Here is a 144,179-nt window from a genome sequence, read left to right as displayed (position 1 = left end):
TCACTTAATAATCTGAAGCTCTTGGTGCTAGCACACTTTTCATGCATCTGTCGTAATTCTTGTAAGAGTATTCTTTCATTGTTTGCAGTATATGTTTATGTAAGCACATGCTAATGAAGATTCACTATTTCATTGGCTTTAGTATGCATATTTGAATCATCTGTCTATTGCTTTCATAATCCTTATTACTTTGTGAACTATTTCAAAAGATTATTAATGATTCTTTCAGGAATATGTGTGTCTTTATACTAGGATAGTGTTATTACTTTTCTCTTAAAGACTAACTTTATCTTCTTTCTTCATGAAAGAACCATTATACACTTTACAATTGAATACATCACAAGGATAAATTTTTCATTTACATATAAAGTACATGAAATTCTCTTGTGTTGTTTATTGAAGCGAAGGAGAGTATTTAATATTATGTAAGCTAACATGATTTTCTAGTTGGGGCTCCTAATACAAAATATGTGAGGTCTGATTGGGATCTCATATCAAGGAGACTCCCTTACTCTTAGTGGCTTTTGGCATAGTCAACAGTTCTGGTGTTAGAAGGAGGGTAAGCATTTTATGGCTGACAATTCATGTCATTCACGTAAAGAAAGTTCTATGAAAGGTAGTAACTGTCATACCTCAAATCCAACTCATATATCTATGAAGGAAGGGCCACCTCACCAAGGTCCAAAGAATTCGTATGAAGTTATGCAAGAGAAACTTAAACACTTTAACCTATTACTTGTAAGTTTTATTGAGCTCTTCGATTGCTTTTTCTGACATCCTTTCTTCGTCATAAGAAAAAAATGAAAGTGACAACCCACTGAGGTGTGTTGGTTTCTCTAGTGGAAACATGGATTAACACAACCCTTGAATATTTAACTAACCTTTATAAAGGCATATATCAACAACGGGATCTTACACCACCTATTAGGAAAAATCTAGATGGTGATGGGGACGATTTTCATTTTTGTGATGAAGAACATTACAGTGAAGACAAAGAAGTTGATAATAACAAGAATTTAAATGGTGAAGGAGAAAAGTCTCAAAGATCGAAGAGTTAGGAGGAGGAAGAGAATAAAGTAATTCTTTATGACTAGTTAGATTGGATGGACTATGGGCCTTTTGATACTTTGGGTAATCTCCATCAGTTACCTAAGATCTTGGAAATATTGTTTACCATAAATTACCCTGATAAAAACCAAAGCATGATCATCATATTGGTGACTTGTATAAATGGACGTTAGAGCTAAATTTTGATGATGTTTCTTGTAGATTATTTCCATACACTCTAGAGGGTAGAGCATCAGTTTGGTATCATAGCCTTCCATCATATTCCATTGATAATTGGAGGGAGTTTAAATAGTTATTCTTAGAAATGTTTGTTGATGATAAAAATATAGCCATGTTACTTAAAGAACTTATAAACATTAAGATGTGGGATAAATAAATGGTTAAGGATTTAAATAAAAGATTCATTCATATTTTAAATAAATTCCCCATAATTGTACAACCACATGATTATATTACTAAAGATTATTATGTTGTTTCCATTCCTACTAAAATTTCCATTTTTGTCAAGAGTGTTGCAAAAGATATTTTGGCTCTTAACTTTATAAAAGTAATTACTGTTGAGAAGGACATAAGGTCTATTAGGTTCATTTTTTATTAGGAATATTCAAAAGACTCTAAAGACACTTGTAAAAAGTCCCAAGCCTCTTCGACTAAATCTAAAGAGAAATACCCTTTTGAAACGGATAAATTCACTAAATCTTTGAAATTTCTATCCAACAAATTATCAAAAATCAAGAAGAATTCAAGTGAGTCTTCTACTAAAAACAAGAATTTTAATTCGTTTCTTTGGAATAATTTCAATCAATCGACTAAGTCTTGTACAAATTTTCATTGTTGTATTCAATGTTGACAACTTGGGCATGGATAACTATTGTACCTTTGATCAAAAGTCTTCTTCAGAGAAAAAATTCCCTTAATGGAAACTCAAAATGAATGTTATGGTTGCAAATGTCATGAAATGATTGTTAGCAAAGGAGAATTTAGAATAGACTCAAGAGACTAATGAGACTACCCCAACAGAGGAAAAATGAAATGTTGGTGATTCAATTTTAACTTCTTACCCTATATTCAATAATGATTAGCAAGGTGTCGATGAGTATTTAGTGGGTAATGCTCCTCCCCAATAACCTTCTAAACAATATAATTTGAGGAGCAAAGGATAGGTGCTTGAGAAAGATGTGGGAAAGAAATTATTATGAAAGATCTTACCTCCGATTAATCCTACTCAGGTAATATAATAAATCTAAGAGTATGTAACCTCAGTCAAATGCTTCTAGAAATAGTAAGAACAAGTCAATCACATGTGAGGTATCAAACACCAAGAACCACTTCAGCATACTCTTCTCAAGGCAAAGGGATTTGTTACAATATTATTAAGGATATAAGGAAGGCTCCTGTGAATTGGTAGGTCTATGTCAGATATATTCTCTTGTTCATTATGCCAGATGTAGTAGGGGGGTCAGAGGAGAGATGCAACCCCGGTGTTAGGGGGTTAGAGGGGGGCAGTATCCCTCTTGTACAGTGTCGAAGTAAGTGCCTCAGGAATTTTTTGGGGACCCTATATTAGGTGAGAAGACCTAACTATAGTTTTGTGCATGGATTTTGCACATGTTTTTGGGAATGATGGTTTTCCGCCCATGGTATTATGTGAATCTCGTCAAGGGAACTACAATTATGTTCTAATCTAGGGTTAATTGATTGGGATTTCCAACTGCTTCGACATGTATATATATGTACTAAAACTAAAGTTAGGGTCCTATAATATAGGTAATTTGTTTGGGCAGTTATCTATTTTGTGAAGTTGTTGGTAAAGTTTATCCTATGAGTCACTAGGTGTCATAGCCTAAAGGTTGCATGTCCAAGAAGCCATTTAGTTTTTGAAGTCCGGTGGCTAAGACAAAGTATGGATGTTTGGGATATGTCGTGCATATAAAGTCTGGTTCATTTCATGCTATAGATGTTCATGGAAAATTTCTTAGAAACATCTTTCCAACGATATATATGGTGCTTCAAACCGACTTCTGGATGAAAAGGTATGGAATGTTAAAATATGATCCTCAAAACCACAAAACAAAGAAAAATGCCTAGGTAAAATTATTGATTTTAATTACGAAAATTAATTCAAAAATAATAAAATCTATAAACTATATATATCATATTTATCTCTCATACTCCAGCAAAAGTCAAAAATCCAAAAGTCAAAGTCTATGGCCCACGCCGAACTTAAATATTAAGCAACCCTACCCTTTCATGCATCGAGATATGTTCCAATTCAAATCAATGGTTATAAATATATTACTGACCCCCCAACCCCTCCGACATTTAACAAAAGGGGGAGTCTATGAAGTTGTTTTCAAATTTACTGCCTTTTACAGTTGTCAGCTCTTGCGTCACTCAACAAACCCCCTCCTAAAAACCATTTACTACCTACCAGTCCCCTCCGGAAAACCCATTTTTCCTATACATTTAAATTATGACGGGAAAGTATATCAAGGGAAATTTCATACGTTATGAAATATGTTTACGAATGAAGGAGAATGAATCAAATGTGACTGAGGTGTAAGGGAATTTACAGGTCATAAATTTATGAAATAAATTTACAAGTACAAGTAAATGAAGCTATAGGTGAAATAAATTTTTGGTTGGAAAGTATATAAAGAATTTTTTCATACATTTATGGAATACTTTCATGGACAGGAAGCTGAGAAAAAATGATACTCATGTAAACGAGTTTTACAGATGTCACGCTAAGTAAGAATAGAGATGAGATAAATGAGGCCAGAGTGAGATAAATTTTATAGGTACATGTGACTTTGAATTCACTAGTGTCGGTGAATTGAGATTATAGATGAAAGTAAGTAGAGGATGAGTAAAAAAATAAGTTTTGACAGAGAAGGTAAAACAACGCATGGTTTTGCAAAATTCTTGGGGAGAGAAAAGAAGCAATGAATTTACAAAACAACACATGGTTTTGAAGTCCATGGGAAGACATAAAAGCACTTGGATTTAGAGAACAAGGCATCTACTTACAAGATGGTTTATTAAATCATGCAAACAAATATGTTTGAAATTTTAATTATGAAATTCATTTAAGGATTTAATCTAAATATTTTGAAATATTGTTTAAAATATATATTTTTGCCCAAATATTTTTTGACAATAAGAAAGTATACAAAAGATGATGAAAGGAAAAAATCAATCAAATAGAACTCAAAGGCAGAGAAATCAGATTTAAGAAGGAAGTTACTTGATTTTGTGAAGAGAGTTTCAACCTGTTTCTAGATTTTAAGTGCATGAAGATCAGTCTAAGACACCTAGTAGTAGAAGATCAACTAATTGAGGATCATTTTTTCTGATTTCCAATGGTTAGTGAACCAATTGTAGATTTCAATGCAAGATAGTTGCAAAGAGTTCAATATTTCCAGTAGATAACTTGGAGATATTATGTTCTTTTTAGTTTATTAAATAGATTTTTCCAAAAATTGTTAGAGAATATTTTGTAAACAATTCCTTTTTTGGAATTTGAAGATAGTTTAGTAGAAAATATATAGATATGTTGTAGTAGGACTTAGAGTGTGTTTATTTTTGTATGGAAGAAAATGATTATTGATGTAATGTTGCTCCACAAGTTCCAGTGGAAAAATTTTCAGTAAGGCAGAAGCTTTTCAAGATTCCTCTATTAGATTTTTTTGGTGAAGTGATATTCTGTCATGTTATTGTGTTTCCCTTTCTTTGTAATTTCACATGTGCTTCTGAACTATTTTTTTTGAAGAAAATAAAGAATGAGAATTTGTTTAAATATTACTCAATTTTGTCTTTTGAACAATTTCGATGTTTTCAACCAAAGTTAAGTAATAGAATTCTTAATTTCTCTATGTTTAATGAAAAATAAATCATTTTGTATTTCACATATCATCAAATATATAAGGTCTAATGAATCTGCCTACATAGCCCTGTTAAACTCATCTGCCACTACTGAAAGGATCCACCTAAAGCAAATTGACTCCATTTCCCAATGGTCCATTTTTACATTATTAACCAAACAACTAAACAATCAATTCAAAAACCAAACCTTGAACTTTCAAATCTAGCCTGAAATTCTAAAAGAAAACAAAGTTAAATCTAATAGAGAGATCCCTCTCTAAGTTTTGGGGGGCTAGCTTCTAGACTTGAAAGTGGTTTTGTGGTTACCTTTTACATTTCTTTCATAGTCTTAAGAAATACAAAGTGCTAACAACATTGAAAGGAACATAATCAAAAACAAATCTCATAATCCCATTTTTGGGATCCAAGGGAAGATATATGTATGTATTTCTTTTATATTTTACATCCTCACCATTGTTATTTTCTATTTTTAGAATTCGTATGCAGGTAATTTTTGTACAAGGTTAAAATCTACATTTTTTATTAGAGATGTTTTGGCTTCAAGGGGACGCCTTTACTGCTAAGGGGATTTTCTCGAGAATGTGGTAGACCATGTTCAGTGGGAGATATGAGTGATCAATTCTTATTGTGAAAGAGGATGTTGAGTAGTTGAAAGATAGAGATTGAGAAATTTAATGGTCAGAGTTTTTATTTGTGGAAGCTCAATATGGAGGATCTACTAGTGGATAAACATTAGTAGATTGCGATAGATCCGGGTACTAAACCAATGAAAATGTTAGATTAAGGCTAGGTGAAGTTAGATCATAAATAAAAGAGCAGAATATGGTTCTGTATTTGAGATTTAGTATTGTTGAATGTATTAAGGGAATCTACATCGAAGGATTTGTTGGACAAGTTAGGGAATATATACCAATCTAATTCTCTAGTGAACAAACTGTTCCTATGGAAAATGTTGTATAACCTGAGGATGAAGGATTGAACCTCGGTGATAGAGAATATGAATGCCTTTAATATTGTGGTAATCTAGTTTTTATATGTTGATATTAAAATTTCATATGAATATAAGTGAATCAGTTTGTTTTATTCTATACAATATTTGTGTGGTAGTGTGGTTGTTGTTATAGGTAGAAATACAACTACATTGAATTCAGACGAAGTAGTCTCATCCTTACTGTCAGAGGAGATGAGATGGAAAAATATGGAGGTCTGGAATGGATATGCCTTGTCCGTATGAGGAAGGTCACATAAAAAAGGACTATAGATCTAAAGATCCTAAGAAAGGAAAGGGATATGATGATGTCCCTTCTATAGAAGTGAAAACCACCTCAAATGAAGGTGGGGATGTGTACTTGTCATGTTCTTCAAGTACACATGTAGATCATGAGGCAGGGTTGGTTGAATTAGGTGCATCCTTTCACTTTACTCCCCATAGCGAGTGGTTCTGCGAGTATGAGAAATATTATGGTGGTGATGCCTTCATAGGGGATGACAAGAAGGCAAGAATTGTCAAATGTAGAAAAATCATGCTAAACTTACAAGGTTGAAGGATTAGAACACTTCTGAGCATTATGCATGTTACTGCATTGGCTAGAAATCTGATTTTTGTAAGAAGATGGATGATGCAGGTGTAAAAATAGTGCTCAAGAAGGATACCTATAAGATGGTTGGGGAGCATTGGTATTAATGCAGGGATTTTGGATTTGAACTATGAACAAGCTTCTTGGTGGCAATGTTATTGATGTGTGCAATAGTTTTGTGGTTCCTAAAAGTGGAGCAAAAAGTCTAGTGGTCTCTAGAGAAAAGGCCATGATATGGCATCAATGGCTTGGACATATTAGATAGAAGGGCCTTTGAATACTTCATGGTAATAGTATGGAAGAAGGTATGTCTAATTTCTTTCTAGATTTATTTTTCTGTGAACATTGAGTATATAAGAAGCATAATTGGTCGAGTTTTCTCGTTGATGCTAAGACGATGAAAGGGATATTAGAGCTTGTTCATAGTGATGTGTTTGGACCTGTGTGAGTTTGATCGTTGGGTAATTCTATGTACTATGTACAATTTATAGATGACTTCTCAAAAAATACATGGATATATTTCCTCAGGAAGAAATCTGAAGTCTTGGACAAGTTTAAAGAATTTAAGGCTCTGGTGGAAAACCAGACAGAGAAGAATATGAAGGTGTTGAGGACAAATAATGGTAGAGAGTTCAGTAAGAAATTTTGTATAGCATGATATAATACTAATCCATACACACCTCAACAAAATCAAGTTGCAGAAAAAATGAATAAGACGTTCATGGAAAAATCAAGAAGCACGCTCAATGGTGTCAGGTCAGCATGCTCGATGGTTTAAAAGGTTATAAGATTTGGAACTCAAAAACAAGGAAGGTTGTGTATGGTCTAGATGTGGTGTTTAGAGAGGTGAAATACGTTATTGTACATAAATTCCTACGAAATGAACCTATGAAGATAGAGTTTGAGCTAAAGGAGGAAGAATCAAACTCTATAGCAGAATAAGAATCAAAAGATGAAGAGCCATAACCTCCAACTCTGAGAAGGTCAGTTTGAGAAAGAAGGCAACCAGAAAGATATAGGAGATATTGTTTTTGTTCGTTTTTTTCTTTGTTTATTACTAATGATGATCACAACAGTGTTAGGGAGGAAGTAGATTCAGGGGATGGAAAACTCTGGAAAGAGGCAATGGTTGATGAAATGGAATCTTTGGACAAAAATCAGGCTTGGGATATGGTGGAGTTTCTAGTTGGAAGTAAACCCATTTGAAGAAAATGGGTGTTTAAGAATAAATGTAGAAGGAAGGGTGGAGAAATACAAAGCTCGATTGGTAGAAAAATGGTATTTCTAGGTTTAGGGAATTTATTTTGGTGATATTTTTTCTCTTGTTGCCAAGGTAGCTTCTATCAAATTAATTTTATCTATTGATTTTTATTTTGATTTTGGATTAGAACAGATAGATGTGAAGACAAAATTTCTTCATGGGGATTTGGAAGAAGAGATCTACATGAAGAAAACTGAAGGCTTTGTAGTGAAGTGAAAGAAAGAACTAGTATGTAGGTTAAAAAATTCAGTGCATGGGTTAAAACAATCACCAAGGATGTTATATGTAAAATTTGATACATATATATGGGGACATGGCTTCACCAGAAGAAAAGAAGACCAATGTGTGTATTTTAAATTAATTGGTCACTGTGTTAGATATGTGTTCTTATATGTGGATAATATGTCTCTTTTTGGAGATGACAAAGAAATTATCCAGGATTTGGAGACCCAATTGTCCTCCAAAATCAACATGAATGATATTGGTGGTACAAACTATATTTGCGGCATGAAAATTAAATGAGATCGGGAAAAGAGGAAGCTCTGGTTAAACCAGAGGAAGTATATTGAGACAATACTGGAGAGGTTTAATATCAAGGATAATAAACTGGTGAAGGTCCCTATTCTTGTATGTGTAAATTTATCTGTTGAGAAGTCTTCGAAGACACAAGAAGAAGAAGAGGACATGTGATGTGTTCGATAAGAAAGTGTAGTCAGCAGCCTTATGTATGTAATGTTTTGTATTAGACAATACATTGCACATGCAGTGGGACTATTGATCAGGTTTATGTCAAAACTAGCGAAGGCGCATTGCATAACATTGAAGCTGGTTTTTAGGTATTTGCACAACATTAGTGATTATGATCTATGCTACCAAGGCATATCGAGATTAGACAAAGTTTTGGAAATCCACAGCTTTGTTGATGTAAACTAGGCTTGAGATATGGATCAGGTAATATCTACAAGTCAGTATGTGTTTAAGCTATTTCGAGGTGTAGTGAGTTTGATGAGAAAGAGATAATCTATTGTGGCGCATTCAACTATAGAGACAAAATACATGGCAGCCACTCATGAAAGTAGTGAAGCAGTTTGGTTGTGGAGATTGTGTTCAAGTATGTGGTTAGTACAACTATGTATAATGATAGACTATGACATACAAACTGAATTCTTTTTGTCAAAGAACCCTACTTTTCATTTAAATAAAAAGAACACTGATGTTTAGTATCACTTTGTGAGGGATATGATTGCGGGAAAAAATGATTTGCTGGTAATGTTGGACACTTTGAAGAAAGTTGCAGATGGATTGATGAAGTCTCTGAGAACTGAGAAGTGTTCTTGGTGTAGAGAAACAACAGGTTTTGTGGGTATGGACCAATGACTAAGCTCTCCTGTGCCCCCCTGTGTGGAAAAGAAAAGAATGAGTGGGAGAATGTTGGGTGTGTTTTATATTATTCCCACTATTTGAACACACGGGGGGGTCATAGGGGGGATATAGGCTGCCCCTGTTTGTTGTGCTGGGTGAAACATGAGAGTCATTAGGGGGGATCACCACACCCTGTCGGGGGGTTTAAGGGGGAAAATAGACCAGCTACATTGCGTCGAGGGCAGTGCCTCGATAAGTTTTTTTTGGACCCTATATTAGGTGGGCGGATGTACCTATGGTTTTCTGCATGGGTTTTTCACATGTTTTTGGATATGATGGTTTAATGCATATGGTATTTTGTAGGTCCATTCAAGGTAACTATGGTTATGTTCCAATCCAGGGTTAATGGATTGGGGCTTATGAATGCTTCAACATGTATATATATGTATTATAACATTCAAATGAGCATAACGAAAAAGGAACCTGGTAGTCCCTAGGATCCAGGGGAAAATATTTGTCCATACCTGTTTTATGGTTTATGTTCTCACCATAAACCTACCCAAATATTTCCATATTTGAACTAGTTATGTTCTGAGGGAAATTTGAGTTGATCATTCAAGCATTTTCATATCAACCTCCCTCAAGTAGACTAGTTTCTACTTCTCAAGCATCATCTGGTAAGTCTCCTACCATTTCGATTTTTAATGTAGATAACATAATGCTTGAATCATTCAGTTAAATAGATCTTTAGGACATGTAATTATTGAGCTTAATAATGCTATAACACATTTATCATCAGACAACAAAGTTCCCCAATGTATCAATATTTTCATTGTGGATATTCTAAAAGATTATGGATTGCTTTTGAGTAGAGATTGGTATAGCATGTTACAGGGATTCGTTTCTATATACTAGTCACATTCGTGGATTTCGTATAATGGAAATAAGAAACAAATATGATTCGAGAGTGGACCTTTCATGTAACATACTATCACGATGATTTAAGATCTTATTGAGCCTATCAGTTTTGTGTTGGAAATAATACTGAGAGGGGGGGGGGGTGAATCAGTATTATCACATTAATAAAACTTTTTCAATTCCATAATCAGATTCATATATGCTACTTCCACAACTTCTTAAGATTAAGTTAATCGATCTTCAATGAGTGCATTAGGACATTATCAACCATATTATCAGTTAACAGATGCAGTAACATAAAGTAGATCATCACACATAAGGCACACATATGAACACAATGATATAAGGTGGAAACCCAATGCGGGAGAAAACCACCTGCTGCAAGTCATCTCAATCTTCTTCTTAATAAGAAAATTCTTTTACAATATTTGTACTGGTGCAGCCTTATACCAGTACGGGAGCTACAACCCCCTTTGCTCTTGTACTAGCCGATCCATTTACTAGTACGCAGGTTACTACCTGCTACAATGCTCCAAAGATTTCTTTTAGCTCTTGTACTAGCTTAGATACTAGTACGTAGGCGCCGGCCTACAATCTTCTCCCTCTAAGTACCACGTTTCATCAATTTTCATACTGGATACATTGAGGCACAACTCATAATCTTGAAAGGCCACATTTCATCCAATTTTCATACTGGACCCAACAACAACATTGAAGCTCAAACAACCTTCTGAAACACCCAATCAACTGTAGTAACTAGATCAACAATAATAGGACCAAACCCAGGATGCAACAATGATAAACAAAGATTTTAAGAGAAGGAAGCACCCTGCTCAACTGCTAGCCTGAGTCCAGACTCACCCTGCTCAACTGCTAGCCTGAGTCCCGGACTCACCCTGCTCAACTGCTGGCCTGAGTCCCTGGACGCACCCTGTTCAACTGTTAGCCCGCGTCCCGGACGCACTCTGCTCAACTGCTAGCCTGCGTCTCTCGCTCTGAGTCTTTTGAACTGCCTGCGTCTCGGCGCACCTGAACCCTTCTGCGCCTGCGTCCGACGCACCTGAACCGGTTCGCTCCTGCGTCCCGGACGCACCTGAACCCTTACTGCACCTGCGTCTCTTTAGATATGAAAGATATAAAGACTTCAAGACTAACCCAAACAGTCAGATCTACAGATCTGATCGTGCGCCATAGCGATCATAGTCCATTAGAAGATTCGCCTTCATAAATCTGGACTAGATCTCACCAAAAGATATTCAACAAAGATGGTACTTAATCCAAATGAACTCCTTTGCTTTATATAGGCAAGCTTCTCCCCAAAACATGGAACAATACCACGAGCCGACACCATACAAAATGCAAAACCGTCGGCTAGATACCACACAAGAAACCCCCACGTGCTTTCCTCTGCCTTGATATGTGTGCACTGGGTGGACGCACCCCCTAAACGGCTGGCCTGCGTCTCTGGACGCGGGTTCTGCATGGATTACCTGCGGGGACGCACTTTCTGTAAGGTGTACCTGCGTCCTTCATAATTTCAACAATATTTGAGCCTCTGCTTACAAAGAGCTTGCCATTTGATTCCTTTGAGCTATCCTGTAATATGTCACATCTGATATCTCTTCTGTAGATTCATCTGAATGTATATAAGTGAGATGATCTTCTATGAGAGTGTTGCCATCAAGTACAACATATGCATCATAATGCCAACAATCTCCCCCTTTGGACTTGATGGCAACAACACCGAATCACTCTCCCCCTTTGACATCAAGGGCAAAGGGGTATGCTCCCCCTAAGAACATGCTCCCTTTGACTATGAGCCAGATCTGCTGAAGTCTCTGAATGAGCTCCCCCTTTGTATATGTCATGGTGCTCCAATCTGATAATGGTCTTTCTGAGAACAAGCTGAGATGTCTGCTCTGCTGTATAGTGCTTGTTCATGCTCAAACTCCCCCTGACTATAAGCAAGGTCTGCAAAAAGATGTTCTACAAGAAGAACATGACTCTATATATCATAAATGACCTTCCTATCACCAAAAGACTCAATACATACATCCATCACCCATCACAATAAGGATCATCCATCCAACCAAGTGGGAATACATCAGAAATATGAAAACCAAATACATTACATCTTCATCCCATGCATAGTGGGGGGGACAAAGGCCGTTACATGACCTGAAGAGATGACTACGATAGGCCATTACAACATGAGTTTTGCTATGACCTTTCAAATGACAAACATCATCAACAACACTGTATAATCTGCTCCATAGTATCTGTCAACATCAACTCACAACCATCCAGATCTACATGAATCAAGAGTCATCAAATGAGAGTATCAACATCAATCAACATATGTATGAATAATCATCCCTGTATCTAGCCAACAATCCTCATTCATTTGTGCCAAGAAAGAAATCATGCATCATGCACATGTCAACAGCTGCATATGAGTGACTCATCATCGTCATGTCTTCAACAATGCAACTTTGAATAATCATCCATGAAATCAGCCAACCTCATCTATGTATGTGCCAAAGAAAATAAAGACTCCATGCAAGCATCATTAGAGAATCAACCATAAATCTGATCATGTGATCAACTCATAACCATAGCAAGATGAATCATAAGCATTGTCACCAAGGACCATAATGCCAACAATGCATTCAGGACATATGCTCCCCCTGAACCAGTGCCATCTGTTAAATCTGATCATGCATATCAAGAAGAATCAGCCAATAAATGCTTTGAGACGGGTACGCACTTCATCTTCTGCTGCGCTGCGTCCTGTTGCTGCAGGGACGCACCCAAAAACACTATCGCGCCGCGTACTTTTACTCAGGGACGCACCCAAAATTACTATTGCGCCGCGTCCTTTTGCTTCAGGGACGCACCTGATCCTCAGTCGCTCTGCGTCCCCACGCAGATTTTCAGTTACTGAACTGCGTCCTGGACGCACCTGGACTTGGTCTGGCCTGCGTCCGCACGCAGGTCTCCTGTTACTGCACTGCGTCCTGTACTTTCAGCTTCCTCTGATTCTGGTATGTCTGTACATTGTACTGTGCCATCCTTTTCTGACTGTACTTCCTTTTTCCTCCATATCTTCAAGCGTGATGATGACATTTTCTCCTTTTGATATGGTGCCCAAACTTTGTTCCTGCATTCCTTGGCTATATGTCCAAGCTTGTTACATGCATAACATCTTACATGTTTCATATTCCTCCTGTAACAATCAGTAGCTTTGTGACCAAACATATTGCAAGCAAAGCAATATCCATAAAAGTACCTTGATTGAGATGACCTTTCTGCATAATGGTCTTGAACTCTTCTTCTTCTACATCTAGCTGCAACATGTCCAAGATTATGACATACATAACATTCAACATTATTCATAGGAGGAGTAAAGGATTTTCTTTGAGGAATCTCTTTCCTTGGTTGATGATGAGATTGATCTTTCACTTCTTCGTTGATCACTTTAGATTTCCTTTTAGAGTTTCTTGCCTCACCTTGTGAACTAGATTCACCTTCAACAGATTCATGGAAACCAAGACCAGTCTTTATAGCAGGGGACCTTTGACTACTAAGAATATCATCCAGTACTTTAGAGCTATCTTGAAATCGTAAAAGCTTATCCTTTTCCTCTAGTTTACCTTTCAAGATATCTACCTCAACCTGAAGCTGTTCTTCCTTTTCAAGAGATTTCTTTTTCAAAACTTCTTCAGCTTTCATTTGTTCCCTTAGTTTGAGAATCTCTTTTTCTTGTTCTTCATACAGATCCTGCTACATTTGACGAACTCGGAAGGCACATTCTAGTTGAGATTTTAAGCTGGTGACTTCGTTTTCTTGTTTTGCAATAGCTTGGAGTAGATCTGTATTCTGCTTCTTTGATTCTTCAAGATCTCCTTTTAGTGAGAGGATTGTAGCTTCAAGATTTTCATAGTAGCTGGATCTATCTTTGAGTTTCTTGATGGTTGTGCTTCTTTCGTTGACTTCTTTTCTTAATGATGTCACTTCATGCTGCAATTTTTGACATTGGTCTTCCTTGTCCTTGAGTAGCTTTCTTACCTTGTTTCCTTCTTCTAGTTGGGCCCTTAGTTTGGTAGCTTCTTCTTTGAAATCACATTCCCTTTTGTTCAATAGATCTTGTTGATCTCTAATTTTGTCTGTCAGCTTTTTAAATTCTGCCTCTATTTGATATCTTTCTTGTTCACCCATAAGAGCAAATTCAATAGTTTCGCTATCACTTTCATCTCTTTCACAAGGAAATATAGCTGGAACATCAGAGGATAACACATTCATACCTGATACTGATTCTGAATCTGATTCTGAATCTGAAGAGCTTCTTATGCCTAATCCCCAATCGATTCTTCCACTATCATAGTTCTTCTGAGATGACTTCTTTTTCTTATGAGCTTTCTTCTTAAGCTTCTTTCCCATTGTTCCACGGATCTCCTTCAAGCGATCAAGCTTCTATCAAAGGACCTGCTCTGATACCAATTGTTGGAAATAATACTGAGAGGGGGGGGGTGAATCAGTATTATCACATTAATAAAACTTTTTCAATTCCATAATCAGATTCATATATGCTACTTCCACAACTTCTTAAGATTAAGTTAATCGATCTTCAATGAGTGCATTAGGACATTATCAACCATATTATCAGTTAACAGATGCAGTAACATAAAGTAGATCATCACACATAAGGCACACATATGAACACAATGATATAAGGTGGAAACCCAATGCGGGAGAAAACCACCTGCTGCAAGTCATCTCAATCTTCTTCTTAATAAGAAAATTATTTTACAATATTTGTACTGGTGCAGCCTTATACCAGTACGGGAGCTACAACCCCCTTTGCTCTTGTACTAGCCGATCCATTTACTAGTACGCAGGCTACTACCTGCTACAATGCTCCAAAGATTTCTTTTAGCTCTTGTACTAGCTTAGATACTAGTACGTAGGCGCCGGCCTACAATCTTCTCCCTCTAAGTACCACGTTTCATCAATTTTCATACTGGATACATTGAGGCACAACTCATAATCTTGAAAGGCCACATTTCATCCAATTTTCATACTGGACCCAACAACAACATTGAAGCTCAAACAACCTTCTGAAACACCCAATCAACTGTAGTAACTAGATCAACAATAATAGGACCAAACCCAGGATGCAACAATGATAAACAAAGATTTTAAGAGAAGGAAGCACCCTGCTCAACTGCTAGCCTGAGTCCAGACTCACCCTGCTCAACTGCTAGCCTGAGTCCCGGACTCACCCTGCTCAACTGCTGGCCTGAGTCCCTGGACGCACCCTGTTCAACTGCTAGCCCGCGTCCCGGACGCACTCTGCTCAACTGCTAGCCTGCGTCTCTCGCTCTGAGTCTTTTGAACTGCCTGCGTCTCGGCGCACCTGAACCCTTCTGCGCCTGCGTCCGGCGCACCTGAACCGGTTCGCTCCTGCGTCCCGGACGCACCTGAACCCTTACTGCACCTGCGTCTCTTTAGATATGAAAGATATAAAGACTTCAAGACTAACCCAAACAGTCAGATCTACAGATCTGATCGTGTGCCATAGCGATCATAGTCCATTAGAAGATTCGCCTTCATAAATCTGGACTAGATCTCACCAAAAGATATTCAACAAAGATGGTACTTAATCCAAATGAACTCCTTTGCTTTATATAGGCAAGCTTCTCCCCAAAACATGGAACAATACCACGAGCCGACACCATAGAAATGCAAAACCGTCGGCTAGATACCACACAAGAAACCCCCACGTGCTTTCCTCTGCCTTGATATGTGTGCACTGGGTGGACGCACCCCCTAAACGGCTGGCCTCCGTCTCTGGACGCGGGTTCTACATGGATTACCTGCGGGGACGTACTTTCTGTAAGGTGTACCTGCGTCCTTCATAATTTCAACAATATTTGAGCCTCTGCTTACAAAGAGCTTGCCATTTGATTCCTTTGAGCTATCCTGTAATATGTCACATCTGATATCTCTTCTGTAGATTCATCTGAATGTATATAAGTGAGATGATCTTCTATGAGAGTGTTGCCATCAAGTACAACATATGCATCATAATGCCAACATTTTGTTCAAATGAATTTTGGAAATTTCTTTCTAGAAGTTTATCACGGATGTTATCTTGTGCAGCCATCACTTATACCACTAGATACATAATTGGAACTCCTTCATTGCATTCCAACTGGTCCTTATGGTTTTTGTAACATAGATGGAAATAGTACTAGTGTAGGAACTAACCCTGTTGCTGCTAACATTTAGACTTTGTATCTTGACAGTTTGAAAACATAGGAGGATTATAGAGATGGCTATATTTTGAAAAACCCACAAAAGAACAAATATCTGATCTCATGCCACTTGTAATTGGAGTGCACAAGCAATGTTACCAAATATGAAGCATTGATTTTGGGTAGGTACAAAATACTATTCATTGTGTGTCACCTAATATTAGGATCTACCAACAAAAGGTGTGGCATCTCATTTCACCTATTTGATATTTTAATATTAATTTCATTCCTAGAATTCATAATGTAAATTTAGAGACATTACCTAACGTTGATTCTAAATTATCACCATTGAGTGATTTTTTTTTAATTGAGATCATTTATAAGCCATTTGTGCCTGATCATGTTACGAATTTTTTTGTTTCCAATGATGACAATTAGATATTAGATTTCGTAGGAAATGTCGACGTGTTTAAGTACGCAACAATTAGTGAATATGAGTAAAGGAAATCCCATGCCCAAGGGTCTCATATAAACTAGATGACCTCCATAATTGTTTTTGTTAAAATTATGCAAATGCGGTCAAATTACACTTTGGATAGCTCGTATTATGAAGATAATAATTGCAATGGATTCCTCTTTTCCACAGGACCAAATTTTCCCTAAAGATCACCTCATTTGGATAAGCATAAGTTGATTTATGAATTTATTTTATCTACTCATGTATATTGGATCAGGCTAGTCCTATGCATTTGTACAATTGGATAGGTCGACCTCAACATCAAGTGGACGCTCATGGAAGCATATAAATAGAATAAACCTCAATCTCATTTGGAAAAATTGATCAATCCATCTGCACTTCTCTTCTATTGTCTTGGTTCACATAGGTCTAGCATATGAAGTTCGCACAAGGGTTCGAAAGTTCAGGTTTGAAGCTCGCATAGATCTAGGGTTTCTATTTCTCGGATGCACACATATAACTATGTATTTTCAACCCCAGATGCAAACACAAAGTGGTCAACGATGTGCCTAGGAAGTCTCATATGCTTGCACATTAGCCTAAATGGATCATCTAGGTGTTTGAGGAAGATTTGAGTGTGTTCACCATGGAGCATCCAAGGCTGCAATAGATGCTCGCACAACTCCTCCTCCATGCATCTGAGAATAAACATGAAATTTCAGTGTTTTGACGACTCTGCTAAGGGACAAAAATGTTCAATACTTGACTATAGACAGTGACAACATATTACAGTCCTTAGAATCAGGGATTTGAGTATAAGCATGATTAGGTTCATTTCATGCATGTCAATATTATTTTTCTCGATAGTTTAATAGACGAAGATGTGGATCAATGTACTCTCTTTTTTTTCAATCATTTGATGATGATATGAGAAGAAAAATTTACAAGGGCTTTCCCCAAAGTGGGTTTTTCCCTGGTCTTGATCCAATCCAGGTGTCTCTATGTGTGCATGCTTTTCTTTTGTTGTTCCTTTATGTTCTGTTGAATTTATGATGATCATGATGATGTTATTTCTACATAGTTTCATATGCTGACGAATAATTATGTAAATATGAATAATTTAATGATGATATTGAGTGAACTTAATGTGGTAATGAACAAATGCAATTATCTAAGCAAAGAATAATATAGGCATAACAAAAAATAACATGGTATTAGCGGTAGGTTGAAGAAATGCCATGGAGATCACTCCAATGATGACACCATTGATAGATGAAAGAAGAGGATGGTGGAGACATAAAAAGATTTTAGGGTTTGAAGAAAACCTTAGACAATTTGTGTTTTAGGGTTTTATGGATATTATGAGGATATGGTTTGAGAGAAACCATGATTTATGGAAACGATATTAGGTATGAAACCTAAGCATGGTGAATGTGAAGATGCTCAATCACTTCTGAAATATTTGATGAAGCCCTAGACGGGATAATCCCTAGTTGTCCTGGTTGGTGGACTGAAGGCAACATTGGTATGTGGACAACAGACATGAATGGCTCTTGAATATTGTCTCAAGAGGGATATGATCACCTCTCATTGAACATAAGTATCTCTTGACTTATGATCCTTCTTACTTTTGTTTTGACTTATGGATCTCATTATTATGATTATTTTTTATACTTATTGCATATGTATTTCAGTATATGGATGTTTCTAACTTCCTTAATGAGATGTGATGAGTGGATCCTCTTAATGATCACTTGAAATATAGAAAAGATGGCTAAAATTTTGAAAAGTTAAAGAAGAACTATATGAAAATGTGACACAGGCTGCCTATGTCTAATGAGAAGGCGCACATATATTTTTACACTACAGTGTATTGTTTCAATGTTATGTTTCAACTACTAAGCCCCTAAGGTATGATGAGAATATCTCCTTCTCAAATGGTCCATGCATATGAAAGTGACTTTGATTTATGCTTCCAATAATGAAATGGTGCACCTATTATTGAACATTTTGAATTCTATGCGGCTACCTAATGTTGATACATTGATATACATGATGTTTGGCTAACATCTATGTCTTGGATATGTTGATCCTATAAAGAAGGATGGCACCTTGAATCTAATAAATGGTACTCTTAACACTTGACATGTATAAGACATGATGGATCTCATATATAATGTTACCTCATCGATTTCCATATAAAATGGTATTGATAATGCTTGTGATGAGGATGATGAAATTATTCAAAAAGGTTTGACATTCTCGATGTTTTGGTAATGTTTTATTGAATGACCTGTCTTGATCCTATTGATCATGATAAGCATGGTAATAGAATTGTAAATATGAGATTGGAATTCCAAATCCTTCATTAACCATGGTTATGTTTTGATTAGTAACTATGGAATATGGTAAATGTAAATGCCCTAACTTGATGGATTGACTTGATAGAAGTGATATTTCATTGATGATATTTGAAGTGTGATGTCACACCTATCAGTTTCACCTATCATATGACTCTAAGCCTTGATGAAAGATTGATTTCGTGATGTGATGATGTAGTAGATGACGTGAGCATGTTATGACCATGAAGGTTATATGTTTGACTCTATGATCTAACAGACCTGCTGATGCATTTTAGACAGGTTGATGGCATGAATGAAGATGAATGACGGGGATTCCCATTCATATCCCTTATCCTGATGTTATTTTCATGATATGTATATTATGTACTATTCAAATATGGTTTATGGGAGTGGATGGATATATATTTGATATTGATGGTCTACAACAAACTTTTGATCTATGGAAATAGATTTTTTCCTTGCTCTATGTCACATTCGCATGGAAGAAGTCTTACAAGTGCGACTATAGTCTCCCATTTTCATGGATACAAGCTCAAGGGTGCATCCAAGGCCATGAGATAGGTTCTAGGCTTATTTGACCATAGTCACTTGTATAGCATCTTGAAGAGTGCGGCGGTGTGTCCCTGTCACATAGAGGAAAGCCTATGGGTGCATCTATGCCTACATAACACAGAAAAATCAAGATTTATGCATGCAATCAGATGTTCACCTTAAGCATGTGAGTCCCGCAGACATGAAGAAGACAACAAGAAGCTCTGAAATCATGACACTCTTGAATGTTTTCCGTAATATGAACATGAAGACTGAACTTGTGCTTGCAGGTGACCGAGACATACATATAGATATGTCATTATGTTTGAAGTTTGTGCTACAAGAGTTTGGCATGATTTCGATCATTTATATATATGAGCAGTGTTTTTATTTTTGACAAGATGGTTGACAGTGACTTAGAACTTTGACTTGATGATTTAGATATGTTTTGGACTATGGATCTCCATACGATAGGAAATTTGGATTTGACCTGATGACTGATGCTTTTATTTGACGATTGTTGACTTGCAAGCATATCAATGATATATGAGAATAATGACTTCTAATGAATTATATGGGTATTTGAAAATTGTTTTGTATTCACGTCCTTGTTCCTTGCACAATTGATAGTTGTGATTCAATATGAAGATGGAACTTGCATATGCCTTTGTATCTAGTGACAACGATGACTTGTATTATTATTATGAGAATGAATTGATGAAGATTAGATTCGTACCTCATGATATATGAAAAAAAATTTGGCATGATATCAAGACTCCATATGAGCTCTACCTGTCACCTGGTTGAAGGAATTGATATTGTAATATTGATGCCTTTGATAATAGCTTTTATCACGCCCATGGGGCTTTGGATTGACGGTGAATGGGTGTACTATTAAGGCACTCCTTGCGATAGGTCACTGGTTCAAATCCCCATGGGTGCTTAGGTAGCATTATATAGAAAAAAAAGATAATAGCTTTTATCACGCTTATGAAAATTAATGAGATGACTTTGTTGATGTGATAATACTAACACTGATTATGTTGGATTACTAAGTCCTTATGTTTACAAAGAGAATTGCATGCAACCAGGTTTGCGATCGAGATATGTCCACATTTGACAGTTATTTGATGAAGCCAGGATGATTATTTCCAAGGTATGGCTTTGATTTTGATTATGATTTTGGTTTTATATACTGATGGTCTACTCTTGATAGGTGATGAACCTCTGATGATCTAAGAAAGAAGGAGATGCTTCTAAATATAGAAATGTTGTATCATGGCATGATGAATCAATTTATGGAATTTCTGAAAGAAATTATATATTGCAAAGCTAATGATTTATTTTTTTGAATAATGGAAATGCAAATCCTTGGACACTCTCATTTGAAGTTCAATATGTTGTTGAACTTGACATGGCATCTAAGAATTGATTCAAGCATTGATGTTCCATTTTTCAACATCCGTCCATATATATGATGTGCATAGGACCTGAATGAGTTCATGATTGAGCTGCTTCATTCACATTGAGTTTCCATCAAGCATACTTTGAGATATTTGGATAAGATGATCAATTCTTGATCTAAGATATTCCTTTTATGATATGTGACTACATGGATGTATTTCTTCTATTTGAGATCATTGTTGATGAGCACACTTTGATGTTGCTTTAGTATGAGATATTCCATGATATCTTGGATCAGAGGTCCATAGCATGACTGAGCTTGAGTAAAATGTTGCTAGCACAACTAGCTTTGAGGTGGGATGAAGAAGCTCCTTAGACAATTGTCTGAGCATGACATGGATATGACATGGATACATTGTGATGACTAAGAATGGGATCTGATCGGAAGAAAATACCATATATATAGTTGGGATCGAGATACTTTCATATATCGAGTCATTGCAGCTATGAGAAATTCTTAGGCTTGTAATTGAAACCTGCTTGAGAGAGAGGATGATTATGGTATCCTTTGTAATTTATATGGCTATTTATGATCTAACATGATATTTGATTTGATGTCCTATATGAACATTAAACAATTTCTATTGATACAAGTAGATACCATATTTGAGTATGAGGAGAGCAACACTGATTGAGGACACTAAGCTAACTCTTCCTTGCTATCTGAGCCTCTATGGTGAGAAATTGAGATAGAGGGCTCCTGGTGTTGAGGGAACTGTAGACAATAGGGTATGAGCCCTATCTATTACCCATAAGGTTGGAGATGTTGCTCCCCTATCTTCGTAGGGTTAAAGAATGTTGTTCCCTTGACTGGTCTTTCTAGAATATACCCCACTTGCCATCATACCAACAAGAACAGCTTGTCGGGAATACCGCTCCACATTGCCCAATGAGTTGAGAGTGTACTTGGGGTGTACAAACCAAGTTGATTATGATGTAGGTGCTCTACCACATTATTATTCAGGGTCATCAATGGGAAGATCAATATGCAATACGATGGGTTGAGATAGCCCTATGCAGTTCCAGGTTGAGATTGGGCTCCCTAATTTGATCTGAGGGTCGAGATGCACTCCCGTACGTGTTTGGATATGCTATTGATAGATATTGGTTTGAAGATGTATATTTTCCCATGAGATTCTAGGTTGATATTGAGCTCCCTAATGTTGTTACAGGTTGAGATATTCTCCCTTGATGGTATGCTCTTCGATGATGATACAAATCACACATTTAGCTCCCTGTCAATATCACAGATAGTAGCCTATTGGTAAATTTTTCAAGTAATATCCTGACAGATAGAGGGTGGTAGATTGAGCTCACCTCCTATGACAAATTCCTATTCTTTTAGATTTGAGAATGTTTAGCATATGAATAGGACTTATCAAGAGATAATCAAGAATAAGCAAGGGATAGATCAAGATGTACATTGATGATTTCTGATGGCGAGATACTTGAGATGGTCATGGCATGACGACTAAATGACATATATCATCAATGAAAATATGTGATGACACTTGAATGGCACATTGGTTGATGGAAAGATATTGGCACGTGGAATTCTCCCTAGTTGATAGGGAGCGTTAAAATTATGCAACTGTGGTCAAAATCCACTTTGGATAGCTTATATCCCAAGGATAATAATTGAAATAGATTCCTCTTTATGCGAGTATCAAAATAGACTTAAATATCACCTCATTTGGGTAAAATAAGTTATTTTTTGAATTTATTTTATCCACTAATGTATATTGGATCAACTTAGCCCTATGCATATGTACAATTGGATAGGCCGACCTCAAAATTAAGTCGGCCCTCATGGAAGCCTATAAATAGAAGAGACCTCAACCTCATTTGGACACATTGATCAAGCGATATTCACTTCTCTTATATTTCTTGGTTCATAGAGGTCTAGTGGAGGAAGTTCATATAAGGGTCTGAAACTTCACAGTTAAAGCTCACACAGGTCTAGGGTTTTTTTTCTCGAATGCAAGCACATAAACGAGTATTTTTTACCCTAAAACCACATACAAACTTGTCACTGGTAGGTGTGGGAAGTCTTAGATTCTCACACATTAGCCTAAAGGGAGCTTCTAAGGGTCTCAGGTAGATGTAAGTGTGTTTTCTCCCTAGATGCACACATACTGTTCACCAGCGAGCATCCAAGACTACCATAAATGCTTGCACAACTCCTCCTCCCTACGTTTGTGAATACAATTTGAAATTTTAGTATTTTGAAGACTCCTCTTAGTGACAACATTCTTCAACAATTGACTATAGATAGTGACAACACATTAGAGTCCTTATACGTAGGTTTTTGAGTATAGGAATGATTATGTTCATTGTATGGATGCCATAGTTGTTATTTTGGTTAAATAAAAAGATGAATATATGGACCAATGTACCATATTTTATTGAACCATTTGATGATGATATGAGAAGAATAATTTGCAAGGTTTTTCCCAATAGTGGGGTTTTCCCTGGTCTTAGACCAATCCTTGTGTCTCTATGTGTGCATGTTTTTCTTTTATTATTCCTTTATGATCTGTTACATTGATGATTATGATGATGATGTTCTTTCTACATAGTTGGATATGATTATAAGTAATCATGTAAATTTGAATACGGTAATGATGATATAGGGTGAACTTAATGTGTTAATGAAGAAATGAAATTATCTACGCAAAGAACAATATAGCCCTAAGAAAAGTTAATAGTTTTAAGGGGTGAACCAATGCTAAGACCCACGGTTCTACACTGTTAAATGAACAAGTAAATTTTGGTACAAAAGAATATTTGAAATATGTCAATCTCAATACATGTTATACACCTTGAGAGTGAAAATCCTTTATCCATATTTTTAAGTAGTATCAGGATTTACTCACATGGACATACGATGAATTGAAAACTTATGGTATGCAAATTATCCAGTATGCAATACCAGTAAAGGAAGGGGTTAAACCATTTCAATAGAAGTTAATAAAATTTCATCATACGCTTGAACCCCTCCATCAGAAAGAGCTAACAAAATTGCTAGATGCTTGGATCATATTTAAAGTTTGTTATTCTACGTGGGACTCTAATTTGGTTCCCATAAGAAAGAAGTTTGTAGAGATATGATTATGTGTTGATTTCCAATATCTAAAATAGCCTTCAGATAAGGACTGCTATCTCATTCCATTTATGGAGAAGATACTTGAAATGATATCTCGATCAAAAATGCTTTTGCTATTTGATGTACTTTCTAGATAAAACCATGTTCTAATACCATATTTAGGGCTAAATGGGGTATATTCACATTTCAGCATATGGAATTTTGAATCATCAATGTCGGTGCTACCTTTCAATGGGCTATGGACATCAAATTCCACATTCTCATTGGAAAAAGTGTAGTAGTGTACTTGCATGATGTTACATTATTTTCAAAGAAAATATTTGATCACTTTGTCATCTAAGGCATATTTTTCAGTGATTTCGAAGACATGAAATATCTTTAAATCCTAAGAAGAGCATATTTGGCATGTATGAAGGGAACCTCTTAGGAGACATTATAGCTAAGAGTAGGATTAAGGTAGACCCAAATTGGGTCAAGAATATTTCTAAAGTTCCCTTTCCTGTGAATAAGAAATACATGCAATCCTTGTTGGCCAAGATTAGCTTCCTTCGAAATTTCATCTCAAATTATCCACAGATTGTTAAGTAATTACAAGAGATGATCATGAAGGATGCAATTTGCAAGTCGGATCAACGAGAGAAAGATATCTATGACTAGATTAAACACAAAATTACTAAAGCCCCAATGTTGTATAGTCCATATTTTGGAAAATATTTCTTGTTATAGACATTTGCTTCTAAAACATCTCTTGGAGTCATTCTTACTTAGAAGGATGGTCAAGGAAATGTGAAGCTAATATCATTCACGAGCATTGGCTTACAGGGATCCGAATTGAATTATCCCCCCATTGACATATAAGATTATGAATTTTACAAGGTGGTGAATCATTGCAAATCTTATCTCTTGAAAATTCATGTTACATCTTTCTGCCTTACCCAGTGGTTAGATCAATTTTTATGCAACAAGAGTTGGCCGAGAGGAGGGAAAAATGGAGACAAGTCTTCAAGAATGCAATATTGAATTTAGCCAAGTTCATCTGATAAAATTCCATGGTCTCTGTCATCTTGTAGTAAAATATATTAATTCACTACAAGAGGAATCTTTTGGATGGGTACAAGAAATCGAAGTGTAGAATATCGGACAAGCTACCCCTAGAAACATATTCATGTATTAGTACAATGATGTGCAACCCTATCTAGAGGACAATACCTTACCCTCACACATAAGAAAAATATAATAGGGCTATTCAACTTAAATCTTTATCATATTAGCTTGTATATTATGTGCATTTTCGGAAGCATCATAATGGTGTCTTGCTCAGATGTATAGAAACAAAAGACTCAGAAAGGGTATTAAAAGAGCTTCATGATGGGAAAGTTGTTGGGAACTACATGAGCATTACTACAGCTCATAAATTCATGTGAGATGGTTAATATTGGCAGAAATTATTCAAGGATGCACACGACTATTTTTGGGCCGTTAATATGCCATTATTATTATCATTTTTGAACACTTATTCCACCCATTTCTACTATTCTTCATCATGTCATTTATTATAATTTATTATATAAATCCATTTTATGATGATTTATGCTTTTACGAATGTATATTATTTATTCTCCTTTATTTCTAATAAACTGATGATTATGCATGATTTTATCAATGATAGTTTTAATAAATCAGTTGTAATATTATTCACCATTTTTAGTGTCCAAGATAATTTCCAGATTGAAGATTTCATCATTAAAAGTGTCAACTCAGAAATTCGCTGGAATAAGAAGTGATGGTTTTGCGGTTGAGATTCTGAGCAAATGAAGCAGAATTTGGAAAATCCGGAACATGGGTTTTGTCAAGAACGGACCAAATTAACTTCAACCAAGAACGGTTTTCCCAAATTCGGCTTGTACTGAGAGAAATGCAGGGTTCTTCGAGCACAATTTTCTCAGATTTGTTGTTGCGGCTGTCCTCCAAATCTCAGCTGCAAAGCCAGATTCGTCTTGCTCTTGTTGAAAGATGGATGGAAATATATCTTCTTTTTGATAAATTGGTTAGAAGCAAACCAATTTTGTAATAGAAATCATGTTGTAGTTATCTTTATTGTAACTGCTCTCTGATCTCTCTTTATTTAAATCAGAACAGAGATCAGAGGTGGCGAGGATTGGAGGGATTCGAATGATGGAAAAATGATGGAATTGAGGATTTAGAATTAGAGATTTAGAATTAAAAATTCATGATAGGATAGGAGGAAGAAAGGATTGTTTCAGGCTGTAAATCTCAAAGCTGCCACTGTTGTAATGATTTTACCATTTAATGATTAATACCTGATTTGGGAGTTGTTGTTCATTCTTTTCATCTGATGTAGCCCAGCAGCATCCGCTGGCAGCTAATGGCCCAGCCTCTGGTGGAGTACGCTGCTACTGTGTATCATATCTTTACAATTGTTTCTGTGTGATGGTTTGATTTATTTCCTATTCTTTTGAATTGCATTATTTTACAGTTTCATGTTTTAATAGCGCGCTGTTAGAATATTTTATGGAATTGTTTTATTGCACAAGTTGAGATTGAATCGCGTGGCTATTCTTTTCCATAATAACAGAGATTATTATCCTTTTCAACTTATATTGTTATGCTATTCATTTCAAATGTAAAGCTTCGTTGTTCATTTCATATTGTTGGTTATTTGATTCCACTAATCAAAGTTTGCTGTTCATATTTATTAAATATGATTCGTTGTTTAATTCCTTTAATTATAAGTTTGTTGTCAGTTTACTTCGTTGTTTAGTTTGGTTTATTAATTGCAAGAGTTTGATTTTAAAGAGTTTTCCTATTTTTCTTTCAATAGTAGCTTTAGTTCAATTTCAATTTCCTTTTGATTGGTTTAAATCAGGACTGTCAACTGTAGAGAACATTGGTTATTGCTTCCTTGTTCCCAGATTGATTGTCTTGTTCTGGTTTGATTTCAATTGCATCAATATCCAGAGGAATGAGTTATTTCTATTGTATCCTCAATTGATGGTTGTTTCTTGCTATTCCATTTCTTAATTGTTGTTCCATTTCTTATCTGCCGTTCCATTTCCTCTTATTCACATTATCTTTGCTTTGTTGTGAAGAATGATCTGAAACTGTAGTGGGCATTGGCATTTGTTGTCTAGTCCCCAGATTGACGTCTGTTCCTTGATTACTTTTGGTTACATCAGTTTCCAAAGGGATGGGCTATTGTTGTCGAACCCTTGACTGATACATTGCTTATTTTTCTGAATTCATCATTTAAGTCTTAAAGTGTTTTGTTGTAAGTAGATTTTATTTCCATCTTTCATTTACTTTTGGATTTTGAGCACTATACTGCAAAACATTACTCTTGAGTAAATAGCTGCCTCAGACTGAGTACACTCTTGAAATAAAAAGTTATCCCTGGGTTGATAATTAATGTGAAGGTAATTAGGAGTTCAAAAGACACCTTTTTATCTCTCCACAGCTATGCCCATAGGTGTCCCTTTGTCAAAGACATGTCAATGTCAATCACAATAGGAAGTCAACTACCCCATTACAACCCATTTCTATTAAACAACCTTTTCAACAATGGGGATTAGATGTTATGGGAAAAATGTTTCCACAATCACCAAAGAAAAAACTATATATCGTAACCTCTATAGAAGTGGGCTGAAGTAATTCCATTGAGACAAATGTACAAACAAGAAGATATCAATTTTGTTAAGTAGAATATCATCACTAGGTTTGGTGTTCCTAAGTAACTTGTTTTCGATAATCCAGCCTACTAATCATGATTACAATTTTATTATTTTTCATTAGATAATGCTATTGTTTTAAAGAACTCATCTAATTACTACCCAGAGGGAAACAATTTAGCTAACACTACCAATAAGAATTTAATTCACATCACTAAGAAAATATTTTACTCTAAGAAAAGTAACTGGCATAAAAAATTTGTGAATGCAATGTGGTCTAACTGTGTCACAGCAAAACCATGTCTAAATACTCCCCCTTACTTCCTAACATATGAAATCAAGGTTATCCTTCATTTGAACATACGCCTCCCCACCCTTCAACTTCCTTAAGAGTCCTGACGTAACCATGTCTTTTTTTTCAGAGCAGGATAAAAGCCCTTTCAATGTTATAGGATGGAAGGTGGAAAAGAAAGAAACGTTTTCTATCTATCTTATTCGTATCATGTGTTGTTTTTACAACAAATCTAAAAGGAACAAGGAGCTCAGTGTGGGAGAGCTAATATTGAAGTGGGATAAATCCATTGAAGAGAAAGGTAAATACACAAAAGTCTGATCCCTGTGGATCAGACACTTTATTGTTCATGATAAGGTCAACCACAATACTTATCACCTCTAATCCTTAGATGGAAAGATGAATTCTTTTCCTATCAATTTTCAAGATCTTAAATGTTATTTCCAATAGCAGCTTAGGGTTGTGTCCCTACCTTTGAACATTTTTCTTTCCTTACCCTTTTCTTTGTTTTGTTTCGTTAATGTCATGTGATGTCCTCTCCATCACATTTTGTTTTTTCTGTCTTGTGAAGAAAAGCTTTTGTTAATTTATTTTTTTTTAATTCTAACATATGCAAAAAAACATTAGAAGGGATTTTTGACATACAACAACACATGTTTAAATTTAAACCACTCTTCTTTGTCTTAGTTTGATATATTTAGGTTCAATTATGTCTCTATAGAGAACACGATCCATTAAATTTAATTATTTAAGTAGAACACATGACAATCACATCTATTTTACGATCTTCATTCCTCAACATAGTGTTTTAATTAAGAGTTGTTTTGAATGCTGATCCAATGGAGTAGAGAAGGGAAAGAGGGAAACTAATAGTGAGCATATTAATTTTAGAGGTATATGACACTATATGAAGGAACAACCTCTCTTTCTCTCAATATGTTGATATCCTGCTTCCACCTTATTGATATAAAGGTTTATAAAATGATAATGAGCATATTAAAATAACAAAAGAGGCAAAATAAGGGAAACGTTTCCTACACTAGGAGGTGAAGTAACTAGCTGAGCGAGGGTACTAAAAAAGCTTGCTGAAAGCGAAGAAATGCTTGTGTTCTTGTGGTGACTTCACTAAGATACTGAATAGTCTAGATAATTGTAGAGCAACAATGGAGATGAAACTAAAACTTTGATCATTTCAAACTCACAACTACATACTACCCTCCTCCCAGATCAAAACAACTTTGGTATCACAAGATTTGTGAATGTGCTCAACTCAGAAAAGGAATATAATATACTGACTCTATAAGCTGCTTAAATCAGGAAGCTAAGCTGATCAAGAAAATGAATCAATACTTCCTAAAAACTAGGCCTTGTGCCTAAAGCTAGACCATAAAAGAGAAATTGGAGTTTTACCATTGTGTCCCCAAGTGTTGTCACTACTATAAAACCCTCCAAAATTTGGTCTATATTTAAAATTTGGAGCCTCTCTTTAACCATGTGAGCTATCATCTATAGTTATTAAAGCTATCTCGTACTTGTCTTCTATGTTTCTAAGTCCTTTTCTGAAGAAATTGCAAGTGTTTTCTTTTGTTAAGGGAAGTATTGCTCTTTTTCAAATAGATTTATAACACATATTTAAAATGAATCTTTACTTTTTCTCTTATACCAATGGGTTTTATATATCATACATATATGAATTTAGTCTATTTCCAGAGTATTGTGCATTTTATTGTTGTAGTCAACACTTGCGTCACAAAGTGTACCTTAAGTGTTGCACTTGGAGGAAAGTCTTGCTTTGATATTTTTCAATGGATTCATGTTGATTTTGGTTGATAATTTTTTTATTTTCATGTGGCTAACCATTTTTCAGTGTGTGATAATGTTAAATATTTGTTACTTTTTCTAATCCAATCTTTTTCCTCACTGATCCCACATTTAGTCAATTTATGAGGTGTTTTTGTATTCACAACTTATCTGACCAGCCACTCCTTATTGTTTTCACCTGGAATGCACATTGCATAGTCTCAAGGCCCAATAAGCCATATTTACCTCCTGGAACTGTGCACTCTGTAATCACTGCCTCCTAGAACACTGCATTTTGTAATCCTAGTGTCTAGTGTATGTCTGTTGTACTTTCTCGTTGTGAAGGAATTTCCTATTCACACCTCAACTACAGGTTAGACATTCTTAGTCAGCATTAAAGCATGTCTCAGTCCTTGACTTGCTCAATTGCATAATCCACTATCTGGATCTTCCCAGAATCGTACATTGCATAATCACAATGAGAAAGCTTGCCCCACTACATCATTGAATCACTCAATTATGTAGTCTTTCCTTCTAGTCACTTAGTCATCGTACATTTCATATTCATAGTGACTATAACATCATCACTTCCCCCTAGAGCTACAGATTATGTAATCACTAAGCTTCCTCATCATTCTTAGTCATTGTCCTAACCCAATCAGTATGTTGCATGAAGAACGAGATAAATTAGGAGATTTCCACACTAATTTCATCTTCTCATGAGTGAATTCCATCTGAAATTGTTGTTATCTTGACATGATGGGATGATTCCATAGGAGTATTTCAAGGATATCATCAGAGAATACACTTGTGAAGATGAAGATAACAAAGAGATCATCTAACGAAGAAATGATCACTAGCTAACGATAAAAAATTGAAGATAAAGATCACAAGCAAGACTCCATATCAACTAGAGTCTTGGAGGATGAAGATAAAGTACTTGTAAAATCTATCATGAAGATACCAATATGTCGGGAAGGAGGAAAGCTTGAAATCGACACATCAAAATGAATTTCAATGGCATTACTACAAAGTCATGTATTTTCCAAGTGTTACCATTAGAGTCTGATGTGTCATTGTGCTTTTCCACATCATTAGTAGATGTAGTTATGTAATTTCCAAAAAAAGATAAATGTAAAAGGTACGTTAGCCCAAAGGTCAAACATAGAATGTAAAGAGTCATGTAAAATCTCATTGGTCTCATAAGAATTTGAAATGTCCCATGGGAGAGCAAGAGTCATGAGGGAAGCTCAAGAGTCACAAGGGAGGTGGAGAGTCACCTTATTTGTTATATATACACCCTCATAGCTTAAGAAAAGGACTTTTCACCTTTTCTTCTCAAGCTACACATAGGAGAGAATATTATGGTTTTGAGAAGCATGTAGATGCTTAACATTCCACTATTGGAACCCATGTTGTATCAACATAATGGTATATCTAAGAAAATTCATCTAATAATTTGAAGCTCTTGTATCCTCTGCACTTTTCATGCATATGTCATGAATGATTTTAAGACTATGATTTCATTATTTGTGATATATGTTTATGTAAATGTATACAAATGAAAATGAGCTAATTCATTGTCTTTTGTATGCGCCTTTGAATAATGTTTCTCTTGCTTTCATGATCATTATTCCTTTGTGAACTATTTTGCAAGATTATTAATGATTCTTTTAGATAAATGTGTGTGCCTTTATTAGAATTGTACTATTACTTTCATCCTAAAGACTCACTTTCTCTTCCTTTTCATCAAAGAACCATTAGACACTTTACAGTTGAATGCTTCACAATGCTAACTTGTTTATCTCGAAATAATATGTGTTTCTCTTGTGTTGTTTATTGTAACGAAGCAAAATCTTTAATATTATGGCAATCTCCCTTATTACTCCAATGTTGTGAGGTCTAATTGAGACATCATATCAGGGAGGCACCTTACTATTGGTGGCTTATGACACCATCAATGGTATATTATCAGGGTTCTACAATATGATCTCCTCCTTTATTCATTGATGGTCTCACCAAGTCTATGCATCCTTATTCCACCCTCACTTGAGTTTAAGGTGGGGGATTTTGCTATAGTTAGAAGAATGTTTAGGACAAATCTTGACATGCATAACATTTTATTATATATAGGATACCTAGTGATAACCATGATTTCAACTGGGGAAATGCTTACTTCAATCAAGAGAATAGAGTAGAGAATATTTCGTTTAATCTCGAGGTTGTAGGTTATAAATTACTTTTGAATCTGTTGAATTTTACGCCATTAATCTGTGAATATAGTATAACCACAAACCTAAAATCCATAAAAATAATAGGAGTGATCAGATTATCAAAGAGGATTTTTTTTAATCTCAAATACAAATATTTGTCAACTTGTAATTATTTTCAAGCTCATAGTAAGCTATCGAGCATCCATTTATCCTTTTATTAATGCTATAATGCTACTTGAGATTATGATGGAAGTTGATTCCTAGACATTTGTATGAAGGAAATTCCTCTCAGGAGTTGTTACCATGAATAAATGTATCATAGGTGATATTTTTTGTCTTAATTATGATGAATTTATTTTTTCTAGTAGTTACAATCATATCCGTCTTGGAGAAGATTATAGTGTCCCCTTGCAAAAGGAAAAGTATTAGCATAAAGGAGAATATTTATGACCATATAAGTGAGCATGGCGCCAACACAACCTTCATCCTCCAAACACTCTTCGAGATTATCCATATATATATGCCGAAAAGGTTAGGGGAAAAGGGGCTCATTTTCTTGTCTCGAAAATTACATTTAATTATTTTTACGAACCCTACCGAGTCCTAATCTTGGAAATAACATTATCTTATGTTTGTGTCACAACAACCCTCATCTTAATAGGGACCATTATCTTTTCAAGTCTCTTCAATAACTTTGTTTTATGAATGGTGTCAAAAGTATTTCTAAACTCAAAAAAATAACAAAAGTGATATTCTTTATATATTGTCATTATTCTACAATTATCCTTAGCAAGGGAATATGATCCATGGTAGAATGTAATCTCGTAAACACATCTTGGCCTTTAGCTATTTTACAGTGGATTTCAATCTAAAGGCTAGTATTCTTTTCCAAAATAAGTATATACAACATGGCTAAAATGTGGTTAATCATAATGGTCATATAATTCGAGGTAATGTTCTTAGCCCCACTCATAAATATATGCACAATAAGGCATTACGTCCAAGGCCTAGGGATGTCTTGCTTTTGTGTGTATGGAATGCACATAGATTCTCCAATTATAAAAAAATTAGATACGTACCCTTTAATATCCTTAGCTTTCCCATTAGCCAGTTGCTTAATCCCAAACTCAATGTCTCCCAAGGATAAGATATCATCCTCAGTAAGGGATTTAAATGGATTCCATGGCATTAGAGGATTAATATAGGTTTTTAAGGTAAATATGCTATTTCTTCAAGGGAAATAAATGATTCCCTTTAGTCTTACACATAAAAAAATTCATCCAAATCTTTATAGGATCAAATTCAAAGAGGTCCAATAACTACTCCTTTGTACTTAAAGAACATATTTTCTTCCTTTTAATAAAAGACTTGTGTGTATTTATCTTATCAAGTTTTAGGGTTTCATTAGAAGAATCCCTAATGGATTTTCCAACAATTTTACAGTCATTATCATACCAAGAGTAGGGATTTGTATTAAAATTATGATAGATGTTTTCTATGTTATCCTTATAATTTAAGAGGCATAAGTCCTATTTAAATCCTTTAAGGAGAGATCCATTTAAATCTTGTCAAAAATATGGTTGCCTTAACTCTTGCATTTATCATGCAACATTCTTATTATATAGGATAAAGTTTAGAGTTAAAGTTAAAGATATATGATCAAAAATAGAGTTTAGGCTTCTGTGATCCATATTAAGTTAGAGAAATATTTCGGCGAAAATCACATGGAATGTCATTTGTCGACGCGTTTCGAACCAACCAGTGTGGTTCATCATCAGGACAAGTTAAGAGGTAAATGTTGTAAGACTCATCATCATTTAAGAGGTAAATGTTTACAATTTGGTTGAAAAAAAGGATACCAAATATCACATAATGCATGACATGTTACATCCCTATAATATTATTGATTCCCCCATTACTATTGTCATTATAGCCCTTATTGTCATTATTCTGCCACTATTTTCCCCATATTATTATTATTGTGCCCCATAGAAGCACACTATTGTTATTATTATGCCCTTATATTATTATTCTTATGTCAACTTTCTTTATATTGTGACCCCTTCGACTCCTATATATAGAAACGAGGTTCTTTCATTTGTATCATCAAAGAATTGTTCATTTTTGTAATGTAAAGGAGGCTTCCCCCTCGAAGAGGCTAATTTTGAAGTCGTTGATCTACATTTTCTATATTTTTGTGAGTTGGTTACATAACATTTGGTATGAGAGCTTCGGATTCTAGGGTTTCGCTACTCCAAAACAGGTCATTGTGGAATTTTCGCCATAACTTTTCTTTTTGCAGCGTTTTAGAAGCTTAAAAAAAAAACCATTTTGAGCCGAAATATAAATGATCCATGGCTCCAAATTTCAGACGTGTCTCGCTAGAGTTTTGGATATATGATCCAAGAAACTTAGGGTTTTCACAAGATCCCGAATTACATCCAAAACGTGTGACCTTGGTAAAATCGTCATAACTTTCTCTTTGAGTATCAAATTGAAAATTTCTTAGAATCTATAGAAAGAGGACAGATTGTATTTTTCTCTGCATATTTTGTAAGGATGAATGTAAAAACAGTGACACATGTCAGTTTGTACAAGTGCGCTCTACTAAAAAAGTGTATAATCAGGTCATATTGGGAAATGGGAATAACACCTTCTTAGAGAATCCAATTTTGATCAGATTGGTGGCATTGGAAAGAGGACTCATATGGCTAGAATAGTTCAAAATTTTAGACCTTGGAGATCCAAAATTTCAGCGATACATTAGATTCAATATCGAGCTCCTACAAAGTGAAAAAGGTGTCTATGTTTTCTAAACTTTTGCATCAGTTTGTTTTGAAACATTAGTTTGAAGGAATTCAAAGGGAATATTGAAGAATAATTATCTATGATTTATATCTCTGAGAAAGAAAATGGAAACTTCTAATAATCAACCTAAACTCATGACGAAAAGGAAGAAATGAAACACCATATATCAAAATTACGAGACCAAGTGCAACAAATTTCACTCTCACAAAATGTAACAGAAGGTAAGATGGATTGTTTAAAGAATGGTGTGGAAGGCATGGAAGATAAGATGGATGGTATGAAAGACAACATTGAATATTGGAAGAAGGACATGGAAGGTTTGAAAAAATCGCTACAACATAAACTTCCTAATGGAGAAAATGTAGTAGAGAAAATTCAGAATGAGAACAAAATAAATGTTAATCATGATTGAAAGAATGACAACATTGGATATTTGAAGAAATATGTGGATGGCTTGAAGAAAGGTTTGACAAAGTTTCTACAAGAAAGACTTCCTAATGGCCAAAAGGTAGTAGAAAAATCATGATGAGAACAAAATAAATGTTAATGATAATTGCATAGACTCTAATGGTGGATTGAAGACCAACCATGTTACAAAGATCGATATGAGGAAGTTTAATGGAAAGGATCCCGTAACATGGATACTACATATGGAGCAATATTTCGATCTCCATAGTGTGCAAAACACACAAGAGGTACACATTACAATTTTATATTTGGAACCAAACCAATTTGTATGATATCGATGGATTTTCTCTTGTAAACACATAGTCATTTGGGAAATTTTTACGGAATAAATGATAGCACATTATGAGGATACAAAAAGCAACACTTCTTATAGCCAATTGATTAATTTAAAAAAAAGGGTTTAATAATGGAGCACATTGAGGACTTCTAAAAATTGGAAATAGGGGTAAAACATATTCGAGAGGAACATAGGATTGATGTGTTCATAGGGAATTTAAAGGATAGAATCCAAAATGAGGTTTGCCTTTGCGAACCTAATTCATTCGAGAAGGAATTCAAGTTGGCAATAAAAATGGAAAGAAAAATTAAAGCAACAAGGAAGCCTACCAGTCACAACTATAAAGATGGAAGTGTTTTTTCCCCTAGCTTTCCACAACCTACAAGGTTGACACCACAACAATTGGAAGAAAAAAGAGAAAAAGGGATTTCTTACACTTGTGATAGAAAATACACTATAGGTCATAATTGTGCTGAGAAGAAATTATTTTACATAGATTGTGATGAGGAGGAGGAAAAGGAACAAGAAACATCAAAAGAAGAGGACATACACCAAGAGAAAACCGCAGAGAAAGAAGAAATGAATCCAACCATAGCTTGTAATGCATTTGACGAAATTACCACTCCTCAAACTATCAAGATAGAATGACATATCAAGAAAAAAGGTAATAGTGTTGATTGATTTGGGCAATACCCATAATTTTATTCATTGTAAGATAGGTAAGGAATTGAATTGCTTCCTATATCAAGCACTAGAGTGTCAAGTGATGGTTGCAAGTGGAGGACCCATAAATTTCTCTGGGAAGTGCCATAATATCAAGCTATACATGGGAGAATATGTATTGAATAGCCCAATTCTTTCCATTCTAATGGATGGTGCTGATGTTGTACTAGGAGTCCAATGGCTACAATCCTTGGGTACAATATGTTTTAATTTTCAAAAACTTTTGATGAAATTTTGTTTGGAAGGAAAGGAATTTGAATTAAGGGTTATCACAAGGAAACCAAGAAAGACAATCAACTTTAGCAGAATGACAAAGCCTATAGAGAAGGAACAGCAAGGTGTAATTGCACAATTATGTTTGCTAGATGTTCCGATGCTGAAATCATCTATTTCTCTAGATCTCCAAAAACTCTTGGACAATCGTTCCAAGGTATTTCAGATTCCCAAGGGCCTCCCACCTATCTGTGATCATGATCATGCTATCCATCTGATTCGAGGAAGTGTTCCTCCAAACATCAAGCCTTATAGACATCCATATGCCCAAAAGATTGAAATTGAACATATGGTTTTAGAAAAGCTAGAAGTTGGTATATTTCAACCTAGTCAAAGTTCTTTCTCTGATCCAGTAGTATTGGTTCACAAAAAGGATCGGTCATGGTGCATGTGTCCGAATTATAGGGAACTTAACAAGCTCAATATTAAATATAAACTTCCCATTCTTATCATTGAATAATTGTTGGATGAATTGCATGGATCAATTTACTTCACCAAGTTGGATCTTCATTCAAGATATCGTCAAATCAGAATGAAGAATGAAGACATTCTGAAAAAAACATTTAGAAGTCATGAGGGTCATTAGAAATGTTTGCTCATGCCTTTTGGCCTTACTAAAGCACCTTCTACATTTCACGGTTTAATGAATTCCACTTCCAAACCCTTCCTTCGAAAATTTATGTTAGTATTTTTTAATGATATACTAATCTACAACAACTCTTGGAAGGATAATTCTCAACATGTTGAGAGGGTGCTCAAACTATTGGAGGAGAAAAAACTATATGCAAAATGATCCAAATGTTTCTTTGGAGTACAAGAGGTGGAATATCTGGGTCACATTTTATCTCGTGAAGGTGTTAAGGTAGACCCTAGAAAGATTATGCCATTAAGGAATGGAAAATCCCCACATCCATAAAGCATCTACAAGGATTTCTCGGGTTGACAAGATATTATTGCAAGTTTGTTAAGAATCATGGGAGAATAGCAGCACCTCTAACAACATTATTGAAGAAAAATGCATTTTCATGGACCCGAGAAGCAACGAAGGCTTTTCAACATCTTAAAGAGGCAACGTTCTAAGCATTTGTCTTAGCTACATCGAACTTCGTAAAAAACTTTAATGTGGAATGTGATTCCCGAGGAAATGGAATTGGTGTTGTTTTAATGCACGAAGAAAGATCCATTGCTTTCAAAAGTCATCCAATCAAAGGAGAGTATTTACACAAAACTGTTTATGAGAAGGAAATGTTGGGAATACTACATGCACTTAAGAAATGGTGACCCTACCTAATGGGAAGACAATTCAAGGGAAAAAAGGATCATGATACTCTCAAAAAAGTTTTATAAAAAAATATATATATCTTTAGAAGAGCAGCGAAAATAGGTCACAAAGATGTCGGCTTATAACTTTAAAATCATCTACAAAAAAGAGAAGCAAAATATTGTGGGAGATGCACTCTTAAGAAAGGATGAGGATGCAGAATCATTGCTTTGTGCCATTTCTATTATCCAACCAGATTGGATAAATGAAGCAAGGGATGAATGGAAGAATGAGGAAGAAGTGTGGGAACTCATTCAAAAGTTACAATAAGATCTTAGTGCATCTGATACATTTAGATGGAAAAATGATTCGTTATGGTAAAAATATTGCTTATACCTAGGTAAGAATTCCCAACTCAAACAAAATATTCTTATGGAATTGCACACTTCTCCCTTAGGAAGGCACTCAATATTTTCAAAAACTTACCACAAGGTTAAAAAGCAATTTTTTTTGGGATGGCCTTAAATTGGATTATTCAAATGTTTGTGGTGGAAGGTTTCGTTTGCCAACAAAACAAAGTTGAAACAATTAATACCCCATGTCTATTACAACCTTTATCCATTCTGAGCCAACGTTGGGAGGACGTTTCAATGGATTTTAACACAAGTTTACCCAAGTCCAGAGGGAAAAGATTCATCATGGTGGTAGTTGACAGGCTTACCATGTATGCACACTTTTGTGCATTATCTGATCCATTTAAAGCCAAAACAGTTTCTAGTGTATTTATGAAAACAATTCAAAAGCTACATGGAAACCCAAAGATTATTCTAAGCAACACACATCCCATTTTTATTGCAAATTTTTGGACAAAAGTATTTTCTTGCCTTGGGACTCAGTTATCTCATAGCTCATGTTATCATCCTCAATCTGATGGGAAAATTGAGATAGTAAACAAATGTTTGGAAGGATATAATCGTTCCTTTGTCTCTGATAAATAGACACAATGGGTCAAATGGTTAACTCTGGTTGAATGGTGTTATAACACTTCCTTTATAACAAAAATGACCCCATTTATGGCACTTTATGAGATATCATCCACCATCCATCACATCATATTTAAGAGAAAATTTGAAGGTTCAAGTAGTGGAAGATCACATTGAGCATCAACAACAAGTTCTCCAACTCTTAAAGGGTGACCTCACATTGTGTTGCAAAATATTAGAACTATGGCACACAAATTGGAGTTTTCTGTAGCCTCACGAGTGCAAAGAGTTTTGCATGTTTCATACTTAAGGAAGGTTATAGGTGACAAGCTCCCAATTCAAACAATATTGTGAGAACTTCACGAGGAAGGAAAAATCATATTGGAAACTGAAGTAGTCAACAAGAGCTCGACAACTATGAAATCGATCAATTTCAGTGTATCTCATCAAGTGGAAGAACTTACCCGCTCAATATTCCACATGGGAGGATGAGAATTTTATAGAGAAGCATCGAGAACTACTCAAGTGTTGAGGATAATACTTTTTTGAAGGAGAGGGGCATGTTAGGTCCCTATAATACTAGTGATTCCCCCATTACTATTGTCATTGTAGCACTTATTGTTATTGTTGTGCCCCTATTGTCCCCGTATTGTTATTGTTGTGCCCCTATTATCGCCATATTTTTATTATTGTGCGGCATAAAAGCCCACTATTGTTATTGTTGTGCCCTTATATTATTATTGTTATATCGGCTTTGATTATATTGTGACCCCATAGACTCCTATATCTAGAAAGGAGGTCGAAAAATTGTTCATTTGTGTAATGTAAAGGAGGTTGCCCCCTAGAAGAAGCTGATTTTGAATTCTTTGATCTATCTTTTTGATCTTTTTGTGAGCTTGTTTCATAACATGATACTACTTCCAAATCAATGGATACAAGTCACATGGTTGTATTTGACCACTTGATTATGCTATTGCAATTTACAATCTCTTGAGAACTACAAAATTTGACAAACTCTTTATCAAATAAATTTTTGTTTATGTCTAAAGAAAACTCTTTATCAAATAAATTTTAGTTTATGTCTTAAGAGTTTCTTATGTATCTACTAGCTAAATGAAGCTCCTTATCTAGCCAAAGGGGATTGGGGTTTGAAACATTAATTTAGATGAATTTATATTAAAGCCTCATAAGAGGAAGATAGTAGCTTCATTCCTTAGATTATTTATATCTCACTCTAAGATATCATAAGGGAAATTCCTTTCGAGATTGTTTTTATGAGGATATTAGGTTCATTCCTTAGATTATTGATATCTCACTCTAAGATATCATAAGGAAAATTCCTTTAGATATTGTTTTTATTATGAAAGATAGAGTTGATAGTTGCAAATAACAAATTGCTACATAAATCTTTTAGTGTTAATTGATGTAAGTGATTTTGATTGAAATGTAGGGAGGAAGCAAAGTGTATAGAGACATTTTTTTAATATAAAAAGCTATTCCTTCAAAACCTCTGCTGGGAAAAAAATCATTCCAAACCAGAGACAAAATTAATCCGTCTATGAAAGAGAATTTAAACTTTCACTTAGAATAAAACCACTGGTTCAAATACTTGGAAGTAACTATTAGTGAAACCAATTATTAAATTTTCTATTCATCATCATTAGAGTCCAATTTAAAAGGTTGATATGTGTATTCACAATAAAGATAAGGATGATTTGCCCTTGGTCAGATCAATTAGTGAAGAACCTGGCTGGCACTCGAAATCGTCATACTTTCAATCATCGAACGTTCAAGGTCAATTTGTGAATTCGCAGTCGACATAAGGATTATTGTTTTCTAAACCGTAGATTTCATAAGGATGATTTCGTCTTGGTCATAACAATTACTGAATTTACCGTCAACTTTCATGGTGGATATGTGAATTCACAGTAGAGATAAGGAATATTTGTTTCTGAACCATATAAAATAAAATATTTGTACAGAAATGAAGATGTAAAATAAAGTTTTGGTAACTTTGATTAGCACTTTTAACGAAAATAAAATTGCCTTCTCAACCTGTAAAACGTTATAATCTTTTCATTTTGAGTATGACGAACATTGAATATTAAAAACCTCATTTATCTTCATTCGATACTGAAGACACAGGAATAATAGCAGGGTTTCTAATGGCCTGCCACGATGGTGCACGCTGACCATATCAGTGTAGTTTAATATATGCATCACCTCTTTGAAACTTAAAATAATTTCGAGGAAGAACGATGTTCATGTCAAGAAGTAATTATTTAAGGCATGTCATAGTTTAGTGCCTGCAGAAGTAAATAAAGAATATCGCAAACTATCAAGGGACTCACTAGACATGTCCCTTTCAAATAAATAGCATTTAATAAAACCTACTAAATAATAATGTCATGATGGCCATGCTTTTCAACAAGTAATGAGTTAAAGCATGTCATAGTTTAGTGCCTGCATAAGTAAATAAAGAATATCGAAAAATATCAAGGGACTCACTAGACATGTCCCTTTCAAATGTGGGAAACAAAATAGTATTTAAATAAAACCTACTAAATAATAATGTCGGTCATGCTTTTCAAGAGAATATATTTTATAATTGATGGACAGACGGAATAGGGATTATTTGTTTAAGAAAAATATAGATTTTATATATAGGAAATTGAAGATGTAAAACAAAGCTTTCATCACTTTAGTTATATCGTTTAACAAAATAAAAATAAATGCAATGCAAAAGTGGTGTAAATTCTTTTTCTTATAACTTCGGTGAATATACATCATCATAGCATGTATGTGGACACATTGTTGAAAATATAATTTCAACGCGCTATGTATGCAGCCTAAAACCAGCAATCAAAACCACAAAACTGCCCAGGATCATATCGCACCACCATCCATGAAAAGTGGTTTCCGTATGGTTGTGCTCCGATGCGTTTTGGTGAAGGCACGTGGGTCTCACCTGACGTACTCAACTTTGACCCATCGGGAGATATCGTTCACTCATGTGAGGGCTTCCGATATCCTTCTCGTCCGTAGGATCTGCTCCCGTATTTTCGTCCGTTGATCCATTGAAGCTGCATACAAACCAAGGTCAAATCATATTTTGCGTGGAGTAAATTAAAAGCATGGTTGACCATACGTTTTAATTAATGAACTGTCATATGCGTAGGTGAAGTTTTAATGTTTCTTTTATGCGGGAGGTATGGGCATAAATTTTATGTGTGTTATATTTTAAATCGAGCGTTGACCATATGTAGTGTAAAAAAAAAAAAAAAAAAAGGCCACGGTAATATTTTTTTTTGTATTATGTTTTATATGGCGAGCAAAAACATATATGCTTGTGTCTTGCTCATTGTTTTTTTTGAAAGGGGAAACACACTGCAGTGTGTAGAGAAACAAGAATATGTATTGCACACGGGAGTAAAGAGAAAACTGGTTTTTACGGCAGTAAGAAGAACCAGAGGGTGTATGCACAGCAGTGCACAAATATGTTGTAATGTTTTTGTGTGGGCATTGAAAAACAGAGGTGAAGGAAAACCATGTATGGTTTTGCAAGTGCATAAAGAAAATGGTGGAGCGTAAGTTGTTTTACACACCAGTGAATGTAAATTTTGTTTTACAGCAGTAAGCTCATGTAAACTTTTGTTACAGCAATAAGTTGTTTTTCACAGCAGTGAATATGAAAATGATTTTACAGTGGTAAATCCCTCTCAGAAAAAGAGGATGTATTAGTTTCTTTTTGTTTTAATGAATAGAAATCTTTTATGGTGGTGAAATCCTCTGTTACTCAGTGAAATTTTTTTTAAGCTGTCTGTGTATAAAAATCCTGTGGAGGTAAAACAGAGCATTGCCTCTGTGTTTAGTTTGAATCTTGGTTTTGGTATTTTCCCCATTAAAAATACCCAACAGTGGTATCGGAGCAGGCTTAGGCTCTTTGAAGGAGACAAAGAAGCTGAAGGGAGAAGGTTGTTGCTGCAGCAAAACTTCTCAGGCAGACAGAAAACTCAGACAACAAAGGATTCAGGTATTCTTCATTGCTATCTTGTTTGTTATTGAAGAGACAGTCAGTGTTTTAAATACACAGTCAAGGAATGGCCAGCACAAGCACTGGTATGGGTTTGTTTAACACCCAGCTCCCACAGTTTAATGGGAAGAACTATGACTACTGGTCAATAACTATGACAGCCCTGCTTGCTTCCCAAGATTTATGGGAAATAGTTGAAGAAGGTTTTGAAGAACCAGCAGATGAAACTGAGTTCAATGCATTAACTCAGGGAGAGAAGGATCTGCTTAAGAACAATAGGAAGAAGGACTCAAAAGCCCGTGTGTTGTTGTATCTAGCAGTAGACCAGAGTATGTTTCCAAGGTTAGCAGCAGCTAAGACAGCCAATGAAGCATGGCAAACCCTTAAGACAGCCTATCAAGGCATGGAGAGAGTGAAGACAGCAAAACTACAATTGCTGAGAAAGGATTTTGAGAACTTGAACATGAAGGAGTCAGATAACATTGACTCATTCTTCACTCATGTGATTGGTGTAATCACACAAATGAGAACTCATGGAGAAACCATTGAAGATAGAAGAATAGTGGAGAAAATATTGAGGGTCTTACCCTCAAGGTTTGATGCCATAGTCACCACCATTGAAGAGACAAAGGATCTCTCAAGTTATTCAGTTGATGAGCTACATGCATCACTGATAACTCATGAGCAGAGGTTGAGTAGGAATGAAAACTCATCCCTTGAGCAAGCCTTCAAGACCCAGATGTCCTTTGGAAGAGGAAGAGGTCAAGGCAGAGGAAACAAAAGAGGAAGAGGCAGAAGCCAGAACAGAGGTGGAAGGAACAGCCCATCAAATGCACAAGGAAGAGGCAGCAATACAAATCAGAATCAAGGTCAAGGCAACAGCCAACAAAGAGATCAGTATCAAGCTCAAGGACAAAGGTATGATAAATCTAATGTTCAATGCTATTATTGCAAAAAGTATGGACATTATGCTAGTGATTGTAGAAAGAAACATCATGATATGAACAGCAGACAGAATGCAAATGTTACAAGAGAAAACAACAGTCAAGAAAATGTCCTATTAGCTTGTAACATGGCTGAAACACATAGTGAAGACATATGGTTTTTAGACTCAGGTTGCAGCAACCATATGACCGGAAACATAGCCTTCTTTTCTGCCCTAGATAAAAATGTGAAATCAGAAGTCACACTAGGAACTGATAGTAAAGTGTCTGTTATGGGAAAAGGAGAAATAAAAATACTTTCAAAGCAAGGAGAAAAGAAAACCATAGCAGATGTATACTATGTCCCCGGAATGAGATGTAACCTCTTGAGTGTTGGACAGCTTGTCCATAAGGGGTACAATGTTTTCTTTAAAAATGATGTATGCACCATCATGGATATACCACCCAGCAAAAGATGCATTGCTGAAGTGAAGATGACAAGGAACAGGATGTTCCCCTTGAGGATCAGGGCAGATTTGAAAAACAAAGGAGAAATTGCAGCAGTTACCCAAGAGGCTTTCCAAAGCGTGCCAAAGGATGAGAATTGGTTGTGGCACTTGAGATTTGGACATCTCAATTTTGGAGGTCTGAATTTGTTGAGTAGGAAAGGAATGGTGAAAGGATTGCCATTGATAGAGAAGCCGGACAGCCTATGTGAAGGTTGCATTTTGGGAAAACAACATAGAGAAAGTTTTCCATCAGGGAAGAGCATAAGGGCAAAGACACCCTTAGAGATCATCCACTCAGATTTGTGTAGACCAATGCAAGCTCCATCATTAGCTGGCAGCCTATATTTCTTGACATTCATTGATGATTTTACAAGAAAGACATGGATATATTTCCTCAAGAACAAAAGTGAAGTGTTTGTGAAATTCCAAAATTTCAAAGCACTTGTGGAGAACCAAAGCGGGCTGCACATAAAAGTATTGAGAACTGATAGAGGAGGTGAGTATATCTCCAAGGAATTCCTAAAGTTTTGTAGAGAAAATGGAATACATAAACAGTTCACAACTCGGTACACCCCACAGCAAAATGGAGTTGCTGAAAGGAAGAACAGAACCATCATGGAGATGGCAAGGAGCATGTTGAAGGCAAAGCATTTGCCAAATGAGTATTGGGCTGAAGCTGTACATTGTGCAGTTTATATACTGAACAGGTGTCCTACAAAAGCAGTCATGAACAAGGTGCCAGAAGAGGCATGGAGTGGGAGAAAGCAAGGAGTCACCCACATGAGAGTTTTTGGGTGTGTGGCCTATGCACACATTCCGGATCAGCTAAGGAGGAAGTTGGACAGCAAAGGGGAGAAATGCATCTTCATTGGATACAGTGATGAATCCAAAGCCTACAGGCTGTACATTCCATCTACCAAGAAGTTCTTTGTCAGCAGGGATGTTCAATTCATTGAAGAGGAAGCTTGGGATGGAAGCATAGAGAAAACAGTGAATGTCAAGAACTGTTTGTCTCATGATGAAGATGAAGAGGAAGTGGCTGAAATGAATCCCCAAACAGCAGCGCCAACACAAGGACAGCAAGGTACACCATTGAGGATCAATGAGAGTGCTTCTCCAAGCACACCACAAGGAGGAAATTCAAGTGCATCTTCAAGCACTTGCACACCAAGTGAACGAGGTAAGAAGTTTAGAAATCTAAGTGACATTTATAATGAAGGAATGAATTCCTTATTTGCCTTATATTGTCATGTTGATGATCCTATTCATTTCGAGGATGCAATCAAAGATAGGAAATGGATAGAAGCTATGGATGAGGAAATTAATGCCATAGAGAGAAACAAAACATGGGATTTGGTAGAGTTACCAAAAGGCAAAGAAGTCATTGGTGTGAAATGGGTCTACAAGACCAAAAGCAATGCTGAAGGCAAGATTGAAAGGCACAAGGCAAGGCTGGTTGTCAAAGGCTACAAGCAGCAGTATGGGAGAGATTATGAGGAGACTTTCGCACCGGTTGCAAGGATGGAAACCGTGAGAGCAGTGCTGTCCATAGCAGCACAAAACAAATGGAAAGTCTACCAAATGGATGTGAAATCAGCATTCCTAAATGGAGTGTTATTGGAAGAGGTCTATGTGGAACAGCCTCTCGGATATGAGAAGAAAGGTGAAGAGCACAAAGTGTGCAAATTGAAGAAAGCTCTTTATGGGCTGAAGCAAGCACCAAGAGCATGGTACAGCAGGATAGACTCATATCTATTGGATAATGAATTTGACAAATGTGAAGGAGAACCCACAGTCTACATCAAGGAAAAGGATGGTAAAATTTTAATTGTTGTCTTGTATGTAGATGATGTTATTTTCACTGGAAATGATATTTATCTTATTGAGAATTTTAAATCAGTCATGAAGGATGAATTTGAAATGACTGACATGGGTTTGTTGAGATACTTCTTAGGCATAGAAGTAGATCAAAATGAAAAAGGAATTTTTATATCTCAAGCAAGATATGTAAATCAAATTTTGAGCAGATTTAAGATGGAAGAATGCAAGGCAGCAATCACTCCCACAGTGATGGGATTAAAGCTCAGCAGAGAGGACAGCAGCAAGGATTTTGATCCTAGCCTATACAAAAGTATTGTAGGCAGCCTTATGTATTTAACAGCAACTAGGCCTGATTTAATGTATGCTGTTAGTTTAATTTCCAGATTCATGGAGAGGCCGAAGGAGGCACATTGGCAGGCAGCAAAGAGAATTTTGAGGTATGTCAAAGGCACTAAAATGTTTGGAATTTTATATCATGCCTCAGAACATTCAGATTTGGTTGGATACACTGACAGCGATTGGGCTGGAAGTGTAGATGATCGGAAGAGCACTTCCGGTTATGTTTTTCATATGGGTTCAGGAGCCATTTCATGGGCTTCTAAGAAGCAGTCCATTGTAGCATTGTCTACAGCAGAGGCTGAATATGTGGCAGCTACAGCAGCAGCGTGTCAAGCAGTGTGGATGAGAAGAATGTTGAGAAGCTTAGGCCAAGAGCAGGCAAAAGCGACAGTGATATTTTGTGACAATAGCTCAGCTATTGCATTGTCAAAGAATTCAGTGTTTCACAAGAGAACGAAGCACATTGATACAAGGTTTCACTACATCAGAGAATTGGTGAACAATGGAGAAATTGTCCTAGAACACTGCAGGACTCAAGAACAAGTTGCGGACATCTTGACAAAGCCACTGGATCAGAAAAGCTTTGAATTTTTGAGGAAGTGTTTGGGTATGACCGAATGCCCAGCAGTTGAAATTAAAGGGGAGTGTTGAAAATATAATTTCAACGCGCTATGTATGCAGCCTAAAACCACCAATCAAAACCACAAAACTGCCTAGGATCATATCGCACCACCATCCATGAAAAGTGGTTTCCGTATGGTTGTGCTCCGATGCGTTTTGGTGAAGGCACGTGGGTCTCACCTGACGTACTCAACTTTGACCCATCGGGAGATATCGTTCACTCATGTGAGGGCTTCCGATATCCTTCTCGTCCGTAGGATCTGCTCCCGTATTTTCGTCCGTTGATCCATTGAAGCTGCATACAAACCAAGGTCAAATCATATTTTGCGTGGAGTAAATTAAAAGCATGGTTGACCATACGTTTTAATTAATGAACTGTCATATGCGTAGGTGAAGTTTTAATGTTTCTTTTATGCGGGAGGTATGGGCATAAATTTTATGTGTGTTATATTTTAAATCGAGCGTTGACCATATGTAGTGTAAAAAAAAAAAAAAAAAGGCCACGGTAATATTTTTTTTGTATTATGTTTTATATGGCGAGCAAAAACATATATGCTTGTGTCTTGCTCATTGTTTTTTTTGAAAGGGGAAACACACTGCAGTGTGTAGAAAAACAAGAACAGGGCGTGAATTTTTTTTTTGGTATGTATTGCACACGGGAGTAAAGAGAAAACTGGTTTTTACGGCAGTAAGAAGAACCAGAGGGTGTATGCACAGCAGTGCACAAATATGTTGTAATGTTTTTGTGTGGGCATTGAAAAACAGAGGTGAAGGAAAACCATGTATGGTTTTGCAAGTGCATAAAGAAAATGGTGGAGCGTAAGTTGTTTTACACACCAGTGAATGTAAATTTTGTTTTACAGCAGTAAGCTCATGTAAACTTTTGTTACAGCAGTAAGTTGTTTTTCACAGCAGTGAATATGAAAATGATTTTACAGTGGTAAATCCCTCTCAGAAAAAGAGGATGTATTAGTTTCTTTTTGTTTTAATGAATAGAAATCTTTTATGGTGGTGAAATCCTCTGTTACTCAGTGAAATTTTTTTTAAGCTGTCTGTGTATAAAAATCCTGTGGAGGTAAAACAGAGCATTGCCTCTGTGTTTAGTTTGAATCTTGGTTTTGGTATTTTCCCCATTAAAAATACCCAACACACATGACTTTCAAGAACCACCTGTAAAGTGTTATATTCCTGCCGTTCAACCTTAAAAGGCTATGATCTTTGCAATTTGTGTATAAGTGACGTTGACAGTTCAACAGATTATTCTTCTTTGATTATAAAGGACCCATCAACAACAACAAATATGCCAGACACTATGGTGATGGTGCAGGCTGACGAGATCAATCCAATTTAATATATGGATCACCTCTCTAAAACTTATAATGTTCATATTATAAAGCATTTATTAAGACATCTCATAATTTAGTGCCAGCCGAAAGAAATAAAGAATATTGCAAATCGAAAGGACTGGCTACACATGTCCCGTTCAAAAATGGGAAACATAATATTATTTACTTAAATGAAATCTGCTAATTATTAATATCACAACGATGGCCACACTTTTCACAGTCATAGGAGAGTGAAATTCTGAGGGCCACACGATTAGACGTATTTAATTTTGAAGCACTGACAGTTTATTCAGTTTTCCTATTGAAAATGTCTGAAAAGCATTGCCAATGGACATAACCTGGATCACAAAAATGTACAACAGATGCTATGTTTTAGAATTTTAAATAATGGACGGTTGGAGCCTGACGCGAATGCGTGGAAGTCGTCCATTACATTATTTTAATAATGGACAATTGGAGTCTGAGAGTAATGCGTGAAAGTCGTTGCTTCGAGCTCATAGTTCTAAGTATCGGGTTAATTCTCGAATCTCCCTTATAAATAGGGCTCAGAGACTTGCTCGAACATCATTACCAGATAGTTCACAAGCTACATGACATCGAAACTTCGTGTATTACTTATTTCTGTTTATCACGATTGGTGTAGAGTTCAATTGTGTGAAGAAACAAGAATTTGAATTTATTTGCAGAATGAAGGGTGGGTTATCTTGCAAAACCTCTTCCTTTCCTCTGATTATTCTCACATATTGTTTGCTCTGTTCCTTCTCGTTCAGTGAAGCTCGTGATTTGAGAACCGATGTAATCCCTCCTCGAGGAGTAGGGCCTGTGATTTCGTATCCAGAAAAGGCGCCATACGAGGTTGTTATTCAGAAGCGAAAGGTCGGCGGTTTGAAGTTGTATAAACCGATAGTCAAAATCTCTGGAAATCACCCCCTGAAAAAGTTGATGTTGACACTATTGTCAGAATGATGAAAGAAAACGTAATGGCCACAGGTGATCCAATGGATCATAGCCCAGGAATAGGACACGGCGGTCCTCCTGTTCCGCGACCTTAAGTCTATAGCTAATCGATGGTTTGAACATGACATGTGTATTCCTTTCTATATTTTCGTGTATTTCGGCAAAGCAACGATAAACGTTGAATATAGATTTTCTAAGTTAGGAGAGACATGATGGTTCTCTTAGACTCTGTCGTCGTCACGGTCTCTGAAACAAATATTCAGCGATGAGCTTTTTATCGTAACCAATTAGAGCTGCGACCATGTAATGTCTGGCACATCATCTCCGTAATATATGCTTTTGATATGCGTAAAGCTATGATTATTGAAATAAAAAGAGATAACTTAATGCTTTAAGTCGCAATATGTGGTTAGACATTGGTTAAATCGCACTGTAAGTCCAAATGCAACTATGCATTTTAATGAAAACTGTGTATGTCAAATAAAAGTTTTTTCCGCTTTTAGATGAAGAAGCAGGATTTTTTCAAATAGGTAGCATTAATACGTAAAAACGTTTTTCTCTTTTGAAATAGATGTAATGGCGCCATGGTTATTGTGAAGGATATAATTTGTATTCTAATTTTTTTAATTAAAACCCAGTTGTATCAGTAATATATTTTTGAAATTTGATTGAACAGGTTAGATTTATTTCAATTTTGAATCTATCTTCCAAGCATTTAGAGGAATCAAATCTCTTTTCATTTTAAAGAAGGTTAGCATATCAAAAGATTTGATCGTGTTAGAAAAATTTGGCAGAGGAGAAGAGACTCGCTCAGAAATCCTCAGAAATCAGTTGCTGGAAGTCAAAACTCCAATCGTGGAAAGAATATCGCAACTACACACAAGCTTAATTAAAACAGAAATTTAACCCACCAAATAGAGTAAAAACCAAAATGGTTGCGGCAAATCTACTTATGAATGTTGCAACAAACTAAATTATTATATAAAGTTTATGTAAACAGATTCACATGACAAATTATTATATAAAGTTTATGTAAACAGATTCACATGACAAATTTAGAGGCTCCCACTACAAGTAAAAAACAAAAAACTTAGTGCTGTTTAAGCTTCATTGGGGTTGAAGAATAACTTTCTGTAAAACTCCTTAAAACTTGTTTTCACTGAACCACCCATATTTCTTTCACTATTTTCTCTCCTCAGTACCTCTTAGACTTACACACTCTACTCCTCTCATTTGCTCAACTCTACAAAATGACTTTTACATTTATATTTATGTCAACAGACAACTTTAACATTAATACAAAGAGAAAATCATTAAGACATATGATGGGCCATTTTATATAATAAATGGTTTTTTGAACTTGCGGGTGTTGTGGAGTGTAGGTACCACTCTCCAAGTAAATTTTTTTCGGTGCCTATTTACCAAAATTCATTAAGTGCATTAAACTCTCTGTTGTAATACAAAGTCTCAACCCTAAGTAGCTCATGAGGCAAGCATCGTGTTTGTCCTCCGGTTTAGATTGACATGGCAAGCATGGTGTAGATTAATATTTCCAAAAGATCCCTCTTGGCCCTTGGTAGACCTAGCTAAAATGGATATAGGCTTATTTTAATACCGCGTTTAAATTCACTATATTCCACCATTAATTTTAATTTTATTTTTATAGGGTTATTTTTATTTTTTTATTTTATTTTAGCCCAATTAAAATCTTCACAACACTTTTATCTTATAATTTAATTTAATTTAATGAGTTTATTTTTTTATGTAATTTGATTTAGTCAAATTGTTATATATTAGATAAAACATATCCACCACACTATGTTGGAGAGCACCTCTTTGTGCAAACTAAAACATAGTGTTTCTTCTTCCCAAAAAGCATAGTCTTTCTACCTCCAAAAAAAAATGAGTTCTTATGTATATCCTAAATTGTTAAAATAGAATATAGCTTCTTAGATACTTTATAGGGAAGCTATTTCTATATTTTATTACTATACACCAAATATTTATATCATCATGAAGGTAGTGGAAGAGCATTCTAGTTTTGAATTGAGCTATATTATGAATGATACATTATATGGCAAAACCGCTTCCCATTATATCCTTTCCTTTCCTTCTTGCTCATTGAGGATCTCTGATTTGGAGGAATAGTGCTTGCTATTTCAATCCTAGAGTGCAAGTCATACGAGGGTACTATTGACTTTGAACAAGTCAGTGGTTTGATGTTGTATTCGAGAGTTGAAGCCAAAAGTTAAGCAATCCAAAAATATTCTTGTAGAACAATGGTCATTATGGTGGAAACCTAAATGGAAACACCATGGTTGTGTTTTCTGATGGATCACAACTCAGTTTATAGGTCACAACACTCCTCCCTGTTCACCCCATTGATTATGATTATGTTGTAAATCTAGTAGTAAATAAACCGAAAACACAAAAGCCTTGTACCACAAGGTTTTTCATAAACATGGATGGTATACCAAAGATAGGGGTAAATGTTAATTAGTGAAAAACAATGTCTCCAAACCTAGTTGAAAGGTGTTTGGATGGGTTTCGTGGGGAATTTTATTGGAATCTTGCACTTCCCTAGTTGGCATTGGGTAGAGAAACATTCACGCTCTTTGGAAAATATCCAATACCTTATGTAGTAAAAGGTTATTTATCCTTTTTTTTGAGGACTACGAAAATATAATATTCAAGAGCAAACCTTGTATTGTGGGTTTTCATGGACTATAGCTGAAGAAGTGGATATCTTATTTTAACTCAGAGAATGATATTCCCCTGACAAGCATATCTGGGTCAAGCATTCCCACTGAATGAGTACACCTTTTGAAACATTGGAAATGTGATAAAATAATACATAAATTTGGCTCAACCATGTGATGGGATGTTGGCCTATGCATGGATCTTTCTTGAGAACAGTTTGAAAAAATAAATACAACTAATTTTAGACAATTGGACCCTCTTGTAGTAAGTTGATTATCACCCTATTCATTTTAAATGTAATTCATGCCAAGAATATAGGCATTTTGTACAAAATAGCCTAAAGAAAGAGATTCAATAGAAGCAAGCGAAAGGGGAGGAGTAGTGGAAGTAGTGAAAAGTATGTAATAGGGAAAACAAATAAGTAAAAAACCAAAAAATCAAGGTTTAGAAACAACTAAGGAAATTCTAGTTCTGAAGATCTTGACAGAAGGGCCTGTTTCCTCCTTTATCATTCCAAAGAGGATAAGTTGTAGGTAAACAAACATGTTTCCTTGAGAAATTTGGAAGGCAATGAGGAGAGTCAATATATTAATGATCAAGAATTCCATCATCAACTAGAAGGAACTAAGGAGACATTAGAAGGAATGCCTCAAGCTGAGGATGCATCAACTCAAGAAAAAATAGGAGGTTTTATTGTTGGTATGCTAAATTGCCATATTTTCTACCCCATTTCCATCAATATCAACCTATGTTTTGCCTTAATACAAGACCCTTCCTCCCTGCACCAGTACAAGATGGTTACCCTTTTCCTGCACATTCTCATAGTTTACATTAAGATTTGCTGCAACACTTTATTAATCTTTTTATGTAGATTTCATGCTATTTACATATTTGTGCAACTCATATTGATTTCCTAGAAGTAATCATGGAATGTAATATTAATAATGTATGAGTTGACTAGTGCAAGAAGATCCTTGCATGACCACTATCTCAGATTCCGAGAGTTATCTTCCACGAGCACAGATATCGATCTTCGACTCTGAGTTTAACTGTTGATAAACTGAAGTAGGTGGTGCGCATCCAGGGATTTTTCTCCAAAGATAGATCATGGCCCAATGAAGCTCGTGTTGTTATAACCATTGGCCAAGTTTGTAATTCGGTTTCTAAGTCTATTCGGCCGAGAGGCCTGAACAAAAATTATCTATAATTAGTGTAAACGACTTAGAGCCGAAGGATATATATGATGTAAATTGTAGATAGGAAAACGAGCGAACCATCAGTTATTATTTTGGTTTATGTAATTTGGTTATCGCCTCGTTCTGGGGCTGGACTGCTTCATAATGTAATTTTCCAAATCAAGTAAATACAAGAGGATCATTATGGTTTGCACACACAACGTGTAATTTCATCTTTGATGTGTTATTTGAAGTGTTGATCGCTTTCGTTCCTTAGAAGGGGAACGAGCTGGTTGGCTAGGGCCCGACCAACCCAGCTTGTTGACCCCTCTTGCTTTCATGATTTGGGAAGACGATGTGTTTATTTCATAGCAGCTGTGTGATGAAATAGTTTAATCATTAATCTTTGAGTTCTGAATTAAATTATCTTTTGTAGCCTATGTGTGGAATAGATCCATAGTTTGCAGAGTATTTGTGTTCATTTCTATTTATAAGATATCTTTTACACATTTACTTTATTCTTGCTTTCTGTTTTAATTCATTTTCGAAGCAGATTGTGCGAGGAACTCTTTCCTTCACCAGTGCGTGTTGTTTCTTGCACCGCGCTCAGTCATTCGTTGCAGCAAACATTAAATCACTCACCTGCATTTTATTTCCCATTATTTCGCAAGTGAATGAATCAATAAATCAAGTAAGTCTTTTTTCTATTAAAATTTCATTTCTAAAAATATCTAGAAGCAGTTATATTAACTACCAAATTATACTTGCAAAGAATATCATTATTGTGGGTGAAGTACCAAAATTGGTTAACAAATGCAAAGTACTTAAGCTATTGAATGATTCTTTTGTAAGTGTTTTATCTCATGAAGTTTATTTCCCTTATGAATTTTAATGAGTTGAATCATTTTCTTTCTCACAGCTAGTTAATTCAAAATTTCATTATAGTTGCAATTCCTTTTCAACATATCTTTTCATCTTTCGAAAGTAAACTGGAAACTGAGTAAAGGGAACCCTACTTTGAGGCAAGAGCAAGTCTCTTGACACCAGAACAGAGTGTTGCAAGCACTGAGGCTTAGAGAACCTTCACTCAAACATAAGTCTTTAGTAAGGAAGATTGGATATACTCTTAGAAATATTGTACCTGCACTAGTGCAAGTAAGATTGCAACTATGCAATGATAGGTTATTTGTGTGGGAGAAAGATCAGAAGAAAGGTAGAACTCTGCAAGGGCCCACTTGTCAGACTGCTTATCATCCATCTGGAGATTAACATATTGTTTCATTCAACATTTAAGATTGTTTCTGTTGTGTGGAATTTATTTACTTGATTTACTTGCAAATTGTCTTTTACATTCTAGCACTAGATTTGCCTTGGTGTAAATTTCCTTTCCAATTGTTTTCTATCTGATTCTGCAAAACATTCCCTTCAAGAAGTAGGATTAGAAATAGGAAAATTTCATACCATTTCTGGAATTGCTTGTGCTTTGTCTCTAAGTTTATGAAACCCTCGGGTTGACAACTAAGTGTTGAGGAGTTTTCTCAAGCACAATTCTTATACCCAACATTTTGGTTCCATTGCTAGGGAGGCGATTTGAATTGGTAAGAATTTTCCATTTTTTTGCAATAGGGGTAAGTCTGCTATCATTTTTTCCATAGTGTGCTTCTATTGTTTGAAGGAGTTCATAGGTGCTGATTTATTTCTAAAACTTGCAGCTTTTACTTTTTGAATTTCGTTTGTCATTTTTTCTGAAATGAATGCCTAAAAGAGGTAGGGGTTTGAAGCCCACTAGGGGCCAATGAAACACTGAAAAATCTGAAACCAAAACTCATATTGGGCCTTATTTTGCAAGCAGAAAGTCCAAACAAACTCGGACTCATCATGGAGGAACAACCCACCTAGGCTCTGGTAGCAGCAGTTCAGGTGTGACACAGCCCATAAAGGGGAAGAAGGGGACTATTGGAATCCATAGTCAGGCTTCTCAGCCTATTAAGAGTGATTTGTGTGGAAGAAAAACAATGGAAGATATGGAAGACCACGGAGAACGAAGTGGTGAAAATCAGGTAAATGAGAAACAATCTTCGTTTAGATTCCCTATTATGAATCCTAATATACAAGCACAAATGAAAAATATTTCGCCATCAGCTCTTCCTCATTTCTATGGTAAGGTACATGTAGATCCAGACTCTTTCTTATTTGAGTTTGATATTTTGTGTAGAATTTATGATTACTTGTGTGATGCCCACAAGTTAAAGTTGTTTCCTTCAATTCTCAAGGACACAACACTCTGCTGGTTCATGGGACTAGGAGGAAACACTATAAATTCTTGGGAGAAAACAAAGAAAGTTTTTTATCAAAATATCAAGAATATTGTCAAACTAGAGATATCCAAGATGAAATCTTTACTATTGTGAGAAATGATGATGAAATGCTAGAGGACTATTTGGAGAGGTTCATGTATATTCTCTAAAGGTGAGAGAACAAATTCGATATAGGTAATATTAGAACTTGTTCTTACGTGGACTTACTAATGAATCTAGGAATAATATAAATCTATTAGGAAAAGGGGATATTGCTCAAAAACGTTTTGATCAGATCTATGACTTGCGCAGGAAATTCTTGAGGAACCAATACAGATGCAGTAAAGGAATTCGAAATAAAAATAGGAAAATTGAATCTACTGATGCTATGATTGTTGGATTAGAAAATGAAATGGACAATAAGAAAATTGAAATAATGAATATTGTTAGTAAAAAAAAAGACTCTTTGAAGTTTCAACAAAAACTTGTAGAAGAGAAAGAAACATTGTCTATTTTTTGTTCAACATGTAGAAGAAAGCATCCTCTAAGAGAATGTCCTCTAGATACTAAAGATACTAATAAATGTGCAATTTGTGCAGATAACCGTGCCATAGAAAAATCCCCCTCCATACCTCAGCTAAAAGCTTTATTCGAAGGGGGACAACGTGAAGCTGAATCATTACATGCAATGGAAGCATGAAGAAATTAGCCTCAAGTGAGTGAAAGTATGGTTCTTGAATCTCCACCACATTTTTTTGGTTATAATGCACACTCATATTCCTATCCTAACACTGGTCACTCTCAGCATTGGCAACATGGGAATCAATATCAATATGGATAGTGCTCTCAATCTTGGAAACAAGGATGGAGAGAGCCAAACCATTCACATCATTCACATAATTCCTATCATGCACCGATGCAATAATGTCCTCCTAGATATGCACCTTATGCAATGCCTCAACCATCATTACCTCATCTGAGTCAACCTACGCCACCATTACATTTACCTCCACAGTTTTGACCTTCTCAGCTACCTGCTCAACCTTTACCTAATCCTAATAATAAAGCACTACAGATGATCCACTCTATGACACCACTTTATTCATCGAGATTTCAGACTAAACTAGCTGGAGTCAATGATCTCCAATTGAGATCGGGGAATGTCTTAACCTTAGAAAATCAAAAGCAGCCCATGGTGATTATCAATGATAAAGGAGAGGAGGAAACTCCTCACCATTCTGGGAAAGATGACACCATCCAGCCTATCATTGTACATTATCAGCCCTTGTCATCTTCTTCCAACTGACCTCCCTATGCAGAGAGGTTAGTTCTGGAGAAGAAAGGCCCCATTACCGAGTCTAGCGTGGCTTCTAAGATGAGGAACCTTTGCTCTAAGTTATCAAAGAGATCCCCATCTGTACAAAAATTATTAGGGAACTCTGCCTCAAGAATCCAAGGAGGAGAATGTTGGTACCCAAAACCATTCAATTTGTTGGTAGGGTAGCAGAGTTAATGACGGGATGTATGAACATGGAAAAATATGCCAACCCGGGAAACCCTATTGTCTCTCTTCAGATAGGTGATATCCATGTCTCCAATGTACTTATAGACCTAGGGGGAAACCATTAATTTTATGACCAAGAAAACCATGGATCAACATGAATTGGTCCATATTCATCCTACTTTGATTGTGCTTGAACTAGCAGATAGATCTAAAATCAAGCCAGAAGGAGTATTGGATGATGTGATTGTTCCCATAGATTCTTGGGAATATCCTGCAGATTGGGAATATCCCATAGATTTCATTTTGGTTCAACCAAAGAATCCTATAGGAGGGCATCCCTTGATCTTGGGATGACCATGGTCTGCTACGGGTGATGCTTATATTGGATGTTGTTTTGGTGATACATATATTTCCCATGGAGATTCTAGAAGGAAAGCCACCCTATATCCACCTGCTAGATATATTCACGAGCTTTGGGACACTTTATGGTTAGAATATAGTACTGATGGCGAGAACCAACCTGTTTCATTGATACATAAGAATGTTGAGTCCTCACAGGAGGGTGAGATTCAAGACTTCATAAACAATCTAGACACCATGCCTAGTTTTTAGTCATTGAGTCAGATTTTTAGTCTAGATTTTCACGAAGGATATGACTCTTTACCTCCATCATCAGCACCTCTAGCAACACCTTTGTGTACTCTGGAGCCTGACACTACTCTTGTTGATATTAGTCCAGGGAAATCCTTGTATATGAGTTCAGACTTGGACCCTTCTCAATGAGATTAGCTTCTAAATTTGTTGCGAAACCATATTGATGCCTTTGCATGGGGTTATGAGGATATGGAAGGCATCCCTCCTAAAACTTGTACACACCATATCTATACTCAGGATGGAGCCGGACTTGTCCGAAAACCCCAGAGGTGAATGGAAACAACTCTAAGAGATGTTGTAAAGGAGGAATTGCAAAAGCTCTTAGTCGTTGATTTTATCTATCCCATTTCTGGTAGCCAGTGGGTCTCTCCATTAGTGTTAGTCTTGAAGAAAGATGGGAGATGTCGCATTTTCATTGACTACAAAAAATTAAATCAAGCCACTCTCAAATATTACTTCCCACTTACTTTCAATGATTAGGTACTCGATACCCTTTCTAGTAAAAAGTACTTTTCTTTTGTAGACGGCTTTAGCAGATACAACCAAATACTGATAGCACATGAGGATCAAGAAAAAGCAACTTTTACATGTCAATGGGGTACATTTTCTTACCGAGTGCTTCCCTTTGTGCTATCTAATGCCCCAGCTACCTTTCAAAGGGCGGTCTTAACTATTTTTGCTGACCTTGAGTGTGTGGAAATATATATGGATGATTTCTCTGTGTTTGGTGATTCGTTTCAGGAAACCCTCGGGAAGCTAGAGAAAGTGATTCTTCACTGGTAAGAAGCTCATATTACCTTAAGTGACAAGAAATGCATATTAATGTGCAAGGTAGGAGTAGTTCTTGGCCATCTTATTTCCGACAAAGGTATCTAGGTTGACCCTGCCAAGATAGAAGTCATTATGAGTCTTCCTATACCTTAAACTCAAAGGGAAGTGAGAGGTTTTCTAGGATATGAGGGCAACTATAGGAGATTAATTGGAAATTTCTCAAGGATAGCTGCCCCACTTTTCTGACTTTGGGCTAAATATAGTGAGTTTTCTTGGTCTATAGCTTTCCAACAGTCTTTTGACACATTGAAGGAAACATTAGTTCAGGCACCAGTTTTGAGAGGACCAAACTGGTCCCTACCATTTCATATTTCCTCTAATGCCTTCGATATTACTATTCGTGCATATTTAGGACAACAAGAAGACAAATAATCTTATGCTACTTACTTCATTAATAAATTCTTGTCACCCATTGAACTCAATTATATTGTTACTATGAAAGAGCTTTTAGCTGTAATTTTTTCTATTAATAAATTCAGACATTATATTACAGGATATCAAGTTTTTGTACATACTGATCATTCCACTATAAGATATTTGATGAATAAACCACTAACTAGAGGTAGAGTGACTAGGTGGTTTCTACTATTACAGGAATTTAATATTACTATTAGTGATAGACCAGGGAAATCGAATGTAGTAGTAGATTAACTTTCAAGATTAAATAATCCTGGTGAAGCAATTCTGGTTGATGATGACTTTCCTAACGAACATTTTTTTTCTATGTCAACAAAGTGTCCATGGTTTGCTGATATAGCTAACTATTTAGTCATTCAAAAATTACCTCCCCACTTATCCACTCGTGAAATGTAGAATATCATTCAAAAAAGTGTTGCATATTCCTATATGCAAGGAGACCTCTTTTACACTGGAGAAGATCTCATTTTTCGTAGATATGTAAGAGAGGAAGAGGTGTTTGATATCTTAAAATCTGCCCATGATGAACCATGTGGTGGTCACTTCATTGATAAGCGAACTGCATACAAATTGTTACGAGCTGGCTATTTTTGGCCTTCCTTGTTTAAGGATGCCAAACAATACGTCAAGTGGTGTGATAGCTATCAGTGAATTGGCCAACATAACCAAACCAATGAGATGCCTTTATGTCCTCAAGTTATGATTGAGCCTTTTGAAAGTTGGGCTATTGATTTTGCAAGAGCAATAAATCCTTCATCATCAAATAAAAATCATATCTTGGTTTGTACAGATTTTGTTACAAAATGGGTAGAAGCTAAAGTTGTTTCCTTTGCTACTGAAAGAGTTGTTGCTTATTTTCTTTTTACTCAAATCCTTACTAGATTTTTTGTACCTAGAGAAATTGTTTCTGATAATGAATCACAGTTTATTTCTAACCTGGTACATGGTGTAATGGAGCAGTACAAAATCTGGCACAGGAAATCCATACCATATCACGCGAAAGCAAATGGCCAAGTAGAATACACAAATAAGGTGATTGAGTCTATTCTCACAAAGATGATAAATATGAATAGAAATAACTGGGATGACAAATTACCAGAAGCATTTTGGGTCTATCAGACCACTTGGTGAAACAACACGGGACACACACCATATGAGCTGGTGTAAGGGAAACAAGTCATTTTGTTGATATAATTCTAGACCAATACTTTCAGGATTATAGTCGAATTGGGGCTAGATCTCTCTGAGGCACAACATCAATGCCTTCTACAATTGAACATGTTAGATGAAATCCGAAGGGATTCTGTTCAACAGAACATCTTGGTTCAACAAAAACACAAGACGTGGCATGACAAGTCCATTCAGAAAAAGGAATTCCAATCAGGTGATTGGGTGCTCCTTTATGATTCAATATTCAAAAATTTTAAAGGAAAATTCGGTACACACTGGATGGGAGCCAATGAGGTGGTCAAAGTGTTCGAAAATGGAGAGGTAGAAATCGAAACTATTGATGGACAAAATTTAGTGTTCCTAGTAAATGGGCATAGATTGAAGGTGTATTTTCGGCCCCTTACTAAAGGATATTTTATGCAGCAAGTCCAACACCCATTTGAAAAGGAATTGGTAGGCTATAACACTAACCTGTTGAAGAATTGATTCCTTCTTGTCCTTATTTTAAAGAAAAAATAATCAAAGAAAAATAAAAAGAAAAAATGACAAAAATAAAAAGTATAAAAAGAAAAAAAATTCCTGTAATTGTGAAAATCAGTTGACTGACATGATTGCAGAAGGATCAACCTGAAAACTAGCATGTTGGTAGGAAGATCAAAATTTTTCATAAAAAGGGAATGTTACTTGAATTTTAGATATGCTGGCTACCACCAAGAAGAAGCAGGTTCACAAAACCGAGCCCTTACCCAAGTTTGGGGTAACTAGCATGGACATTTTTTCCAAGTAAATGCTTACTTCCCACTGCAGTTATTTTTCCTACACCAGTGCAGGCAGACTTCAAGGTAAAATCTTCTTCTATTTCCCATTTCGAAATGTCCCACTAGTTTCTTTTCTAAATTCCCCAATGAATTACCTTCCTCTTTCTTCCAAGAAACCACCCTTACCCAATTCGTAGAATCCCTCTTCTCCCTTGAATTTTTTTCCCACATCCCATTTCGTTTATCCCTCTTGATGATATCATTCTGAAATTATTGTTGTAATATTCCTTCCCATTCTGAAATTTTTACCCCTTTCCCACTTCTTTATTCCCTCAAAAGTTGATTACAAAATTTAATGCAGTCATTCAGAAGGAATGTCGAGAAGCACCAAAGGATGGCGAATACATTTTTCTTGTATAATGAGGAAATTTTTTTAAAAGTCTAGCTACAAAAGTATGTCCTATCAGAGTTTCTATTTGGTAAAATTCTCTGCTGCAAGCACATCACAGTGCAAGCACGTCTGGTCCAGAGATACAATTAATTTTTGGAGCAATCTACATAGTCCTGAAATGGTTTACCAAAGATCTATGGGCCTGTATTTTTGTACATATGTTGATATGATAACTCACTCCATGTTTTAAATTGATGCTTTGTTTCATTAATTACTAATCTAGGGATAAATCTTTAAAGTGCAAGGTGTGTAAGGCTGAAATCTAATCTTTTTTAATAAATGTTGAAAATAAGTTTGATTGAATTATGATGATGACTGTGGAAGGGTACTCCATCCGATAACCTACACTCACCCTCTTTGCAATTATTTCGCACTATCCTACCATCATTAACCTACCTGTGATCAGATCATTCTAGTCATTGCATCACTGCTGCCCATACCACCACTACATCCAATCATCGTGATTCACCTATAACGATGATCGCTGACACGGATCTACATCCGAAGTGGAAGGATTGTTCCATCATAGCTGAGTAAGTAGGTATTCAAAGACGGAAGGGAGGGAACCTTTGTTACAGAATTCTTGGTGAATGTTGGAGTTACCCTGGAATTTTTTCGAAGGTCTGATCGATGAAGTGGAATAGGTTTGAAATGGAACCCATGAGGAGTGAACCACTATCGCTATAGGAGATTGAACAAAGTTTCGAGTAAAAGAACAGTCTTGCGCTTTTGCAAATAACTGGGTTCCTAGCCTTTCTCCAAAAAATTGACAGATTCAACATGGGCATAGTGCTAGAGTTTGCAAGAACTTTCAAGGAAGGCGAAGTTACGGTTATGTCCATAAAATTTAAAATCACTAAAGGGTTCATTTCACAGGCCATTTACAACTGAGCACTAGTTTAAGAAGAGCGGTTGACAAATAAGCATTCAGAGTGGTTCGTTGTCGATATGAAGATTGAGGTCTATTGGAGAAAGGGACTACCACATACCACCTTTGTCAAAAAATCATGAGATTTACTATTTATATTACAGAAGTTTGTCATAGGTGAAGGATGCTATGCCTTGGAATTCATATACCACCTTCGACTGCTGTCACATTTCGAGTCAGGAAAAATAATTAATTTCCCTCACTTCTTGCTCAGGAGCCTCGAAAATATGGTGACAAATGTGCAGAGCGCAAGTGCAAGCCAGGTTGCAACCAAAATTTTCCACCATGGACTCATTACGATGCTGGTCAAGAAGAAGTTAGAGAAAAAGGGAATAGCATGGTAGGAATTTCTGAATGAATTCCAGGCAATGGATGCAAAAGAACCTGCTAACACAAGTGCAAGAAAAAGATAAAGGTAGAGACATTGTCTCTTACCAACCAATGAAGCAAAGGCTCACCAATGCAAGCAAAGAAAGTGGCCGTTGGAAACACTCCACATGTAGCAAAGACGAGGAAAATTATGACCACTGTGAGGAGGAAATTTGTCCACCAAGGAACACATCAATCGGGCTCCCCAATTGTAATCAACAACTCGCCCCAAGTCTCCCACATTTCACAATTTCTCGGTTCTTGTAGGTGCAATAGCACACACTCTGGAGGATGAGGAGAATGCAGAAGACAACGTGTTGTTGTAATCATTCCTCATCATGTTAAGGAGCAAGAGAAAAATGTCGACACCAAACACTGGTGAAGTCCAAGCAAAGGAGGATGAAGAAGAACAACATGAAGAATCTCCTGACAATTTTAGTGAATCGAAGGTGGAGACCCTTAATGATTTTGAGGACAGGGGAAATGAAGACCCTACGATTTTTTAAGGATAAGGCGCTGAATACCCTACAAGTTGTGAAGATTAGGGTACTGAACACAGTGTAATTTTTTAAGATCAGGGCATTAAAAACCCTGCGGTGTTCGAAGGACAGGGTATTGAAGTCCCTATGGTAGTAGAAGAATGGGGAATCGAAACCCCTATTGATTTGGAAGGACAGGGTGTGGAATCCCTTGAGAAAATGGGAGAGAAAGTTAAGAGCCCAGAGGAATTAGGTGCACAGGGTATTGAAACCCCTAGCACAGAGATTGGTGAGGGTATCCAAACCCTCAGCGACAGCAAAACCCTGAGCATAGAAACCCTCAACGATGTCTTAAAGCAAACTTTTGATAGTCTTAACCTTGATGTTGAGTTTGTGGAAGAAAAGGCATTTGCTCCTGAATATCTCAGTACAACACCATCCACTCTCTTCCTTAATAATATAGTAATGGACTTGGAGTAACAAGTTCATTACGTGGAAGCTCTAAACCAGGTTATGAAAGGGTAGAGTTGGTAGAAACAGAGTGAGGAGGAATTACAGGATGAAGTAAGGAAGCAAAAGAAGCAAGTAAAGGTGTGGAATAGCCAGGCTTCCAGATTCTAAAGACACTTGAAAAAGGTAAATAAGCAGCTATGAAAAGCCTCGGACATGAAGCCAAAGATAGTAAAGACATGAATAAACATTGAAGTGCAGAACTGAGGTACGACCAGTCATTTTTGAAGGTTTTTTTGTAGAGGTAAAATGTTGTGTGAGGAGACAACAACTTAGGGATGGGTGGATGTTTGTATCCTAAATTACCCTATTTTCTACCCCATTTCCATCAATATCAACCTCTGTTTTAGCTTAATACAAGACCCTTTTTCCCTGCACTAGTACAAGATGGTTACCCTTTTCTTACACATGCCCATAGTTTACATTAAGATTTGCTACAACACTTTATTAATATTTTTATGTATATTTCATGTTATTTACATATTATTGCAACTCATACTGATTTCGTAGAAGTAATCATGGAACGTAGTATTAATAATGTATGAATTGGCTAGTCTAGGAAGATTCCTGTGTTACCGGTGTCTGAGATTCTGAGAGCTATCTTCCATGAGGACAGATCTTGATCTTCGACTCTGAGCTTAACTGTTGATAAACTGGAGTAAGCGGTGCGCATCCAGGGATTTTTCTCCAAAGATAGATCATGGCGAAACAAAGCTTTTGTTGTTATTTCCATTGGCCAAGTTTGTAATTCAGTTTCTAAGTCTCTTCGGCCAAGAGGCATGGACGGTAATTATCTCTAATTAGTTTAAACGGCTTAGAGTCGAATGATATATATGATGTAAATAGTAGATAGGAAAGCAAGTGAACTATCAGTTGTTATTTTTCTTTATGTAATATGGTTATCGCCTCGTTCTGGGGCTGGAATGCTTCATAATGTAATTTGCCAAATCAAGAAAATACAGGAGGATCATTATGGTTTTCACACACAGTGTGTAATTTCGTTTATGATGTGTTATTTGAAGTGATGATCGATTTCGTTCCTTGGAAGTAGAACGAGGTGGTTAGCCAAGGCCCAACCAAGCTAGCTCGTTGACCCCTCTCGCTTTCGTGATTTCGGAAGACGGTGTGCGTATTTCATAGCAACTGTGTGATGAAATAGTTTAATCATTAATATTTGAGTTCTAAATTAAATTATCTTTTGTAGCCTATTTGTGGAACGAATCCGTAGTTTGCAGAGTATTTGTGCTCATTTCTGTTTATAAGATATATTTTATGCATTTAATTTATTCTTTCTTTCTGCTTTAATTCATTTTCAAATCAGCTCGTGCGAGTATCTCTTTCCTTCACCAATGGGTGTTGTTGCTTCCACCGCACTCAGTCATTCATTGCAGAAAATATTAAATCACTCACCTGCATTTTATTTCCCATTATTTCGCAAGTGAATGAATTAGAAAATCAAGCAACTTTTTTTGGTATTAAAATTTTGTTTCCAAAAACATCTAGAAGCAGTTATATTAACTACTAGATTATACTTGCAAAGAGTATCATTATTGTGGGTGAACTACCAAAACTGGTTGACACATGTAAAGTACTTAGGCTATTGATTGATTCTTTTCTAAGTGTTTTATCTCATGAACTTTATTTCCCTTATGAAGTTTAATGAGTTGAAGCATTTTCTTTCTCGTAGCTAGTTAATTCAGAATTTCATTACAGTTGCAATTCCTTTTCATCATATCTTTTCAGCTTTCAAAAGTAAACCAAAAACTGAGTAAAGGGAACCCTACTTTGGGGCAAGAGCAAGTCTCTTGACACCAGAACAGAGTGCTCCAAGCCCTAAGGCTTAGATCACCTTCACTTAGACGTAAGTCTTGAGCAAGGAAGATTGAATATACTCTTACACAGAAATATTGTACTTGCACTAGTGCAAGCACGATTCAAACTGTGCGAGGATAGGTTATTTGTGTGGGAGAAAGATCAAAAGAAAGGCAGAACTCTAAAAGTGCCCACTTGTGAGGCTACTTATCATCCATATGGAGATTAGCACATTGTTTCATTCAGCATTTAATATTGTTTCTGTTGTGTGGAATTTCTTTACTTGATTTACCTGCAAGTTGTCTTTTACATTCCAGCACTAGACTTGCGATGGTGTAAATTTCCTTTCCAATTATTTTCTATTTGATTCTTCAAAACATTCCCTTCAAGAAGTAGGATTAGATATAGGAAAATTTCATACCATTTCTAGCATTGCCTGTTCTTCGTCTCTAAGTTTATGAAACCCTGGGGTTGACAATTAAGTGTTGAGGAGTTTTCTCAAGCGCAATTCCTGCAGCCAACATTTATATCACCTAGAAAGCAAAGGAATGCGCAAGCACTATATTTTGTAGATATTGTTGTTTAAAATTTTGAAGGGGAGGTAGTGAGAGAGGAAATAAAAAATAAAGTGTCAAGGAATGTTGGAAGGAAAGCTAAGACGAATATCTAAATCGAATAAGTTGAGAAGGATAAAGTATTATGAAAAATATATACAATTGATGAAGTATTCAGAGTAATGAAAAACACAAGGAAAAAATGATGATAGACAACTATTCAAAGGGGAGCTTGAAAAATCCCTACTAAATGATGAAGATAATCTCTTGGAACTATAACAAGTTGGTGAGTTAGAAGAAAATTTTTAGAAGTAAGAAGCTTAATAAAAAGGTAGTAGCCTCAATTATCTTTCTGCAAGAGAAAAAATGGGTGAAAGATAAAATCCCCTAGAAAATTAAAACTATATCATGTACATGTTGGGAATCAACAGTAATTCCTAAAGATTCCTTAATATGTCTCTTTACATGTGGTTAGAGACTTATTTCCAAAAAAATACAAAATAGAGGGAACAACATTGGCTTCAATCTCTAAGGAATGAGGTATTGACATTTGTTAATGTATATATCCCTGTAGCATGCTAGGAAAATTTAAGTTGTTTTGAATTCTTAATTGAACAAGATGCTTTGCGAGAGATTTTTCGGCGAAAATCACATGAGAAACCATTTGTCGACGCGTTTCGAACCAACCAGTGTGGTTCAACTATTTGAAGTAAAAGCATACAATTCTTTTCAAGGATCTTTTAATTAGCTATAAGCAAACTAAGGACTAATTTGTTCATAATCACAAATCAGTCAAAAAACAACCAATTTTTGTTTTCTTTTCTAAAAATGAAATCCAAAACTTTTAACACAAGTCATTTCGAAGTTTCTTAAAGAGAAACACAAGATGGATTCCTCCAGAACGGTAGATTTTGCAAATGGTTAGACTCATAAGAAGGCGAGTAAAAACCAAGGTGATCTGGGGCTTCTAAGGCGTCTAAGCTTTTAGCTACAACAAGACCAAAATGAAAATCAAGCCCGGAAACCAAAACTTCTATGAATTTCACTTAAAACCCTAATACCAATCGAATTAACCTAAGAAAAGTTCCTGACAAGTCACATTCAGGTCTGGGCAAGGAATAACAACACCTAAACAAATCCTAAGCTGACTGAAAGAGAAAATCTTAAGTTTTTCAAAATTTTGACAGGGTCCGCAGGTCCACAGTCCACACAGGTGCAGTACTGCTCTATGTGTAAAACAAAAGTGCGGATAGGTCCACACTGTGTTACAAGCAGAGGGTGCGGTCCTCTCCCAAAATTATGAAAAATAAAATAATCCAAAATCTACTAAATCTACCCAATTCCACACACAACAAGCCAAAAACAGAAACAAAAATTGAGTTTCTCAAGTCAAAGTAAAGAAAATCAAAAAATCAAGTCCCCAGCGGAGTCGCCATTTTGTCACACGGAATGAGTTGTTCTTGTGGACAAGACCGACCTCCCTAGTATCTAATGATATCTAGTGACAAGCAAGCCAATCAAACTCTATCTTTCTCTAAATATGCAATTTATAAACAAAGGCAAACAAGTGTTTTAGGCCTACCTTGGGTCCAATGCAAGTTTGTGGAAGCCTTGCTCCTTTGATCCAAATGAGCTCCTTTGTACCGAATCTGCAAACAAAAACAAGCACACAAATTATATAGCTCCTGAAAAGCCAATATAATAAAGCATACTTATCATGATGATCAAGGAATTCATGAAACAAAACACATAAGACAATTTGTTGAGAAAAATGAATCTGATTGTATTAATTCAAATCAAAGAAGAACTTTACAACCTATCCCTTGATGCTATACAAGCTCCTCCCAGGGTCCATCAAGAAGTCTCTTTTACTTTGACAAGTTTCACTCTCTTCCCAATGAAGCCAAAAGGTATGTGATCTCCCCTCTCAAGCTTAACTAGGAAGTCTCAATTCCACCAGTGTTTACCCTCAAAAATGTTCAGCTTCTAACCTCCCTAGCAACCAGCCCAATGCCTTAATTTATAGTGCAATGGAGGGAAGTTACTAGGTCCACCTTCAAAGGGATAAAGCCCTCCTTCAAAGGGATAGCTCCTCTCATCAATGGATTAGCTCCTTCACTTTTGGGATGCATGAACCACCTAGGAGTGAACCATCGATGTCAAGATTCCTTCTAGAATCATCTAGAATTAACCCAGAGTGAGTTTTTAAGAATAAACTTGCGCCTTTTTGACTTTCACAGGGGTCCACACCCACTCCTTTAGAGATAGAGTGAGCAGGTATATAGGTAACATGAACAGGGAGTGCGGGACCGCAGGAAATAGTGAGAGAAAGTGTGGAACGAGAGGTTTATTGATTTTTAATGTCCTTCTCTCATTTTCAAAGCTTGACATGAAGAGCTGAAGTTTGAGACTTGCTTAGGAGGACAGTATGAATGATGATATACCCATACTGACTGCAAATAGTCATGGTGACAATATTTTGTGTAACAATCGCTAACGGAAACCATGACAAACAAGTACACCTATTGACGCATCTTCTTTCTTTTAACCCTCAAAATATAATTCAGAACAACACCCAGGAGCTATGTGGTAGAACCAACCACTTTTTCCTAATTGGTCACAGTAACCATTCTCTATGCCACCTTGGTCCAACAAATCAAATCAAAACAACAATTGGCCAAATTTGTCTTACCTCCCACCATTCTAGCAGAATAACGCATATCAATCTCAATGGCCACCCTCCACTTCACAAAACCAAAGTTGGCAATCAAGCTGGCAAAGACCTACAAACCAATCAGTAGGAACAATCCCCCCACCTCAACCTACACTTCCATCACCCTACACATTGCAATAGAACCCTCAGAGAAACCTACGCCCACAGCTCCCAACCCAGCCCAACCCGAACCCCAACAATAGACTAGTCCAATCTGTGCAAATTATTGAAGGACCAGAGCCAAAAACTGAGTTGAGGGAGTGTAATGAGCTTAAATTAAGGTTTGGATGGATAATAGAGTCAGAGGGGGATAAAAATATACAAACTGAAGATCCGTTACCTATAAAACAAACACCACAAGTGGAGAATACTGTTAAACATAAAACTCACGATTAAACTATTAACTCTTCTCCACCATTCCCAGAGAGATTAATTATACCCCACTCGATCGAATATCCTGATTTTGATTTTCTCAGAGAATTGAAAAATTTGTGTGTAAAAATAACTCTCCTCCAATCTATTTAGGACATTCCAATTTATGCAAAAAATATTAAGGAATTGTGTTCAAAAAAGCCGAAGAGTAAAATAAAAACAACCCCAACCGTCCATATACTCGAAAGTTTGTTTGATTTATTATCAGGCAGAGAAACACCGGTTAAATATGAGGACCCATGAAACCCTATAGTCATGGTACAAATAAATTGATGCTCCTTCCCCAATGCATTAGTTGATCTAGGATCAACAATCAATATTCTCACAACAACAACTTGTCAAAATCTTGACATTACATCCTTGGACCCAGCAATGACCTTGTTGGAACTGGTTCACCAATCGGTAGTCAAACCGGAAGGCACATTACAAGATGTAGTGGTGTCTGTAGATTCTTGGGAATACCCAATAGATTTTTTGATCATCAATCCTAGAAACCAGCTAGACAGACATCTACTAATTCTAGGTAGACCTTGGCTAGCAACCGCAGATGCTTACATAAGTTGTCAAACATGCAACATGACTACAGCAAGAGGAAGTAACGTGAAGAATTTAACTTTATATCCTCCATCTCAACAAAGTTTAACAATAATAAAAACTACAAAACAACCTATATCATATTTAATTGAAAATGTTCGATCACCAATAAGTATATAAGATGCTCCCAAATTCAAGGATCCAACAGAAGGTGACATCATTAGCACTTACATTAACCAACCAGATGTCATATCCAATATAAAGTGTCACATGATCGAAGCAACCCTGGATAATGAAATTGAAGAAGATCCCTTAAAATATATGAATGACCAATCAATACCAACAACTTTTGCTTATAATAGCAAAACCATAGAAATTGAGTAAGGGAAAGCCTTAAATATCAACAAAAACCTGATTGATGACCAAGAGTAGAGGCTTGTTCAACTTTTGAGAAGATATAAAGAGGAATTCGCATGGGATTTCCCAGACATGAAAGGGATTGATCCCCATGTATGCATGCACCACATCTATACAGAGAAAGATGCGAGGCCCATTCAACAACCTCAATGGAGGTTAAACCCTCACCTTAAAGTTATTGTTAAAGACGAACTACAAAATTGTTAGATGTGATAGCAAATGGGTTTCTCCATTAGTCCTACTACCTAAAAATAATGGAAAGTGGCATATATGTGTTGACTATATAGAGCTTAATAAAGCAACCCAAAAAGAACATTTTCCCCTTCTCTTCATTAACCAGGTCTTGGACACATTGGCAGGAAACAAATTCTTTTCTTTCCTAGATAACTTTAGTGGCTACAATCAAATTCAAATTGCCCCTGAATACTAGGATAAGACTAACTTTACTTGCCCTTGGGGGATATTTTCTTACAGGGTCTTACCTTCCGGATTGTGCAACACACCTACCACATTCCAAAGGGCTATACTCAACATTTTTTCATACATGATAAATGAAGGGCTCAAGGTGTACATGGATGACTTTAAACCTTACGTACATGACTTTGAGTTAGCATTGCAAATGCTAGAGAAAGTTCTGCAAAGATGCATTGCTACCAGGCTCTATTTCAGCCATGAAAAATTCCACATGATGGTGAGTGAGGGCCTCATCTTGGGACACTACATCTTAGCAGCTAGAATTCAGGTAGATCCAGCAAAAATTTAGATAATTCTTTTAATACCTACCCCCTCCACAAAAATAGACGTACACATTTTCTTGGGATTTTCTAGACATTATAGGGGATTTATAAAGAATTTCTCTCAAATTGCTGCACCATTATATCCATTAACAGGAAATATCAATTTCACGTGGACTAAAAAATGTGACACCACTTTTGAAGATTTAAAATAGCTTGTATCAACAACCCGAGTATTATGGGGCCGAAACTGGGATTTTCCATTCAAGATTTCATCTGATGCTTCAGATACGACCATTTGAACAATTCTCAGCCAGGAGGAAGATAAGAAACATTATGTGATATACTATATTAGAAAAGATCTATCTTTGACTGAGTTGAATTACACTATGATCGAAAGGGAATTTCTGGTTGTAATCTATGCTATTACTAAATTCATACATTATATAATAGGATACCGTTTGGTTTTGTTTATTGATCAGTCTGCTATTAAATATCTAGCTAATAGACCTGTTACAAATGGAAGAGTGACAAGATGGTTGATCGTTTTGTAGGAATTCGACATAACAATCAAAGATCGACGAGGAAAGGAAAATCCAGTAGCAGACTCGCTTTCACGTATGCGAAAGATAGAGGACTCGGTAGCAGTAGAAGACCAATTCCCAGATGAGCACTTATTTGTTATAACCATGAAAACACCATGGTAAGCGAATGTCACAACTACCTAGCAGGGGGGAAATTACCCAAGCACCTAATGACGAGTGAAAGAAAACAAATAGTGTAGTGTAGTAGTCGGTTCTCATGGATCGGAGGATATTTATTTCATACAGGAGCTGATATGCATATTCGAAGATGTGTCACGGAAGACGAAATCTTCGATATCCTGAAAGCTTTCCATGATGGGCCTTGCAATGGACATTTTGCAGACTGCAGGACCAGTCACAAAGTATTACAAATGGGCTATTATTGGCCCACTATTTTTAAGGATGCAAAGAAGTTTGTCCAGGCATGCGATAGTTGTCAAAGAATGGGATGCCCTGGGCAGTCTGATGAGATGCGCCTGCATCCACAGTTAGTCACTCAACCTTTTGAATGATGGGTGTTAGATTTCATTGGTCCAATAAACCGATCATCTAATCAAAAGATATATATACTAGTCGCAACAGACTATATGACTAAATGGGTGGAGGCAGAAGTATTACCAAGGGCAATGGTTGACTCAGTAATCCACTTTCTTTTCCAACTGTTTGTGCAATATGGCTTTCCTAGAGAAATAATAACGGATGGAGGGCCACAATTTATAGGCCATAAGATTGCTGCGACATTAAAAAATCATCATATCATGCACAGAATCACAACTCCATACCACTCGTGGGAAAATGGCTAGGTAGAAATTATCAATAAAGTAATCAAGGAAATAATCACAAAGACAGTTTCATCATATAGACGTGACTAGGCTACCCGATATCCAGAAGCCCTATGGGCATACCGCACGACATGGAGAAATACCACGAGATATTCCCCATATTATCTAGTGTTTGGAAAAGAACCTATCTTCCCAATCGAATTTGAAATTGAGACATTGACGATAGCTCAGGAAGTAGGCTTGTACTTAAATGAAGCATAGATTAATAGGCTACATCAAAGCAATGAATTGGATGAAATCTACCTATCAGCTCTTCAACATATTGCACTGATCAAACATCAAAGAGTGAAACGGCATGATGCCCTCATCAAGAAGAAGATATTCCACAAAGGTGATTGGGAATTTCTGTATGATTCTAGGTTCTAGGATTTCCTGGGAAAGCTTGACACCATATGGTTAGGCCCCTATGAGATACAAGAGCTGCATGAAAATGGAACCCTCACATTAGCCACCATTGATGGGTCTGGCTACTCTTTTAAAGTGAATGGAAATCAAGTACGCCTCTATCACAAACCGCTTACCAGGGAGTCCTTTTGTGAACAACTATGGGAAGACCACTATACAAATTATTGCTGAGGAGGGAAACTCGTCCACAACATCGGTCCAGTGAAGAAGTTATTTATTTTTTAAATTTGTACAAAAATTTCCCTTTATGTTTGATTGAATTTTCATGTATAATAGATTGTATATAAGTTGTTTTTTCTTCTAATTTTCCTTTGTTGTTCCCTCTAAGGAACAACTGTTGTTGCCTCTAATGAACAACAATATTCGAGTGGATCTTTTCTCTTTGTTGTTCCCTCTAAGGAATAGTAATTTCACGTGCAATTTTATTTTTTCTCTCTTTGATGTTCCCTCTAAGGAATAGTTGTTGTCCCCTCTAAGGAATAGCCATTGTTCCCTCTACGGAACAACAATTTCACGTGCAATTTTTTTTCTTTATTGTTCTCTCTAAGGAACAGTTGTTGTTCCCTCTAACTAACAACTGGTATCCCCTCTAAGGAACAATAATTGTACCCTCTAAAGAACAACAATTTTGTGTGCGATTTTTTCTTTTTTTGCTTTTCCCAACAAGGAACAGCTATTGTTCCCTCGAAGGAATATTTGTTGTTCTCTCTAAGGAACAACAATTTCGGTGTGGAATTTTTTCCTTGTTGTTCCCACTAACAAACAACTATTGATCCCTATAAGGAACAACCACTGTTCCCTCTAAGGAACAACAATTTCCGTGTGCAAATTCTTTTTCTCTTGCTATTAATTAGAAGGAATAGTTGTTGTTCACTCTAAGGAACAATTGTTGTTTGCTCTAAGGGACAGTTGTCATTCCCTCTAAGGAACATGCATTTTTCGCTCTAAGGAACAACAGTTTCGGTGTGCATTTTGTTTTTCTATTTCCCATAAGGAATTTTTTTTTTTTTTTTGCATTTTCTTCGTTGTTCCCGATAGGGACCAACAATTTTTTGGCGTGTATTTCCCTTGTTGTTCCCTCTAAGGAACAACAACCTTTTGCGTGTCTTTCCTTGTTGTTCCCTATAAGGAACAACATTTCTTGTGTGAGGTTTTCTTTTGCAGTTTCCTTTAGGAAATAACACTTTGTGAATATTTGTTTGAGAACACCCTTTCTTTCCTTTTCTCACTCTTTATGATCCTCTATAAGGAACAAGTGTACAAATATATAAGGATATAAAATTGAAAATTACTGGAACAAGCAAATATATTGAATATTATCATCTTTAACAAGATTGCTTTGTATTGATCGAAAAATAAAGGACACAACCACCTATATCACTTCACTATCCTCATTTCCACTATAAATCGAATTGATTGATTACTTGTACCATGTTGGTTCTCCCCTAACCCCTATAATTCTCTTTATTCATTATCGTCAAATAAGGTTAAGGGTATACTTTTTCTATTGATATGTTCAGACTTCTTCCATCATCCCTACTCGTAAGGAGTGTTGAGACACCCTCTATATATAAATAGGAAGTTTTGTTCAAAAAGAAAAAAATAGAAACATATACATATGTTTGCTAACAATTCTATGATCTTTACAGATGGAGGATAGGGGTCTCATCTCATCATGAGCTAGCCTACCATGATCATAAGGAAGCAGTGAAGTGACATTCCCACTATGGCCACCACAATGGGGATATTATCCAATGGATGCATTAAGAAATAAAGTCCTTGGAACATGAGGTCTCATTACTAGCCGACCTGTCCACTTTCTACTTCTTCCCAATGAATGGCGATCTGTCCATCTGGTTACCATGCCAACACATTGGTCTCTACTGTGATATCATAATGCACTTCCCCAATTATACATAGAGGATCATGGTTCCAAAGGGTGAGAAAACAATTCTATCGAGGCTATAGACACTGTAGGCAACAGAAGATGTTGATGGTATTGAAGTCATATTTTCAACATCAATAGTTATTATAATTCCCTTTTCTTATCTTTTATCTTTGCTACTGAGAGATTATGTTCCTAATTTTTTTTGAAACTTTATGCATGGATATCTTTGAAAAATCAATCATAAAAGCTTTAAGTGGAATGATGACAGTAAAGTATATTTCCTATGTTAGTTGTCCTTTTTCCTTTTCGAATCACCTCACGACATGTCCTCACTTATTGATAATTTTCGTTATGTGCATTGATTTCATCACTCCAATATCTTTTGGGATCCTTTCATTAATATGTGTACCTTGCCACTTTCATCATCCTTGTACTTTGCCACCAGCACATTATTCCTTCACTCATTCGGTCGAAGGCGACCAATTATTTCAAAGGGGGGTGAAAAGCAACCTCCAGTGTACTTATGCATGCTTGTCAGCTCTTTATTTGATTTTGCAAGGCAATACAACATTCCAAGATCACAGAGGATGTGGTATAATAACAAATCCTGGATAACGATATTTATGCTTGTAAAGTATCATCTAATATAACCATTATAATGACATGTTGTTCCATCACTCGGCTCTATCTATTGCTGTGCTATCTCTACTACAATAACTTTATGTAGAATTTAAGCATTATGGGAGGAAGAAAAATGCGTAGGGAGTTGATAATACTGGTTGTTTCTAATGCATCCAGAGAAATTTTAACCCGAGTTGGGTGGAAAACATACTTCACCCAATTTCAGCCACCCAATGAAGAAATTTCCATTGAATTCCTATGAAATTTACAAAATGGACAATCTATGGTAAGGGGTAGACAAATCACAGTATCGATGCTATGATAGCATAAGTACCAGGATTGCCATCCGAAAGAGTCTTATGGGCTAATAAACGATTGAGGTTGCATGGCACCATCGAAGCCTTTAAGGATGAAGGACAAGAGTTGATTAAGAAAGGGAAAGCCATTCAACCATCCTCGCTTGGAGAACCATGGGGAGAGTTAGAAAGGAGCATTCAGAATTACATCACATGCGACAGGCAGAAAGATGTGGTAAATTCAACTTAAACTCTTAGTTTTTCTGAAACAAAAATGCTCTGTAAATTTACCTACATTATTGAACTTTTTACTCCATGACACCACCGAGAGGTTAAGACGGTCCCAACATATAGAGACCATAGTAAGCCACCACTGTTTCATTAGGCTAATAGTTAGCTACAACCTCGCCCAGCACCAATGAGTTGGGATGAACAAATATTTGCTCTTGAAGGAGGTTTTTCTTTTCCTACACCTAACCATATTTTGAAAAGGAAGAGGACTACCCTTGTAGAGAACATTCCCCAAAAGCGTAGACATTCTGCTAGGCTGAGGACAAACTTAGGAGCAGTCGAAAATCCCCAGGGCAGTATTCGCCAACCCATGGAACTATTGAGTCTAGGAAGTGAGCAATACATGCAAATATAAGGCCAGGATAACCTTGAATCAAACCATGGGGAAGAAACAGGGTGTTCTAAAAATGAACCAAGAAATGAACTTGGACTTTCCTCAACACCAAGCATGAGTGCCCAAGGTAATTTATTGCATGATATTGAATTGGCCAAGACCTTGGCCAATATGAATGATTTCATACACCATGAAAGCCTGCTCAATTTGAATTTGGGAGCAACCCAATCTCTAGAGAACTCTGGCCATGATAGAATTATATAAAAAAATGTAAGCTACGGAGTAGAAACAGGCACATAGGCCATTCAATTAGAGGTGAACCAACCTAGTGACATGCCTCCAGGAGAACCCAGCCAGTTAGGCCTAAACAAAGAAAATATAGGCCAAAAAAGGAGTAGAAATAAACCAGGAAGACAACTACCAATCTGGGGACACGGTTCTTGTAGAACAGAGTTAGGATGAGTATTTGGGTTCTTTAGGAGCAAATAATATTAACAGAATAGTTTCTCCCGCAAAAAAGTACAAAGAAAAAATTAAAAATCTTAGGAAGGAACAACAGGGGCTTCGGAAAATAGTAAAAAGGCTCAAGAGAAACATAAAAGAAATATCACCGGGGAAAGTTCCAGACAAAACCCTGGAGATAGTAAATGTGGTAGTTCAAACTGAATTATACGAAAGAAGAGCTATAAGGACTCAAATGGAGCGCATACTAGCTCAACCTATTAAGGAACAACATGCAATTCTTACAGAAGTAGCTACCTAGACAGAGGGTGTACCCTCTTATAACATAGTTATTCAGATGGATATGGTACCATTGTATAGCATGGCCACCCAAATAGAGGTTTGGACCTCCCATCATAAAAAAAAATAGACAGTAGGTATTCATTATCATAGAAGAAGTACTCAAACAACCATTCAAGCCAAAAATATCATGACAAGAAATGACCCTAGTATATTGAATCTTCAGGTAGATTTTCAGGAAGATTTAGCATAGGCTCGACTTGCCGTTGAATGGCTTGAACAAGAAACTGTCTCCCAACAAAAATAGCAAGAGTTACAGAGGTAGTTTTGGGACATGAATACATCAAAAAGTGAGACCTTTGACAAATATCGGAAAGAAGAAGAGAAAATTTAGAAAACTAAGCTCACATTAGATAAGGTCATGAGTCAAAACTAGACTATCTGCTCATTATACACTGATGTTTTGGCATGTAGATCACTTGCAATAATTATGTCTTATTTTTATTAGAATGATAATGGTTATTAAAAGTTAAAGCCATGAGAGCTAGAAAACCCATCGAAATAAAAACAGTTGAGGATTTTATAAATTGTTGCAAACAACATGGGATAAAAGTTCAATGGTTGCTTTGTGAATTCTACTTACACAATTTTGTATTAGTGGAAGAGGAGGAAAAGAATCCCAACCCTTTTGTGGGGGATGTTCAATTCCAAGCCTTTATCTCATTTGTTGTCAATCAACTAAAGTGGTTCAAGTCTCATAACGCATTCCAAAGACAAGAGCACGGGCTGCATCTTTGGGTTAGAAGTGAGCCCAATCACCCTTTACAAATGCTGGCCAATCACAAGAGTCTAATGACAAGGGAAGGAGTGATCAAAATTTTGGGGCCTGTTTAGAAAGAGATTGTACAGAAGGTAGTATAATACCTCCTCTCCATTAATGAAAGCTCCTTGGTTGTAGCCAATCTCAGGTGGATAGTCTCCACTAGTAATGTACAGAATAGAAAGCCTTTTAATTATAAAAATTTTAAGCTAGCTACAGACTGTTTTGTTACAGATAGAAATCTCATTTTGAGAGAAGGTCCCTATTGGCTAGGATGTCGCTTCCATAGCCCTATCATTTCATATCCCACTGAAGGTTATCAGGTTATATACGAATTGCCTGAAGGAAAGACAGGGCCCATCTTTCAGCTCTTAGCCAAGAACCATGGTTTTAGACCACTTTATGAAATTCCTTCTCTAGCTTATTCTTTTAGTGCTCTGCATATAAATTACTTTCTTTTCATGAGGCTATGAAAAAGGGTAAGTAGAGGAGTACGTTGAGTCATGGAAAGAGTATGTGTTTACTATTAATCTCATCATCCTTTTCCTTTATTCTTATCTATCCTATATCCTAATGCAGTAATATATTGAGAAATTATGGTAAGAAATGAAGGAATTATCTGCAGTTATGATTTAGCTAATTATTACCATTCTTTATATTGGAAAACAACAAAAGGACAATTGTTGTTCCCTATCGGAGGAACAACAAAAACCAACAAGCAAACAGAAGAATGCGGTAGTTACGGACAAGACCAAAGGAAAATCAGAAGGATCAACGGGAGAAAGGAAACGATGTCTAAAGTTAGAAATCTATTTCGAATCCCTTAGGATCGAGAGATCCTGAGGAATCTCATTTACCATTTATCTTTCACCCTTTCTGATTATAAAAGGAGACAATTGTAAGGAGAAAGGGAGGAATCTTTGTTATTATTGAATTTGTAATTTTAATTATAGACTCTTGCTATTGAGAGAACATGATTATATTGTAATGCTATATTCATTTGATGATCAATACATAAGTGAAGTTGTTGTTCCCTCCGGTTAATTGAAGTAACTTAGTAGTGTTCGCTGCCAGATAAGGGCCCAGCCTCTGGTGGATTCAATTGGTTTCTTTGTGTCATACATTTCCAATTCTTTCAAGTGTGATGGTTTGATAGTATTCTTGCTTTCTGTGACTTTATCTCCTTCGCTATTTATTGTTTTCCAGTGTTCAGAGAATATCTTTGCTTTGTGTAACTTACAATATTGTCATTGATTCAGTTCATTTTCATTTCGGACTCTCAGATTTATATCATTATGGTTTACATTATTTATTGAAGAGTGAGTTTGATTTAGATACGAGTTATTGCTACTATACTCTCAACTGATACGAGATACGAGTTATTGCTACTATACTCTCAACTGATGCCATTTCTAGTTGAGTTGTTTGAGTAAGGATTGATTATGATTTCGATAGAATATTGAGTCTTGAGGTTTAGATGTTATATCCCCTTTAATGATTGCAATTGCATTTTATTAGATGCATCCGTTTACTCTTGTATTTAAAGATCTATGTTGCAATTTAGGAAACATTAACCTCTGAATTAAATAGGAGCCACATATTGTGTACACTCTTCAAATAATAGGACTTGTTGGTCGCTCCCTCCAGACAAGACTGAAAGAACATGGCGCTGACATCAGGAAAGGAAGATCTCGTACCTTAGCCTTGGCAGAACACTCGTTGAAGACTAAACACCACATCTGCTTAGAAAACGCCTCAATCATCGCAAGAGAGGAGCAGCATCAGAAACGGAAAATCAGAGAAGCCCTTGAAATCTTGAAGCATCCTTGTAATTTGAACAGAGACGGCGGTTTGGAGATTAGCGGAAGCTGGCTTCCCCTGATTAGTGAAATCAAGAAACGTCAGCCCGGCCCCAGGTAAGTTGTCTAACATGTAAGTTGTCTAAGCAGGTAAGTTGTCTAACACGTAAGATAGTTATCAAGATAGATATGAATTTAAGTTTCCATAGTAATTAGAGACAATGGCAGTGTTTTGATGTTCATAGTAATATTATCTTCAGGTTATTTATATTATATTATATTAGAACCCTAATTATTAATACAATCTCATGGTTTGTTTTTAATATTATTTAGGCATTAATGCATGTTCTTATTATAGTCTAGTCTTTAATGTTGAATTAATATAAAATTTAGGTTTTATTAATTATTATTAATTATTATTAATTTGAATTTATTTAGATAGTGGTTAGGTTTTTATTAATATTTCATATTTTAAGCTATTTAAGACTTTATGTTATAAAAATAAAAAAGTTTTAAGTCATATAGTGATCTAGGTTAAAAAGTTTTTAGGTTATATAGTCATTAGGTTATTTATTCATATTTAGATTAATATTAGAGTTATATAGCAATATATATTATTATTATTATTAAGTTATAGGTCTTATATATTAGCATTATTTTGTCATATAGTGTCATTATCTTATAGTATCATATTTATTAATATTAATATATTATTAATATATTTACATTAGTTTTAGATAATAAGTTTATATAAAGATTATGTCTTATTAATGTTATGATATTAAAATATTTATTTTAGTTTTTTGTGATTGATATAAGCTTTAGGGTTGATTTTGATTAAATTTAATATATGCATTTGAAGTTGTAGGCTTGATTGTTTGTAATTCTAATATATATATATATGAATTTATTTAGACCTTAGGTTAGATAAATATTTAGATAAATTCTTAGTTATGTCTTTAAGTTATATAAATATTAATGTTTTTAGGTTTTGATTTAAATATTTAAATATTAAAATTTATATTCTAGTTTCTAGATATTATTACCATTAGGGTTTCAGGTTTTTAAAAAATATTTTTTGATATTTTTATCATTATCTATTTTAGTATCTAGATAATTATTTGATTTTAAAATTATTTTAAAATGTTTAGTTTAATGTTTTTGTTTTAAAGTTACTAAATAAATAAAATTAATTTATTAAAATTAAAATTAATTTATTAAAATTAAAATCAATAAATAAAATTAAAATTAAAAATTAAAATTAAAATTAGGTTTCATTATTTTTCCAGCCGACCTGTGCTTTACCTCTATCATTCTGCCCTCATAAGTATATATTCCCTCCATCTGGCTCTTCTTTTTATCCTCTTTCTCTTCATCTTTCTCTTTTCCCTGATGATGGATCCCATTTGGGATTCGAAACGTTGGTGTAAAAACTCCATTACTGTGGGTTCTCCGATCAGAAATTCAAATAACACAAACCACAGATCTCTGAAATCCAAATGTGGGATAATTAGGAGTTCTTAAAGGAACCTTTTATCAACCAACATGTCAGAATTGTTGTTGGGAATGTACATCCTCCTTCCACAATTTCCCAGACATCTGTTCCAAGGCATTGTAGATAGGCTTAGGTTCTTATTTTCCAATAAACAAAGTTTCTCCCATCGAAGATTGGCAGTCTGATGGGTCCCATTCTTTCGTTATTATTCATCTTGATGGATCTCCCTTCAAGAGATCAAGCTTCTTCAGAACGACCTAATCTGATACCAATTGCTAGAAATAATATTGAGAGGTGGGTGAATTAGTATTATGAGATCAATAATTTTATTTCCTAAACAGATTTATATACGCTATTTCATTGAACTGAACTAGGCTGTACATGCAACTATGATTAAAGAAACCAACGTATATCCATGGAACTCGTGATTTAGACAATTTATCATGTGCTGATCTTAAACTAGTACATCAACAACTTATTAGACAGTATAGTGAAAACATAATAAAACATCACACATAAGCAACACACATGAACACCAAGATCTAAGGTGGAAACCTAATGTGGGTGAAAACCACCTTCTGCTGTGATCTCTATCTTCTTTTAATAATAATAAAATCTATTTACAATCTTATACTAGTGGTGACTCATACCAGTACATAGCCACCCACCTACAGAAAGCTACAACCTTCTCCTATTTTCAAACTTCTACTAGAAGGGAGCTGCAACCCCCTCGCTCTTGTACTAACCAATATGTTTACTAGTATGTAGGCACCGACCTATAAAAGGCTATGACCTTATTTCTTCTTCCAGGGACCATCTTTCAAGAACTTTCAGATTGGATAGTCCTGGATCACAACACCAAAATCTGAAGGCCACGTTTCATCCAATTTTCATACTGGACCCATAAAAAACTTTTTAAACTTAAACTGCATCAACCAACATTCAGTTAATTTGAACAATTAGATCACTAACACAAGAACACTGTGCTAAACCCAGAACCCTACATCATCATTCAAAATCTAATGTAACCTCAAAAATCATGCATTACAGTGTATACGTTACTTGGTTGAACCCAAACTGCGTGTATACACTACTTCCATTAATCAAACCTACATATACCTTCAAAACTACTCCAAAAATAAAATTTTGAATCAAGTCTGTACCAACCAGCAATATAATAAATATCTACTATCAACTTACAAAGCTTTACACAGGCAGGGACAGAGATTACCTCTTCTCACTTATACAATTAGTCAATCAAATGCTAGCCTCCTTATGCATTCAGTTTTACATTTAGATCAAAAAAAGAAGCTTTTCTTTTATGTACGCTACATGACAGAACATAACTCTATATGTTGTTTGGTTGAGACAAACCTGTGTATAGATCTACAAATGTTGAGTCAGAACTTTGCAGCAATTCTAGACTTCAGGCAAACCTAGATCATGATAGATAATGAATAAAACAAGCGCAAAACATCAGATCTAGTCTCAACTAATATCAGATCATTCAAGAATAAGTCATTTCAGGTCTCATGATACTATTCCAATATTGAACTCAAGGTGCACATGAATATTTCAGATCTAGTCCGAAACATAACCCTGCTTCATAAAATATACTTCATATACATGTATTCCTTAGAATCTTATTGCTTGCACACTTCACCTTATGATCTGCTCCTCTTTATATAGCTTTAGGCCCTTCGTCAATACCTTGGACCAAATACCTAGGGTCAAGACCACACACCAAATACCTTGGACCAAAATCTTGATTTTCCATCCCATACGTGCTTTCCCTTCTGCGAGAGTGCATTTATACATATACATTGTGCTTAGATTATCTTTCAGATCCATGGCATAAGGATTCTTTTTCATCGACATTTCCAATTATATATAGAGATGCCTAGCCGACAGATATAATTAATTTAATTATTCTTTTTTACTTTTAGGTTTTATGGTTATATTAATTATATTTGTCTTAATTTTCTAATTATATAATTAATTTAATTTAATTTAATTTTAATTAATTATTTCTATTTTAATTATTTTAATTTAATTTTTAATTATTACTTATTTTAATTATAATTATTTCTTATTTTAATTTAATTCTTTTAATTTATTAATCTTAATTTTAATTATTATTTATTTTAATTAATTTTAATTTTAATTATTTATTTATTTTGATTATTATAGTTATTATAATTATTAATTTTAAATGTTGCAATTATATTGATTCTATAATTTTGTTTTAACTGTATAAATTTTAATTATTTTTTATTTTAATTATTATTTTAATTAATTATTAATTTTTAATTTTTAATTGTTAATTGTTATAATTATATGTGTTCTAATTTATTTATTAATTATAATTATAAATTGAAACTGTTCTCATATATTTATAAATTATAATTATAAATTTAATTGTTGTAATTATATTTATTTCAATTTATTTATTTATTAATTTATTTAGTTTTTATTAATTTATTTATTAATTTTAATTGTTTTGATTGTATTTATTTTGATTATCTATTTGTTTTTAATTATTATTCTAATTAATTATTAATTTTTAATTTTTAATTGTTAATTGTTATAATTATATTTGTTCTAATTTATTTATTAATTATAATTATAAATTTAAATTGTTCTAATATATTTATTAATTATAATTATAAATTTAATTGTTGTAATTATATTTATTTCAATTTATTTATTTATTTAGTTTTTATTTATTTATTGAGTTATTTTTACCTTGTATTTGTATTAGTTTTAATGATAAGTCATGATTATTTATTAAGGCTCCCTATAGATTGTCCTATGTTGAGGAGTTTATTCTAGTTAAGATATTTTTGATTGATGTTTAATTCCTCTGATTATTATTTATTTATTTATTTTTTGAAATTCTATTTTATTAAGGTCAAAGTGTGTTATTAAATTAAATTGGATTAGATCTATTATGTTTGTTCTAGGTTAATTAGGGGAGGATTCTGGTTAGGGGTAGATTTGGATGATAGGATTGGAACCCAGTTTTTTCTTATGGTCCATCCATCATCTCTATTGAGGTTATTATGGTGTTTGCTAATTTCTATGGCTTCTCTGAATTTCCTTATGAAGTAGTGATTGCTCCTGGTTAAGTTCCGGGTGTCTTCTATACGTATTTGGTCAGTTTTATCAGAATGTTCAGCTAGGGCTGAGGATTTGGATCGATTGTGTTTAATGTCAGCTGAGTGTTCCTGGATTCATGTGTTAAAGGATCTTCCAGTCTCACCTACATAGGGTTTGCCACATGAGCAGGGAATTAAGTAGACCCCTTTATGGCATTTAGGGTCCACTTTTTATTTCACTGGGTTAAGGCAATTGCGGATCGCGTTTAAGGGTTTGAAAGTGGTTAGAATTCCATTGTTTTTCAGTATGCGGGATATTTTGTCTGTAGACCTCTGTATGTAAGGGAGGTTGACTTTGCCTTTTATATTGTCAAAGTTTTTATTTTTGTTGGGTCGCGGTTTTGATTTATTTATGGCTTTGATAGCTTGATGTTTATTGTATCCATTTTTCTGGAAAAGTTTAATAAGGTGTTATATTTCTGTTTCTAGGTGTTCTTTATCAGAGATTCTAAGGGCTCAGGTTGCTAATGTGTTGAGGACTCCTAGTTTGTGGATAGGGTGATGATGTGAGGAGGCATGTAAATATTGTTCAGTGTGAGTCTTTTTTCTATATACCTGGTGGGATATAGAGCCATCCTCATTCTTAGTGATGAGGATATCGAGGAAAGGGAGGCTTTTTTTTACGTCCAATTCCATAGTGAATTTTATGGAAGGGGATAAACTATTTAGGTGTTGCTTGAAGGTTTCCAAGGTTTCTCTTCCATGAGGCCATATGATGAATGTGTCATCCACATATCTTTTCCACAATTTAGGTTTTAGGGGTGCCGTTTTAAGGGCTTTGTCTTCAAAGTCTTCCATAAATAAATTGGAAATGATAGGGGATAGGGGTGACCCCATGGCCACTCCACATGTTTGTTCATAAATATCTTCCATGATGCTGAAAAAGGTTGATCTCAGGCAAATTTCTATGAGCTTAGATGTGTCAGGGTCTGTTAGTTTCTAGATAACCTCCATGGCATCATCAATGGGGATATTGGTATATAGCGAGGTGACATAAAAACTAACTAAAATGTCATCTTGATCAATTTTGATGTTCTTGATTTCTTCAATGAAATGGGTTGAGTCTTTGACAAAAGAGTCTATGTTTCCCACTAGTGGTTTTAGTTTTTTGGCTAGGTGTTTTGCTAGATGGTATGTAGGCCCATTAATTGTGTTAACTATCGGTCTTAGAGGGATGTCCTCCTTGTGAATCTTAGGGGCTCCATAAATTCTTGGTGTGTATGGATTGCTCACTATGAGATTTTTGTTATCTTGTATCTTACTAGTTTTTATTAGGTTGCATATTTTCTTGGAGATATTGTTTAATGGGTTTTTGTTGAGTTTTCTGTAGCAGCCACTGTTATTTAGATGATCTAGCACGTTTTCTTTGTAGTCACTTTTGTTCATGATAACAGTGTCTCCTCCTTTGTCTGCTTTCAACACTACAATATCAGGGTTGGAGTTCAAGGTTTTGAGAGCTAGATACTCTTGTTTGCTGATATTGCTTTTGGGGGGTTTTTCTTTTCTAAGGGTGATTGAAGAGTCTTGTCTGATTTGTTCTTTTATGTTTTCATGAAGGTTCTTGATACCATATTCAAACAAAATGTCTTCAACAGGGATTTTTCTTGGTGTGATGGAGAAATTTAATCCTTTTCTTAATAAATTTATGATGTGTTCATTTAATTGTATGTTAGATAAATTTATGACCAAATTGTCTTTTTTATTAGGTTTATTATTGTTATCGTTATTAGTGTGTGATATATGTTTGCTATTATTGTATTGTTCCTGTTTATGTGTTGTTGCAGGTTGGGACAGCGTAGGCTGGAAAGGAGGCACGGGTGAGTCTGGCAGCTTTGGTTGGGTTGTTTGCTGTGGATAGGGGTTATTATATAAAACTGCGTGCTGTTGATTGTTATGAAGACCTGCGTGCTGATGACTGCATGGGAAAGACTGCGCTTGTTGGGTGGGAGACTGCGTAGGCTGATGATTGCAATGCTGGCTGGGGGACTGTTGCGTGGGAGACTGCGTGAGTGGAGATTGTATAAGACTCCGTGGGGGTGTGTAATACTGCGTGGAGAGTGGAGCTGTATTGTATTGCATGGAGAGTGGAGCTGTATTGTAATGCGTAGGGGTTGTATTGCATGACTGTGTATTGTATTGCGTAGGGGCTGTATTGCATGACTATGTATTGTATTGCGTAGGGGCTATATTGCATAGCGTGGGGGACTGTGTATTAAACTTGGGTAGGGCTTTATGGTGTGTGCAAAATGTAGGCTGGGCTTTATGCGATGGCTGAGTGGATTGTGAAGGGGCTAGGTTGCTTTCTGATTGCGTTGTCAGTTTATGAGGCTGCGATGAGGCTGGGTTGTGTGTGTTGACAGGTGAATTCTGCACAAAGGTAGAAGGTAAATTGTTGTGCGTTGGGTTTGTTGTTAGGTCTAAGTTTCCAGTGTTTTTATTGTTATCGATAGAAAGATTATGATTGATGAGGGATTTTAATGAGGAAATTTGCGAGGTATTGATTTTAGAGTGAGAGCCGAAATCTGTTACATTGTGGAGTGTTTTTTTGTCCATTAGTTTGGAGAATTTTTGAGTTTGTTTAGTGATTGTAAGTTGCTCCAGTCTACTAGTTTTTAAAGTAGAAGCCGAGTCAATTAGCACCCATAACTCAGGTTTGATTAAATTAGCTAAATTTTTATGAAGATTATAAGTTTTTTGGGATATAGCGTTGAGTTCAGACCTCGTTTTTTCTGATTTCTCTTCGAATCAAAGCAATGCTAGCTTTGATGAATATTTCATTATTGCGCTGGCTTCTCAGACAATGATTGATTTTGGCAAAGGTAGGAATAATTGATGAATCTCTGCATCTCTTTAGAAATGTAAGGTCAGTCTTCTTTTTCATTAAGAGCCATCTGTTTCGTTCAAATCTGTGAACTTCTTTCATAATCTCCCTTCCGTATTGGGTGAGTAGCTTTTCTTTGAGGTTTGTGCGAGTTTCATCATTGCTTAGATTATCTTCACCCCACCCACAAACTAGGAGTCCTCAACACATTAGAAACCAAAGCCCTTAGAATCTAAAGAGCACCTAGAAACAGAAATAGAACACATTATTAAAGTTTTCCTGAAAAATGGATACAATAAACATCAAGCTATCAAAGCCATAAATAAAGCAAAAATGCGACCTAACAAAAATAAAAACTTTGACAATATAAAAGGCAATGTCAACCTCCCTTACATACAGGGGTCTACAGACAAAATCTCCTGCATCCTGAAAAACAATGGAATTCTAACCACTTTCAAACCCTTAAACACGATCCGCAATTGCCTTAATCCAGTGAAAGACAAAGTGGACCCTAAATGCCATAAAGGGGTCTACTTAATTCCCTGCTCATGTGGAAAACCCTATGTAGGGGAGACAGGAAGATCCTTTAACACAAGAATCCAGGAACACTCAGCTGACATTAAACACAATCGATCCAAATCCTTAGCCCTAGCTGAACATTCTGATAAAACTAAACACCAAATATGTATAGAAGACACCCAGATCTTAGCCAGGAGTGATCACTACTTCATAAGGAAATTCAGAGAAGCCGTAGAAATTAGCAAACACCCTAATAAACTCAAAAGAGACGATGGATGGACCATAAGCAAAAACTGGGTTCCAATCCTATCATCCAAATCTACCCCTAACCAGAATCCTCCCCTAATTAACCTAGAACAAACATAATAGATCTAATCCAATTTAATTTAATAACACACTTTGACCTTAATAAAATAGAATTTCAATAATAATAATAATAATAATAATAATAATAATAATGAGAGGAATTAAACATCAATCAAAAATATCTTAACTAGAATAAACTCCTCAACATAGGACAATCTATAGGGAGCCTTAATAAATAATCACGACTTATCATTAAAACTAATACAAATACAAGGTAAAAATAACTCAATAAATAAATAAAAACTAAATAAATAAACTGAAATAAATATAATTACAACAATTAAATTTATAATTATAATTAATAAATATATTAGAGCAATTTAAATTTATAATTATAATTAATAAATAAATTAGAACAAATATAATTATAACAATTAACAATTAGGTATTAAAAATTAAAAATTTATTAGAATAATAATTAAAAAAAAATAATCAAAATAAATGCAATCAAAACAATTAAAATTAATATATAAATAAAAAAAAACTAAATAAATAAATTGAAATAAATATAATTCAACAATTAAATTTATAATTATAATTAATAAATATATCGAAAAGTTTAAATTTATAATTATAATTAAAATAAGAAATAATTAAAAATTAAATTAAAATAATTAAAATAGAAATAATTAATTAAAATTAAATTAAATTAAATTAATTATATAATTAGAAAATTAAAACAAATATAATTAATATAACCATAAAACCTAAAAGTAAAAAAGAATAATTAAATTAATTATATCTGTCGGCTAGGCATCTCTATATATAATTGGAAAAATAAGACGAGTCTTTCAATATTTTCACATCCTAAAGATGAACCACCATTGCTGGTTCGAAACGTCGATGAAAAAGAATCCTTATCCGATGGATCCGGAAGATAATCTAAGCAATGATGGAACTCGCACAAACCTCAAAGACAATATATACACTCTTTTTGATCTGTGTTCCTATGTGTATACGCTACTTTGACAAAGTGAACCAGCGTATACCTCTCTTTCTTCAATCTCTAGAGTCTGATCTGGAATCCTTTGTTGTTAACCTATTGCACTATGAAATTTCATCTCTATGAGTTTCCATCAAGGACAACACCTCTATCATAATTCCAACATCAACTTGTGCACTAAATGCATTCACATTACGGGACGAAATCTTCCAACCATTTACAACCTTCTTCGCTTTTTCTGCAATCCTCTAGGAATTTCCAAGCTAATTTCCTTCAGAACACCAAGAGGAATGATGAGAAAACGCCATTAAATCCCTTATTCACATGCATCAGACAGTCTCTATTCTATTAGGGCCTACAACCACACCCAGATCATTGTGTCCATGTGATTGGATCCTTCTAGTCACTCCCAAATGCTTAGCTCCATGCAACTGTAGCTAAGGAAAAGGAAAGTCATCAAGCCTTGATTTGAGGACCTATGCCGTCTATTGGATCCTCTTCTCGAGAATCTGTACTAGACTTCAGACCTTTCACATCACCTTTGAAACATATATAAGTGAATCAAACGAGTCTCCCAAGTGTCACTACTAAAGTGACCTTGAATCCTAACAAACAAGGTTGGCAAGAGTGCCAAGAAGTCCTCCACTCTCCACCAATCATCAGCATCAACTGCAACATATTTGAAAAAAACTACAATACTCTGTAGCACCAACATTAAATGAACACATTAGACCAACAATTCAGCCACCTAAGAAAAAACATGAAGACGTAATGAGGATGTAGTTGAAAAGTCAACTAGTATTCCATCAATCATCACCATCACATGTAGTCTTCATGATCAATTTGTAGCAACATCATCATCCAAGCTAATGCCATACTCTAACAATCATAAGTGCTCCATCAAGTGTGATCAACATCATCCCAACGCATACAGACACACACCAATTTCTGAATCAATCTTCTTCTTAATGAGGTTGACATAACTACATGACCTCATAAGAATAGACATCAATACCAACAAAACCATCCAATTGTTAATATAACTAGCTACAACCATGCTACAACAAAGACATTTGTACATAACCTGGTCTACAAGTTCTTAACATCAATGCCAACATGAGCTAGTTATCATCATGAACTAATGAAAAAATCAACTAGCTAGATCCATGCATAGAAAAATACCAACAATGTGCCCATAGATGCCAACAAAAATAATAAGAGTGATAAGAGTATGAAAGAGGAACTCTTTTTATCTCAAATCTAAATATTTGATGTCTTTTAATTCTTTTTAATGTGATAGTAATGTTTACAACATACTTTTATCCTTTTTCTCAACGTTATAACACCAATTGAGCTTCTGATGGATGTCGATTCCCAGATATTTTTACAAATTAACTTCCACCAAGCAGTTGTTATCATGAATAAAAGTATCATAGGTGATTTTTTTAGACTTGATTATCATGAATTTAGTTTTGTTGATGTTTACAACCATTTTCATCATGGTGTAGAAATCTTTTATAATTTTAAGTTTCCTTCTAAGATCATAATATCTCTTTACAAAAAGAAAGTAACACTAGCATAAAGGAGAAGAGTTATGACCATATTAGTGAGCGTGGGCCCAACACAACTTACATATTTCAAGCACTCTTCTAGCTTATCAATACATATTGCCAAAATGGTAGGCGATAAGGGGCACATTTTCTTGACTCCAATATTATATTTAATCTCTTTTGACCAACCCTTAGTGGTCCTACTGTTGGAAATAAGATTCTCTCATAGCCTTCTCACAGCAACAGTCAACTCAAGAGGAACCATTATCTCTTTGGGCCTCCACCATAACTTTGTTCTACAAATGCTGTCAAAAGTGTTTCTAAATTCAAGAAAATAACAAAATTGATCACTTTTATATAGCAATATTCGTATTCAATTATCCTAAAAGTAACAATATGGTTCATGTCATGGTTGAATCTTCTCTCCAAAACCCATATTGGCCTTTAGCTATTCTACCATGGATTTCAATCTAAATGATATTATTCGTCTCCAAAATAATCCTATACAATTTGGATAAATATTGTTGATCATAATGATCCTACGATTAGGGGGAACAATTATATCCCCACCACTAAATATATGAACAACAAGGCTTGAGGTCTATGGCTTAGGGAACCATTGCTTCATTCCTAAATTAAAGAGCATGTGTATGTATGGGATGAGTATAGATTGTACTTAAAACATTTATCTTGGTAGCCTTTAATATCCTTCTCATTCCCATTATCAAGTTGCTTAATCCCAAAGTCAATGCCTTCAAAGGAAAATTTATCATCCTATATGGGGGAATTCGAAATGGAGTCCATGGATTTAGGGGATTCATAGATTTTTTTAAGGTAAATATGCTAGTTTTTCAAATGAAACAAATGAATCTCTTTAGTCTTCCGAATCAAAATTTTCCTCTAAAACTTTATAGGATCATATTTAGAGAGGTTCAAATAACTACTCTTTCTTTCTACATATATACAATGGCATTACAATGGCATTATGTTACAAGTGTTTCCCTTGATGGCAACTCACTCAGATGATAGTTCACAATGCAACAGGTTAACAGAAAAGGATTACAAATCAGACTCTAGAGATTGAGGAAAGAGAGTAGTTTAAGAGGTATATGTTGGTTCACCTTGTCCAAGCAATGTATACACACGAGTTAACAAAACAAAAGGAGCATATACATATACATGTGCTTTCAAAGGAGGAAAAGCATGTACATGTTGGAAAACTAAGGTTTTGTTCCAAGGTATTTAGTCCAAGGTATTTTGGTCCAAGGTATTGATGCAAGGTATTTGGTCCAAGATATTTTGTCTGAGGTATTGAGCCTAGGTATTTGGTCCAAGCTATTGGGCCTAAGTGGTTCTGGTCCAAGGTATTGAGAAAGGCATAAAACTATATAAGGAGGAGAAGATCATTAGGCCAAGGTGTGCAAGTATTGAACATTTGATGAAGTGTTAGACCAAATATGCAGGTTATGGGTTTCTGATGCTTTGCTTGATCTGAACTAAGGATGCACCTATGTGGTTGATGACGGATGAGAACTAATGATGGATCAAGATCATAATCACTTATCATTATGTGATCTGCCAATGGATAGGCTAGATATGATTGCTAATGCACGTTTTATCCTTTATATATGATGATCTGCATATGTCTGATGTCTAGAATTGCAATGAAGCTATATGTAAGTGTTTGTAGATCTATACACTGGTTCGCTCTGGTGAAGGTGCATATACAAACTGGTTCGGCTCTTCCAAGTAGCGTATGCAAAAGAAAAGCTTGATGTTCAGGATGACTCGTCTATCAGATAAATATTGTTGTTTTACTACCATATTAATGTTGTTTGTCAATGATGTCTTCTTAGATCTGAAAGAAGAACTGATTGTATAAGGAAAGTAAGTCTGATTGATTGATTGATTGAGAAGGAAGCGTGATCCATATTTCTCTCTATTTAGAACTTTGTAATATGACAATAGATCTTCAAAATCTCACTGGTTGGTATAATTTGTGATTCAGTATCTTAAAGGTATACGCAAGTTAGAAAAAAGGAAGTAGCATATACATGCAGGTTTGCTTCGTTAAAGGAGAGTATACATTCTGACACATGCATTTTGAGGTTACAGTTTCTTTTTGTTGTTGATGGAGTTTTCTGGGTTCATATCTGTGTACTGATTATAGTGATCTCTCTGTTCCAGTTGATTGGATGAATCTGATTAAGTTTGAATCAATGATTGATTCAGTTGTGGTTGATTAAGATTTTGATGATTGAGTTTCAATGATTGGTTGATGCAGATGCATTTGATGGTTATGGTGATTGATTCTAAGCTTCAATGTTTTTGATGGGTCCAGTATGAAAATTGGATGAAATGTGGCCTACTATAGTGTTGTTGTGTACGAGGAGTATCTAGTCTGAAAATTTATGAAACGTGGTCCCTGGAGGAAGAGAGAAGGTCGTAGCCTTCTGTAGGCCAACACCTACATACTGGTAAATATATTGGCCAGTACAAGAGCTAGGGGGTTGGAGATCCCTTCCAATAGTAGCTAGAAAATAAGTGATGGTTGGAGCCTTCAGTAGGCCAGTGCCTACGTACTAGTAAACTTATTGACTAGTACAAGAGCTAGGGGGTTATAGCTCCCTTCTAGTAGAAGTTGCAGAATGAGAGAAGGTTATCAGCTTCTGTAGGTAGAAGCCTGCATACTAGTATGATTCTACACCAGTACAAGGTTGTAAACAAATTTTCTTATTATTAAAAGAAGACAAAGATGACAACATCACGTGGTTTTCACAGACATTGGGTTTCCACCTTAAATCTTGGTGTTCATTTGTGTTGCTTATGTGTGATGGTTTATTCTGTTATTACTGCACATGGTTACTACTTAATGTTTAATAAAGTACTGTGCACTGATTAAAGATCAACATATGATGAATTAACTGAATCATAAGTTCACGGATATACATTGGTTTCCTCAAGAATAGTTGCATGCACACGCGAGTTCCCTTCACTGATGTAGTGTATATAAATATGATTATGGAAATGAAAATGTTATAGATTGTAAATACTGATTCACCCCCCCCCCCTCTTAGTATTATTTCCATCAATTCGAATCAGAGCAGGTCCTTTGACAAAAGTTTGATCGCTTAAAGGAGATCCGTAGAAACAATGGGAAAGAAGCTAAAGAAGAAAGCACCTCAAAAGAACAAGGGATCCGAAAGGAACTATGATACTGGGAGAGATGATTGGGGATTATGTGGAAGAAACTCTTTAGATTTAGAATCACCTCAAAATGATGATGAACAAGCCAAAGAACTCTCAAGTATGAATTTGTTGTCCTCTGGTGATACATCTCTCTGTTCATTTGAAAATAATGAAAGTAATAGTGAAACAACTAAATTTTCTCTTATGGGCAAAAGAGAAAGAGATCAAATAGAAGCATAATTTCAAAGGCTCATACATATAGTTAAAGATCAAGAAGATATAATTGATAAAAGGGAATGTTCCTACAAAGAAGAAGTTACCAGATTAAAATATCAGTTGGAGGAAGGAAACAAGGTAAGGAAGGAGTACAAAGAAAAGGAAGATCATTGTCAAAAGATGCAGGATGAAGTGACATCATTAAGAAATGAAGTGAAAAGAGTTCAACAATAAAAAAGCTTAAAGATAGATTCAGTTATTATGAAAGTCTTGAAGCTAAGATCCTCTCTCTAAAAGAAGATCTTGAAAATCAAATAAGCATAATGAAGAACTACTCCAAGCACTTGAAGAATAAGAAAATGAAGTTCTCGAATTAAGGAAACAAGTGGAAGAATGAAGAAAATATGAAGAAATCATGAAGAAGCAGTGCCTTGAAAAGGAAAAGCAATATCAGGTTGACGTAAATATCATAAAAGGTAAATTAGAAGAATAGGATAAGCTTTTATGATTTCAAGATAGTACTAATATTTTGGATGATATTCTTAGTAATCAAAGGTCTCCTGCCATCAAATCTGGTGTTGGTTTTCATAAATCTATTGAAGGTGAATCTAACTCAAAAGGTGAGACAAAGAACTCTAGTGAAAAATTTGAAATGCTCAACAAAGAGATGAGAGGTCAACCCCATCAACAACCAAGGAAAGAGATTCTTCAAAGAAGATCATTTACTTCTAACTATGGAAGTGATAATCGGTTGTTTCCTCTGATGAATAATGTTGAATGTTTTATATGTCACAATTTTGCACATGTTGCAGTGAGATTCAAAATTAGAATGGTTCAAGCTAATAACCATCACATAGAAATGTCATCAGCTTCCAAGTACTTCAAGGGATATTGTTTTTCTTGCAATATGTTTTGTCACAGAGCCATTGAATGCTATAGAAGGAGTCTGAAACATTTAAGATACTATGCATGTAACAAGTTTGAACATATAGCTAAGGAATGCAGGAGAAAATTTTAGGCACCATACGAAAAGGAGGAAACAACATCACACTCGAAGAAATGGAAGAAGAAGGAAGTACAGTTAGAAAAATGTGCCATGGCACAATATACAAACATAACTGACTTAGGGGGAGCTAAATGTGTAAAACTTCAGTGTTCTAAATGTCATATGCAAGTTTCATGAAGATAATTTGTGTATATATGCGAGCTCAAAGCTACACAGTCACGTATATGTTGGTTTGACAAAAAAGAAGTGGGACAAACTCAAGAAAAAGTGTCTGATATGGTTCAGTCAATTATCTGCTTTGTCTGATGATGGTTACAATCTGTTGATGATATGTGGAAATGTTTTGGTCCTCATAAGCTGTTAAAAATTTGATGTATATATGATTTTTGATTATTTTTTATGATTCTTACTGATATTTGCAATGATCATATCTAACAATGAACAGTTGGCACAGGTTCAGGGGAAGCATATGCTTATAATAATGCATTGTTGCCATTATGTTTATAAGTCTTTGGTACCTAATGATTCTTATCAATGTTGATGATGCTTATGTGGCTAAAGTGTTTAAATGATACATCATGCTATGTTATAGTTATGAGTTGACCATGGTGAAATCTCAGATGATACTTGTATTTCTTGGGGTTACATAGTTGTTATTTAGATCACATTTGTGGATGATTGTGCATGACTTTTTGATGATACAAAACATATATGTTGTTTGCATTGTGATCTTCATCACGACAAGGAGGAGTACAAATATTGAGTACACAAATTCATTATTTGATGATGAGCCACTCATTTCTTTTATGTTGGTGTCATCATGCCTTCGAATATGCATAAAATTCATATGGTGCGGTTATGACGCAGGATTCCTATCGTTCTTGGCTCTCACATGGTTTAGGATTGTTGTTTTTGATGGTATCAAGAAATCTTAACAAATGATCATGAGCTCATGGTTTGGGAGATACATAGTTGATGGATACACATGATGTTGGATACATCGATGATTACTTAAGTTGCATATTGATAAATATCATTGGTTGGACAAGAGAATGGTGTTAATGTAGGTCTCATGAAGACATAGTTATTTGAATACATGGATATTCAGAGACATGGCTTACTTACTCACAAAATGATGATGACTTATTACTTTATGATGTTAAGTTTGATACTGGCACATGTTGATTATCATGGTTGATTCTTATCAAATGTGGGATATTCCCTAGTGATGGTACATGGTTGATATATTGAGGGCTCTTGTGGAAAGATCATTATGTTCTCGATGATGATGTTATGATCATAGATGATGACTATGGTGTTTTTACATACATATGATAAGCTGTGAATGATTTTGTGCTGATTCATGGAAGGTTATGATAAGGCCCTTTCTACTAAGGAAACAAAGAAAGTTGATCTTGATGACATCAAGAGGATGAGTTGATATCTATATATGACATACTTTGTCACATGTTTATGATATTTAAATTGTCATATCTTGAGAAGTGATGATGGACATATACAGGTTGTTGGTCTAGATGTTGTTGACAAATGGTTATGGTGTAGATATATGGTATATGATAGTTGCTCGTGACTATCATGGTCTTGTTTAGGTCTTTGGTCTTTGTTAAAAATGTCATGTATATCATTTGATGTAAAGGTCATGTAAAGGCCCATGATGTAGTAATATTTCTATGTTTGTCATAGTCTTTTAATGAGTCCTTTTTGGTCATATGATGTAGTTTGTACCCCAAATATGCATGGGAAGGATGATGTAATAATTACCACATTTGAGTCATGTATAATCAATTGGTATATCCCCACTTGGTTGGGAGATTGATGTATATATGAGTCAATGGTGATAGGAAGGTCAAAGTCATATAGTTGAGTTATAGAGTCATGTTATTATTTGGGAAAATATTTTTGCAGACTCTGCGTGTACCTAGGGGGAGCGTGGATGGTATAGTGCAGCTCAACATGTACAAAGGGGGAGTTTAATAAAAAAAGTCAGCATGTTCCTAGGGGGAGCATGACCAATGTTCATATTCAGCTATTCAAATATTTACCCTTGATATAAAAGGGGGAGAATAACTTGGCCCGCCCTTTGCCCTTGATGTCAAAGGGGGAGAGTATTTTGATGTTGCTTGTTATCTCTAACAATTTCTACAACTTTCACTAATCAACACCAACATGGCTGCCATCAAGTCCAAAGGGGGATATTGTTGGAATTATGAAGCATGTGTTGTACTTGATGGAAACCCACTTGTAGCAGAACAACTGAATTATATATGGTAACTAAATGAATCTGCAAAAGAGATATATGATGTGATAGAATGCATGGCGATTGTCTTTACAAATGTGATAGAATGCATGGCAGTTGTCTTCACAGATGTGACAAAATTCAGGGCACTACAAAGGAATATATTCAGAAGTAATGTACAGTGGAATTATGATACGGGTGTTTCCCTTGATGTCAACTTACTCAAATGACAGTTCAGAGTACAACAAGTTAACAACAAAGGATTATAGATCAGACTCTAGAGATTGAGGAAAGAGAGTAGTTTAAGAAGTATACAGTGGTTCACCTTGTTCAGGCAATGTATACACATTGGTTAGCATAACAAAAGGAGCGTATACATATACATGCACTTTCAAAGGAGGAAAAGCATGTACATGTTGGAAAACTAAATTTTTGGTGTGGGGTATTTAGTCCAAGGTATTCTGTCCGAGGAATTTGGTCTGAGGTATTGACCCTAGGTATTTGCTCCAAGGTATTGGTCCTAAGTGGTTCTTGTTCAAGGTATTGAGAAAGGCCTAAAGCTATACAAGGAGGAGAATATCATTAGGCCAAGGTGTGCAAGTATTGAATATTTGATGAAGCGTTAGATCAAATATGCAGGTTATGGGTTTTTGATGCTTTTCTTGATCTGAAATAAGGATGCACCTATGTGGTTTATGATGGATGAGATCTAATGATGGCTCAAGATCATAATGACTTATCATTATGTGATCTGACAATGGATAAGGTAGATCTGATTGCTAACACATGTTTCATCCTTTATATATGATGACTTGGGTATGTTTGAAGTCCTGAATTGCAGTGATGTTATAAGTAAGTATTTTCATATCTATACATCAGTTTGCTTTGGTCAAGGTGCGTATACACGCTAGCTCGACTCTTCCAAGTAGCATATACAAAATAAAATCTTGATGTTTGGGATGACTAATCTATCAGATCAATACTGCTATTTTATTGATATATTACTGTTGTTTTTTAATGATGTCTTCTTAGATATGAAAGAAGAATTGAATGTATAAGGAAATTGAGTCTAATTGATTGATTGCTTGGGAAGGAAGGGAGATCCTTGTTGATATCTATTTAGAAGTTTGTAATATGATAGTAGATCTTCACAATGTCACTAATTGGTACAGTTTTTGATTCAATATATTTAGAGGTATACACAGGTTGGATAAAAGGAGGTAGTGTATACACACAGGTTTTCTTCATTAAAGGACCATATGCATTCTGACACATGCATTTTGAGGTTACAATTTATTCTGGTTCTCGATGGAATGTTTTGGGTTCATATCTATGTACTGGTAATAGTGATATGTTTGTTCTAGTTGATTGGATGAATTTGATTAAGTTTGAATCAATGATCGATTCAGTTGTGCTTGATTCAGTTATTGATGATTGACTTTCAGTGATCGGTTGATGCATATGTATTTGATAGTTACGGTGATTGATTCTAAGCTTCAATGTTGTTGATGGGTCAAGTATGAAAAGTGGATGAAACGTTGCCTACATATAGTGTCGTTGTGTACCAAGAGTATCCAGTCTGAAAATTTATGAAACGTGTTCCCTAGAGGAAGAGAGAAGGTCATAGCCTTCTGTAGGCTAGCACCTACGTATTAGTAAACATATCAGCTAGTACAGGATCCACGGGGTTAGAGCTCCCTTCCAATAGTAGCTAGAAAAATACTGAAGGTTGGAGCGTTGAGTAGGCCAGTGCCTACATACTAATCAATGTATCGACTAGTACAAGAGCTAGGGGTTTGTAGCTCCCTTCTAGTAGAAGTTGGAGAATGAGAGAAGGTTGTAACCTTATGTAGGTAGAAGCCTATGTACTGGTATGAGTTTGCACCAGTACAAGATTGTAAACACATTTTCTTGTTATTAAAAGAAGACAAAGATGACAACAACACGTGGTTTTCACCCACATTGGGTTTCCACCTTAAATCTTGGTGTTCATGTGTGTTGCTTATGTGTGATGGTTTATTCTATTATTACTGTACATGGTTACTATTTAATGTTTAATAAAGTACTGATGCCTGATTAAAGATCAACATATGATGAATTAACTAAATCATAAGTTCACTGGATATAAGCCAGTTTCTTCAAGAATAGTTGTGTGCACACATGAGCTCCCTTCACTAAGGTAGCATATATAAATCTAATTATGGAAATGAATAAGTTATATATTGTAGATATTTATTCACCACTCACCCCCTCTCAGTATTATTTCCAACATTTATGTGTACAAAAATGAAGTTGTAAAATAAAGTTTTCGTAACTCTTATTAGGACATTTTAATATATCTATCTATCTATATATATATATATATATATATATATATATATATATATATATATATATATATATATATATATATATATATATATATATATATATATCATGGGAAAGGATATGAAATATCATATTTCATGCTATTCAACCTATAAAAAAATTATAATATTTGCATCTATGTATGACATTGAGCATGTTGGAAAATTAATCCCAACCACCGTGTTAAACACATTGACAACAACCATACTTGTCATATGAATTTTGTAGGTTGCAAATTTGTTTACAGATTGAATGACAGAAGGTTTTACCAGGAGCATGAGTTCTCAATTCCACAACGCATAAGACCATTCTGTAAAACACATCAACCATTTAAGAATGAATTTCAATTTAATATAGGGATGGTAATTAAGTATGGTCAAGTATTTACTCCCCCAGTGAAATATCTACTCTGCAACATGGATATGAACAATCACCCATCTTGTTTCTTAATGTTTCGATGACTGATTTATTAATCACTCAAAATGTATATTTTGGATAAATATGAATGTAAAATTATTTTGTATAGTCGAGGAGTTGATATGGCGTAATTCTGAGAGTTCGTGGGTAGTTACTGTGTTTTACTTTGTCTTACTATCCAACCCCTAATGAAGTGTAAATTTCCATAAATATTATTTTTTACTTCGTGAATGAGCCAAAATCTCATATGAATGTATTTTCATGCATTAAAATTATAAGCTAAATTTCTATTGTATTGCTCCAACCTTTGCTATGTTTTTACTCTGTTTTATGTCGGTTAAAATTTCTATGTTATTTTAGGCCTCTGTCTAGTTGCGATTTGCTTGTCACAACTAGAGATTTGTACTTCGCAATTGAATATTTGAAGGAGATTCCTCTCCCTTCCCCCCTGTAAATTTTTCAACATGGTATCAGAGCAGGTGAAACTTTGTTAGTGTAAAAACAAGTGTTTTTACTCAGTGTTAAAATTTGTTTTAAGGGAAATTTTTTTTTGAGCATATTTGAGTGAGAATTTTTTTTACAGTGATAAATGGAAGCATCAAGAACAAGCTTGAATAATCCTTAGATACCTCAGTTTAATGGAAAAAATTATGACTACTAGGCTATAATAATGAACGCCTTGTTTTCTTCTCAAGACATTTAGGATTTGGTGGAGAATGTTTTTCAAGAACCAGCAGATGCAACAACATACAATGCCTTGACACAACCAGAAAGGGATTTGTTGAGGGACAATAGGAAGAAGGATGAAAAATCCCTCTTCTACATCTTTCAAGTATTTAATGAAATTATTTTTCCAAGGATCACAACCACAACAAAGTCCAAGAAACCATGGGATACCCTCGAAACAACGTACCAAGGCATGGAAAAAGTAAAGACATTGAGAAAATTTGTGTGAAAGAGTATGAGGATTTAGACTCATTATTTACACATGTAATTGGACTCTTTACTCAAATCAAGTCTGATGGTGAGACACTTGGGGAAAGGATAATAGTTGAGAAATTTTTGAGAAGTCTACCAACAAGTTTTGATACCATTGTTGTGGCCATAGAAGAGACACATGATATCTCACAATTTTCTATGGATGAGCTTCACATCACTAATTCCTCGTGAACATAGACTGAATAGAGCAACAAGCTCCTCACTCGAGCATGCCTTCAAGACAGAAGTTTCACTTGGTCAAGCTAGAGGCAAAGGAAGATCATATGCTAGAGGAAGAGGAAGAAGCCCAAACAAAGGTGGAAGATGCAGCCCTTCAAGCTCAAGTGGAAGAGGTAGCAATCAAAATTCAAGTCAAGGCTACACCTAAAGTCAAGCACAATGTCATAGATATGATAAATCTCAAGTCCAATGTCATTACTGTACGAAATATGCTTACTATGAAAATGAATGTGGAAAGAAGAAATATGACATAAGTAACAAACCAAGTGTAAATTTCACAAAGGAAAATGAGAACCATGACAACATCTTTTTAGCTTCTAATGTAGCACAAGAAAAATAAAGTGATGTATGGTTCCTAGATTTAGGGTGTAGCAAACACATGACAGGCAACATAGAAATGTTTTCCAATTTAGTGTGAAATATGAAGTGACATTAGGGAATGATAGAAAAGTATCTATCATGGGAAAAGGAAGATTAAAAATTCTAACAAAGAACAGGTAGAAGAAGGACATGTTAGATGTTTACTTTGTCCCTGGTTTGAATCACATTGTCACAAGCATTGGACAACTCATGCAAAATGGATATAATGTTTTTTTCAAAATCAATGAGTGCATAATTTTGGATAAGCATACAAGAAGGAAACTGATTGGAAAGGTTTAGATGACAAGCAATAGAAAGTTTCCCCTAAACATAAAATCATATTTGAAACAAGAAGGTGCACAAGCACAACTATAAATGAACTCATGAGAGGATTGAAGAAAAGATGCAATTGTCACACAAGTAAACTATGAAGCAGAGGTTGGACATGAAAATTGGTTATGGAATTTCAAATTTTTCATCTCAAGTTTCAAGGATTAAATTTGATACATAGGAAAGGCATGGTAAAGGGATTTCCACTCATAGAAGAGCTGACCAGCCTATGTGAAGGATGTATCTTGGGAAAACAACATGGAGAGACATTTTCAGTAGGAAAGTCAATAAGGGAAAAAGCACCTTTGGAGATTGTCCATTTAGATTTATGTGGCAAATGCAAACACCATCAATTGTTGGAAGCCACTATTTTTTTACTTTCATAGATGATTATGCAAGGAGGACATGGATGTACTTCCTAAAATAGGAAAGTGATGTGTTTGAACACTTTCGTCATTACAAAGATCTTGTTGAGAAGAAATGTGGAAAATAAATCAAAGTATTTAGGACTGATAGAGGTGGTGAATACATGCCAAATGGCTTCCTTCTATTTTTCATGGACCATGGAATTCATAAGAAATCTACAACAAGGTATACACCTTAGCAAAATGGTGTCATAAAAAGGAAGAATAGGACTATTATTGAAATGGAAAGGAGTATGTTGAAGGAAAAACATTCGCAAAATGATTATTTGGCTGAAGTTGTCACTTGTACAACATATATCATGAATAGTTGTCTAACCAAAAGTGTCAGGAATGTTGTTCCTAAAGATGCATGGAATGGAAGAGAGCATGTTGTCACTCACATGAGAGTGTTTGGATGTGTTTCCTATGCACATGTCCCGGATGTGTTAAGGAATACGTTGGAAAATAAGGAGGAGAAATGCATATTTGTTATATATATTGGTGAATCCAATGCATAAAAGCTCTAAAATCCATTAACCAAGTAGGTCATAATCAACAGAGATATGTAGTTCATAAAATATAAAGCACAAGATTGAATTTTAGGGAAGACAATCAATGTGAAAGCATGTACCACATGAGGAAAAAGAGGAATTGACAACATCAAGTAATTCCTCAACAATGACTCCCTATACTCCTATTCAATTGCAACAAAGCAGGAAATAAGTGAAAGCATCAAAAAATAATAGGACAACATCAAGTAGTCAATAAAGTGTTTCTCCAAGCATGCCGCAAAGCAAAACACTAAGTGACATGTCAAGCCCATCTTCTGCAAGCATAGGAAGAAGAAAATTCAGAAATTTAAATGGAATCTATGAGCAAGATGAAGTTGATAGTAGCGCTAGACTGAATTCCTTATTTGCATTGTTTTTTCATGTAGATTCCCAATCCATTTTGAAAATGTAGCCAAAGAAGAAAAATGGGTTGCGAAAATGGAGGAATAAGTACAAGAAATATAAAAGAATGACACATGGGCGTTAGTGAAACTTTCACATGGAAAATAAGTCATTGGAATGAAGTGGGTCTATAAGAACAAGAGAAACGTTGAGGGGAATATTGAAAGGCAAAAACCAAGGCTAGTTGTCAAATGATACAAGATGAAACATGGAAGACATTATGCAGAGACATTTGTGTCAGTCATGAGGATGGCCACAATGCATACAGTCATGTCAATTGAAGTGCAACATAAATGGAAAGTGTATCAAATGAATGTGAAATTATTGTTCTTGAATGGAGTGTTGAAAGAGAAAATGTATGTTGTGCAACCACATGGTTATGAGGCAGAAGGACAATAAGAGAATATGTATGGGTTGAGGAAAGCTCTTTATGGGCTGAAGCAAGCACCATGAGTATGGTATAGTAGGATAAATTCTTACATGTTTGACAATGGCTTTGAAAAATGTGATGGTGAGCCTACTCTCTACATCTAAGAGAGTGATGGTAAGCTTCTTATTGTTGTATTATAAGTAGATGATTTAATTTTTATAGGAAATGATGATTTCCTCATCGATGATTTCAAAGAATTCATGAAAAGTGAGTTTAAAATGACTAACTTGGGGTGGTTAAGATATTTTTTGGGCATAGAGATGAAGAAAATAGAAAATGACATTTTTATTTCTCAAGAAAAGTATGTAGCAAACATTTTAGAGATGTTTAATATGCAAAACAACAAGCTTGCACCAACTCCAACTGTCATGGGCTTATTTATCTAAGAGACTGTTTGGGATTTTTCTGACAAAAGCTCTGAGCAGAAGTATGAGTTCTCTGTTTCGCAACACATCAGGCCATTCTGAAACACACATCAAGAATCTAAGAACAAATGTGAATTTAATGTAGGACTGGTAATTAAGTATCATCAAATATTTACTCTACTAGTGAAATATGTACTCTATAACATAGATATGAACAATCGTCCATCGTATGTGTTAATGTTTTTATCAGTCATGTATTGATGAGTGAAAATCTATGTTTTGGATAAATATGAATGTAAAGTCTTTTGTATAGTTAAGGAGTTGAGAGGCTGTAAGTATTAGAGGTGAATAAAAATGTTAGGATATTCCGACACATAGGAAATCATTAAGTATAACTTCGTCTAGTATAGAGTTAGGTAAAGTGTGTTTCTTTACTATGTGCTTTTGTAACTTACAATATAACAGTCATGATATGTTCCGGACATGAATTGATCTGATGGTTCATTCTCTCCTTGGTATTACTGACACTTGATTCATGGCTTAACACCCGATTGGTCCATTATCTCTATTTAAAGAGCATGGAGGGTCATTTGTAGGGTTTTCTTTCATCAGAGAATCTTATGTATATTTTCATTCTTTTATTAATAGATTGCTTGAAGTGGCTGTGTTGGATCAGGCTGTGGACTATTTCCCTCTTTGAGGATTTTAGCCATATCATCAATATTGGAGTATTGATCTTTGAACTCTTTGTGAGCAGTGTCCTGTGGTGTTCTATCTAAGTAACTTACCCTATAATTTCCTACATGGTATCAGAGCTATTTGAGGGCTGCATCGATTGGTGATAAAAATCTGAAGTCGGTACAACTTCATCTGACTATCATTTCTTAGATCTATTGGTTCAGACCACTTTCGGGCTGAGAGGACTGCTCTATTGTGTTAGGAGCATATGTTCCAGTGAGGAACCCCTTTCGTTTCATACAAAAATGTTTTTGGTAGCCCTAGCAACATAATTTTTAGGATCTTGAGGTATATAGTCTTTATTTTCAATTTTAGTTATTCATATCTCTGTTTATTTCAGTTTTTTTATATCCTATTTTTTAATTACCGGATCTATATCTTTCATTTCCATGTATGCTCTTTGCCTTGCGACTTAGTGTGATCTCGGAAAATCAGAAACATTGAGGAAAATATTAAGGTTCTCATGAAAGCTAACTTGAAGCCATAATGTCTTGAAGCCATAATGTTTGGATTTTTTTGTATGTCCGTGTTGGGTTCTGTGGTCTTTTGTTTTTTAAGGTGATCGTTCATGAAAGAGTCTTATGTAAATTTTCATTCTTTTATTAATAAATTTTCTGAAGTGGTTGTGCTACCTCATGTTGTCCATTGTTTCCCTCTTTGAGGGTTTTAACCTGGTCAAAAATATTGGACTATTGATCTGTGATCTCTTTGTGACAGGTGTCCTCTCGGGTTCTATCTGAATAACTTTCCCTATGATTTCCTACATGGTATCAGAGCTATTTAAGGGATGCATCCATTGGTGATCCAAATCTGACACTGTTAAAACTGCATCTGAATGTCATGTCCTAGATCTATTGGTTCAGACCACTTTCAAGCTAAGTGGACTGCTTTATTTTGTTAGGTGCATCTGTTCCAGTGAGGAACCCCTTTCATTTTGCAAAAAAATGTTTTTGGTAGCCCTAGCTACATCATTTTTGAGGTCTCGAGGTATATAGTCTTTATTTACAGTTTTAGTTATTCATCTCTTTGTTTATTTCGGTTTATTTCGGTTTATTTAGCTCCTATTTCTTTTATTACATGTTCTATACCTTTCATTTCTATGTATGATCCATGCCTTGCGACACTGTGCGATTTGGAATAATAAAAAACAGGAAGGAAGGATTTTTTCCATGTGTATGCTCTTTTCCATGGCACCCTAGTGTGATTTGAAAAAATTATAAACATTGAGGAAAATATTAAGGTTCTCGGGAAAGCTAACTTGAAGCCATAAGGTTTGATTTTTTTTTATATGTCCATGTTGGGTTTTGTGGTTTTCTATTTTGTAGGAGAAAAGAGTTCCTTCAAGTAAGCATGCACCCCAAAGCTTCAGTGACTTACAAAATAAAGAAAAAAACCTTTCATCTTTTCAAAAAATTACTAACCTTTTAAAGTACCTCACTTGGTCCAAAGTTACTTTATGAGAATAGTGGCCTTGAGTTCAAGCCTTTATTTTTGTTGAGTTACTTTTTCAAAAAACACATGTAACTTAAGCTTTAAAGTTACTTTATGTAAAATTGTTCTCACCCATTATAAAAAGTGAGTCACTTACAATTATAATGTCTCTTTATCTTTTATTGAAGTTACAATTTAGTGTGTAGCTCATAAAGAACCATTGTAGAAGTGACTTTCAGTTATTTATAAAAGTGGGTGACATAATTTTCTTTTTAAATGAGCTAATTAGATTAAGTTTGGAAATGTGGGGTAGGGGGGGGTTAAATATAACATTATCATTCACATCCAGACATTCGCACACTTCATCGCCATCTTCAATAATTTTTCTTCAAAAAGTGATAAATACTTCAATTGGAAGCCATTTTTAGAGCTTTTTTTTTTTAATCAGCCTAATTTTTCGAAATCTTTCCAATGGAGCACTTATTTCCAACATCTACAGCTTTAGTTTCTATTAAAATGGAAAGTCCATGCCAAGTTATTCTTGACACCACCGACTACCTCCAATGGTGGTCCTATATTATGGATTTACTTATAAGTAAATTTATTTACATAATAGCCTCGGGCCAAGAAACTAAACCTAAAGATGACGATAAGGTAATGAAATGAGAAAATAGGTAAAATCAAGCATTTGGGTTGGTAGGGATGTGTATTTATCTAGACCTTAGGTTCCATGTTGGAGAACTTGATACCCTTAATGAAGCAATGAAACATCTAACTAAAGTTTTTGGAATTAAAAACAAAATTAGAGCCCATGAACTCAAAAATGAGTTTCTTATGTTGGACCCCAATACTTTTTCTTCCATTGAAGATATTTTTTCCAATTTCAAGACCCTTAGACTTCTCTTGGAAGTTTTTAAGGCTAAGAAAGAAGATGGTAGCCTTATCTATTCCATCCTCACTAATTTGAGGCTAGCATACTCTGTGTTTGTTTCCACCTTCCATTCTACTAGAGAAGCCTTTATTTCCCAAGGACAACACTAGAGGTCCCCCTCTTTTCATGCCTTTTGTGATTATTATTAATTAGAAAAAAAGAGAAACTCTTACATCTTGGTCTTCTTAACCTTGGAAACTCTACTAAGAAAGCCTTAGCCACCCAGGGACAACCAAATTCAAAAAACCCTAAGAAGAAGTATCCTAAAAAGAATGGTCCTAAATCAAACAAGGATCCTAAGCAATTTCATTGTCAAAATGAAAAATCACTTCAACAAAATGATAAGGTAAATAAAAACAAACAGGAGAATACTGATAGACATTTCCACTTTTGTATTTGAGATGGCCACTTGGAATCCAAATTCTTTAAGAATATGGAAGCCTTGGAAGAAGCAATGAAGAAGCATAACATCCATTTGGAGCACTATTCAACTTCAACTTCATCTTCAGGAATAACTCTTTCTGCATGTGGTTGTCAAGCATTTCAGTCTGGTTCTGCACTAAATGTATATTTTTCTTCTCATTCTCATGAGTGGCTCATTGATTCTGGAGCTTCTTATCACATGGCCAAAAACAAAGCCATGTTTTCTTCTTTAAATGATTGTAACACCAAAAATATATATGTTGGTAATGATAGATCTCTTAGTGTTGTAGGAACTGGAACTGTTCATCTAGACAACGGTCAATTTAATGATATATTATGTGTTCAAACCTTATCCTGCAACCTCTATATGTATATCAGATAACTAATTCAGGTGAAGGTAAAACCGTTGAATTTTAACCTCACGATGTTGTAATTAAGGACCTAAGAGATCCTAAACACATTTTAGACACTGGCATTGTTGATGATTCTACAAGGTTTTATATGTTTAACAACTTTGGTTCATCAACTCTTCCCTCTGTATTGTTGCACATAAATATGAAGTGAGAAAACTTTCGCATGAGCGATTTGGTCACTTAAACTGTCGCTCCATTCAAAATCTATGTAAATAAAATATGGTGACATGTATTCCTATGGTATCTTATAGAGATGGTGTTTGTTTCAGATGTGTACTCATAAAACATCATCGATATAGTTTTGAAAAATGTGCCCCTTGCCACGCGTCAACCCCTAAAAGCTTGTGCATAGTGATTTATGTGGTCCACTTCCAGTAGATTCATTCTCTAGCTACAAGTATTTCTTAACTTTTATTGATTATTTATCTATATGCACTTGGGTATACTTCTTAAAACTCAAGAGTGAACTATTTAACATTTTATTTGCCTTTAAGGCCTTTGATGAAAAACAATTTGGCCATCAAATTCTTAAGCTAAGATCTCGTAATGGCAGAGAATATGTTAACAACAAATTCATCAACCTTTTCATTGAGCATGGAATTCAAATGCAACATATTTTTCCATATACTCCACAACAAAATGCAGTAGCTGAAAGGACGAATCACACCATAAAGGAAATGACTAATTGTATCCTTCAACCTAAAGGTCTTAGTCTTAATTTTTGGGGAGAAGCAATTAACTGTGCAAATTACATAGTAAATCTCACTCCTACTAAGGTTCTAAGGAATATCACTCTAGAAGGAGCATGGAGCTAAACTAAACCAAATGTATGTCACTTTTGTATTTTTGGAAGTGAAACATGGGCCCATATTCCAAATGAGAAACATAAATATTTAGAACCTAAGAGTGAAAAAATCTATTTTTTTGGATATTTTGAAGATGTTAAGGGATATATACTTATTCGACTTAAGTCAAAAAATGCTATGGTTAGAAGCAATGTAAAGTTTGTTGAAAATATATCATCCTACGAGCCCAGTTCGATGGATGTGCCAACTCTCTCCATCTCTTCTACTTCTGAAAAGATTTCTTCTTCAGATGATAACAACAAGGATGCCAATCCTCCCCCATCTTCTTAGGATCCTCCTTCAGCTCCTCAGCTTCCAAAATGGGTTTGTGCTATTCAGGATGCAGCAGGTGTTCGTGTAGGTGATCCTATAGATCATCAACTTACATGTTCTTAGTTCGATAGAGGCTCTTCTTTATTGGCTCAAGCTCCAACGAATTATGATCCTAACACCTTTGCAGAAGCTTCAGGCCATCCAGATTGGGACACAACTATGAATGAAGAATATCGTTCATTATAGGCAAATGATACATGGGATCTTGCTCCTCTTCCAAATGGATGAAAATTTGTTAGATGCAAATGGGTTTGCAGAACCAAGTATGGACCAGATGGAAAAGTTGATAAACATACACTAGTAGAAAATGAGAAATTAGTGACTAGGTGACTAAAAACGTTAGTCACCACAACTTTTTCCAAGTGAAATACTACCAAAAATTAACAATATTAAGCAACCGAAGTAAAAACAACTAACATAAATCACTAATTTAGTCACCGGTTAAAATACATGACTAGCTAATAAGTAATACAACTAAAAATGACTAACATGAATGAATAATTTAGTCTAACAACAAAAATGCAACTACCTAACAAGTACTAGAATAATATGAATCATATTTTTATGTTAGTCATCTTAATTGTGTCAAGCAATCTAAACTTACAATTCGTATGCGTTTGAAAGGTTCTTAAAGTTTGGTTGAAAGGTAATCCTTCCTTAGGCACTTCTTCATCCTCACATGGTGTATAGGTGAGCCAACTTTGCACTATGTATCTCTAATAATTTGTAATTTTAAAAATATTTTTTTTAATAAAAAAATATTTTATGTATTTTTTAAAAATATATTCATTGAATCTAATTGGATCTAGTTCTAATTTGGAATTAATTTAAAGGGAAATTCTAATTTTTAAGACTATAATATCAAATAAAAACTACTTTAATTTCATATTAAACGACCTACATCCATATTAACCCCGGATCTATTAAGTCTTGAGGGGTGTCCAAAAACTCGAGGTGCAAACTTTTTTTTCTAGTGCAAAACATGAGGAAATGTTTTCACCTCGAGAGATTGGATCCTTCTTGGAACTTGACAGTTATAGGGTTAATATGGATCTAGGTTGGTTATATAATACTAAAAATTATCTATATTTGTATTTGTGTCTCTTTGTTATTCCCTTTCTCTATCTCACCACCCAAACATACACACACTATTTCTCCCTCTCTTCCCCTTCTCTGTCTATCTCTCCCTTCCCCTTCTCTCCCCCTCTATCTATATACTTATCTCTATTCCCTCCCGCTCTCCTCTCTCCCTCACTCTCTATCCATAACTCCCTTGTAACTTCCTCTCTCTCTCCACCCTTATCCATCTATGTTTTTCTTTCTCCCTCCCTCTCCTACCCCCCTCTAATTCCATCTCTCTCTTCTCATCTCTACCCTCCTATCCCTCCATTCCCCCCCCAAAAAAATCACTCTCACTCTCTCTCTCTATCTCGCTTTCTTCCAACTCTACCACTCTCTTGCCCCCTCCCTATCCTTCTCCATCTCTATGTCTCCATCTCTCTCCCTTCTCATTCTATCCATATCTATATCCTCTCCTCTTATTTCTCTTCCCTCCTCTCCTCTCTCCCTCACTCTCTCGCCATCTCCCCCTTCTCACTCCACTCTCCCTCCACTTATATCTCTCAATGTATTTGTTATTTCATCCCTCTCTCTACGAGTCCAACTCCATCTCTCTCCCTCTCTCCTCTCTCTTACTTCCTCTCGCTACCTCTCTCCCACCTCACTCTCTCTCCCACCCATCACTCTCTCTTTATCTCTCTCTATCCTCTACCTTTTTCACCCTCTCACTCGCTCTCTCCACCCCTCCATAACTCTCTTAAATTTTATCACATTGTATTATGTTTAAGAAATTATTTAAATTAGAAAAACTTAATTGGTTGTAAAATATTAAACCTATATTTTGGATCAATCATGTCAAAGAAAATGAAATAATGAATTACTTTAAAAAATCATGCACTATATTTAATCTATTATAATTAGTCAATTTCACTTCTCCCATCCCTTGGATCCTTAGCTATGATGGATCAATGTCGCTTCCTTATATATATATATATATATATATATATATATATATATATATAAAGAACTCTCATTGATCCATATTATCTTAGTTTTATAAAAACCTTATTTTAATTTCTATGGGAATAATTTTAGTAGTCGTCATGATAGAGGGTTTATATATATCTCAAATTGTAACATTTTCCCTTTTCGATTCAAGTAAAATAATGTTGTAAAACTTAATTAAAATAGCATATTTCTACTATGAAATAAGCTAAAAAAAATTTGCATGTGGTATTAATAAGCCATGGTATTGGCTCATGCTATTGTAACATAGCAAATTTACAAGTTAATATCCATGGTAATGTGAGGTTAAACATCCATGGTTAACAATCTTACAATATTGTTATAAAATATTTGATTGTTAAATAACTTATGTTTTTGGGCATATGGTATTGTTATAAAATATTTTGATTGTGAAAAAAAATATGTTTTTTTGGGCATGTGGTATTGATAATACATGGTATTGACCCATGGTATTGTTAAAAAGGCCCTTTTTTAGAAGCTAATAATATCTACCATAATGTGGGGGTGAATATCCATGGGTAAGAATCTTGTCATATTGTTGTAACATGTTTTAGTTGTGAAATGAGTTATGGTTTTTGGACTTGTGGTATTGATAAGCCATGGTATTGGTTATAAAATATCAAACCTATATTTTGGATCAATAATGTCAAAGAAAATAAAAAAATGAAAAACTTTAAAAAATCATGCACTATATTTAATCTGTCATAATTAGTCATTTTGCTTGCTCTCATTCCTTGGATCCTGTTAGGCCCCTATACTACTAGTGTAACCACTTATTGTTATTAGTACAACCCCCTTATTATATTGATGTACCCATGTAGTTCCCATATTGTTACTACTGTGCCCCATAGAAGCCCACTATTGTTATTATTATGCCCTTACATTATTATTGTTATGTCGGCTCTGATTATATTATGACCCCTTAGACTCCTATATATAGAAAGGAGGTCTTTTCATTTGTATCATCCAAGAATTGTTCATTTATGTAATGTAAAGGAGGTTGCCTCCTCGAAGAGGCTAAATTCTAGGGTGTTTATCTCTGTTTTCTATCTTTTTTTTAGTTGGTTTCATAACATTTGGTATCAAAGCTTTGAATTCTAGGGTTTTGTAGCTCCAAACAGGTCATCGTGGCATTTTCTCTATAACGATTTTTCTGTGACATTTCAGATCCTAAAAAAAAAGGCCATTTGAGCCAGACTCATTCTGGACTACATGTCCAAATTTTGGATATTTTCACACTATATTTTTGGAGATATGATCTGAGGAAGTTTGCATTTTTGTAGACTCTCGAATTACATTCCAAACAGGTGACCTGGGGAAATAGTCATGACTTTTTTTTTTAGCATCAGATTGAAATTTCTTAAGAAGTTACATAAAGAGGATGTCCTGTAGTTTCCTATGTATCGTTTTTAGATCCTAAGGTCGAAATAATGACACATGGCACTTCTTACAAGTTCGCTCTTCTCGATAGGTATATAAGTAGGTCATATTGGGAGATTGTGCACAACTCCTTCTTGGAGAATCTAAATTCAATCAGACTGGTGGCATTGGAAAGAGGACATAGAGGGCTACTGCAGGTTGCAATTTTAGAACTAGAAGAGCCAAAATTACAGAGTTATATTCATTTCAATATCAAGCTCCTAAAATCAAGAAAAGGCGATATGAGGAAGTTTGATAGCAAGTATCTGCTAAATTGGATACTTCAGATGGAGCAATATTTTGATCTACATGGTGTACCACTATTACAAAAGGTATGTATTGCATCTTCATATTTAGAACCAGATCAATTTTTATGATATAAAGGGCTTTGTTCCCGTAAACAACTTGTTACGTCGTCAATTTGCATGAAGGAAATGATAGCACATTATGAGGATACAAAGAGAAACAACTTATTTAGAGAAACACGACAAGAATTGGAAAGAGTAAAAGAGCTTTGTTACATAGTGGAAAGTAAAGTTATGGCAACAAGGAAGTCTACCCCTCACAACTATAAAGATGGAAGTGTTGTTTCTCCTAGCCTTCCACAACCTACAAGGGTTTCTCCACAATAATTGGAAGAAAAAAGAGAAAAAGGGCTTTGTTACAATTGTGATAGCAAATGCACTAAAAGTCATAAGTGTGCTGAGAAGAAATTATTTTACATAGAGTATGAAGAGGAGGAAGAAAAGGATCAAGAAACATCAAAAGAAGAGGATATACACTAGGACCCAACCCCAGAGAAAGAAGAAATGAGTCAGACCATATCTTGTAAAGCGTTGGCAAGAATTACCACTCCTCAAACTCTCAAGATAGAAGAACATATCAATAATAAAAAGGTGCAAGAAGTGAAATATCACATCGAGAAAGAGGAAATGAATCCAACCATATCTTGTAATTCATTTGTCGGAATTACCACTCCTCAAACTATCAATATAGACGGACATATCAAGAAGAAAAATGTTGAAGTAGTGAAAGATCACATCGAGCATCAAGAAATGAATCTAACCATATATTGTAAAGGATTGGAAGAAATTACCACTACTCAAACTCTAAATATAGAAGGACATATCAAGAAGAAAAAGGTTCAAGCAATTAAAGATCACATTGAGTGTCAACAACAAGTTCTCCAACTTTTAAAGGATAACACCACTTTGGTGAAAAATTGAATGAAACAATAGGTAGATCAACATCGTAGTGAAAAATGTTTTGATGTATGTGATTGGGTATTTTTACTGCTACATCTAAAGAAAACTATTTACGAGAAGCAAATGTTGGCAATACTACATGCACTTAAGAAATGATGACCTTACTGAAAGGGAAGACACTTCAAGGTAAAAATGGATCATGTTAGTCTTAAATACTTTTTAGAACAACTATTATATGTGGAAGAACATAAAAAATGTGTCACAAATATGTTGGGTTATGACTTTGACATCATCTATAGAAAATGGAAGCAAAATTTTGTTGCAGATGCACTCTCAAGAAAGGATGAGGATGTGGAAGCATTGTTTTGTGTTATTTCTATTATCCAACCAGATTGGATAAACGAAGCAAGGGATGAATGGAATAAGGATTAAAAAGTATGGCAACTTATTCAAAAGTTGCAAAAGATCTCAATTCGAACAATATTGCCAGAAATTGAAGAGGAAGGAAAAATCATATTGGAACCTTGAGAAGTCATAGAAAAAAGAACCCGATAGCTACAAAACCAATCAATTTTAGAGTATCTCATCAAGTGTAAGAACTTACACACCAAATATTCCACATGGGAGGACAAGAATTTTAGACTAAATCATCAGGAACTACTTAAGCGTTGAGAACAACACCTTTTGAAGGAGAGGAGCATGTTAGGCCCCTATACTACTAGTGTAACCCCTTATTTTTATTAGTACAACCCGCTTATTATATTGATGTACCAATGTAGTGCCCATGTTGTTACTATTGTGCCCCATAGAAGCCCACTATTATTATTATTATGCCCTTACATTATTATTTTTATGTCTGATCCAGGTGGATATTGGTGGCCACCTGCCCAGTCCACCTGGACCCCCACTGTTATAGACATTTTTGTGCCTTACAGCATGAAGCATGAAATGTCCATAATCTAAGGGATCCAAAGTCCCTAAACATGTTGTTCCTACCCCTAGAGGAACAAGGTCAGCAAACCACAGCACTGAATAAAAGTTCTCCACCTGAAAACACTCAAAAACAAAGCAATTCTGGATCATGTCAACTGCTCCACTGAGCATCTGCGCTGAATGTCAACTGCTCCACTGTCTACCTGCGCTGAATGTCAACTGCAAAGAAGGCTACCTATGCTGGGCGAGTTTGGACATGTGGCACAGTCATTCCTCAAGGTGTCAATGCCCAGGAAGCTTCCAAAATGACACTTGGATCAGGGAATTCGACTGGTCATGAGTAAGAGGGTCTAGATCTCCAAGTGGAAACAAGAACCTCCAAGTGGACTCAAGAACTGAAGAATAACTGAAGTGAGAGAGGACACTAGTCAGCTTCATCCAGCCTCAATCTGACTCATCCTTTCTCCAAAACTCCTATATATAGATCTCTCTCATGAGGTCTAGGGGGGCTAGAATCTTGTGAATGTAAGGAAGTGTTGTTGGTTTGAGTTTAGAACTATTGGGTGATTTGCTTTGAAGGGGGTGAAGAGGAGATTTCTTTCTGCTGGGAGGTGATGCTGGATTGGGCCTTTTATGGTTGTATCACTTCCTGAACTTTACTTCTTCCATTAATAAAGCATTTGAGGTTCTTCTATATGCATGTGTCTCAATGGTGTATTGTTATACTTGTGTATTTGATTTATTCTAATCCTTGAATCAATTATGAATGTATGCTTCTTGTAGTTTCCCTCTCTTGCCATTTTGCAGGATCTTGGTGTAGCTGGGCCAGTGAAAGAGCAAGGAGCTGGGAGCAAGCGGCAAGGAGAGAAGATTGGATCAACCATTAGCGAAAGACATCGGTTAGTGGATCTCTTTCTCCCCTATTTTACTTTCATAAAGAAGAAATCTTAGATAGCTTTGCTTCGATTGTTGCTCAGGTACTATCACCCTTAGAGTGGGATAGGGTCATTCCGTATTGGATACTTTTCCCAACAACAAATTGGCGACTCCACTGGGGATCGTATCTTGTTGGTTGTTTGTGTTTTTGCTATTCATTTCCTAAACACAGGGAGTACCGAATCGAACTGCATTTGGATCTTTCAAATGCAAAGTAGAGGGCAGCTACTCTAGCTCAGTTTCTGGGCATGTTTATGATTTGAAGAGCTGATCCACAAGGACTCTGAACAACTCTTAGTGATAGCTTTTCATCCTCCTTTTCATCCTTTAGTGTGTACTTGATTGATAGCTTTTGATTTGGCCAAAAACTGTGAATTTTTGAGCAATCTGTAACCCGGAAACCAAGAGAAACGAGAGTTTCTCTCTTCATTGCAGGCACTGTGAAGGCAGTCTGCATTTCATCGCAGGTCCCGAAGGGGCTACCTGCGCTGAATGTCAAACTGACAGTGTACTACCTGCGCTGAACCAGTTTTTCCTTGTGCAACTGGGGTTCCCTGCTGTTTGTTGCCCTGTTTTCATCCTTGTTTTTGCAGCCTGTTATCAGTCAATGTACCTATCTGAAACTACCTTTCCTTGCCACTATTCTTCCTCGGTTGTATAAAGAAACTGTATTTGTTCTTTGTGTATTTCTTACATCATTTGCAGTTTCCCATAACGAAAGTGAACTAGTCTTGCTGTGGCCTCTTAGATCTAGACCTGTGATAAGTGTCGTTTTGATCTTAAGAGTTAGTTTGTTTGCTATTCATAGCTGATTGAGCATTTGCTTTCGTCATATGGTTTGAGTTTATGTATTTCTAGTGTCGAAACAAGTAAATCTTAAGGTGTCTTTTGATTTTGGACAAAAGCTTGTTTGCTTTCACTTGAAATTGAATTCAAAGTTATACAACAGCTTTCTTTTTGTAGTACATCAACATTAAGAAAGGGAAAAGAAATACCTGCATTGTGCATGTGCATTTTGACAGCTTGTATGTTGATTTAGGGAAAAGTGCATTAGTGTGTGCTCTATGATCTGTGTGAAAAGATGATGTCTTTCTTTTCCCTCAGTAGTTAAGATTTTCAAAGTTGAAAGATTGAAAAGCTTGCTTATCATCTTAGACTGCATTTAGGAAGTTGTACCATACATCTCGTGGTGATCCATAAAGGCAAACTGCTAAACAAGATCAACTTAAAATGAATTGAATTTACATAACAACGCTTTGAAACATAACGCAGACACATAGAGGTCTAAGCTAGAGACGTGTTCCGGCGTCGTTAAACGTAGTGACTGTCGATCTCGAAGAAGGTGGGTGATTCCTCCTGAGAGTCGGTGGCGCTAATACGGACTTGTGCTCCCACGTACCGTCGCGTATATATTGGGAGACCCCTATAGGAACAAAGCCTTTATCCATAGGAAGCCGTGTCGGCCGCCCTACTGATTGCAATGCAGTGAACACAGCATTCAAGAAGATCGACCACCCGTACCGTAAAACGTATTCTGTGGTTTTGCGAAACGTTTGGCACACCCTCTGCCTAGATCTCCAGAGTAGTTTCTTTTGGCCTTTTTCAAACTCTATAACTGAAAAAGTCCATCCGAGCATTTGTCACTTTGGGCTTGTTAAAACATCGAAGGAGACTAGAGTCATCTTTAGCTTTTTCTCGACTCTTAAAAACTGAAAAAGCAAGTTGTGTCTAAAGCGTCGTTATAAAATTTATTTTAAACGGAACATAATCACCTCCTATTCCTGTGTTGATCTATAGGTTGAGAACATGGAACGCCCCAACCAAGGAATTCCCCATGATGGAAATCCTAGTCCTTTCTCCTCTTGGGGAGAAGTTGGTGCGCCCCACATGGCCACATTGTCACTTCCAGGACTGACAATTGGCCTGCCAATTTGGCTATTCTCAACCAATGTAGTTCAGAACACCATGGTTCCTGAACAGTCAAGTCAACAGTTAGATCAGTCTAGAGCTGCCCACCAGCCTTCTACTTCCTATAACTCTTCCTCCAATCCTTCGTCTTCGCAAGGTAGAGCCGGCAAAAGCCAAGCTCCCATGGAGAAGAAGGAGAAGAAGAAGAGAGAGAAGAAGAAGAAGGAGCCTAAGGCGACTGGGGGGAGGCAAAAGACATCTGACAAAAATCCACACACAGCACAAACCGGGCCTAAATCGCCATGTGTCATATGTAGAGGAGACCACTTCCATAGAGATTGTCCCTGTATTCCCCGGATACTAAGGGACTGGTCCCCTCGGTTGCACAATTCGGGAGCATCAACCTCTGATAGACATGTTGATTGCTTACCGTCAACCAGCGAAAGTGAAGGTTCAAGACAAAGAGGGGGAGCAAGATCCCCCTGCAGATTGTGTGAAGGCGATCACGGCATCGACCGTTGTCCCTTCTTAGACGAAGCGAAGAGAGTTTTGGAAGATCGTCCGGTTTCACCGTTGAGACTTCCTCCTGGATACACAAAACTCGTGCCAAGTCCTTCGTTGGTTGAGAACACAGCTGGCCCGCTCAAGTGGTCGGCTGAAGCATCAGTCATTGAAAATGAACCTACTGAATCCAGACCGGACGAAAGTCCAAAGGTCAAAGCGGCAGTTGACCCGGTTCTTCCTTCAGAAGTTTCATCGTCAAATGACACCGTCACTGAAGATTCATCTTCAAATGACACCCTCACTGAAGAGAATAAGGATGACACCATCCAGATTCTTTTCATCAGCACAGACTCCGATGAGCATCAGGGCAATTCGCACATTCCTTTATCGCAGGAAGGAACATCGTCAGGGTCATATCCGGCCGTGTATTCGGTCCCACCACCAAGCAACCTGGTTGTGTCCTTTGATTGGAACCAACTAGGCAGACCCCGGTTACCAGCCAGTATACCATTCAGAATCATAGTCCAAATATACAGAATGGTAATGGCTGGAACTATCATTGATGAGGGGGCATCTGTGAGTATCCTTTCCTCTGTTGCTTGAAAAGCACTGGGTTCCCCGGCACTTTTACCTGAGATAAGAAATCTCTCAGGTTTCGATAAAGGAACCAGTCGACCATTAGGGATCCTCCCCAATGTGCCTGTTACATTGAAAGGGAAGACCGTTCAAATGAACGTGATGGTCGTTCAAGGACCCTTGGATTATAACCTACTCCTTGGATGAGACTATATATATTGCATGGGAGCGATAGTCTCCTCACTCTTTAGAGTAATGTGTTTTACACACGAAGGAAGAATGGTCAAGCTCATAGACCAACTTTCATTTCCGGGATCACGCATTGCAAATAGTCACATACCAACCCTAAATGGTCTATTCAATCAAGAAATGTCTCCACCCCCAGTCCTCCTTCCCGATGAGTGCGAGTGATTCGGAAAAATGGGACTGGAACCCAGGGGGCATGCATCCTGGTCTGCTTCGGGCAGAGAAAACCTTTGGTGTAAGGTAGAATTTCCGTGAGAGAATATGACTAGTCCGTACCCCGTCTGTAGAGGAAGAGGGGTTGTTCTGGAATAGGATTCTTTTGTCAAAGTTACGTGTTTGACAAGAGTCATTCACCCTTGTCTATTTCGGTAGACAATGCCGAGGAAATGTTTTTGTTTGAAGAAGTTAACGAAACAATCTTTGGGTAACCAGAAAGAGGTAAGCCTCATCCTTTAAAACAAATGTTTTGATGGATAAGTAGGGGCAGCCTTGAAATTGTATTTTATACCTGGGGGCATGCAACCCTTTTGGAGTGCAAGCAGAGAGCGGTTATTTATCTATTTTTTGGATTAGTCGTTTCTGAACTTGCATAAAGAAAGGAATGGAGTAAAGCTTAGTGAAGATGAAACTACTTAAAAAATAGAGATCTCACAGGGGACATTTCTTATCTTATGACTGGTATATCGATCAGTTTTAGCATAAAGTTCATGCTCGTTAAAAAATAAACGCAAGATCTGAGCAGTTTTAACGCGGTCTTCATGCTCGTTAAAAAATAAATAAAAGCAGTGAGCAATGTTTCCCCCAGAGTTTAAGCTCATTTTTAAATAAAAAATGACACTATTCCGGTAAATAACCTCTGTGATCGTAAATTTATCAGCCATAAAAAGCCTTGGTCGTGTTTGCACCTGCCACCTCCACCGTCATTTGGCCGATCGTTCACCTCCATATGATTGTTTACCCATTTTGAGGAACAACTGCGAAGAGTGATTTCACCTAGCCATCCTTATGACACTACCGTGATTGGAAAATTCCAACCTGTACTTGGAATCTGCTGTTATCCCTGTTTATCACTCGTTCCTCAAAAGACGAGTCTTCTTTAAGCTCTTTTCAACTAACTCATAAAAGATGAAAAGTTTGCCGAGTTTTGGCCTTCCAGCTCGTTAAAAGGACCGGAAGAGCTATCCATCCTCTAGATTTTAATCTTTTTGGACCTCAGGGATTATTGCACAAAAAAGTCGAGCGCTTGTTTTATTCGGCTCGTTAAAGTTATCGAAAACTCATCCCTTCTGTATTGTTTTATACTTTTTCGGACTTAAGGGATTAGATGACCAAAAAGGAATTTTGGAGTTAACTTTCTGTACCTTTTCAGACTCTCTAAAAATGAAAAGGGCCAAGTTTTCCTTGTCGTTAGACTCGTTAAAATGATTAAATAGCGACAAACTTGTCTTTAGACAAGAACGAGTTTCCCTATCGCTAGGCTCGTTAAAACATAGCGATGGGCTTGCCCGAAGGGCAGGTTATAGAACAAGCATATGTTATCCTCCTCAAGCTTGACAAAAATAAAGAGGTACTGGTCAGAAATGACTGGGGAAAAATTGGGAGAACCTCAAAGCTTTAATGGTAGCAAGTTGCTCTTGAACATGACACTTTTCCTCCGTATCACATCGGGTTGGGTTGTTTCATTCACTGGTCTCATCACCATGGTCTCGCCAAACCATCCACATTTGGGGTAATGCTACCGATGCATCACATCAGTGTCGTTATATGTTCAAGAGATGTTGTTCAGAAAGAGTCAACCGTGTCCCATCCACTGCCATACATTATCCTTCATCCATTCATGACCGCCACCCTGAATCATATTTCACAGATTGTTTTCACCTTCATTAAAATCATTAGCTCCGTTCCGTGTCACTGATGTGGGATTCATTAAGGCCTTCCTTTGACAGATCGCTCCTTGTCGACATCAGCTCATTATCCAAGGAGTTGATCTAGGAACACCCCCCTCAGTACTTTGAAGCTTTCATGCCTCAATGGCAAGTTTCTCACTTCCGGCGACAGGTATACATCAATGACCTTCGACCAGAAGATTTTGCGTGGTGTTCGACACCAAGTCCTTTATTCACACCACGTGAATTGTACTGCAGTACCTTGAGGGTCATTATCATTATCGGTGATTCCTCTCGCGCTTGTTAACGGTTTACATCATTGACCGGTAATCAAGCGATTTCTTTCCATGTTCGACTTCAGCGCAATTCTCACATGGATCAACTTGTACTTAGAGTGAAGATCGAACGAGTTTGAAGACCCCGGATCTAGTTTCATCCATCCGGGCTGCGATATATATTTAGGAAATATAAAGACATTTGACATGTACATCATTGCAGCAGATGATCATCCTACTCAAAGGATGATAATTTCAGCAGAGAATTATCAGTCTACCATCAGACGATCGTCTGTTCTATGTACCAAAATGAATTTATAAAGCTGAGCATGGGAATGCCCGCCTCAGCTAGATCATGAAAGCAGAATGAAAAATAATGTATTGTATTGTATTTTATTACAGGTCACCTCTCAACGATTGAACGAACTTCGGATCCTCCTAATAAAGCATTTCACCCGATAAACGACCTCATACTTTAGGGGGCAACTGTTATAGACATTTTTGTGCCTTACAGCATGAAGCATGAAATGTCCATAATCTAAGGGATCCAAAGTCCCTAAACATGTTGTTCCTACCCCTAGAGGAACAAGGTCAGCAAACCACAGCACTGAATAAAAGTTCTCCACCTGAAAACACTCAAAAACAAAGCAATTCTGGATCATGTCAACTGCTCCACTGAGCATCTGCGCTGAATGTCAACTGCTCCACTGTCTACCTGCGCTGAATGTCAACTGCAAAGAAGGCTACCTGCGATGGGCGAGTTTGGACATGTGGCACAGTCATTCCTGTCAGGCAGAAAGAGTCGATAGTGCGGACACAACCAACCTCCCTAGGAGCCTAAGACTCTCTAGTGACAAACAAGACAAACAAGAGAAATCCTTCTCTAAATATGCATTCACTATATAAGAAATCAAGTGTTTAGATCCTACCTGTAATCCAACGCTGTTGTAGCAGTCCAGCTCCACTGATCCGGATGAGCTCCTCCTTCACTTTGAAACCTGCATCCACTAACAATCAAACAATTAAATAGCACTTGATAATCTCATAGAATAAAACATATTTAACACATAGGCCAAGGAGTACATGAAATAACTCATAAATAACAAGTTATTGAGAAGAATGGACTCATTTGCATTAATAGGTAACAAAAGGAACAATTACAACCTGAGCCTTGGTGTTGTGCAAGTCCCTCCCAAGGTCCATCAAGAGTTCTCCTTTACTTTGACAAAGCTCACCCACTTCCAAATAGAACAAGCAAAGATGGCAATCTCTCCTCACAAGCTTCTAAATGGGAGTCCTAATTCCAGCAGCATCTACCCTTAGAAATGTACAGCTTCCAACCTCTCCTCCTTCTAGCCCAATGCCTGTATTTATAGTGGTCTAGAGGAAGTTATTCAGGTCCACCATCAATGGGATAATCCCCTCTTTGGATGGGATAGCTCCCTTATTGATGGGATAAGTTCCTCTTTGGTAGGGGTACATGAACCATCTGGAGGCGGTCAATACGCGTCGGACAACCTTCTAGAATGCTCTAGAAATAACCACAAGTAACTTTTTAAAGATGAAACTTGCGCATTTTGACCTTTACAGGGGGACACACCTGCCCCTTTACATACAGAGCTTACAAGGACGCAGCTTTTGTGAACATTGGGTGCGTACCCGCAGGTAAGGTTGAGAGAACCTGCGTACCCAGAGATAAATACATTTATAAAGACTTTCTCTCTTTTTGGAGTTTAACATGGAGAGCAGAGGTATGAGACTTGCCCAGGAGGATAGCATGACTGTTGATAGAGCCATACTAACTGCAAATAGCCATGGTGACATTTTTTAGTGTAACAAATTTCCCCCTAAAGTGCGAAGCCTATAATAGAGTAGGGTTTTGTATTATCTAGGAAGGGTGAAGCGCTTTATCATTTCAAGGATTATCTCGTGGAGAGCCTGGTCAGAACCTGCAATTTTCAACACAAAATACATGTATAAGATTATATCATCACTGAGGTAGGCATTCCCATACTCAGATGAAAACATTAACTAATAGACTAACTACTCTGATACAGGAATGATCTTGCAGTACATCATAATCATAGACTTTTGTAGACACAGTATGGGCGCAGCCATCTGTTTATGATTAGTCTACTTAGATAATGAATACAAAACTCCTCGCAGCCTGGATGGTGGAAACTAGATCCAGGGTCTTCATTTCTACTTCCCGAATTGGTACGATTCTAGCCATGCGAATAAATGAGTTGATGTCGAACATGGTAGAAACCACTTGATTACCAGTCGATGATGTAAACTGTTAACAAGTGTGAGAGAGACCACCAGTAATGTCAATGGTTCTCAAAGTACCCAGTACAATCCATGAGATGTGAATGAATGAGTTGATGTCGAACATTTCACGGAATCCTTTGATCGAGAGTCAATGATGTAAACTGACGTCAAAGGCGAGAAACCTGCCATTGATGCATGCAGACTTCAAGGTACTGAGATTTCTAAGTCATCTCTCTAGATAATGTGCTGATGTCGATAGAAAGCGACCCGTTGCAGGCAAGCCCACAACACGAAATCATTGTTCAAGTTGAAGAAATGTTGCTGTAAGGACTGACTCAGGGATGGTTAAATGGATGACAAGTATTTTGCAGATGAAAGTTTTGTTTGCAGACCTCTTGAACACATAACGACACGATAGATGGCTTGCTGATGAATGACTCAAAGTTAATCCCCGGAACCTGGCTGAAGAATTTCAAAGTGGTTTGATCAACTGTGAGGTAAAGGATTTCCCAACCCAGGTGAATGAAAAGTGTCGTGTTCAAGAGTGGTAATAAAGTTTCTTCTGAGACAAAAGATAACAAATAGGCTCATTCTTCTCTCTTTTCCCCCACCATTTCTGGCAAGTACCTCTTTATTTTTAACAAGCTTGAGGAGGATAACATATGCTTGATTATAAGCTCATCCTTCGGATGAGTCCAACCTAGTTTTGATTCGAACCCTAGGAAGGAGTGGTTCGTTCCTGTTTGTAATTGAACAGGTCCTTTACTGTGAAATGTTTAACGAGCCCAGTATAGGAAAAACTCGGCGTTTTTCAATTTTAGAGAGTCTGAAAAACTTAAGAAGACTCCAAGTTGAACTTTTTCGTAGATTTGTGTCCCTCAAGCCCGAAAAAGTGTAAAATAATACCTGGGGGAACCGCTTGATCTTGCGACCAAGGAGTACTTTCATAATTAGTGCCACTGACCTGAAAAGTAAAAAGCGATCAAGGACACATCGTTTTATTTCCAGTATCGAGTTTGAAACGACAAAAACCCGGCAATCTTTTCCTGATTTTACGGTCAGAAAAGAGCTATAAGGGGACCGTCTTTTAATTCCGTTTTAACGAGTGTAAAAGAAACGCTCGGCAATCTTTTCATATTTTAGGAGTCAGAAAAGGGCTGAAAAGATGACTCTGATATTTTGGTTTGTGAAAAATGACAATTTTCCCTCTAAATCCCTTTGTCCTGCACAAAAACGACACATTACTCATACCTGTTTAAGATAGGCAAAAATACATTGAAAAATATCCTTCCATGGTGAAAAATAAACAAACCTAGCATTCATTCATCCAAAAAACCTATAAAAAGACTTTTTACCATGTCATTTTTACCATTTTACTGTTGAGGTTGAAAAAAGGGCTTTTAGCAAGAAACTTCCTATGGTCGTTGCGGAGAATCCAACCGTCAGAATCGAACGCCGTCTCTTCCAAGTATTTCACAACATCCTCCTCTTCAATTTCATCCGATTAAAATTGTGTTTTAGGTTTTAGTTTTGATTTTTGGGGGGTTTTAGGTTTTAAAATCCGCTCTGCGGGGTACGCAGGTGCCCTAAGGGTGACCTGCGTCCCCCGACCGTTTCCTACACAGGAAAAAGGTCGGGGTACGCAGCCCACCTTCAGGCCAGCTGCGTCCCGACGCTCTGTGTCCTAAACGCGGGGTGCGTCCCCCGCGAAGGGCGGAATTTGAAACCCCAAACCCCAAAAATAACCATTTGAAATTTCCCAAACTAATTCTAATCATTATTTCTTGGTGTGTAGGGCACTCACCATGTTGGATTGGAGAGAAAGAGAGCACGAGGACGTTGATTTAGCCGCAATTAATCATCAACCTTCCATTGATGCCCTAAAAGCATGCGGACTATATAAATACTGGGCCATACCTGGCATGAGGGCTCAGGTGAGATTCTTGGAGTGGCTGGTTGAGAGATGGAACATTCATGAGCAATGCTTTTACATCGGAGGGCACCAGCTCGAGATAGAGCCCTCTGACATATACTTTCTCACTGGCTTGCCAAATAGGGGTGAGCAACTCAATCTAGCCGGGACTAGGCCGGGTGGCCAATCCCTCGCTAGTCTCCGGGAAGACTGGTGCATACCCAATCAACACCATGCGAAAGGCGTAGAAATCAAATACATCTCTCGGCGTGAACTCAAGGTTATAGCTTTCACGGTTACCAGAATTTGCGGTGCAACCGCTTTACATATTGCCACCGGGTCCCAAATGCGGATGGCGATTGACTGTTTCCGAGGCACCATCTTCAACTGGTGCGATGCTGTGTCGGCCAATATGAAGGGCCAACTGACTAGGGCAAAGAACGGACAACTAAAGACCTTTGGATATGGGCCTCTAGTTGTGAGATTTGCCTTAGAGAGAGTTCTGATGCTGATCCCTCAGCAACTCACTATTGATATCTTGGGTCCTCGGGAGCCAAAGCTGATACGATGGGTTACGGTGATGGCCCGACATCCTGACGAGGGCGCGGCAGTTGTTCGATTCCCTGATGGTTATTTTCACTGGTTAGAGGACCAGGTCTTTGCTATTCAGGACTTTCTGTATGCCGGAGTAGATTTTCGAGGTGATCCGGACATGGTTCTTCCACAGGGAGAACAATGGGACGACAGAGGTACTTTATTTTTCACAAGTTTTAAATTTATCTATTTTTTTTTTTTTTATATATATCGTCTCAAAACTGACAGTAAAAATTTTCAAAATGCAGATGTTGGTCCACAGCGCCCAGCCAACCTCTGGCCTTTTGAGAGGAGAGTACCAGTTGTACCAGCACCACCCCCACAGGATGCGGCCGCAGAGACCTTAGCCGAGCTGGAACAGGATCTAGAGCGTCTGACGGCGGATATACTAGAGACCACCATAGATGACATTCCCATTCGACTTCAGCGCTATGTGGTCGCAGTCCCAGGACCTTTTAGGAGGTTCTTGTGTAGGGTAGCGTGGGCAGTGGTTTCGTATAGAGAGCACCACCAGTGATTGGCTAGTCACTTTTGTAGACACATATGACATTTTTGACTTTTTGTACTTATCATTTTTGCCGATCATAAGGTGCTTTTCAACCTATGATCGAAGACGATGTATATTTTTTGACACACTCCTATCTATATATATATCATTATTACCGGCTTATCTTGTTTAACATATGTGATGAAATGTTTTTAAATTTACTTGCATGATTATCGTAAATGTCTGTCCAACATTCGAGAAGAAATTGCATCTGCTAATGTATTTAAAGACCTTGGAATATGCTGATATTCAATGTAATCAAATTCACGTTCCAAGAGACGCACTCTCAAAAACAACCTTAATAACACAGGATTTCTAATGGCATATACTCTATTAAGCTGTAATACAACAAGTTCAGAATCTAACCTCACTATCAAACGTCGAATTCCAAATGAAATGGATTCAGATAATAATTCAACCATTGCACTGTATTCTGCAATGTTGTTCGTCGTTTGACCGAGGCTTACCCCATGCATAGAAACTAACTCATCAGAGGGCGAATAGATAACCCAAGCTGCGGAAGAGATATTCCGTGTACTACGACAAGCACCATCAGCAAATCTGATGTATGTTTGGAGAGGCGTCGACATCTGCAATATCAAGAGTAAAACCAAGATAAGCCAGAATAACGACGAAAAACACACTCTCTAAGCTAAGCACACTAACTAAACTAACAAACATACTAGCTAGAAAGAAAACCTAACCTAACTAAAAATTCTCCATACCCACCATTTAAGCATAATACTTCTTTAGGTAAAGTCCATTTCTGGGTTTACCCAAAGAGTCCCCATCAAAATCTACCAGCTCATAAGCCCCTTTTGCTAGCTTTCGCTTTACAATGTAGGGTCCATGCCACATAGGAACGAATTTTCCAGCACCTAGCTTATCGTTAGCTTGATCATATAATAGCACTAGGACTCCTTCCGAAAAACTTCGAGGGGTCACATTTCTATCACACTGAGCTTTCATTCACTTCGCGTGAGTCTCGATTTCCAATGCAGCGTCACGTCGAGTCTCATCTAATTTAGCTAAGTATAATAAACGCTTCTCCTCTTCGGAAGTAGCTGGAAGTAATTCGACGGCCATTTCAAGTGATGGGATTTCGCATTCAATGGGTAACACAGCTTCCAAGCCATAAACTAGCTGGAAAGGAGTGGACCCTGTTGAAGTTTTCACTGAGGTTCGGTATGCCCATAGCGCTGAAAATAACATGTTGTGCCAATTCGACCGATGAATACCAATGGTTCGTCGGATCATGATAACCAGAACTTTGTTGATAGACTCAACCAAATCGTTGGCTTGCGGATAATAAGGAGTAGAGCTATCATGGCGCAAACCAAGCTGGCTTGTAAGCTCGGTCATCATGATGTTTCGAAAATGGCTCCCATGGTCAGTAATGATTGCTTGTGGGACACCAAACCTATTTATAATATGATTGAATACGAAAACTGCAGCTGTTTTGCCGCTTGCGTCGAATGTAGGCATCGCCTGGACCCATTTAGTAAAATAATCAACCGCGAGGATGATATACGCATGCCCCCCGGCCGAGTGAGGGTTACAAGTAATAAAATCGATACCCCATTTGGCAAATGGACCAATGGCAATTATAGGGTGGAGAGGAGCAGGTGGTGTGCGCATCTTGCGATCAAACACTTGACAGTTGTGGCACTTCCGGACTGCAATGATACAATCTTTAAACAGGGACGGCCAGAAATAGCCAGCGCGCAACACCTTCTGAGTTGTGGCATACCCAGACATATGACCGCCACATGCTCCAGAGTGACAATCATTCAAAACCCTCTCAGCCTCTTCGTGAGTTAAACAACGTCGAAAAAATAAGTCTGCCCCCCGGCGATAAAGTGTATCTCCAATAATCTTGTATTGCTGGGATTGAAACCGAATTTTTCGACGTTCCGACTTTGAAGCTTCAGGCCGAAAGGTTTGGGTTTGGAGATAGATGATTATATCCCCGTACCATGGATCTAAAGTACTAATAAGAAACAAAGATTCGTCCGCAATGGACTCCTCTGCCACAGTTTCTGTGTCAGCACGCGGGAAATCACACATCAATTCCGCAAAAACTAAGGATTTCTTAGAGTTGGACTTTTCAAACTCCAAGTCGAACTCTTACAGGATAACGATCCATTTAGAGTACTTGCCCCCTAGTAGTTGTTTTGTCAAAATATAAATCATAGGGTTGCAATCCGAAATAACTGTAGTTTTACGGAGAAGAATGTAGTGACGAAAACGTTGGACAGCTTGAACAGCTGCCAGGGCCAATTTCTCCACATGCGAATATTTTAGCTCAGTGGGGTTTAATGTCCTACTAAGATAATATATCACATCTTCCGCTCCAAATTCATCTTCTTGAACTAACACCATTCCAATGGTGGAATGCGAAGCTGCAAGGTATAAGAAGTAGTCCTGGTTGTAGTTGGGAGGATGCAACAACGGTGCATGGGTCAACGCGTGTTTAAGTGCATCAAAAGATTGTTGGGCAATCTCGTCCCAAAAGAATTGGGCGTTCTGTTTCAACAACCGTGTAAAACCTTTAGTGACCTCAGCGTAATTTGGAATGAATCGGTGTAAAAAGTTTGCTTTCCCTTGCAAACTTTGGAGTTGGCACAAACTCGAAGGAGGAGGCAATTTGATGATAGCTTTGACCTTCTAGGGATCGACGTGAATGTCGGCTTTTGAAACAACAAATCCTAGCAATCGACCCATCTCTATACAGAACACACACTTGTGGGGATTCAACCAAATTCGATAATGCCTACACCTCATAAAGATTGCTCGTAAGTGGACAAGGTGATCAACTCGGTGTAAAGAATGAGCAGGAAAATCATCGAGGTACGGTTGCACAATGTGCTTGATGTCATGAAATGCATAAGACATCGCCCGTTGAAAAGTGGCTCCGGCATTCTTAAGCCCAAAAGGTAATTTGCAATAAGCAAATGTCCTCCATGGACAAATGAATGCCGTTTTTGGTTGGTCAGCAGGTAGAATATTGATTTGATTATAGCCCGAAAAACCATCCATGAAGGAAAACATTTCGCTTCCGGCACAATCATCAATAATTTGATCGATATAAGGCGTAGGATAGTTGTCTTTTGGACAAGCTCGATTTATATCCCTAGAGTCGATACAGATTCTTATTGTTCCTTGTTTCTTGTTGACCGGAACAATATTCGATACCCAGTCCGTTAACGGGATTGGATAAATGAAACCTGCTTTTAACAGTTTGTCGACTTCTGCTTTAATTGCATCCGCTTTCCGAGGGTGAATTTGACGCAACTGTTGCCGGACGGGTTTAGCATCCGGGTAGGTATTTATTTCATGAACAACAATGGCAGGGTCGATTCCCGGCATTTCCTCGTAAGACCAGGCAAACACATCGCGACATTCTTGGAATAGGGCCTTGTAAGTTTGGATTTCATCTTCTGTACATGAGGCACCTATATGAATGTTTTCCTCAATTCTGGGCTTCACTAAAATATCAATGGGAATAGTACGAGAAATATTCCCTAAATTCAACTCTGAATCAGAATGTTTCGTTGGATTCTGAGCGTCTTTGACATATTCAGCGGTAAAGATAGATGAAAAATCATTTTTGAAAGCATCATCCTTAGGTAAAAACGAAGATCTGTGATGAAGATCTTTTTTGATTCATGATCCGGATTAACCACAGTTCTTAGTTCATTTTGCCAACGTTTCAAACCCCAAAGGGGGTCCATCATCAGGACAAATAGAAAGAATAGGAATGAGAGAATATTGAGAGAGAAGAGAATGCGACCTGGAAATAAATACAAGAACCCTAAATTCATAGAAAAAGGCCGACATATGATTTAAACTAGTTAATATAAATTAATAATATGATTTATATAATTAATATGATTAATATAATAATCAATATAAATTAATTTTATATTAATTTATATAATTAATATAATAATAATATAAATTTTTGCTTTAATTGTTTTTATTCTTTTCCTTTAATTAATTAGATTAGGATTTTATTATTTAGATTTTTATGAATAAACTTTTTATCATAAAAATATATTAATTATTAAATTATAAATGAATAATTTTTTTTATTTTTTTTTTAAAAAAAAACCTATATTATAATTTATTTATATTAATTAATATATAGCTAAATTAATTTATTTTATTTATATTAATTAATATGTAACTAAATTATATCTAATTATATTAATATATTTAAAAATATTCAATATGTATAAATTATATTTAATTTTAATTTGATTGATATAAACTATGCTATAATTCATCTATATTAATTGATGTAACCAAATTTATATTAATTATATTATTATAATTAATATATATAACTAATATATCTAATGTAAATTTTAATATAATTATTCTAATTAATATAATTACTTTAATTTAACATTAATTGATATCTTTAATATAGTTTATAAGAATTTTTAAGATTTTAATATAATATAATTAATATAAATTAATAAGATTTATATAATTAATATAATTGATAAGGTTAATGTAAATTAATTTATATTTATATAAATAATATATTTTAATATAAGTTAATTAATTAATATAATTTAATAAAAATTTTTAATTAATATAATTTATAAGATTTAATAGGATTTTAATAATATAATTAATATAAATTAATAAGAATGTTTAATAAAATTAATTGATATAAATTAATTCTATTTCTATTTTATTCTTATTTTTAATTTATTAATATTATTAATATTAATATACTTATATGAATTATTAATATAATTAATAATTATTAATATACTTATATGAATTATTATATAATTAATATAATTAATAAGATTAATGTAAATTAATTGATATTAATATAAATAATATATTTTAATATAAGTTAATTAATTAATATAATTTATAAGATTTAATAGGATTTTAATAATATAATTAATATAAATTAATAAGAATGTTTAATAAAATTAATTGATATAAATTAATTTTATTTTTATTTTTATTTTATTAATATTATTAATATTAATATACTTATATTATTTTTAATTTATTAATATTATTGATCCTGAGCTTCCAAGGGTTCCGGGGGGGTGTTCATTTGTTTAATTAGAGGAAGCCAATTTCCACTGATTTCATTCCCATTGTCCCTGTTGAGGTTCCGGGGGTACTTCATAATTTCAATGGCCTCCCTGATTTTCCTTTTATGATAGTTGTCTTCTCTTGCAATCACCCTCGCGCTTTCCAAACACACCTGATGTTTGGTTTTGGACGAGTGCTCAGCAAGGGCTGATGAGCGGGATCTTTCATTCTTTATGTCCGCGGCATGTTCTTTAAGCCTTATTTTCAAAGATCGACCTGTTTCCCCGATATAACTCTTGCCACAGGAGCAATCGATCTTGTACACCCCCTTGAGCTGCTGACGATCAATGTTATCCTTAACCGACCTCATTATTTGCCTTATTGTTCCACAGGTTGTAAATTGAGTGTGAATGTTCTTCCTCTTTAAAATTTTTGCAATCTTATCTGTAATCCCTTGGATGTATGGAAGGTAAACCTTCCCTTGATTTTCTTTTTTGTCTTTAGGGGGATGTTCAGAGAGCGCCTTATCCCGGGCCCTTCTTATAGCTTTCTTGATGTTCCACTCCTTGTATCCAATGCTTTTGAAGACAGAGGTCAAGTGATCTATTTCATCCTTTATGTGATCAGGGTCAGAGATCCTAAAAGCCCTCACAGCAAGGGTATTTAAGACTCCTGATTTCTGGGAGGGATGATGATAAGAGTCAGCGTGAAGATAGCTCTCAGTATGAGTTTTCTTCCTGTAGACCTGGTGACCCAAGGTACCATCCTCCTTTCTACTAATCAGAACGTCCAGAAAGGGAATCTTGCCATTCTCCTCAAGTTCCATCGTGAATTTGATTTCGGAAGATATAGAGTTAAGATGATTGAAGAACCTCTCAAGCTCTGCCCTACCATGATTCCAGTTCAGGTTGGTGTCATCTACGAATCTTTTCCACCATGCTGGCTTCAAGTGGAAGGAGTCAAGGGCTTTTCTTTCAAAGTACTCCATGTAAAGGTTGGCGACAATGGGTGAGAGTGGGGAACCCATGGCAACTCCAGAAATTTGCTCATAATAGTGATCTTGAAAACTGAAAAAAGTGGACCGTAAACAGATTTCTGCAAGCTTTGCTGTTTCCGGATCGGTGGCCATCTTTATGACATAAACAGCTTCATCAAGAGGAATCTTTGTAAACAACGATACGACATCGAAGCTTACAAGAATATCATCCTTCTGCACCATGGTAAATCGTCTACACTTAGGATTTCGCGAAGTTGCTCGTCAGATGACACGACTTCGGGAAACGCTATCCGTTCTAAGGTTGATGTGAAAAGTGATTCTTCACTGACCACATTCATTTGGTCGAGCTCGGTTGAATGCGAGTCGGTAAAAGACATGACAGCTTCATAAGCAATTTCATATGGACTCAAAGGTACAGCATCACCGAATGAGTCTATTTCAGATTCATATGGGACAATCCAAGGATCATCATAAATAATGTTGTCTGATGTAATCATATGAATTGATGCAAATGAAGGGTCTGCGTTGATTGGAGGGAAAGGAAAAGTTCCCAGTAAACCGGAATCTTTAACTAAACCTACGCCAACGTCCCTATAGGGGATTGTCGTCTTACCGACATGCTGGATACTCTCTGAAGAGGCTGGGTCGGATGAAAAGTATGTCAGCTGATCAATCGTCACGATCTTACCGTTATGTGGAAACTTAATTACTCTGAAGACCGATGAAACGACCGCTGTCATAGCATATGACCAACTTCGACCCAAAAGAAGGTTGTAGTCTAGAGGGGCATCAACCACTTCCACATCCAGACTAACGGTTTTACCTTCTACCCCTATAGGAAATTCCTGTAGAATACCAAACGGACGGAACCCACGGCCATCAAAGGCCTTAAGGATGGTCGGGGATTGGTTCAACGAAGGAGAACCAAGAGATCTCCAACATTGAATCGACATAATACACGTAGAAGCTCCCTCATCAATCACAGTCCGATGAATAGGCCTGTTTTTGACTATCACTGGAATTTGGAAAGCCATTTGATGGGGTAGACGCGGTGTACTATTTTCTAGATCGAAGATTATTAGATTTGGGTCCTGAACATCAACAGCTCCGATAGCCGACAAAAGTAATTTTCGTTGTGCTGGGCATGATTGCAGCACTTCTAAAGCCGACATTGCTGAGGGTGAAACAGCTAAGTCCTCAACAATGTTGTAATTCTGTGCTGCTCTCGCATGTGGATTGAAAGCAGACCTTCGAAGTACACCCTTGGCGGGCAGTTTGATTACTAGATCTGGGTTAGGTTTCTCGATCTGTATTGGATCGGAACCGGGAGCTGAGGTTGATGGAATAGAATGAGAAGATTATGCTTCCTTACCATCAACAGGAGCCTTACTACCATAATCTTGCGATCGAGTCGCAATCCTCACATGAGACATCATCAAAATGGGTTCTTCACTGGCAGTCGAGGAAGAACCTATCATTTTACTTTCCTGCTTTGGAAATGGATCTTTTAACACAGCAGGAGTGGGAGACCCTTTGACTATTTTCACAACCTCGGCTCGATGAGGGCAATCTCTCATAAAATGATCCTCTTCACAAATAAGACAAGGATATCGAGGTTTGCGCTTTTCGTCATTGGTTTCCGACTTTTCCGTTTTCTCCTTCGGAGCCTTGTCTGCTTTAGCCTTCTTCTTTCCTTTCTTCTTTCCACCGTTTTTTGATTTGGCCGTAGATGACTCTACAGCGTGAATATCGGCGGAAAGTTCAGGAGAAGACTCTCCGGTCGGGGAATCGGGCAAAGTGATTATAGGAGTAGTTGAAGCCTTGGAAGACTTCTTCTTGCTCTTTGTATTCACGATACCAATCATACCATCAGCGGCATGAGATCCCGAAGGAGCAGCAGCGATTTGATTCGACTTTGGAAGATCTGGAATCTTCTCGTGTAACGTACCCAACTGAATATAAACTAAGTCAAGGTATTGCGCCTGAGCAATGACTTGCTCCTCAGTAACTACTCCGGCCTTAGCTACATCTTCAGTAATCTTCGGTAATAATGATTTAACAAACCATTCAGCTAAGATTTGGTCTGGGATAAAAACTTTCACTAGCCTTCTTCGACGTCTCCACTCATGAATGTGATCAGAAATATACGTGGACGTTGATTGTTTTAGTGAAGTTAATAACTTCGTTCCGTTATCGTATCTGACCGGCAACTGAAAGTGAGTTAAGAACGAGGTAGCTAACTGGCTGAAATTGTAAAAAGAGGCCCGTGGTAACTCAATGTACCACTTGGCCGCGAGACCAATGAGTGTACGCTAGAAAAGACGTAAGCGGATCGAATCATCCGAGATAGAATTTGAAGCACACCAGAGGTGGTAAGTCATCACATGATTGGACGGATCCTCTCCAGACTTACCTTCGAACTTGGGTATATCACTGGGCAAGTTATTTGGCATTGGCGGCCAGAACGGAAGATATTGAATTGGATCGTTCGTTAGGCACGTCAAGTCTGGTAAATCCAAAGTTGTGATAAACGGTAACTGCCGGTTAGGATCTCTAAAACTCTGGGTCACAAGACCAGTCCCAGGAGGAGGATATCCAGGATAACTAGGAACAGGAGTCGCATTAGGGATATTATATCCTCCTGGAAAACCAGGATTAACCGGACCGTACTGGGGTTGTTGAGGTTGTTGATAAGTGTACCCAGGATACGGCTGATACTGGTAAACCGGTTGTTGGAAAGCTTGCCCATGTTGGTACTGTCCCTGGTACGGTTGATGAACAAATTGAGGTTGATTAGTGACAACCGTACTTATACCAGGCTGACCTGTAGGCATATGGACCGTGGTTTGAATCGTAGATCCAGACAACGGTAAAGATGTCTGAGGAGTGGTTGCAGAGACAATAGAAACTGGAGTTGTCGATACTCCATAATTAAGTGCGGCAGATGTAGCGGTAGTTGCAGCAGCCGTTTGAGATGGAGTACTAGGTGCAATTGGCGGCTGAGTAACTACCGAAGTTACAGAAGTTTGAACATTTGACTGGACAGGTTGTGGTTGCTGGGGTGGACCAGAAACTATGGGTTGTCCAGCTTGAGGTACCAACTGTAAACTTGGTTGCAACACCTGTTGACCCTGTGATAGATCCCACACTAACATTTCGGGGTATTGACCCGTAACAGGTTGAGGATACTGAGATCCATAACCGGATTGAGGATAGGATTGATAATTGAAAGGTGCAGTTCCCATACCTTGAACATATGATTGACCTTGAGATGGTTGATAACCTAGACCTGAGTATTGACCTTGAGGTTGATAACCTTGAGGTAAATATGGATACTGGGGTTGACCTTGACCTTGAGGTTGATACCCTTGAGGTTGATACCCTTGGGGTTGATACCCTTGAGGTTGATACCCTTGGGGTAAATATTGATACTGAGGTTGACCCTGGGGTACATATTGAGGTTCGGGTTGACCTTGAGGCATGTATTGCACCATAGGTACATACTGACCTTGAGGTTTCCCCCCAGACACGATTTGTGTACCTTGAGGTTGCCCCCCAGGCGTTAACTGAGGCTGCCCCCCAGGCGGTAATTGGCCACATTGAGGTTGGGAAACGGGAACTGAACCTAACATCATGTAAATGTCTCCTACACCCAATGGTACATTACCATTGTTTCCAGCTAATAACCCATGATCAATGGGTTGAGGAGATGCCCCCGCAAAGGTACCAGAAAGTGACTGATACCCAGTAGGAACAAAAGGACCGTCGTGTAAGAAAGATTCAGGAGCTTGAGTAAACACGGACAACTGACCAGACATATTTACAGGAGTATAAATACCTCCAGGTGGAAAAGGAGTACGAGGTGTAGAAAAACCTACCCCTGAGTTGTCTAAATAATTGGTTAACGAAAGGTACCAAGTAGTAATTCTAGGAGGACTGTAAAAGATAGATTCACGCTCCCTGAGATCAATAGTAAGTTGATCTTCAAGGTTAGAGACGCCTATTTCTTCCTCTGGAGCAAGTTCTTCGATAGCAATCAGACCAGTAGGAAGATTTTCGGTGATAACTCGTTCTACTCTTGGTGAATCTGGAACACTAGAAGTCGAAGTAACAGGTTCAGATATTTCAGGTTCTTCGCCTGTATCACTAGCAGACGAAAAACTACCAACAAGCTCAGAAACTGTAACAACTTCGGGATTATAACCTGTCTCTAGGCCTTGGTAATCTGAATGGACTACCAAGGAAGATTCTCCTTCTTCAGGTGAACTTACTCTACTGCCACTAGGAGGAGTTACAAGGACCTTTAAACCGTCTAGATTACTAGGGTCGTCTCGAGGAGGTTCACCCCGAAGTCTACGGGATCTTCTCAACAATTCGGCCACAGAAACAACTTCAGGAGACTGGCCCCGAAGTCTACGGGACTGTCTCGGTAATTCCGCCACAACTAAAAACTTTTAACTACTACACACGAAAACAAAGTAAAATCTCAAATCAAACCACCTAAAGTCTCTAAAGAACCAAACAAATTTGAGTCACACGCCTAAAGAATCTAGGGCGTCAAACCAAGCACGAACAGTAGCCTTCCAGACCGAAAACGCTAGTTGGAGATGAAACCCAACATCGCCGGATTCAGTACAGAAGTGGCGGGTCGAACAGTTACCCCGGAAACCTGCTTAATGAATAGACCGGCACAAGTTCCTCCACTTTAACCGTCTCGAGTGAAGTGAACCCCCCGGAAAATCCAAGTGAGTCTAGCCGACGTCTGTTCCAGGTACAGTGGAATCTTCCCTCCACTGTCACCTCGGTAGAATCCTAAAGATAATGGTCACTAAGGTTACCAACTGCAACAAATGTACCTGGGGGAACAGTCTACACTCCGACAGCACGCAAGGGCAGAGTATCAAGCTCAATCCCCTTGCCGGTTCCTTGACAATAATCCAAGGTTTACCGACAAGTGACCCCTGGCTCCTTGACAATGGTTAATCCGAGGTTTACCGTTTGTAATACGTGCGTGTCTGGCGTCATTCCCAACGAGGGGGGATTGATCCCCTCACTGGTTCGGACATGAGCTCGTGCTTCTCCTTTAATGAGCTTTCCCAGAGTACAAATGAGACAATTGGATTTATTCTATCACAAGATAAGCTACTTGTTTGGTTTTGTTGTCTTGGAGAGTTAATTACTCTCCTACTCCAAGACACTAGGCTGATCTAAATTGGTGTTTCAGAGCCCTAGTAAATAAAAGTTACTACGTTGATTTTACTTTAAGCGTTAATTTTATGGTTTTTCTTAAAGACAAAAGGTAGCGAAAGTGAAACCAATGGTGTGTAGACTCGACTCAAACCACTACAAAGATGCACCTAAGATGATTTACGCTACTTTTTCCTTTCAATGAAATTCCTAACTAAGAGAGTTGAGAAATGCAAATTTTATAGAAAACAACTTTCTTAGTAAAGACAATCAAAGAAACAATTCTCTTTATCTTTTCAAGCATACAAACATGACCACTCCTTACGTGCACGAAAAACTCTTTTTCTTTCAAAACTCTTCAAAGCTACTTGAAACAAAACTTTTCAAAGGAGATGTTTTTGTATTTTCTCTTATCTAATAAAGCATATAAATCTATTTTAACGAAAATCAATCTCAAAAATTATAAAATCTATGAAAACTTGACTCACAAGAAAATCAAAAAGAAATTTACTCTAAGAAAACCTAACGAGGCAAAAGCCTACAAGGATGATTCTAGGTTGTTTTACTTGACCAGCATCAAGTCAAGGACCAGCTAATGCAGAATCAAAAGACCAGTCAAAACAAAACTCAAATCTTTTTGTTCTTTTTGTAAAATGGAATTGAATACTCAATCAACAAGTACTTCGAAATTTGCCAAAGAGACTACTCAAAGGTGAGTTGCTCTCACAGGTAGACTTTATGACAGGTCTGACTTCTAAGAAGGCTGACAAAACCAGAGAGATCTAAGGCTTCACAACTTCTACCGCCAAAGTCACTACAAGACCTACTCAAAAATCAAACCCTAGGGCTTAAACTTCTATGAAATCCACTAAAACACTCAATGCTATCGAAACAAGTTCAGGTGAAGATCTTTGATAAGAGACTAATGAATCTGGGCAGTAAAAACTAAGAAAAAGCAAAATCTAAGAGCAAAAATGCAAAAAATGGAATTTTCTTAAATTTTAGCAGGGAACGCAGGCAACCCGTTAAGACAGGTGCGGGCCCGCTCTGTGCACACAGCGACAGTGCGTACAGGGACGCACTGTGCAATACTCAGAGGGTGCGTCCTACTGGAAAATTCAAGAAAAACTAGATTCAATCTAACCCTAAGCTAACCCACCCAAAAACAAAGTCACAGAGCCAAAAACCAGAAAATAAATGACTTTTCTCAGATCAAAGTTGCATACAAAGGAAAAGACTTTCACATCAATGGAATCCCCAGTGGAGTCGCCAATTTGTCAGGTGGACAGAGTCGATAGTGCGGACACAACCAACCTCCCTAGGAGCCTAAGACTCTCTAGTGACAAACAAGACGAACAAGAGCAATCCTTCTCTAAATATGCATTCACTATATAAGAAATCAAGTGTTTAGATCCTACCTGTAATCCAACGCTGTTGTAGCAGTCCAGCTCCACTGATCTGGATGAGCTCCTCCTTCACTTTGAAACCTGCATCCACTAACAATCAAACAATTAAATAGCACTTGATAATCTCATAGAATAAAACATATTTAACACATAGACCAAGGAGTACATGAAACAACTCATAAATAACAAGTTATTGAGAAGAATGGACTCATTTGCATTAATAGGTAACAAAAGGAACAATTACAACCGGAGCCTTGGTGTTGTGCAAGTCCCTCCTAGGGTCCATCAAGGGTTCTCCTTTACTTTGACAAAGCTCACCCACTTCCAAATAGAACAAGCAAAGATGGCAATCTCTCCTCACAAGCTTCTAAATGGGAGTCCTAATTCCAGCAGCATCTACCCTTAGAAATGTACAGCTTCCAACCTCTCCTCCTTCTGGCCCAATGCCTGTATTTATAGTGGTCTAGAGGAAGTTATTCAGGTCCACCATCAATGGGATAATCCCCTCTTTGGATGGGATAGCTCCCTTATTGATGGGATAAGTTCCTCTTTGGTAGGGGTACATGAACCATCTGGAGGCGCTCAATACACGTCGAACAACCTTCTAGAATGCTCTAGAAATGACCACAAGTAACTTTTTAAAGATGAAACTTGCGCATTTTGACCTTTACAGGGGAACGCACCTGCCCCTTTACATACAGAGCATACAAGGACACAACTTTTGTGAACATTGGGTGCGTACCCGCAGGTAAGGTTGAGAGAACCTGCATACCCAGAGATAAATACATTTATAAAGACTTTCTCTCTTTTTGGAGTTTAACATGGAGAGCAGAGGTTTGAGACTTGCCCAGGAGGATAGCATGACTGTTGATAGAGCCATACTAACTATAAATAGCCATGGTGACATTTTTTAGTGTAACAATTCCTCAAGGTGTCAATGCCCAGGAAGCTTCCAAAATGACAATTGGATCAGGGAATTCGACTGGTGATGAGTAAGAGGGTCTAGATCTCCAAGTGGAAACAAGAACCTCCAAGTGGACTCAAGAACTGAAGAATAACTGAAGTGAGAGAGGACACTAGTCAGCTTCATCCAGCCTCAAGCTGACTCATCCTTTCTCCAGAACTCCTATATATAGATCTCTCTCATGAGGTCTAGGGGGGCTGGAATCTTGTGAATGCAAGGAAGTGCTGTTGGTTTGAGTTTTGAACTATTGGGTGATTTGCTTTGAAGGGGGTGAAGAGGAGATTTCTTTCTGCTGGGAGGTGATGCTGGATTGGGCCTTTTATGGTTGTATCACTTCCTGAACTTTACTTCTTCCATTAATAAAGCATTTGAGGTTCTTCTATATGCATGTGTCTCAATGGTGTATTGTTATACTTGTGTATTTGATTTATTCTAATCCTTGAATCAATTATGAATGTATGCTTCTTGTAGTTTCCCTCTCTTGCCATTTTGCAGGATCTTGGTGTAGCTGGGCTAGTGAAAGAGCAAGAAGCTGGGAGCAAGCAGCAAGGAGAGAAGATTGGATCAACCATTAGCGAAATACATCGGTTAGTGGATCTCTTTCTCCCCTATTTTACTTTCATAAAGAAGAAATCTTAGATAGCTTTGCTTCGATTGTTGCTGAGGTACTATCACCCTTAGAGTGGGATAGGGTCATTCCGTATTGGATACTTTTCCCAACAACATCCACCATTGTCTTTCTCAGCATTTTCAATTTCCTTAATTGTAGCACAACTTACTATTTTTAGCAGTTTTTTGGGTCCTGAACTTCCGGAGCCGTTTTGAGGCCCTAAACGACGTTTTTTGGGGAATCCAGGGGCAACATGGGTCCATGGAATGGACCATGTTTCCCGTTCCAGCAATGATAGTGCTCGGATAGATCTTTCTAATGAGCTATTGTACGCGTCAAATGGAGATCATATGCCAAAGTTACGACCCCGGGAAGTTGATGTACCAACTTACCCCCAAACGGGGCCCACAGTTTGGCGTTTCATCTCCTAGGGTTAGGTTTTGGAATTTTAAAGGGTTTTCCATTGTTTCTCAACAATAAATAGGCCTTCGAGCCTCATTGTAACACAGTTCAGAGGCATGTAGCCCTCACATCTCTTCTCAGAGATAAGCTACGATCGCCCTAGCTGGTTTATTTCCATTTCTGGTTGTAAGCATATTTCAGTATTTTCCATTAATAAAATGAAGTATTATTTCTGCTGCATCTTTGTGTATATGGTTATCTCTGTAATTTGTTGCATTCCTATTTAAATCCGGATCAATGGTATCAGAGCGGTCTGCTTTTTCTCTGTTTTTCTTTGCATGTCCCCAACAAGGTCGGGATATAAGGAGTTAGGGCTTGAACTGGTTGAACCTTTGCACGACCAGCCTCGCAAATCCTGACGGCCTCCCATGGCAGACGAGAAGAAAGGCGAGGGGGAAGGAGATCCCATCAAAATCTTGCTCGAAGAAGCCCTCGAGCGACAACGGAACGCGATGATGGATAGCTTTGCCCAGATCCTTCAGCAGCTACCCAGAAGCAACGCATCGGCTTCCAGCAGCTACTCTGGAAATGCCACACCCTTTAAGGTACAAGTTAATTTTGAAATCCCCATATTCAAGGGTCAGATAGAAGCAGATGCCGTAGATAAATGGTTAAATCTGCTAGAGGGTTATTTTTCTGTTCATGAATTTTCGAGTCGGGAAAAGATTGTTTTTGCTCTCCTCAAAGCAGCCCCCCACGTCAAGGACTGGTGGGAAACCTACTGCGAGCAGAAGGATGAAAGTACTGGCTCACTATTTTCAGCCGCACCCACCTGGGATTCGTTCCAGGATGCCATCAAGGAGTAGTACTACCCTGTCGGGAGCTATGAGGATGAATACATAAAGTGGACCATGCTGCGGCAGGGAAGGGACCAAGACGTGCCGAAGTTCACCAATCTTTTCCATACCCTTCGCACAAAGTTGGGTATCAAGGATTCGGAGCAACATTTGATACTCAAATACCGTGGCTGCCTGCACAAGTACATCCATGAAGAAATACAATTCCTAAACATCCCCTCGCTCTGCGCCGCATACCGGTATGCCGTCAAGGTCGAGCAGAAGTTTAAACAAAAGAAGCGAGACTTTGGATCTGCGAATCCAAAGCAGGGGAAAGGTGCTCCTAAACCACAGAACAAAGGACAAATCCAAGGCGGGACAGTCCAAGACAACCAGCCGAAGCTGCAAGCAAAGAACAGCGCCGCGAAGCCGAGAAAGGACACTGGAAAATGGTGCGAGTTCCACAAGAGCTCCACTCACAACACAAGTGAGTGTCGGGCCAAGCAGTCACTGGTGGCTGAGCTAAAGGTTTCAGAATCAGATGCATGTTCCGACTCTGAGTCAGAACCCGATAAGGGGTATGAAAAAGGGAAGCGGATCATTGATGCGGACGCCAGCGCCACTGTTGCTACCGCAAAGATCCAGAAAAATGAACCCGAAGATCCAGAGGAGGAGGAGCGTCTCTTCCACTCCCATATGTGGGTAAAGAGCTCCCCGATACAGTTCATTGTTGATAGCGGGAGTCAAAAGAACCTCATTTCAGCAGAGGTCGTGAAGCGGTTGGGCTTACCGACCACAGCACATCCACAACCATACAACATTGGGTGGCTTCACCAAGGACGAGATCTTCGCGTGAGCCAGCAGTGTCGCCTTCCATACAACATCAAGCCCTTCACGGATGAGGTATTGTGTGACATTGCTCCCCTTGAAGTTTATGATGTATTACTAGGACAACCATACTTGTGGAAGCGACATGCTGTGTATGAATCAAGGCCCCGTGCTGTTATTATTACATTGGGAAATAAGTTGTTCAGGATACCAGAGGTAGCACCACCTGCCGCCCTCTCTTTGATTACTGTAAAACAATGCAGTAAGATCATTTCCAAAACCAGGAAATTTGTTTTCCTAATGATACACCCTCAAGGAAAGAAGAAGACAGTGGCCGCGGCCTCCAAATGGGGCCCCTCTGCACGACAACTACAGATGGACAAGATTGTGGAGGAGTACGAGGACATCTTCACCTCCCCGGCAGGGGTTCCTCTGCACTGTCAAGTCAAGCACTCCATCGATCTGACCGCAGGTGCGCCACTACCCAATGGACCAATTTATCGGTGCTCCGTTCTGGAGAACGATGAAATCAAGAGGCAGATTCAGGAGCTCCTGCAGAAAGGTCACATCCGTCCGAGTTCATCGCCCTGTGGGAGCCCGATTGTGTTGGTACAGAAGAAGGATGGGACGTGGAGAGTCTGTATTGACTATCGGGCGCTGAACAAGATCACTGTCCGTAATCGGTACCCGATCCTGCGGATTGATGACCTCCTAGAACAACTAAAGGGGGCGAAATATTTCAGCAAGATCGACCTGAAGTCGGGATATCACCAGGTACCAATCGAACCCTCCGATGTGTGGAAGACTGCCTTCAAATCCAAGGAGGGCCTCTTCGAATGGTTGGTCATGCCTTTCGGATTGACGAATGCTCCTGCAACCTTTATGAGGCTAATGGATGACATCTTGCAGCCATTCACAAACTCCTTTGTAGTAGTATACTTGGATGACATTCTGATCTTCAGCCAGAGTTGGGAAGAGCACCTCCACCACATCCGACAGGTTCTCCAAACACTGTGGCAACACAAGCTATGTGCCAATTTGGAGAAATGCACTTTTGGCATGACCCAGGTTCAGTATCTGGGATACATCATGGATGAATAGGGGGTTCATGTCGATCAAGCCAAGATCCAAGTCATTTGGGATTGGCCCTCTCCAACCACTCTAACAGAGCTCCGCAGCTTTCTAGGTCTTGCCAACTTCTACCAAAGGTTTGTGTTGGGGTTTTCTCATATTTCTTGGCCCTTCAGTCAAGTCACCAAGGGCGGGGCGAAAGAAAAATTCTTTTCGTCTGAATCTCAACAGAAGGCATTCAGGGAGTTGAAGGATCGCCTCTGCACGGCACCAGTGCTCGCGTTACCAAATTTACAACAACCATTTGAGGTCGAGACAGATGCCTCTAACTATGCTATTGGGGCAGTCCTTACTCAACATGGACATCCAGTGGCATATCACAATGAAACAC

The 144,179-nt window shown here is 36.6% G+C and overlaps 1 protein-coding gene across 1 annotated transcript; it reads right to left on the bottom strand.

The window, feature by feature from the left end:
* Positions 1–71,843: 71,843 nt before the first annotated feature.
* LOC149210025 (uncharacterized) lies at positions 71,844–132,706 on the bottom strand. The gene is made up of 3 exons (XM_089398842.1): positions 132,471–132,706; positions 131,660–132,374; positions 71,844–71,948 (listed from the first exon to the last, which is right to left on the bottom strand). Exons 1-3 carry the CDS (start codon positions 132,704–132,706, stop codon positions 71,844–71,846), a joined length of 1,056 nt encoding a protein of 351 aa, XP_089254968.1.
* Positions 132,707–144,179: the final 11,473 nt, after the last annotated feature.

Source organism: Pinus tabuliformis, chromosome 1_2 (genome assembly GCF_031772625.1).
Source record: "Pinus tabuliformis cultivar Carrire ecotype Pingquan chromosome 1_2, CPIR1, whole genome shotgun sequence".
Lineage (NCBI taxonomy): Eukaryota > Viridiplantae > Streptophyta > Pinopsida > Pinales > Pinaceae > Pinus > Pinus tabuliformis.
The sequence above is the reverse complement of the archived record's forward strand: the minus strand, read 5'-3'. Positions and strand labels throughout refer to the sequence as shown.

Excerpts from the sequence above, each read along its gene's own strand:
- LOC149210025 (XM_089398842.1), bottom strand. The coding sequence starts at position 132,706 with ATGGTGCAGAAGGATGATATTCTTGTAAGCTTCGATGTCGTATCGTTG. Across the intron at positions 132,375-132,470 it reads GTCGCCAACCTTTACATGGA|GGCAGAGCTTGAGAGGTTCT; the intron begins GTACTTTGAAAG and ends GAATCATGGTAG. Across the intron at positions 71,949-131,659 it reads CGTCCAAAACCAAACATCAG|TCTGCAAAATGTCCATTGCA; the intron begins GTGTGTTTGGAA and ends CTGGTCCTGCAG.